General features: G+C 37.0%; 1 pseudogene; it reads right to left on the bottom strand.

Annotated features, from left to right (window-relative positions):
• Positions 1-2,833: 2,833 nt before the first annotated feature.
• On the bottom strand, positions 2,834-5,836 carry LOC110217510 (poly [ADP-ribose] polymerase 1 pseudogene; annotated as a pseudogene).
• Positions 5,837-144,179: the final 138,343 nt, after the last annotated feature.

The following is a 144,179-nucleotide window of genomic DNA, read 5'->3' as shown; positions in this document are numbered from 1 at the left end:
AGGTGGTGGTAGCATGCCCTACCTTCAGGGTCTTCAAACAGAGGCTGGAGGAACACTTGTCATGTATGCTAGAGTGTGAATGCCTTTCATGTATGGGTTGGCATAGAGCAGAGGTGGGGAACCTGCGGGCCTCAAGGCCACATGTGGCCCTCTAGGTCCTCTAGTGTGGCCCTTTGACTGAATCCAAACTTCACAGAACAAATCTAGGATTTAGGGTTCTGTGAAGTTTGGATTCAGTGAAAGGGCCACACTAGAGGACCTAGAGGACCACATGTGGCCTCAAAGCTGCAAGTTCCCCACCCCTGGCTACAGGTTGCTAAGGTCCCTTCCAACTCAAATTCAGTGATTCTGTGCTTCTACCCTAAATAATTCCTCTTGTAGCTCATGCCTCCTTCCTCTTGTTCTGACTTAAGAATAAAGGAATAGCTTCTGCTCATTATTCCCCACGCAAAAGCCTTTCAAATACACGACAAGGGTTACTCAAATTCCCCTTAGCCTTTGCTCCTTCAGGATAAATCATCCCAATCTTTTCATCTTTCTTTAAAGATAGATTTCTTTTTTATTCATTTACAGCACTTTGGGAAGAAAAAAAGGCATATGTGAATATACTTTCTGACTACAAAGTAGGCTATTATTTCTCCAAATTTGAAAACCTAGTTAAATGGAATATATAGTAAAGAACTTGGGTAACTTCCCTCAAGCTGCCCTAAAAGATTCAATAGTATTTTTCTTTTCAAAACTGGCATTTTTAAGTTTCTGAAAATGATGGGGATTCTACTGATTTCAGTTCTGCTGAAATCAATTCTGAAAATTCCTGATCAAGACCCATGAAACATGTAAGTCAGTCAGTCAGTCAACCAGCATTTATTAAGCTCTTATCATAGGCCAGACACTGTGATAAGGACCACTGATACAAAGAAAGGGAAAGACAGACCCCACCCTCAAAAAGTTCACATTCTAAGGGTAGGGACAACATGCAGACAACTAGGTATATACAAGCTATATGTGATAGCATACAGAAGGCAATGAACTACTTTAAAGTCAGTCCTTGAAGGATAATCTTAAATCCAAGAGTCAGGGATTTTGGAGGATGTCTCTAGATGCAGCTCGATGGTGCAGTGGGCTGAACTCTGGGCCTGGAGTCAGGAATAGATAAGTTTAAATCTGTCTGTGGACATTTACTGGCTGAATGATCTCAGACAAATCATCTAACCTCTGTCTACCTCGGTTTCTTTAAGTATAAAATGGGAATAATAATAGGACATAAGAGTACTACTGTGTCTTTGGGGCATATCAAATGTGATAAAATTTGTAAAGTGCTTTTCACAGAGCCTAGCACATAGTAGCTGCTTAATAAATGTGTGCACCCTTCCTTATCTGATGAAAATCCCCTCAAGATTCTAATGAAATGATTTGTCCAAGGTTAAAACAAGTTGTTAATGACAAATCAGGGACTAGAACTCAAGGCTTTTGACTGATTCTGGAGTTCTTTCCATTGTATCACATGCCTCCAGAGGTCAAGTTTGTGTTAACGGGAAAAAAATGGCCCATAACAAAATGTACTCAAGCTCAGCAAAGATTCAAATGAACTTAATCCTCCTAAATAGACATAGCTTGCAAAGCTAAGGATAGTAATAAGCCACCAAGTTTCCCATTCAATGTCTATGATCTATCAAAAATCTTTAATCTTTCCAAACACAATAGACATAATTAATCTATCTGAGTCATGAACAAGACTGTGATCAATATGGGCAAAATTTCAGGCTCAGATTCTCTGAAATAGAACAAGAAGCGACTGTGCCACCCTTGAATGAATTGAGCCCTTCCTCTACACACTTCACATGAGACTAATGCTAACACAATTAAGCTGCCTCAGACACTAGATAATGCTTGACAAACATGTTAGCCTTTGGCTTTGTAGTAGTAGTAGTAGTAGTTGTTGTTGTTGTTGTTGTGTGTGTGGTGTGTGTGTGTGTGTGTGTGTGTGTGTGTTTAATCCTAAAGGCCTGAGAAACAATTAGGAGCTGAAGTATAAATAGTGCCCCCCTTCAAAATTGCATAAAAAGGAAAGCAGTCCAACTCAGTCTGATATTGTGAATTTCAAATGGCCAAATTCTCAGAGTCACTCAAGCATGCTATCTCAGTGCTGTAACTTCTCATTTTAGCAATTACTACATTTCCCATAGTCTTACAGTGATGGTGTCAACCTCAGAAAACTTTAATTCAGTCTTTTAAAACCACTTCTAAATGAAGTAAAATGTGGGTGCATAAGGTTGAAATGCTTTCTAAAAAGATTGTTGAATATTTTCTTTTTTTAGTGTGAAATTAACTTTTATTTTTACCTTAAAATAAATGTGCTTAACATTTTTTTTTCCAAAATCAAAACTGAGAAATATTTAGAGTCAGAAGCACTTTATTTTCCTTTGAAATCTAATAATATAAACATCACATTGTAATTTCCCTCTGTCTAAAATCCTTCCCCCATGCTTATTTTGTGTAAAAACCATTTTTATTCCAACTTTCCATCATTTGTCAGTTGCAGGAGATCTGCTATGGCCCCAGGTGCATGGAACTTGGGTGGGCAAGGAATCAAATCCCCAGAGACAAACAGAACTCAGAGACTCAGGCTTGGGAAAAAAATCTTTTCAAATCTTTTCATTTGTTTATATAAAATCCTTATGGAGAAGATTTACTAAAGTTAACAGTTGTCTGCAACTCAGCTCTTTTGATATTTCTGAAAGGTAGTTTATATTTAAGTCCACCAGGCAGCTCAATGCTACAGCAGAACTGGAGGGGTCTGGTCACTTCCAAGCACTAGGCAAGTATTATCTGTTCACCGCAGAAAGGTCTTAAAGTTGAACTCTAATTTCAGTAGATACTTCAAATTTACCTGAGCAATATCATAGCCAATGTATTCATGATATAGTAGACAGGTGTCACTAACACCAGAAGGAATCCCAGTTCTCAAAGGAATTTCTGCACCATCAAGACTAACACTGGCTGTCAGATCAGGCACAGTTTTGCCCAAGCCTTTGACACTGTGCTTGTCCTTAGGTAACTTGGTGATATGAGATGCATGCTTCATTTCATACATTTTTCCAAGGGCGACTTCTCCCAGGAGGATTAATCCTATTAGGTCTCTCTGAGATACGTGGCATTAATTGGCATTCTTGGAAACCATGTCAGCAAAATAGAATCCTTTACCAAATACGATACCAGTAACAGGGGCTTTGGGTGGAGTGATTCAAAGACCCTGAGAGAGTACCTCAGCAAAATTGGTGGCCCCAGACCCATGCCACAGCAGCCTCCAGTTATGAAGCTGCTTTAAAGGCTTGTAGTGTCAGCTTTCCCCTTCATGCTTAATCTTGAAGATATCCATAATTTACAAATTTATAAGTATTGTGAGTAGTAGCGTGTGTGTTCTTAACATATTGCCTGAAGATGTCAGCTTCTTCTGAATTCTGGTCAATCACCTTAATATCAGTTTTAAGCTTCTCATAGCAGACATCAATGAGATCATTGCTGACATCTTCAGATTCACCACAGGGTAGATAATAGGCCACCCCAATATCCAGTAGATTGTCCAGCATCTCTGCTTTGGCCTGCATACAATCAGTGTTGTTCAAGAGTGGAGCTTTTTCATTCCAAAGTCATGGGGGATCAGAGTATAGAAGCAATTGGAGAGGCCCAGAATCTGAGAGTCTCTGTCACCCTGGGACGCCACCTGCTGGACCTCAATGAGGATTGAATGTGCATTCTGGATGTGCTTCTTGTTCAGCTTTCTCATTGGCATCTTTTGATGGGCAATCTTGCATTCCACCATGACCTTTTTCATGCTCTCCACATCAGAGATCATCTTGATGAGGTTCTAAACTGGTTTGGGGAGTTTCAACTTGGTGCCAGAACTGACAGTGAGCTTCTTCATGGCCTTTTCATCCTGCCCATAGTCAATCTCCACGGGATAGAACTTTTTGAGATACTTAGTAAAGTTTCTGGAATGCCAGCAGTTGCCCTTTGTCTCCTCATATAACTTCAAAAAATGATCAGTGGCATCTTCCCTGGATGCCATCTGTTCTAGTTTACTGCTGCCAATCACAGTGCCCCCTGGGGCCCAAGATGTAAATATCCAGTACCTGATTCAATCATTCTCCAGGAGCTGCAGTCTACAATATGCATTAGCCCTTTTAATAATGTCCACAAGGCCAAGGGTAGTGCTGAAGATTTTTCCATTTTTTGGAAGTATATGAGCTGAGTCCTTGAGCCTAGAATCAGGATAGATTGCTGCTCCACCTTTTAGTGTTAATTTCATTTTTTTCTGATTTGTTGGTCCCTTCCTCCTCCTTGACTTGACCCTTGCTTTTCTTGGAAAAAGGGACATCTGGCTGACTTCCCTCCTGGCTTCATTTCAACAGCTTCTTGCTTCACTTCAGCACCCCAGGAGGACAAGGCGTACAGAGAAAACAGCTCCTGCAGGCTCCTGCCAGAAGCAGAGACATCTTGGAGGAAATCCTTTGACACTGCAGGCACATTGGCTTCTTTGACCTCTTCCATCTTCTAATTCATCTTCTCAACCTCCTTTCTGTACTGATGCAGAGAGAAGCTCTGTTTAGCTATCCCTGTCAATTTCCCCTCCCCACCAACTTTTTCTATTGTAGCTTTCATTTCATCCTTGCTTCAGGAGAGCTTCCCCAAGTCAGAGTCTTTATGCTGAACAATGGCTTGTCTGGTGGGATTGAGGAGTTCACAGTGGAAGGAGTGCCACTAATGAGAGTAGTGGTTTTGAAGCTGGGACATTAGTTACTGGGCAGAATACTCGGTTCTGCTTTTCGCACTTAAATCTTTTGAGGTAAGAGATTTCCCCATACTCTTCAGGGATGATCCATTCCTTCCTGTTGGAAGTCCGTATCTTGGCAATGCACTTGTTCCAGGCGGTAATGTCTCCAGTGCATCACTCTTGAAGGCAATCTGTCCCCTGCACTCCTCACAGGGAAAAAGAGCTCCAAAAGCCATCCCATCAGCTACTCTGTCCAATATCTCTGCATCCTCAAAAGGCACTTCCTGCTTGTTGGCTATCAGCAGCTCTTTTAGGCCATTTGTAGAGAAGACTTTCTTTGGTTCATCTTTGATACTGCAGATGAGCTCTGTCTGTGAGTTGAAGGGCTTCTCCTCCTTTGTTTCTTTGTCCTTTTCCTTCTTAGCCTTCTTCTTGGCTAAATCATCTCCATCTACCTTATCTCCTTTCCTCTTCCTTTCCATCTTGACTGGTGGGAGCTGTTTCTGAGGGTCTGCTTGTCCTCTGGCTGCAGGATACTGAATTCTTTGAGCTGGCTAGTGCTAAGGCAGGAATCCCAGTTCATCTTGGCATTTAAGGAAGCTGTCCCCACTGTAGCTTCTCTGGATCAATAATTTTCTTGGACAACCATACCTGATCCTTTTCTATTTTTGCTGACATCCCTTACAAGTGCTCCTATTGGGTTTAGTGCACTTGACTGCAAAATTGATTAGGGTTTTCTCTCCCTTGCCACCTCCTTCTGACTCCCTCCTTTGCCTTCTGTCAACCCTCTGGCCTCACTGGTCTTCTTAATTTTTTGCTAGTCATCCCATCACAGTTCCAAGAACCCATCTACTTCAAGCTCAGCCTGAGAAATGATGAACCTATGCTTCTAGAAGCAAGCATAGTAATGCCAGTTTGGGACCTTCCCATCAAACATGGGTGACTGTACCATGATGGCCAAGTGGAGTGAGTCCTTGCCAAAGTTTTCCCTTCATTTCTTACATGAGGCATGCGACTCTTTCCATACTTGGCCTCGTAGGGCTTGTCTTCTGGCTCTGCCATCATCCCATCTCCTCCTTTTTTCTGTTCTTGAGATGTGTGGAACAGTGCAGTGGGCCACTGAGGTGGGAAGTATGTGTGTTCTGGATATTTTCTTAGAATATTTACAGAATTAAAAGCAAAAGTAATGACAATTCCCTTTCATGAGCATGTTTTTATTCTTTTCACCTCACACCTAGTGTTCAATTCAAAGGGCCAAGCCATTATTACTCTGCATATAGAGTAGAAGCAAATAGGCCAGATTAATGAAGGGAGGCATTTAGGTTAGATATATGGAAGATTATGCAAAGATTCTCCATTGAAGTCATCATACAATAGAAAAAATCCTGGGATGTCTAAGGCTCTGCCAATAGACTACAAACTCCATATCAAGATAGAAAAGCTTTGAGTATAGACCTAGTAGTATGCCAATTTAATTCAATTCAAAAGCATTTATTAAGAAAAAGGGGAGGTCCTTCTCAAGAAGCATTAGAGATGACCAAGGTTCTGTTGACTTGGGATTGAGAAGTATGCAGGATAGTTGGTGGCCATGGAGGCATGATGAGCAAGCTGATGGCCATTGAAATTCAAAAAGTCCCAGACAGAGCAGGCAGTGGGCTCCTTGTCACATAACACTCAGTTTGAGTATGCCTGGTGTTTGGTGCAAAGCAAATACAATGATGATATCTTAAAGGGCATCGGACTCCTGGAGGAACTGCTGCCTAAAGGAAGCAAAGAGGAGTGAGGAGATGATGTTTTCTCCTTGGCTGTGGAGAACTACTACCTCAAGGAATATAAGAAGGCTCTGAAGTATGTGAGAAGGTTACTGCAGCCTGAACCTCAAAACAACCAGGCAAAGGAGCTAGAAAGCCTTATTGATAAGACTATGAAGAAAGATGGGCTGGTAGGTATGACCATCATGGGGACCATGGTTGTGGGTATGGTTAGGCTCACTGGGCTAATTGGACTTGCTGTGGCCAAATCTAAGTCTTGAGCTGTTCTGTCTCTGCTACCCTCAGAACCCATCTCTGACCTGCCCCACCTCATAGATGAAGCAGCCAATTGGGGCCTTGGATATGCTGATACTGGGGATTTTAAAGAAGTGGGGAGGAGGAGAGCCCTGTCTCTTTTGTACCTTTCTTTCTATTCTACCCTGCTCCATCTTCATTCCCTTCCTAGTTTCCTCCCTGATTGCTTTATTCCCTTCAATTTCTTTCCTCCCCTGGGATTTTGTGCTTTGGTAGCATGTAAATAAAACTGAGGGCTCTGGAAAAAAAAAGAAAGAAAAGAAAAGAAAAGAAAAGAAAAGAAAAGAAGAGAAAAGAAAAGAAAAGAAAAGAAAGGAAAAGAAAGGAAAAGAAAAGAACAGGAGGGAAAAGATTGTCCTAGGTATTGTGATTATGAATATAAAAGGAAACAGTTAGCACACTCAAAAATCTTCTATTTCAATAGGACAAGTATATGCAGCATCAACCAAAAAAATCAATCAAAAAGTAGCTTAACATTAAGCACTTTGTACAGGCATTTTATTGTATTTTGCTTTATTGTGTTTCACAGATATGGAGTTTTTCACAATGTGAAGGTTTGTGGCAACCCTGTGAGCAAATCTACAGCACCATTTTTCTAACAGCATGTGCTCATATAGTGTCTCTGTGTCTCACTTTGGTAATCCTCACAATATTTCAAACTTTTTCATTATTATTATCACATCTGTTACAGTGATCTTTGCTCAGTGATCTTTAATGTTACTATTGTAATCATTTTGGGGCACTGCAAACTGCATCTATATAAGATGGCAAACATAAGTGATAGATGTTATGTGTGTTCTAACTCCTCTACCAAACAATGTTCTCCATCTCTCTCTTTCCTCAGGCCTTCCTATTCCCTACGACACAAGAAGATTGAAATTAAGCCAATTCATAACCCTACAGTGGCCTTTAAGTGTTCAAGTAAAAGGAAGAATCAATTGATGAGGCAAACTTCATTGTTGTGTTGTTTTATGAAATGTCCACAGCCACTGCAACCTTCAGACACCACCACCCTGGTCAGTCAGCAGCCATCAACACTGAGGTGAGACCCTCCCTGAACAAAAAGATTACAACTCGCTGGAGGCTCAGATGGTAGTTAGCAATTTTTAGTTATAAAATATTTTAATTAAGGTATGTATATTGTTTCATTAGACATAATACTATTGCATACTTAATAGACCATACCACAGTGTAAACATAATTTTTATATGTACTGGAAACCAAAAAATTCAGGTGACTCACTTTATTGTAATATTCCCTTTATTACAGTGATCTGGAACCAAATCTGCAATATCTCCAATGTATACCTGTTTATGTTAGACACTGTCCTCTTCATGGAGATACCAAGTACAAAGAATTGAACAATCCTTTATATTGAAGAGCTTAAATTTAAATGGGGGAGACAAGTACACACACACATACACACATAACTATAAAGTGAATAAACATAAATATATACAAACTAATTAAATAGATAATGTGTATCAATCAATCAGCAGCTTTTATTAAGAACATTACTATGTGCCAAGCACTGTGTTAGGACTGGGAATGAAAGTACCAAGAATGAAACTACACACACATATGTGTGTGTGTGTGTGTGTGTGTGTGTGTGTGAACATTTTTATAACAATGATAAATAACTTTGGGTCTCCACTGCCTAGAGGCCATGTCTGTTACATTTCACCCCTCCACCAGTGTTCTGTGGCAGTCTAAAAGAGAATTAAGTCTCTCATCTGTCAGTGGCTCAAGCTGTTACCAGTTATGTTTACTCAATTTTAAGGGTTCAAGCACCTGAGTTACATTTAACTACTTAATAGTCCAACTAGCTTTTAAGAGGTATACCCAAAACAAGCATACAAATTGTTCCCCTCATATTGTGGAGCTTATTCCTCCCTGTCCCACCTTGGTCTTTGGAGAGAAGATGAAGAAATAGTTTCACAATTCAGCTCAGTTCCTACATATTGTCAGTTCTGCCAAGTCCCACGTCCAAAGCCTTCCTGTGCTTCCATGTATGACTTTGTCTTCTCAGGGATTCCCTGCTAGTCTGGCCACAGCTTGGAATTCTGGGCTCCAGGTTCCTCCTGACTTAAGCTTTGGAGTCAGAGACTCCTTTTCTTTAACCTAGACATAAAAGGACAAATAAAACAAGATCAACACCCTAAGCTCATTTCTTAGCACCAGCCCTAAATGAAAGGGAAAAAGGACCTCAAACACTTCCCTCATCAATCAGTCAAGAATTAGTAATTAAGGGCCTATTATGTGCCCAGCTTATCGCATGATACCTCACTAAGAATGAATGATTCTCTTAATCCTGGACACTGCTAGAAAGAAAATATGCAGGTAGTTTTAAAGATTAAGACAATTACGGCTACATAGCTAATGAAAAGAGACTGCTCTCAACCATGTGATATGTCCACAAAGAAAGATTTTCCAAAAGTAGGTATGTCTCCCTCATGTATGTAACTCTCTCTTAGGTGATCTAGGCATTCACCAAATGCCATTAAAATATAAAGTGAATATTAAAACACAAAGACAATAAAGTAGTTAAATACAAAGCAGTTTGGGGAAAAAGGTACTAGCAGTTGGAGGGAATCAGAAAAGGCTTCAATGTAGAAGGTAGTAAAGAAGCTGCTATTTCAAGGAGAGGGAATCTATGAGGTGTAGTTGCTAAATAAATACAATAAAAGAAAGGGAAATAGGAAGGGGTAAATGAAGAGTACTAAAAGTAACAACGTGGATGATCCAGAAAGATGTTCTACACATAGTGGTTCCAGGGCTGACCTTTGAATTGACGTAGGGTTTTTAATAGGTCAATGTCTATTGTCTAAGGACCAGATTACCTAAGTTTTTATATGTTCATCACCAGAAGCTTGGAGACAAGGTCAAGAATATTTTTCAATCAATCAAAAAATATTAACTAAGTGCCTACTAGGTACCAGATGATATGACACTGGGAACAAGGGGAAAGACTACTTGCTTCCAAGGAACATTCTACCAGGAGAATAGAGCATGCTTATGGATATATATATATATATATATATATATATATATATATATATATATATATATATATATATATATGCAAAATACAATAGAATTGAGGGTAAATTATTAACAACTAGAGGATTCAGGAAAGGATTCTTATTACTGAATCTTGAAGAGACAGAGAGAGGTATAAAGGACAGCTATGCAGAAATCCAGAAAAGGAAGGGGGAAACATCGTGTATGGGGAACAGCAGGTAGGCTACTATGGCTGAAACAAGAGTGTGTGTTGGGGAAATAAACTGCAATCAGACTAGAAAGATAGGCTGGAGTCAGATTTTGAAAAGGAGTCTATATCCAAAGGAGTTTGTATTTTCTATTCCTCCAAGCAATGGAGGTACCATTGAATTTTCTTGAGTAGGGTAGTGACATGGTTCATTCTGAACCACAGAGATTGTCACATGTGTTAAGGAAGGATGGGCCAGAGCAAATCATAAAGACCTCATATTAAGTTGTAGAGGAATTGTGACTGGCATGTGTGAACTCATGGTGTTTTGCAATTATCAAGTAATTTAGAAATACCTGTATATAGCGGCTGGACCGCTAATTTCAGTGGCAGAGGTAAGGAAACTCCTTCTATCAAAATAAATCATGACCTTCTCTGCAACTTCTACTTTAGGTTGTAAACACCTAGAGGACAAGGACTGTCTTTTTTTTTAATTATTGTTAATTACATCCCAACATTTAGCACAATTCTTGAAATGTCATAGGTGCTTAATAAATGTTCATTGGCTTGGATTGGACTTAGAGTCTCAGAGACTTGCCTAAAACATAGAGAGGTCAAGCTCCTTGCCTTGGCTCACACAGTGATGAGGTGCGAGAGGTGAAATTTGAATCCAGGTTGTCCTGCTTTCAAGGCCAACTCTCTATCCACTATGCTACACTGACTGACTTACTCTCTCTGTCTCTGTCTCTGTCTCTGTCTCTCTCTGTCTCTCTGTCTCTCTCTGTCTCTCTCTCATCATAGAAAAGGTTTTTAAAGAATAAATGGAAGATTATGAAAATCTCTTTTCCCAGAAGTCTTTAAGAATCAAGTCAGCCACCATCTAATTGGAATAGTTTAGACCAGGTGTGGGGAACCTGCAGTCTTGAAACCACATGTGGCCTTCTAGGTCATCAAGTGTGGCATTTTGACTCCATTTCTGTGAAGTTTAGATTCAGTCAAAGGGCCACCCTTGAGGACTTAGAAGGTCACATGTGGCCTCAAGGCCTCAGGTTCCCCACCCCTGGTTTAGACATTTCAAATGACCTAAAACTACAGAGGTAAGCTACTCAACTTCTATCATACACTTCAAGATCTCTTTATCATTCCTTGTGATTTAAGAAGAGATAGTCATGGTAAATAATTTTGTGCTGCTTTCCCTGGGTCTTTGTTTTTGTTCCCAGAGCTGCCTTGAAAGTTAATATTACTGGGAGAGAAGAGAAGGTTCAAGTTAAATATGTTTTTCTGTTACTCTCAGGTACCAAGTAATAAGTGTGAATTGGTTTCCTTCCAAGAATTAAAGAGCTGAAAAACAGCATTCTGATTTCTATAACCTTCTACCTTCTCTGCATAAGTTGCCCTCCTCCCCCAGCCACACTATCCATAATTTTCAAAAATAATATATGCATGAATTGGGAATTTTAGCTATGTACTTCACAGTAGCTGGTTTCCATGAACCACCTGAATGATTTTGTATACAAACAGTTGCCACCCATATATTTCCCCTGAGAAATATTTTGGAAAATCTTTCATAAGACTGATTTTTAGTTTGGCCTGCTTAATTTAGCTTGGTCCCTGATTTCATGAATTTTATACTTGAAGTAGTGATTTTCACAATGTATTCATAAAGTTTATTCCAGCAACCTTTGAAAAAACCTCTTTTCTTTTCCTAAGCCTAATGGATTACTTTTGCACATTTGGAGTACTTTGGGTTTGTAATAGGTAGTTGAAAGAAACTTCCATTTAGTTAAAACGTATTATTTACCACACAAAAAAATATACATCCGTAACTTTAATTTTGTGCACAGTAATTCACTAAGTATCAACTTCTTTTGCCCAACTAGTTCTTGTAATACTGATTGCAGAACAACTTGCTGAATTGAAAAAAAAAGGTATCATTTCTGATATTCCATATAATATTTAGCTCTGATTAAATTCTTATTCCTAGTCTAGGTGAAGAAATCTGTTCCCCAAATTTGCCATTGGCAATCTAGGTTCTCATAAGTGATGAGCGTCACTTTTTGGTTTTGAAATTTGATGCCACTGACATATGTCACATTTAGACACAAATTCTTCCATCTCTCCACTTATTTCTGTTGAAATGATCATGCTCGCCGTTGATATTTCTCATTTTCCATTTCATAAATCCAAGATGAATCTTTTTATGTGTCTCTTGTCTAACAAAACCTGCAGCAATCAAACACAGAGTTCAATTTTGTCATTATTTCAATTCAGAGCACCATATTTACAGTGTCTCTGGACACAACACCAACTCACTTAATATTCCAGCCTGCATTCCAAATTTATTTTCCAATTCATTTTCATTTCCATTCAAAACATTCATCATCAGTGTCCTTGTCATATTAGGTAAGTATATGGTAATGTTTAATTTTTTGCTTATGTTTAAGAGTCAGTACAATATGGTGGTAAGAGCACCAGACCTGAAGTCAGATCTGTGTATAAGTACCAATTCTAGTATTACCAGCTATGTGAAAGTCATCTAATCTTGATAACCCCACATATTTTAAACTGTAAAATGGAGATAATATTTTCACCTTGCATGATTGTTGTGAGGAATGAACTTTGTAAACTATGTGATATGCAAATGAGCTACTATTTATTTGTGAATTCAAATCAAGCCTGTCAAGATACTACCATTCAAGTTTGATGTTGTCTCTTGCCTTTGATGACCAGCTGGGAAAGGAAATGTATAATGGGAATAGAAAGGGGAAGGTTGTCATCCCTCCTCCCTTACAATCAATTAATTAATCAACCAATCAAAAGCCAATCAATTAACATATAGGTCAACAAGCATTTATTAAATGCCTGTCATGTGCTAAGGCTTGGGAATGCAAATACAAAGAACAAAACCATCTCTATTATCAAGGTTCTTGCCTGCTAATATGTCCTGTACATAATTACTCTGGTCCCCATCTTTTGTCAACATCATCATCATCATCTCTCAAATGTATATGGTGCTTTAGGAATTGCAAAGGAGTTGATATGCATTATCTTATTTGATCCTTGGTGTCTTTCACAAATGTTTGGGGCTATGACTCAGGAATGGTCAAAAAGTAAAGAAGAACCAGAGGGTTCCATAAAGTTGCGCCTTTGCTTTTTCTTTTCCTAACACTGCTCAATTCAACTCAAAACTATAGGTCTCTGTATAACTTAATAGAAATTGGGGGACCAGAGCTACTATAACTGAGAGAAATATACCTATAATGGCAGCTCAGTGATTGCTTGAAGTGGCTAGACAACTTCAGGCAAAAAGAAATAACCAGAAGAGAAGCCCATCTCACACATTGATTTCCTACTCAACTGAGCACATTGCTTTCAACTCAATTCATATTACTAAATTGTAATGTCCTTCAGAAAAGATATCTTTTCCTATTCATTGTTATATCTCTCCAATGCTTAATAAAGTATATTGAATACAACATAAGCATAATTAATAGTTGCTGAAAAAATAAATGAGTTCATCCAACTTGTATTTTAAGTACCTACTATATGTAAGAACAGTTCGTTGCTGCAATGTAAAATGAGATGCTACTTGTGTGTTTATTTCCTCCCAGATGTCTCTGTCAAAATTCGCAATAGTGAATGACCAAAACTTGACCCATTCCTACTGGAATCTTTAAATTGCTGAGACTATTAATTATGTGTATTTCCTATAAATACCCTGTTGTGGGTGCTAACAAGTGGTTAAAATTAATTATCAAATGGCTGGTGAATATTTAAACATTTAAATAATTATTAATAATTACACTGTAACATTTAAAATTATATTTATGGCTTGACCAATAATTGTCTGAAGTTTCCTATTAAAGTGGGTATCATAACTGGAAATTTCATAACAATCGGAAATTGATAAATGCTATTAATATTAGGGAACATAAATGCATAGCACTTTTCTGAGCTTAGTCAGAGATGGGTACAATGGTCCCCCAGATATCTAATTTGCTAGATTATGAGACTGACTACAATGCTGAATTAACCAAGCAAAGGAATTCATTTTACCTAAACATATTTACAGTTGGGATGAACTGTATATGTATGCATCTCAAAAATGTTAACTGTAACAGCACTGCTTGGCTGGGCTTCAATAAATAACTTTAAAAAAATTATACCAGGACCATAAGTTAAATAAATAGATAGATAATTTAATAAATAAATTATTTGGTAGATAAAATTAGTAGTATTTATTTTATACTGGAGTTCTCCATATTCTACTGTTCACTTTGCATAAACAACTTTGCATCATATGAAGTGAGTAGGTAGTCATTTGCAAAGCTCTTCTAAATCTATGTGTATTTCTAGTGAAATTCAATTGACTACATCATTGTTGCTACATCATTCATTGGCACTTCACTTGGCTTCATACTACTTCTCCAACAGTCTGAAAATCCTATTCTTCTTTGCCTACATCATTTTGTGAGGAAGGCAGGTGGACTGTAGAGAAAATCATACTTTTTTGTTTAACAAAATGGATAAAGCACTGGACTTGGAGGCAAGACATCTTAAGTTCAAATTCAGATTTGGACACTAGCTATTTGAAGCTGAGCAAAACATTTAACCTTTTTCTGCCTCAGTTTCCTCATCTGTAAATAGGAATAATAGCACCTATCTCCCAAGGTTATTGTGAGGATCAAGTGAGACAATATTTATAAGGACTTTGCTTAAAAGTGCTATATAAATGATAGCTATTATGTATGTCTGTATATATTTTCATAGGAATATAGGTGTACTGGTCAAGAAAAAGCAGAAAAGTAACGATAGATTTAGAGCTAGAAGAAATCTTATCCAACTCCTTCATTTTTTCAAATGAGGAAACTAAGTCCCAGAGAGCTTAAGTGAAATGTTCAAGGTTACACAGGTGTTAATTGGTAGAATGAGTATTTAAACCTAGGTGTTCTTACTTCAAATCCAGAGCTCTTTTCACTACATCTGTACGTTTCACCAGAGAGTTTGATATAAAGGAAGACACCAATTAGTTCCTTCTAAGGTGAGGGCAATGGGGAGACACAGAGCTAATATTCCCAAATTTCCTACAAGTACATTCACCAGAAAGGGTTTGAGGGGAAGAGAGAGGGAGGGTCTTCAAAGCGAGCAAGAATGCAAGACTACCATCTAGTGCACAGGTTGCAAACTACAAGTACATGACCCTTAACTTTTTTAAGTTGGAATAGAGCAAGTGTTGGACTGCTTACATAATACATAGAGTAATAAATAAAGTCACACATATATTCAAAGTCCATATATTCTACTCTGCTAAAGTAGAGATGTAACTTCAGCTCTATTTATCCTAAAATGAGAGCTCATGTTTTCTTAAAAGTAGCAGAACTGGTCTTCTTGTGATTACGGGCATTCAGCATTCTACGTGCCATTTAAACACCTTCGGCATCAATTTTGCAGCTGGCAAACTATTGCTATTTATGTTTTCAATGCATTTGAAATAATCCAGAAGTTATTTTACTGCCATTAGACATTAAGAAAAGAAGCAAGTGCAAAATCATTATTTTGTCAATTTACTGTGAAACCCAAAGGAAATATTTCACATGTATCATTTATTGAAGGTAAAGTGGGGGGAAAATCAACACATTCAGCTTTCGGAAATCAGTTTCCAGCTCTTTGCTCAGATTGATTCATCAAAGATGTATCTGGGAATTTAGGAAGATATAATGGCACCTTTTCCCCCACTTACGGTATTAAAAATCAATTGTCTATGACTTTAGATTTGATTCTACATGGCCTTTAGGAATTCTGACTCATACTTCTAACTCCCTGAAGGTAATATGTCATATGGATAATTTGTGCAAGGCAACATTCATTCATACTTGATTTATGAGGGAACCTGTTAAAATACAGAATGTGAAATTAATACCAACCTAATTCAGTACTGCCCTGGATCCTTAATTCCTCTTGACCTCACACTGTGGGAGTCCCCTCTTGTGGAACACTCCTGCAATTTGTTTTCTTTCTTCTGTCCTAAGGCTGTAAAACATGACTGGAAAAATCGATAAAATCAAGAAGATTTGAGTCAATGGCTACAAATTCCTGCAGTCACTCTCAAAGCAGCACCCTTGCTTCCATGCAGCTTATATCAGTAGCTGCTCCTGACCTCTCACTTCAAACCCTAAGTTCCTCCCCATGTTTACTCTTGCTTCCAACAGGTGATTCTAATACTTCACTGAGAAGATCCAGCATGAGGTCCAATCTTTTTTTCTTGATATCAACCTTAATATCCCAGTACATCTGGCTCTCTATCTTTTTTATCTTTTCCCTCTAGACTTAGTCAGAGGTATACCCCCTCCTCTTTAAGATGGATTCCTTCAAACCTATATCTTTGTTCCATATTTACCTGCTCCCTCTCCAATTTCTTCAATCTTTCCAAGTCCTAGTCATATTTCAGATATTTACATAAACTACCTTGAGATAATTTTTGCCTATTGCTGTTGCTTCTGGAGGAGAATTCCAGTCAGTCAACAAAAATCTATTAACCTCCCACGTGTGGCAGGCCCTATACCAAGTCCTGGGCAAGCAAAGAATGGCACCCCCCCAAAAAAAAAAACTTCTGGTTGATCATGGGATTTTAGCTGAGTCTTGAAAGAAGTCAGGAAAGCCAGGAGAGGGAAAGGAGGAGGGAGAGAATTCCAGGCATACTGGACAGTTGATGAAAATACCTGTAATTGAGAGATGGAGTACCTTGTTAAAGGAATAGCAAAGAAGTCAGTATTATTGAATATGGCCCTTTCATTGCCAAATTTCTCAGATAAATAGTATCATTTGCCTCCATTTACTCTTGACTCCTTCCTTCTCTCTTAATCCCCTAAATTTGGATTCTATTTCTACTATTCTAATAAAATACTTCTTTTTCAAAGGTCGCTAAAAGGAATCTAATGACTTTGTTTGCCCTAAAACTCCTTACTCTGCTACATTTGACAATGTGTACTCTTTATTGAAACTATTTCCTTTATTAGCATTTCATTATCCTAGGTCTTTTACATATAGCTGAGTGATTTGATTTGTTTTGCTTGGCCCCAGAGGGTTGAATGAGTTTAATGAAGCAATGTGTGGAAGTTGTAGAAGATTTAGACTTGACATCAGGCAAAGTTCTTAACAATTAGAGATGTCTAAAAAGTGGAATGACAGAAGACAGCTGTGTAAGAGAATCCTAAGCATTGAAAACTGAAAGTTCTTCCCATTATATAGTGCTAAATGTAACATCTATCATTCGCAGAACCTAGAAGAAAGAGATAATTACACCTTCCTCCATCTTCCAAAAATGCCCAAACATTTCTAATAGAAATGGTCATTGGATCAAAGTTAAAAGTCAGTCTTTTGAAAATCTAGTAAGTGAACTCCTGCTCAAGGTTACTGAGTCTATTATTGTGTTTCTACTGGACCTACCATGAGGATGTACAAAACATTGTTGTATATGCTGAACACCTAATGGCAGTTATAAATATTTTCAGCAGAAAAAAAAAATGAATCAACAATTTAATTAATTAATTGATTCCACATTTCTCTTACTATTCTCAAGGAAATAAAATTTTTTAAAAATATTTTATATTCATTAAATTCATCAATGTTAAGAATAAATAACACATTTTGAAAAAAATTAAAGTGGAATGAACTACTCCAATTCCTACATATATCATATTTGTACATAGTTTTTTACATGTTGCCCCAACAATAGACTGTGAGGTCTTTGAGAGCAGGGACTGATTTGGTCTGCTTTACTTTTCATTTATTCATACCACTTATTATGGTGCCTGGTACACAATAAGCACTTAAATAATTTTTTCACTTGATTGACTTGACTTGTCTGGGAAAGCAGTAAATTCCAGCTCCTGAGGAGAGATCTTCAATCAAAGACTGTGTGAGTACTTTATATGTTGTAGAAAGATGCCTGTTCAGGGATAGGTTGGACTATGAGATGCCTTCAAGTGATAAAATTCTGTGATAATGAGGCTCAGTTCTGTATTTCTAACAACCTACATATCATGTCTATTTCAATGACATTTCATCATCTCATGCTCTCTAAATCACCTGCCCCATCCCACACACAACTTCCTGTCTCTCTAGGTGATACTATTCACCTACTCACCAAGACATGAAAACAGAGGCTTTTTTTATTTATTTCCCAATTTTGTTTTTTTTTCTTCCTCTTCCTTCCCTCATCATCTCCTTCCTAAATATCTTTAATGGCTTTCTAACTGGCTTTGTGGACTTAAAGTTTCTCTTTCAATCATCATTCTGGGATGTGGGTAGCAATAAGATAAGGCTAGCCAAAAGTGGCTAGGACCAAGATAGCCAAAATTCAGGAGATCAGAAAACCAGCAAGAGTTACCGTACAGGAAAAGCTGTCTTCTCCTTCCTGTTTAATATTGATTCCTGGGTTTAGGTGACTAACAGGCTCACAGATACTAATTGAAGCTTGAAAAAGACCAAAGGATTACAGGTCATAGTTCTCACTAATGTGTATATAACTACAGAAAACATGAAGTATCTTTGTTCATGGCTTCTTTCTGTCTACAAATGAAGAAAGGCTAAGCCTTGAGGCAAAATGATGAGCATGATAAGTTTTTCTTCAGTGTCTTCAACCACTTAACTTCTGGTAGTCTCATCTTTTTCATCTGTTTCATGGGAATACTAATAAATGTAGCGCTTAACTTCACAGGATATTGTCAAAATCAAATGAGATCATATATACGAGACACTTTGAAAACTTTCAAGTGATATATTATATATATATATGCACATATATATATATATACACACACATATACATATGTACATATATATTTCAGCTAATAATTATTTTTGTTTTTTCATTTAGTAGAATCTACTTCTCTCTACCACCATTCCAAACCATGCCCAGAATATTTTAGAAAATACTTCCCCTCTAAAACCAGGAAATGATCTGATTTCATCTTTTGTACTCTGATAGAAATTTATTCACAGGAAGATATTTACTATCTCACACATTTGCATTTTAATCCATTTCCCTCTAATTATGGAATCAGAAAATCTCAGAGTTTAAAGGGACTCAGGTTCCTAGTCAACCCAAAAGAGAACAAGGATATTCTACTGCACCCTTAATGAGGTACCTGGCCTCTGCCTGAAGACCTTCAGTGAATGAAACCTATTTCCCAGAGGAGCCCATTGTTGGTGAGAGGAGGAACGGAACAAGCATCCATTAAGTGCTAAGCACTTCACAAATATTATCTCATTTGATCCTCACAACATCCCTGTGAGGTAGGTGCTAGTATTATCCCCATTTTATAGTTGAGAGAATTTAGACAGACACTGACTTTCCCAGAGTCACACAGCTAGTAAATATCTGTGGCTGGATTCAAATTCAAGACTTCCTGACTCCAGACTTAGCACTCTACCGCTATGCCATCCACTTGCTGAGAAATCAAAACTATTTTCATTTAATATTTATTATATTAGAACTTCAAGTATCAATATTATCAAAATACAATTTTAAAGAACACAAAGGTCTTGTGACCAAAAAGTTTGAGAAATTCTGCACTAGACCTTGTCTCCTCCCACATAAATATTTCCTATTTCTTCAACCAATCTTCGCATAGCAATGTTTCCAGGCCCCTCATCATCCTCATCAAACCCCTTTAAATCCATAACAGGTTTTCATCGTTTTTTATAAAATGCGTTCCTTAAAACACAAATATAATACTCCAAACACTATCAGATCAGAAATAGGAAACTACTTCATTTTGGACAATACGCATCTAAATACAACTAAGATTAATTTAAGTTTATTGCTGGGGGAGGGAGAGAGCTGCCACGATATATCACTAGATTCATGCTAAGTTTTCTGTGCACTAAAAAACTCTTTAACTCAAAATTTTGTCTAGCTATGCCTGTCCCCATCTTGTGCTTGCAGTGTGGATTTTTTTATTTTTTTGGCTAGGCAGTGGGGTTAAGTGACTTGCCCAGGGTCACACAGCTAGTATGTGTCTGAGACCGGATTTGAACTCAGGTCCTCCTGAATCCGGGGCCAGTGCTGTATCCACTGCACCACCTAGCTGCCCCACAGTGTGGATTTTTTTGAATGCAGATGAGAACTTTCACATTTACCCCTATTGAATTTTATCCTAATAATAGCTGCAACCAATTATTTTTTCATTCTGACTCTGTCATCCTATGTATTATTTATCCTTCCCAACATTGCTAACTCGCTAAGCATAGTGTTGTTGTTTGTCCTTCATTCTTAAAGAGGACCACAAGAACAGAGAGGTGATACCATGACACCCAAGTGAATTGGATTTAAGTGACGGAGGGCTGTGCAAAGTCACCACCTATGCTGTCATCCATATTACTGATGAAAATGTTAAATGGGCAAGACCAAGGAGAGATCCCTAGATCACATCAGCAGAGCCATTCCTCTTATTTGACAATGATTTGTTAAAGAATGTTTGGGTCTAGTCATTTATTGAGTACCAAATCCACCATTGACGTATATGGTCAGGCAGCCCACATTACTCTATCTAATCTTCAATGAAAGATTTTTTTTTTCCTCCTTCTGAATAGTCAAGAAATATCAGACTAAGGTGACTAAGCAGAAAGTATTGAGTTCAACTCATTTTTTTAAAAGCATTGCAAGGGACTGGTTCATTTCTATTCCCCTATAAAAATAGATAAAGATGATTATGTATCAGGCATTAGTAAGCCACTTTGATCCTAGGCCACCACTTCTCAGCTAACATAAGACCAGCTCTAATCCCCAGCAGGAAAAGATTAACCAAAGAGGCCACACTTCACTTTATAGGGAGCACTAAGGGCATAATCTAGTTCTTGGCAGAGACTTCCATCCAGAATTTAGAATCACTTGATACCATTCTCAATCATACTCTCATTACCCACAAGGACAAGTAATTCCCTTATAAGAACTCTATTATTCTAGTATATTCACTGAAAGAATCATCCCTATTGGCTTTGAAATCTAGAATGAAATTCCTGGAAGCTATACCAGTTCTCATACTAGAAAAGTATAGGAATCCCATGATTGCATGAATAGAAGAGTTCCTTTGAGTCAGTAGACATATCCGAATATACTAAGTAAAGATGAAGTCAATTGTAATTGCATAATTCCAGTTCCATTAGAAATAAGGTCCAGCTATTCATGTTGTGTTTAGTTGTTTTCAGTCATGTCTGACTCTTTGTGATCTTTTTGGGGTTTTCTTGGCAAAGATATTAAAATGGCTTGCCATTTCCTACTATAGCTCATTTTACAAATGAGGAAACTGAGGTTTGTTTGATTCCTTTTTTTAAGATAGGGTTATTTAATTATTTCTATTTTCTGTTCTGCTAATTTTGACTATTAGTTATATTGGCATATAGTTGGGCAGAATAACTCTCAATTGCTTTTATTTCATCTTCATGGGTTGTGAATTTATTTTTTTTATTTTTGATATGGGTAATTTGGTTTTCTTTCTTTTCTTAAATCAAATTAGCCAATGGCTTATCTGTTTTTATTTTTAATAGCTTTTAGTTTCATTTATTAAATTTTTAACTCTGATTTTTATTAACTTATTATTTGGTTTTCAATGTTTCTATTTTAGTATTTAGTGAAGGTTTTTAATTTGCTAATTTTTCTAGGATTTTTTAGTTGCATTTTCAATTCATTGAACTGCTTCCAGCCCCTCCCTTGCCTTTAATGATTTAAGCATTTAGAGTTATAAATTTTCCCTAAGTACTACTGTGGTTGTATCCCATAAATTTTGGCATATTGTCTCATTTTTGTCATTATCTTTAATGAAATTATTGATTATTTCTATGATTTTTTCTTTGACTCATTCATTCTTCAGGATTATTATTTAATTTCCAATTAATTTTTAAATGATACTTCAAAAGCCATTTGTTGAATGCAATTTTTATTATGTTATGGTTACAAAAAGATTAATTTAATAATTTTACATTCATTTGTGAGGTTTTTATAGCCTGATACATGATCAATTTTTGTGAAGATGTTATGCACAACTGAGAAACAGGCATACTCCTTTCTAAACTCATTAAATATTCTCCAGAATCCTATCATTTCATTTCAATCAATCAATCCATAGACATTTATTAAGTGCCTACTATGTGCCAGGATCTGTGCTAGGAACACAGAAAGAGGCAAAAGACAGCCCCTGCCACATCTAACTTTTCTAAAATTCTATTCATCTTCTGAACTTCTTTCTTGCTTGTTTTACACTTTATCTAGATCTGATAGGACATAAACTGAGGCTTTCTACTATTAGAGTTTCATTCTTCATTTTCTTTCATTTAATTTTTTCTTCAAGAATTTAAATGCTATGCCATTTGGTGCATATATTCAGTATTGATATTAATTCATTGTCAATGGTACTTTTTAGCAATAAAAAAGTAGATTTTCTGTTTATATCAATTAAATCATTTTGCTTCTGCTTTTTCTGAAATCATGATTGCTCCCTTTCATTTTTTTACCTCAGGTGAAGTTTAATAAATTTTTCTGCAGTCCTTTAACTCTGTAGTTTTCTGTTTCAAGTGTGGTTCTTAAAAATAAATATATGAATAAATAAAAGAAAAAGGAAAAAAGAGAAGAAAGAAAGCATAATGTTGGATTTTGGTTTCTAACCACTGCTGTGCTTTCCATCTTACTGGTGATTTCATCCTACTAACATTCATAATTATGATTGCTGTTTATTTCCCTCCATTCTATTCTTTTATACTTATCCTACTCTTTCTTAGCCTGTCCCCTCCTCTACAGTCTGTTTTACTTCTGGCAACTATTCCCCTTAATCTATTTTCCATTTTACTCCTATCAACTTTCTTTTAACTCTTTTCTCTCCTACTTGCATGTTGGGTAAGATGAATTTCTGTGCCTTATTATGAGTATGCATATTTTTCCCTCATTCAATCAGTCCAGATGATAGTAAGGTTCAACTATTTCCCAATGCCACCCTCCAATGTACAAATTATTCCTTCCATTGTATAAATTCTTCCATGTGAATAGCATTTATATGAGATAATTTTCACCATTCTTCTCTCCCTTCCATCCTCTCTTATTGTATCCCTCTTTCTCATCCTTCTATTCCTCTTTTGATATCATCCCAACATAATAGAATTACATCTATGTCCCATGTCTGAGTATATTTCCTTTAATATTCCTATTAATGATAAAGTTCTAAGGGGTTATATGTATCATCTTCCCATATAGGAATGTAAATAAGAATTAATACCTTCAAACAATTTTCAATAAAAGGATTCTAGGTGGAGTCAAGATGGTGAGTAGAAGAAGCATTCTACCAACTCTCATGAAACATTCCTCATGAAACAACTTGAAAATAATGTGTCAAATTGAATTCTGGAGTGAAATGACCAACAAAAGTTTGGAGTGGGATATTTTTCAGGCCCAGAACAACTTGGGAGGTCAGAAAGAGAGATCTGTGGCATCGGGGTAGGGACTGGCTGGGACCACAGACAGCAGCAACACAAGAACGTGGGCTTTGAATACAGTGGCAATAGATGCAGCAGCAGTAGCAACAATATCAGGTGCTATTACCACCCAGAGATGGTAAAGGGATTAGACACCTGGCCTGAAAGAGATCACTGGGGAACCCTGTGTAACCACTGGGAACAGGACCAAGCATCATTTGGCAACTCTGTGCCCATTATCCAGTTCTGGGCTTCAATTCCAAGGAGAAAAGGAATGCTTGCAGTCACAGAGGAGCAGGGGATATAGTTCCTGGTCTCAGTTTCAAGATGGAGAGTAGTGCTAGCACTTGTGATCACAAAGGAACAGAGGTTCTTCCTGAGTAAGGACCAAAACACAGACCAGAAGAGCAGTAAATATCTCTCCTTGGATCACACCACACTGGAAGTACTGAAGATTCACTTACCCCCCAGAGCTAGCTGTGAAAATAGCAGGGTGAAAAAGCTTGACTTTTAAGACAGTGACTCCCCATAATTTCCAGAGGTGAGTAGATGCCAATCAACATAAGGTTCAAAGTCAAGAAATAGGCTTTTAAAATGAGCAAACAACAAAAAAGAACCTGATCATAAAAAAAAAAACTACTATGGTGACACAGAAGCTCAAGTCACAAACTTAGAAGACAATGAAGTGAAAACATCAGTAAGTAATGTCTCAAAGAAAAAAAAATGCAGATTAGACACGAGTTCAACAAAAATCCCTAGAACTAAAAGAAGAGTGTTTTAAAAGCAAAACAAAAAAGGTTTTAAACTTAAAAAAATGGTAGAGGGAAAAATTGGGAAAAGTAATGAGAGCAATGCAAGAAAGTTATAAAGAGAACAGATTGGCAAAAGAGTCTAAAAATATTAAGAAAAAGAACTCCTTAAAAAACAGAATTGGCCAAATAGTAAAAAAAAGTTACAAATCCTACTGAATAAAACAACTCTTAAAAAACAGCATTGGCCAAACACTCAGTTGGGTATAGAAATCTAACCTCACATGGGAATGAGAGGGTAAGGGACTAAGAGAAAAGAGGACTAAGAGGATTAAAGGACATAATGGTTAGAAGCAACAAAAAAAGACCTTTTTCAGGAGAGGGTGGAGTTAAAATAAAAAGGAGAAACACAAGAACATAGGACGGAGGTAAGTGCACAGTTAGTAGTCATAACTGTGAATGGGAATGAGATAACTCATCCTAAAACTGAAGACAATATTAGCATGAATAAGAAACCAGAATCCAACAATATGTTGTTTGTAAAAGACACAAAACTTGTAATGACATAGATTTTACTTCCATTCAGTTTTTAGGTCAAAGTGAAAGTACTCATTATATGGAGAAATCAATTATGTGGCATAGTCTTATTGAATAAAGGATACTCCCAGGAGCTATTTCACATGCTTTTGTATGGGTAGGTTTCTTCTACTGATAATAACACAAGTGACAAAAAGACCAATGAACTTTTCTAATTCATCAAATGGAATGGACCAATTAACATTGCCTATTACTACTGTCCTAAGCATCTATACATTTTTAGATGCTACAAAGCATTGGTTCACTAAATAAAAATTTTAAAAATGGGATTTTTCTCAGTGACATGGATTGTACAGTCTGCAGTAGGGCCAGATTTCAGGGTAAACTTAGCTGTTGCAACGATCCTCATACTAACTGAGAAGCAATAACACATCACCCAGAAGAACCATCTTTACATTTCAGACATTGTGCTTCTCTTTTGTCATGAACTTGGATCTGACAAAGCTAAATTGCTCATTACTTTTTAGTTTGTCAGCTATAGAAGGAGTTTCAGTGATGGACTCATTTTCACTGTCATCATATAAGGAATACTTTTTCTCTGACACACACTGCAATTGTAGCATTCACATCTCAAATTCAATCAATCAATAAACAATTATTAAGTACTTACCATATGTTAGGCACTACTCTAAGAACTAGATGTAAAAAAAGATTCAAAAGACAGTAATTGCCCTCAAGAACCTTATGATGTAATGGGGGAGGCAACAGACAAACAAATATATACAAAATAAGCTAAATACAGGAGAGTTAAGAAATAATTAACAGGCAGGAGGCACTAGAATTAAGAAAGGTAGGGGGAAGAAAGCCTCCTGTAGATGTTGGGATTTCAATTGGGACTTAAAGTAAACACAGTAGTCAAAGTGGATGAGGGAGAGCATGGAGGCTCAGAGGATGGCCACTGAAAATGACCAGAGCCAAGTGGAATTCCTTGTTCATGAAACAGCCAGGAGACCAGTGTCACAGATAGAAAAATATATAATAAAGAGTAAGGTGTAAGAAGACTGGAAAGGTAGGAGTAGTTTAGGGATATTTATATTGAAAGGGCATGGTCTCAGAGATCATTGAAGAAGATCCAGCAAAGGAGACAAAAACAGTGGTCGGATAGTTAGGATGAAAACCAGGAGAGAGTGATGTCCCCAAAACTTAGAGAAAGAGAGTATTGGGGAAAAGAAAGTAATCAACACTATCAACAGCTACAAAAAATTCAAGGAGAATTTACTACCTGAAAGGTCACCATTGGATAAATCAGATGAGATATTTACTAGTTCTAAAATCTGTTCATCAGAGAGCTTCTGGGACATTTTATCAGTAAGGATGCAAGCAAAGTAACATTATTATAACAACCAAACTATAAATTCTGAAAATCTGAAAAGTCAGAAAAATAAAAATAAATTAGTAAAATAGTAGAAACTACATGAAGATAAAATTTTATTATACTCTATAAATACATTATTTACAAGGTTTTATAAGTGTTTGACAAATTCTACTTATACATCAAGGGGGAAAGACTAATAAAAGTAAAGAAATGACCTAGTTGAAATAAACAAGAAGATTTCTTCTTAATTAAAGCAAAAGTAAAAATCATACGCATCATTTAATGCTTTTGGTCCTATACGAGGAATGACATGCTTGATTTTTTTGTTATTTGACATATCTTTAAAATGTTAAATAATATTGATAATGAAAGTATAGGGAAAAAATCATGACATATGAAGTAGAAATAACTAATGGTTTTGAGTTTCAAGTGCCTAAAAAAATTATGTCTCTTAAGTATCCTGGTCCTTCCTTAAAAGAGCTGATTACAAATCATGATTTTGCTCATTCTATGTAATTAGTACTGAATGTTAACTTGGATGAAGTTTAATTCTGATTTGTGTGGTATATTATTATAAAGGGGAAATGAGAGAGAAGGTTTGGAGGTGGGATAGCAGTGAGGGAGGGAGAGAGAGAGAGAGAGAGAGAGAGAGAGAGAGAGAGAGAGACAGAGAGAGAGAGAGAGAGGAGATTGAGATTTCACTCCTAGTTGGGGCTGTTGAGTTTATGAGAATCTTATTAATTGCTATTGATTTTTTTAACTTCCCTAAAATGCAGAGATAAGATTAAGGCATGTAAATTTTTAACTCATGAACTCATGATTTCTATGGACACAATTAAACTAAAACAGTGGTTAAGCAAAAAGAATAAGTAATAGGTGGCTCTTCCCTCAAAAGAAATCATCATCTCTCATTTTTTTTACTTCCTTACTATTCTCTCTGTTCATCTGGTTCTTGAGCACTTGAGTAAAGAGAGTGAAGGCATATCCATGCTGCCTGGTAGAAGAAAGGAGTTGGGAAAGGATGTTTCTGCAGCAACTGTCCAAGAGGGAGCAGCTAGTTTTCTGCCAACCTAAGTATAAAAAATTATTTTTACCTATTTTACAAATGAGAAAATAGGTTCAGAGAGTTTAAGTGATTTCCCCACAATCAATAGGTTAATAAAAGGTGAAGATTCCAATCTAGAAGTAGAATATTTCTGATACAGATATTTTCTTATTGCTTTTCAGTCATTTCAGTCATGTCTGATTCTTTGTGACCCCATCTGAAGTTTTCTTGGCAAAGATGTTGGAGGGCTTTGGCATTTCCTTCTCCAGCTCATTTTACAGATGAAGAAACTGAGGCAAACAGAATTAAGTGACTTGCCCAGGGTTACATATCTAGTAAGTGTCTGAGACTAGATTTAAACTCAGGTCTTCCTGATTCCAGGACTGGTGTCCTACTCTGTGTCACCTAGATATACCTTACCTTTAAAGGGCTAAGTAGCTTTTCTAGTTTTCATTGTGGTAGGATAGTTGACCAGAATATTCCCTGTCAACTAATGCCCCTTCCTCTGCTAATTTGATTAAATTACAGAAAGTAAAGCAGCAATAACAAAAACAAGGATGCAATAAAGTCATAAAGGAAATATACTGTACTTTACGGGGCAGCTGGAGTCAGGTCCTGGAGTCAGGAAGACTCATCTTTCTGAATTCAAATCTGACTTCAGACACTTACCAGCTAAGTGACCCTGGGCAAGTCACTTAAGTATGTTTGGCTCAGTTCCTCATCTGTAAAATGAACTAGAGAAGGAAATGGCAAACCACTCCAGTATCTTTGCCAAGAAAAGCCCAAATCGGGTTATAAAGAGTTCAACACAACTGACCAACCATGTTGTTATATCCTTTAAGATGTATGAAGAAGTTCTGGAGTTGTTTTGTTTTGTTTTCAAGTAAACTTGATGGAATTAGTAGGTAGCTAACCATTATCTGGCCAACAATCAGCCATGTTCCCTAGTGGTCCTTTAAAAAGCATCACATTGAAAGCCCCCAGACTCAATCAGGCCTCACTGAAGCGCAGGCTCACTGCCCCTAGCAAGCCACTGCCCCCAGACTCAATATAACCATTGTCCCTAGCTAACCACTTCCCCTAGATCCAATTCACATATTTAAATAGGTATGCCCATGCACTCAACCATAATCACATCATCCATCTAGCCCAACACAAGACCACAATACCTAACTATCCGTCTTGACCAGACAGGACCATAATAGTTAGCCAATCAGAAAGCAGCATGACCAGGATGTTTGACCACCAAACCATTAAAGGGGCTTCCCCTAAGATAGCATGCACAGTTCTACTGAGGCTGGGGCCCCTCCCTTATTACCTAATCCCTTAACAATCCCTTCATGCCTTTTTAATATTAATCATATTCCTATATTCTATGTAAATTTTGATTGTGTAATCAGCATTGTATACTCTATAAAATTGTCTGTCTTGCCTTACCAAGATTGCTAGTTCCTCTAAGGAACTTAGCCACTCACCAGAGTGCGAAACCTCAAAACCATAAGAAATCTCTCTAGTCGGCTTGGAGTCAGCCTGGGTCTTTGAAATTCTTTGAGAACACAAACCTGATCTCATGGTGGGGACCCAAATGGGATTGCAGTCCATAGCCATAGTCCATAGGGGGCACTATATTATTATACACCTCAAGTATATAATCATCACTAAAAATAACTTTTAAAACACATTTGATAGATATAAAGTTTGTTTGTTGTTGTTGTTGCCGTTGTTTTAAGAAATAAAGTTTTATTACATTCTTTAACAAGGAACCACTAAAATTGTAGGCGGCAAAATCTGTTTCCTTACCATCCTATAGAAAGCTTCATTCATTCTAACCCCTCTGTGTTCTTGATCAAGTTATTTCCTTTCTCTTATATGTCCTCACTTCTCCTCTCTGCCTATTGAAATCTTGCCTGTTCTTCAAGATTCATCTGTTAGTAAAGGCCACGTCTGTGAAGCCTTCCCCAATTATTCTAGCTCCAGCAGATCTCTCTAAAATCTGACCTGCAATATCACTTACAGTTGAAATCTCATACTTGGCTATATGTCATCTTGCATTGTTCACAATTCTTTTGTGTGTGTTAACCACTTTAAAATCTACATTGTAACTTTCTTAAATGAAAGAACTTTTTTTGCCCCAAATAGTTCCTTTCATTGTAATTTGTCCTTCCTTCTGGAACAGGACCCTGATGTCAGGAAGATGATGCCATGACTTGCAATTAAATTGGATTTGAGTGAGGGAGGGCTGTGCAGTCACCAGCCTCGCTTTTTCCTCCAGAGTCATCTGGGTCCAGTGGCCAGATATAGATAAGGACAACTGGAGATGGCCCAGGATGCAATGGGAGACCTTGGCCTTTTTAAGCTAAGATCTTTCTGAGTTCTCACTTTGATGAGGCAATGTCCATTCAGGTCTTAGGCCTGTTTATGAAGTGAATCAAGGGATGACACCTTTAATCAAAGAGAGAGAGAGAGAGAAAGAGAGAGAGAGAGAGAGAGAGAGAGAGAGAGAGAGAGAGAGAGAGAGAGAGGGAGATGAATGAATGAATGAATGAATAAACAAATAAATGAAATCAAACTGTGAGGAGAAGACCCTCAGTTTTGCTGGCCAAAAGAGAAAGAGTTACTATTTCTATTCACTCTGAGCCATCAGGGCCCAAAAAATAACCATTAGGTTGTGCTTGGGCAGGGACCTATTACTGGCCAAGCAATGAGAACCAGAGTGAGTTGGGTTTAAGGCATAGGCTTTAAGGAAGAAATTGCTCTGCCCAAAGGAAGGTAAATTTTGATGGCTGACACCTACCTAGTTATCTTGGGGTTTACTGGCTAGATTTCTTCCTTAAAGACCATGCCTTAAACCAATTCACCCCAGCTCTCACTTATTGGTCAACAATATGTTCCTGCCCAAGCACCACTTAATGGTTATTTTTTGAGCCCTGATGGCTCAGAGTGAATACAAATAGTAATTGTTTCTCTTTTGGCCAGCAACCCTGAAGATCTTCTTGGCAATATACTGACTGAATAAGAGAGGCTAAATTAATACTTATCATGTTTATTCTTTTTAACACGTTTCAGAAATAATTTCTCAGAAGAGTTTAAGAAAATGAATAATCAACAGGAGTAATTCCATTTTTCCTCCCCTTCCCCTGATGCTCCTTAATTGTGGTTATGCTTAGAGTAAATTGATAAAGAGAACAACTATGATATAATATATATTCAATTAGCTTGCTGCTAAATTTACTACATATATAACCAATGTATATCCTACAGGATGAAAAAGAACATGAAGAATGTGAAATTTTAAAATCTTGGATGATCATTCACCTGCTATGTTACTTTGTTGGTTTATACCTAGGGCACTTTTTTATGGTTTATAGAAACCTAAGTGTCACTTATGATCACTCTTTTATAAACCATGAGATGATTCAAACAGTAATGATAAGGGAAAATTAGGCATTTTATTCTCATTTTTCCATGGGAAAAAGTTGCAGAAGAATTTAAATTAATTTAAAATTAAAGCATAATCGTTTTTCAATATTTGCCTATATATAATCAGAGTACAGAAGAAATTAAAATATCATGTAATTGTTTTAAAATGTTTGTCTCTCTCCCTCTGTCTTTCTATATATATAGTATATATGTGTATATGTGTATAAGCACATACCTATATAACTATATCTACATATAGTCACATATGTATACTTATGTAAGTAAATATATGTATCATATATAGAGTAGTTAGATGGTACAGTAGATAGAGCTTTGGGCTGGAGTCAGGAAAACCCATCTTTCTGAGCTCAAATCTAGCCTCAGACATTTACTAGTTGTGTGACCTTGGGCAAGACACTTAACACTGTTTTCCCCAGTTTCCTTATCTGTAAAATGAGCTGGAGAATGAATGGTAAACCACTCTAGTATATTTGCCAACCAAACCCCAAATGGGGTTACAAAGAGTTGGACATGACTAAAAGTAACTGAATAACAAAAATTTCACATGAGGGTAATATATGTAGGTAAATATATGTGCATACGTATAAATATATGTACATATAGGTAAACATTTAAAAACTAATGTGTATGTACATAAAATTGAGAAGAAAATTCAATATTACTTTAAAATATTTTTGTAAAATTATTTTCCAAATATATTTAGCTATAAATATCTATGCATATATAGTTAAAATATATATGTACATATACATTCAAAAATTAATACTGTATTCTGTCTTTTAGGCACAAGTCTGTCAGAAACAAGTTTTAAATTAAACATTTTTTTAAAAATCCGAACATGTCTACCTTAAAGAGAGAAATTTCTACCTTAAATCCCAACTGGCATACCTTCTTCCCCATTCTCTTGGATATAGCCTTACATAATGCAATTTAAGGTAACATTTAAAAAAAATTTTGAACAATGAAAAGGTCACAAAGTGTTAAAATGCACTTCTAGATTAGCCTTCTGAAATACTAGTCTCTTTATCTCCAACTACAACTACTCAATTCTTCCATAATCATTCCTTTTAAAGACTCAAAAGGTGCCTATCATCAATATTACAATTATTGAATGGAGAAAAGGGCACTACCCTTAAGAGAATCAAAGCATCAACCATTTCAGGAAATGAGGAAGGAATGATCTTAACAACACAAGAGTTAAATTTCATTGCCATGTTTCATTCCTATTCCCTGGACATTAGCCTTTGTTCTCAACCTTTCACATATTTTCTTTTTTGTTTGTTTGTTTGTTTTTATTTTTGTTTTAGGCAATTGGGGTTAAGTGACTTGCCCAGGGTCACACAGCTAGTAAGTGTCAAATGTTTGCCAGATTTGAACTCAGGTCCTCCTGATTTCAGGGCTGGTGCTCTATCTACTGTACCACCTAACTGCCCCCCTACACATTTTCTTAAAGGGAAAAGTCAGGAAAAGATTGTTAGACCAAGTCATACTATAGTTGAACAAGGTTTTTAATATGCTTTCAAAATATACACATATTTATAATACATATATTTATAGCTTTCAAAGATCTTATTGTACAGGTGTGTCTCATTCAGAAATACATCATATTCAGAACTATTATATATATATATATATATATATATATATATATATATATATACATATACATATACATATATATTCATCTTCTGTAAGATATTGAGCCATGAATCTGGGTTTGGCAGGATCTACAGGGGGCAAAATCAGGCTGTTAAGATTTAAGCCTTAATGAACTGACTGACCTTCTGAATGAATGATTGACCTTCTGAATAGGTGGATTAGGTAGTCATATATATCATGCAATCTGAGAAATACTGCCAAAACCAACCAGAGTGGTCTGGGTGAGAAGGATTCCTCTGTCAGATTGTTGGAAGTGGCTGAGTCTCATGATCCAGCCACATTCTCAGCAAAAAGAGCTGAAAACTTTCAGACCACCTCCTTATTTAAATGTCCACCAATCAGGGCTGATTTTTCCTCTCAGGAGCATTTCCTTTCAAAAAAGGGAAATTCATTTGGTATCTCCATTAGGGCCCTTTGGTCACCAAGAGAAACCACTGACCATCGATTTATAAATTATTATCTAGCCTAATTAATGAATTGAGTATTTATTTATCCAGAAATTCTGTCTCTCAGGTTTTTCTTTCATCACAAGGGGTTAATTGCCAAACATAACAAATATTGAGCTAAAGGGCCAAGACAGGAGGCAAAATCCAGACCATAAGCATAAGCTAGGTACCAGGATCAGGTCAAAAACATTCAAGGAAAAAGGAGCAAAGAATGGAGATTCAGGGAGGGAGCAGGGGTGAGGGGTGGGAAGTGCAATACTGAGAGATCAGAGAAGCTTTAAGTTCTGCTCCAAGTTCAGCATAAATTCATATCATCTGACCATGCAGGCATAACTAGAAGGCAACAACGTTTTCTCTGGGTGCTGATTTTGAGGGTGTTGATAGCACTTGCTATATCAGTTTGTGAAAACAGAACATAGTACCTAGTTAGCAAGGACATTTAGTTTTAAAGGAAGTAATCAGATGACTGGCTGGGATAAATTCCTTCCCCACCCTTCTCTACCTACCCTCCAGAATAGACTCATTAGTAATGTCTCTATGTCAACGTCCTAGGTCTTTGTCTCCCCTTCTTGGGGAAATGTTTCCATCCACTCTGTCCTCTACTCAATAAAGAGTATACCTCATATGTTAGATATAAAAATTCCTCTTTATGACTATACAGACTCTTCTTTCTAAGCATATCTTCTAGCTTCCCCTAAATAATCTGCAACTAACAAGCTTGCATCATTGTTATTGGCATTTTTCTAGAAGTAGTTTTCTAAAATACAAATGAACTGAGAAAATACCATAGTAAGCTACTGTCTGACTTTACCTCACTGAAATATGTGAATGATCCATGATTCCATTACCGTAGGTAGATCTTTCAATGATATAGATCTCAACTCCACTAAGACTTAGTAAATGGGTGTTGAGAGGACCAGTAGATGCAAAATTCAGCACCAGAACCAAACCTGCTGCTGTCTCTGGAGTATTTGAAATCTTTCCAAAGTTAGCTAAGGTGTTACTTGGATGACAGACATTGAGTCTGTCTCTAAGGCGTGTAGTTGAATATTTCCCAGCTTGGTAGATCCTATCACTGCTTGTGTTCCATTCCATTGGCAGAGCTTTTGAAAACCCAGGGTCACTTCTATATCACAGTAAGGCCTCAGGAAAAAAAAAAAAAAGAATTTTATTCCAGACATCATCCATTTATTGAAAATTAATTCACTAGAAAGGCTTTGGTCACGTAGAGAGGCATTGATAGAATGTGCCTAATGCCTGACCAATTCCAAACATAAGATAATGATAAAGAAGAAGATGATGATGATAATGATGATGATAGCATTTTCTATGTGTAGGGCTTACACTTACAATTATTATTTTATTTCATCCTCACAACTCTGGGAGGTTGGTTCTTATTACTATGCCCATTTTACACATGAGGACTCTGAGGCAAACATTTGTTAAGTGACTTGCCCAGGGTCATGTAGCTAGTGTGTGAGGCTAGATTTGAACTCATCTTCCTGACTCCAGGTCTAGTGCTCTATCTACCTTATTCCCTATTAATAATAAAAACTGAGGCAGAGGCAAGAGAAGCCAGGAAGTTGCCTGAGCTCTCCACATTTCCCTCAGAAAGAATGTTAAATCAAGCCTCTAAAAGAATTCTGGAGTGACAGAGCTTTGTATGGGCAGAGTTATTTTTTTTTACTCATTTTCTAGCCTATTTCTTGACTTTTAAAGTGGAGCTCTGCTCCTGGGGTACAGGGGACATTATCTCAAGCTTCTTGTACTGGGGGCCAGGGACCTGGTTACTGGCTTTCTGCTTCAGGGACTGCTGGGCTAGTGGCTTGCCCACTGTGCTAGAGTGGCCTGGCCTAGTCATACCCATTGTGCCCTGTGTTCTGGGACTGGCAGTTTGCCTGCTTAGCTGGGGTTGGAGGCCTTACAGCTGGCCACCCCTGGGGATGGGTACTGAGGCTACTTGTAAAGATAATCCATTGTAATAAGAGACACAAATTCTGATAGGTCCACATCTCCAAAAGAGGATGGGCCATTGCATCTCAGCACCTCCCCCATTGCTGTATCACTGACAAATGAGAGTAGAGATAAGTCCATGGGCTGCTACGTAGGTAATATTAAAGACAAGGAAATGTGATCAAAGTATGTACTGAGTAGCTGAAGCTTCTGCCAACAAACTGATTAACACTATTTGCTGACTAACAGGTGGGAACACTACCAGGGAGGCAAGCTTGATTAGAATCAATGGAGGTGACTATATAGGTTTCAATAAATCCAATATACATCAAAATATTTGAGCAACAAATTTTTGTGGTAGAAAATCTTGTATTGACAATTGACTAAAGAATAGCTAAATAATTGTGGTAAATGTAAAGGAAAACTTTTGAGTTAAAATACATGACATAGACAAAGAATTCAGAAAATTTGGGAAGATTTATATGAGTTGATACAGAGTGATGAGCAGAATCAGAAATACGTACAATGACTACAACAACGTAAATTGAAAGAACAAAGAAAGAAACTAAACATACCATAATTATAGTGTTCCCATTTGAATTAAGAAAATGGATCTCACTCTCTTGACTACGAAATTGGAGGTCTAGCAATGTCGGATATTGCATATGCTGATAAATTTGGTCAATGTTTTGCTCAGTTTTGCCAAACTGATCTTGTTTCTTCGCTTTTCTTGTTTAACCTTTGTTAAAAGTGACAAATGTAATGTAAAAGCAAAATAAATCAATAAAAATCCAAATAAATTTGGTACTTAGCCATCTATCTCAGGGGAGAAGTTTGACGCAAACTGAAGAAAGGTGAAGAAATTACCAAAATTCTGGCGGTATTAAAAGGCAAATATCAAATAACATTTATGTACTTTTTTAAGAGAAAAGCTATAAGCTCCTGTAAGAGAAGAAATTGTTTTCATTTTTGTCTTTGTACTTCTATCACCTAACATAGGGGACACGTAAAATATGCCTTATGACTGATTGATATGAAAATATGCAGGAAAAAATCCCATCTGAACAGAACACAGCCAATAATCACTCAGAGAAACTCCCATTCTGCTTCAGGACAAGAATAGAAGAAAAGACATAGAATTCAGAAGGCCTGGCTGCCTGTACCTGGGCCAGAAGGTCCCTATTGTTCTGCTGTATATGTTTACATTGGAAAGGGGAAATAGAAGCAGGGACTACAAAAATACTGATCTGAAAAGGTACGAGCTGCAGGGACCTGTGGTCTGCAGCATTAGTGCCACTGTAATCCAGGAATCCTAAGGAATTTGTAAATTGGACGGTTTACTTTGCTAGCATGACAAGGGAAAGGTGCCAAGTGATTTACTTACTATGGTCAGCATTCTAAAGATATTGTTCCATGCTTCTTGGTTAAAAACCAAAGACAAAAGCAAAAACATCCCAGACCTCCTTATATTGTCATGGTGCATGACAAGTTATGAATGTAAATTCTTGACAAGAAGATGAAAATGTACCTTCGGGATGCAAATTAAATTATGCGTCCCTGAAATCCTCATTTTATGTAGTTTTAGGAAATGCCTGCATCTGTCATTGTTACTTAGGTAGTATTTATCATGTTATTTCAGTGGGGTGGTGGGTTTTTTATCTATGAGATTAATTTTTCTCTCATGGTTCTTGTAGTTTATATGAATCCTTAAAATATGTGTTTTATAGAAATGATTTGGAATTTTTTTAATGTAATTTAAATGCTGATTTCAGTGTGAATATGTGAATATGGATGTGAGGTTGCCAAGAGTGAGCAGATTTTGTTAAATCCTTTTTCGTATGTATGCATATATGTATGAATATACATATATTATATATATAATGCATATATGTGTGTGTGTATATATACATATATGTGTGTGTATATATATATACATACATATACACACACATATATACATATATGTGTGTGTATATATATATATACATACATATACATACATACATATATATATGGTATAGATTTGTGTTTTTTAACTATTATAGCTGTAGAAAAATATCCCATCATTTTGGCTACCATATACACTATGAAATCAATAAGTATACTTTTGGCAGAGGGTGAAGAGGGGTCTGTACCTATGATTTCATTGGTATAGGGAACTCCTAACAAAGAAATCTCATTTACCCATGCAGATTGGGAATAGCTCTATAGTTTTTAGTCTAAGAAGTGAATTGCCCAAGGTCACAGGCAATGTAGCAGAAGCAGGATTTGAACCCAAGTTCCCCTGACTTCAAATCTAGTTCTCTAACCATAACACATTCCTAATAAATAGAGTATGCCAATAAAAACATGTGTGTATAGTTTGCAAGGGTGGGGGGATTCTAAGGAGTCATAGGCAGCATGGTTTGAGTGCTAGACTTGGCATCAGGAAGACCTCTGATACTTTCCAGATATGTGATCATGGGCAGGTCATTAAACCTCTCTAAGCTTCAGACAACGACAGGACTTTAAGTTATAAGTAAGTGGTATCTATGTCACTGGGACAGCCACTGACAAAATGATCAGTCCTTGACATGTCAAAATGTACCTCAGTTCTTAAGGTCTGAACAACCTATCCAAGCAAGATCCCAGAGGACCAATGATTAAACTTTGACAAAAATGGAAATATTTAGGGAGTATTATACATATCTGTTGAAATGAATGCTTTTTCTTTCCTTTTCAATGGAATAAGAGGTAGAAAAGAAACAAAACATATTTTTGTTTATTAAAAAATAAACCTTCAAAAATAGAGAGGCTGAGGAGTTACCAATATGGAATGTTGCATACATTTTCAGATGAGATCACTGCATTATTATTGTTGCTTAACTGCACAAATTATACAAATAGAAAAAGATAGTCCCTCCTATCAAGGAACTGACTTGCCAATTGGAGAAGACAACACCTAAATGAAAGTCCAACCTCAAGCAGGATAGAAAAGCTGAGATGGAAAGTCCTGTGGATCCTTGGGTTATATCAGTAGGTCAACTGCATTTCCAATAGTCTGGCTCTTCAAGGCACAGAGGCAGGACAAATAGTAAGACCTAGAAGACCTTAGGAAGCAATGGCAGGGGAGATGGCCTGGTGATGCTTCATGTCATGAAAAAGAATAGAATTGATTACTCCCATCTCATCTGAGTAATTTTATGATGTTATCACTATTGTCAGAAAGAAGAAAAAAGAAAAGGGAGGAGGTAAAATCCAAACAGCTTAGCTGCTTACAAATAGTTCTCAGTTTACTTTTCATCAGTTCATATAGATCTTGCCCTTTTTCTTAAATCATCCCCCTCACCATCTGTTACAGCACAATTGTACCTCATCAGAATCATATGCCACAACTTCTCCAGTCATTCTCCAATTGATGAGGACCCCCTCAATTTCTGATTCTTTGCCACCACAAAAAAGCTGCTATAAATATTTTTGTACATACAGGTCCTTTTCTTTTTTTTTTTTTATCTCTTTGGGATACAGAGCTGATACTGGTATTGCTAAGTCAAAGGGTGTAGTTAATAGCCCTTTTGGCATAGTTCAAATTGTTCTATAGAATGGTTGGACCTGTTCGCTACTCCATCATAACTCATTACCTTTTTTTTCTTCATTCTACCCAGAATTTGTCATTTCTTATGACAAGTGACATGGTACCTCAGATTTGTTTTAATTTACATTTCCCTCATCATTTTTATATGACTATTGATAGCTTTGATTTCTTCTTCTGAAAATTGCCTATTTATATCATTTGACCATTTATCAATTGGGGAATGGCTCTTATGGCTTTTTTTTTCTGAATTTGACTCAGTTCTATATTCAGCATATATTTGAGAAATGGGACCCTAATCAGAGGAACCTGATATAAAAATTTTTGAAATTACTTCATTGCTTATGGTACTTTTTTAGCATAGTGTATTTTCCCTGATTAACTCTTTTAATTAGGACTATTTTTGCTTTTGTTTTGTCTAAGATAATGATTTCTACCCCTGCCTTTTTTTTCTTTTTTTTAGCTCACTAAAGCATATTAGATTATGTTCTGGTCCTTCATTTTAACACTGTATATGTCTTTTTGTTTCAAATGTGTCTGTTGTAAACAACATATTGTTGGAGTCTGGTTTCTAATCCATTCTGCAATCTGCTTCTATTTTATAGGTGAGCTCATCATATCCACATTCACAGTTATGATTACTAACTGTATTTCCTTCTATGACATTTTCTTCTGTTTCTTCCTTTCTCTCTTTTCTTCCTGTCCCTCCTTAAAAGTCTATTTAGCTTTTAACCACTGTCTCCCTCAATCCACTCTCCTTTTTGTCATCTCTCCCTTTCTCTCATCCCCTGACGTTTTTTAAAGTTCAATGAAGAATATCAGATTTTGCTCCAGCCCTTTATTTTAACCCTGTATGTGTCATTCTGTTTCAAGTGTAGTTAATCAGTTCACCCTTACACTTCCCACTAAGCTTAAATCTCTTGCCCCTTTCATAACTTTTTGTTGTTTCACAGCTCATTGAGTGAGATTATAGAAGGAGGAGTGAGAAGAGGAGCCTTGGGGAATAATCCCTGATAGTGGTTATGAAATGGATGAGGATGTCACAATGTAGACTAAGAAGTGCTCACAGAAGTAGAAAATGAACCAGGAGATAGCAGTATCACAAAAACCTAGAGAAGGGGGAATGTCCAAGAGAACACAGTGATTAACAGTTTCAAAGACTAAAATGAAGTTAAAAAAGATGAAGATTAAGAAAAGCACATTTGATCTGGCAAAGAAGACAACACTGCTAACTTTAGAGAAGGCACTTTTCTGTTTAATGATGAAGTTGGAGGTGATATTGCAGAAGGCTCAGAATCTAGTTAAAGGAGAGGAAGGGGTGGCAGCAAGTCTAAACAGCTTTCTCCTGGAGTTTAGCCAGGAAGGGGAGGAAAAACATAGTATGAAAACTAGTGGATATGGTAAGGTCAAGCAAAGGCTTTGGGTTTTTTTGTTTTGTTTTAGGATGGAGGAGACATGAGTGTGTTTGTAGGCAACAAGTAAGCAGACTGTGGATAGGGAGTGATTGAAGATAAAACAGCATTGGGTTGGAAGAGGAGCAGTAATTTGCTGGAGAAGATGTGTTGATTACAATCAAGAGTGAATGTAGAAGAGTTTGATTTGGAAAGGAGAAGGCCACCTCTCTCTATGAAATAGAGATGAAGAATGAAATAGTGGGGGACGACATCTGAGTGACGTGAGATAAAGAAGAATTGAAAAGAGGTAGCTCTTGGCAAATGGTGTCAGATTTTTTTTTCAGTGAAGCGTGAGGTGAGGTCCTCTGCTAGGAGGATAAAAATCCTTCCATAAGGCCATTGGAATATGAATTAAATGTTTGATTTTATGGATGCTGACAGGCCCAATTGAGGGAAGATAGAATGATTAAATAATCTGTTTGAGGTCATACAATATGTCCTTGGAAGACCAGAAATATAACTTCAGTCACTTCTATAATTATTCTACTATACTTCTTAGTCAGGCAGACATATTATTATATTGTTGTAAACAGTAAATAAGAAGTTGTTGTGTTTTTTTTTCAAATAAATCTTTAAAGGAAATATATCTGTTCAAGTTAAAGACTTGTTTCTCTGGAATACAACTTACGATGGGGATGATTGCAAGGTTCAAGGATGGAATCTATCTAACAAAGGATGCCAAAAATGTATTTGCCATGCACAATAGAGATTGGATTGTATAGTAGACAGGGAGTCTCAAAGACAAGAGTCAAGTCCTCCATGGTGGGTTCAAGTGCCACCTCTGACAGATACTGGCTGTGTGACTTTGGACAAATCATTTAACTTCTCAGTGTTCTACACTACACTTCTGGTGCAAAGAAAATGCTTACCTGCATTAGCAAAGAACATTTGCTTACCAGAGAGTTCCCCATACCAATGAAAGCTCAAGTTCAGTCTTTTCCCCTATCCCTTAAACACTGATATATGTGACCAGGTGGACCTTAAATTGAAATTCCAAAGCAAGGGAGAAGATTGTCATCATCCAAACCAGATACCAAAGAGCATTCTAGATTCAATATAGGAATCATAACAGCAGAAAGCACCTGTTGAAGAATGAGCAGTAAAACCTGTCCATACAAAAATACAACAAATATGAGTATTAAACAATAAAATTGACTCTGACCTGGAAAAGGGAACTCTGACATCTGGTTAAATTAACAAGTATGGTCATTCCCTCCAGGTGGAATGCTTTCCCACTTAGTTTGCTAAGGCAGTTCACTCAGACACCCAGACAGTCAAGTTCCAGGACTTTTAGTTCGTACTTATATGCATTCTGAGGCAGAGTGGTTCTCTCAAGAGTTGGGAGAGTAGCATGTTGGGAGTGAAAACATCAAGCACTGCATCCATCAGTGAAAGACAGTGAAATATCAACACTGTTGTCATCAGGGTGTGCCTTCAGCCCAGCCTCTTCAACTAGCTGTGCTAGTGGACAACCTGACCACTACTTTACGACTAAAGTTTTTATAGTAGAGAAGGAACTTACTGAGAAGCATAGAGGGATACTTATGGTCTGAGAACCTTCCTAAGTAATTGGCAAAGGTCCAGTGAAGCTGTCCTGCCCAAGGAGGTTTTGACACCAAGGAGATTTAGACATAATGGGGATTTGGATGGACACCAGTGTACTAAAGCAAGGCAACTGATATCCAAGATATGTAGGGAATTGAAAATAGTATACAAGAAGAACTGTTCTCAGATAGATAAAGTGAAAAGAAATAAGCAGTTTTCAAAATAAGATAAGCAAACTATCAACAATCATATGAAATGCTCCAAATCATCAATAATAACAGAAATGAACAAATAAACAACTCTAAAATTGTACCTCATACTCATCATATTGGTAAAGATGATCAAAGCAATGGTAAATTTTGAATAGGCTGGGGGAAGATAGACATATTAATTCATTGATGGTGAAATTATGAATTGTTACACCCATTCTGGAAAACAATTTGCAATTATATTTTTAAAAATCACTAAACTGTATATAACTTTAACCCAGCAATATCACTACTAGTCATATACCCCAAGGAGGTCAAAGAAAGAGCGTAAGGCCCCATATAGACAAAATATTTAAAGCAGCACTCTTTGTACTATCAAACAACTGGAAGGAAAGTAAATATTGATTGAATAGGAAATGGCTGAGTGAATTGTGTTATATGAATATAATGAAACAAAATTATATCTAAGAAAGCACCAATATAAAGAATTGAGAAAAATTTGGGGAAACTAATATGAACTGCTGTTTAGTAAGCAAAGTAGAACCAGGAGAACAATTTTCACAATGACAATAGCATTCTAAAGGAAAACAACATTATTAGACTTTATAAGTCTGATCAATTCAGTGACCAATCTTATGACTTCAAAGTATTGATGGTTAAGTATATTTCCAATCTCTCAACAGAGAAGTGATGAACTACATTGGCAGAATGAGGCATACATTTCAAAAATGGTCCATGTGATGATTTGTTCTGATTGACTGTGTTTATTTGTTATGAGATAGGGTTTTATGGTGAGAGGGGTAGAGGAAAGAGTCATTGGGAAATGGTAGTAATGCAAAAAATTAAAGGGCATCAATAAGTCATTTAAAAAGAAAAAAAAAGCTAAAAGAGGAGGACTGAGAAAATGTTATTAGGTTTAGTAATTATTAAGGCCTAGTGACCTTTGAAAAAGAAGTTTCAATAGAGTCTGTAGCAGATTAGAAGGCAGACTATAAGGATTTGAGGATAGCAATCAGGCCGCCTTCCACAATGGTAAGCTTGTCTTTAGCTGAGGAGTTGTCTTTGATGTGGAAGGAAAGGATAGTTGACATATGAATCATTGTAATTATATCAATGGAAATTCTGCTTCTGACCATACAACCTTATGATGACCCACCCTGCCCCCCATCCTACACCTCAAGGCTACACCTATTTTCCACAGGGAAATTAATTAATGAATTCAAACTCCTAGATTATGACTTCCATGGGGACAAGGACCATGTTCTATATAAACTTCATATCTTTTCTGGTACCTAACACAGTACCCCTTAAATAATGGAAACATAGTAAATGTTTGTTGAATCAGTGAATGAATAGATTGGCTAAATTTAAACAAGAAAATGAATCATCTATTTCCTCTTTTTCTTCTCCCCTTTTTACTATTACGTGAGTACATTATATCCTTGTTTGCCACCATCAGTTAGCAACATCAAAATTATCATTTTCCTTCTTCATCATCATCATCATCAACATCATAATTATAATCATCAGAAACAATTTTCAGGCATGTTTACTTGCAGTTCTTTGATCAATGAAATTATTGTCCCCACCATTTCTCTCTGTTCTAGGACTCTAGGTTGTTTATCATGGTGAATTGACATCAATTATATACATTCAAACTAAGGAAAAGAGTACACATTCAATAATGTTTTTGTGAAACATAAAATGTAACATTTAAGTCATAAATATAAGAGAGCATTATACTTGAAATGACTACAAATCATAAAGCAGAATTGACATATAATTCTAGTTGAAAAGATTGAATTTAGAAGATGCAGATGGTAGTATCAGAAATCAATATTATTATTTTTATCACATGGAAGGCTTGCTTAAAATTTACACATTAGGATGCTATTTTATGTTTGGGTCAGACTGAAAATGACCACAAAACATCTAATCACTAGCTAGTTCCTAATTACTTTAAAGCTCTCCATCACTGTGTGCCAATCATTATCTTGGATAATGGGATATCTATACATTACATGAATCAGACAAAACACCACAAAATGTGTTTGAACCAATTGTACCATAACATTTTGATGGTACAGAAGGGTGAAATTAGTGCTTCTGGGCTTCAGCCTTGAGTCTCAGAATAAACTACAGTGAATCAAACTAACTCGGTTATTTTTGTGCTGCCCATTTTATCCAAGGTCTCATAAATACAATTTTAGTCTTGAACTGCTTATTGTGAAAATAACAAACAGACAGAGCTATGATCTCTATTTTCTTAGAGAAAGCAGAAAACATAGAGTTTAAGGCCAAGTTTTGAATTTACCAACTTGATTTTAAGTAGAGGCAGCTAGATGGTACAAGACAGAGAGTTAGGCCTAGAGTTAGGAAGAACTGAGTTTAATTTTAATCTCAGATGTTACCAGCTTTGTGAATCTGTCCAAGTCATTTAACATCTCTTTGTCTAAGTTTCCTTAACTGTAAAATAAGGGCAATAATAGTACCTACCTTCCAAAGCTGTTGCAAGGATCAAACGCAATAATCTTTATAAAGCACTTACCATAGTGCCTTGTACATAGCAGGTACTTAGTAAATTCTTCCTTCCTTCCTCCTTCCCTTCCTTCTATTGTTTATCTCTTCCTACTTACCTCCCTTCCTCCCTCCTTTCTTTTTTAATTTCCTTTCTCACTCCTTTCTTCTTTCCTTTCTTCCTTCCTATAAAATACATATTATATGCATGCATATGTATAATCCAACTCAACACTGAAATTAGCATATTGGAAAAGGAGTTGGGGGTGGGTTAATGAACTCCAAGCTTAAGATGAGTCAACAAGTTGATTTTGCAGTTAGAATTAAAAAAAAATTCCTAATACATTTTTGGTTGAGAAGAAAACCTTTCAGGAACAAAGGAACAAGGAGGGAATAGTCCTGTCTTTGGCAAACCTGGTCATACAAATCTGGATTATTGTGTTCAGGCTGAAAAGTTGGAGAGTATCCATAGTAGGGTAACCAAACTAATAAAGAGCCTCAAATTTATGCATATGAAGATTGGTTAAAATAACCTCGGATAGTTAACCTAGAGAAGGAAAGACTCAGGGGGACATGACATCTATGCTCAAGTATCTAAAAGGCTTCCTTGTGTGTCATGGAATAAAGACTATTCTCTGGTTGGTAGAAGAAGGAGAGTGGTATAGTGGGTAGTCAGTTTCAAAAACAGGAAGATTTGGGTTTAAATTCTGTCTCTACCCTTAGAATATACCAATTTTGTGACCTTAAACAAATCACTTCACCTGTCAGTGCTCTAGGCATCTCCATAAGATAGGCATTCTTAACTAAGTGGTCCATGAACTTGTTTTCCTTTTTAAAAAAAAATTGGATAAGTATTTTAGCAATGAGTTTCCTTTATTACCCTATGTGTTTTATTTCATGAATTTAAAAACACTATTCTAACACTTCATGGACATCACTAGAGTGCCAAGAAGCCCATGATACAAAAAAGGTTAAGAAAACCTGCTCTAAACTCTAAGTTGCAGAGCAGATTCTGACCAGCTTGAATAGAGGGAGTTTTCTCATCTGGGAATTCCTAATATCAATGAAAATATATTGCCTGCTCAGTCTCTATCCCTAGCCTCTGGTTGGCCGGTGAAAGAAGTCAAAGGATTTTTTGTAATAGGACAAGATCAGGCAGGTGCTGAGGCAAGGATAGGTAAGCACTTCAAAGTTACTTCTCACTGAAGGGTCAGTGAAATCATCCATTAAAGCTGGATCCTATAATAGATAACACCTTCCTGAGTACAGTAAAGGGAGAAAGCATGGAGTGTGTCCTCTCTTTCTTCAAACTTAATGGAGGATGTTTTTATTTTTATTTTCCGAAATGGAAATATTTAAGCTAAGCCATTTTCTACATGGGAAAGAGAAAATAGATTTATTATTTTTGTCCCTAGAAGACAGTATCAGAAGCAAGGTGTGGAAGTTAGGAGAAGGCAAATTTAGGCTAGATGTCAGGAGGAGAAAAATATCAACTAGAGCTTCCAAATGGAGAATAGGCTGCATCGAGAGGCAGCTGTATGGCTCAGTGGATAGAATGCTAGACCTGGAGGCAAGAAAAACCTAAGTACAAATACAGCCTCAGACACTTAATAGCTGTGTGAATATGAATGAACTTAACAGCTGTTTGCCTCAGTTTTCTCATTTGTAAAATGGGGATAATAATAGCACCTGCCTCCCAGGGACATTGTGAGAGTCAAATGAGATAATATTTACAGAGTGTTATATAAAAGCTATTATTATTAGTGGTCTTCCCCTCACTGGAAATGCTGGATGACTTGTTAGACAGTGGTGATGCTTTTTAGAATATGGGCTGGATTACATGACTATTAAAGGCATTTCCTACTGAAATTCTGTGATTTTGTTGCAATTTACCTTTCTCTTTTTATTGTACATAACTCCTATTTATATACTCTATGAACCTGCCAAACTGTCTTCTTGCTGTTTACTTCACAGCTCTCAATATCCTCTCTCTGTGCCTTTGTACAAGCTCTTCTCCATGCCTAGAATGCACTCCCTTCACAGTCCAGCTCAGCCCAGGCACCATCTTTTGATGAGCCATTTTCTGATTCCCCCTCCCCTTGGTTATTAGTGCCTCCTCTGCAAAAGTATTTTGTATTTGTTTTGTATGTATCTATATATGTACATTTAGAATCCCCAGATACGTCAGTTCCTTGATGGCAAGAACTCTTTCACTTTGGTCTCTGTATGCCACACAGAGTTTAGCACGGTGCCTACCATATAGTAGGTACTTAATAAACACTTGCTGATATGATTCATGACACCAGAAAAAAGTATATTGAGCCCACCCTAAGAATGTGCCTAGAAGGGACCATGTAAGCATAGTATGGTGAAGAAAGACTGATCTACATTTCCCCAACACTCGGTGTCACTTCCAAGTGCAAGACAGGTCCTACACAATTTTAGACAAAAGGGTGCACAATTACTTTATACTTCATTAAGTAGTAACTGGTTATTTTTTCAAGAACATGTACCTTCCCTAAGACATGAAGCTCCTTCCAGACAACTAGAAAGTTGTCTGAATCATGACAAATTTGGGGAGAGGGGAGAAGTATGGAAGGATGCCCACAATGCAGTGTATGTCACACATTGAAATTTAACATGGACTATATTCAGAATTTCTTTCATTGAGCATCCCATTTCCAGATTATCCACCTCTTGCTCCTTGCTTCAATACCAGGTCAAAAAGAGAAAAAAAAATATTTCATTTGGATAAGTTTGCATTTATGGAGCAATTAACTAACTTATCAAATATGGAAGGGAAGTTGCAATTTATGCTGTTGATTTTCCTTTTTACCTTGTGGACAAGGTTGTTTCTTAGACACTCGCACCATTTCTCAGGAGGAGCCTGTTCTAAGAATTTTTCTTCAAGGTTGTTTACATCCCAACCGTTAAGTTCCCTTAGCAACAGAGAAAATGAGAAAAGAAAAAAAAAGAGAAAAAAAACCTCTAACTAAATTACCTAGTTGAATTTTGATATAATCCTATTTATGCAAGGAAGGATTTTCTTACCACATTTTGTCAACTTCCTTCCCAGTTATTAATATTTTAATAAAACATATTTAAAGTAAAGCAGCATCACGGGGATGGGAACTAGGTAGACAGAGTCTCTCTGACTCCTAATGGGCATTGCAAAACCACCAAAAGAACAGAATCCTCCCAGTTTCTCAGCTGCTACTCATTTGGTAGTTTTTGCTCTGCCATTTGGGAATTGTTTAGTCCTTCCCCTTCCTTTGATTACCACTGTTGTCTTATTGATTACATCTCTTTCCTTCCAGCCAAAGTTTAGACTTCAATTAGGCCCAATTCTACTTAGTGACACTTGCTTAAAAAATCTCATCAGGTAACTGCACAATCTCTCTCTCTCTCTCTCTCTCTCTCTCTCTCTCTCTCTCTCTCTCTCTCTCTCTCTCTCACACACACACACACACACACACACACACGCAAACATTTTCAATAAAAAAAAATGTTAGCAACATGTTCTTCATTGACCCCTAAGAAAGTTAAAAATCATCTTCCACAAATACATACTTTATAATTTCTTAAGTTTCATAATAATAATTAATAGTGAGGATGGTGATAATAACAAATTATCTTCTCTCAAAAAAAGGCTTAGATAGTGAATGGTGTCTGCAATATGTGGTTCAAAAAGGCCAAAATTTAAAACCAGAGCAAAATGGATCTTGGTTGATTTATGAATAGCCTTCCTGCATTGGGTTCAAATGCCAGTAAGTATTTTAGATCATCAATACAATCATCTGTAATATATACTTTTCAGAATGTTTAAGCAGCTGATGCTGTGTATCATTTATGACCATCCAGAGAAGGGCTTTCTTTATGGAGGATAAAGCTCTGAGATGGGAGGAAGCATGGTCAAGTGGTTTAAGACCTATAGGAAACTGGCAATATTTCTTTGTCTGCCTCCACCTGGTTTGTGACCTTGAGCAATTGGGTCATAACATCTTGGAACTGGAAGGGATATTAAAGGTCTGGTATTTTGCAATCCACACATATTCTGGAATGTGGACTCTCCCATCTCTGAATTCATTTGGTATTTGTTAATATCACTCATTATTGATTGGCAAGCACTTTTTATTACCTGCTATGTGCCAGGCACTGTTCCAGACAGTAGGGATAGAAAGGCAAAAATGAAAATTCTTACCTTTAAAGAGCTTGTGTTCTATCAGGGGAAATGGCATATATACATACAAGCAGATATAACGGATACATATCAAGACAAAAACAAAACGTTCTGTTCTTAAGGATCTCAGTTTACTTTTTAGGCAAGGAACATTTATCCAAGTTGAATAGCAAAGCAAAACAAAACAGAAACAAACAAAAAGAAAAACCAGAAATCAGAGAATATATTTTCTCTTTCTTTCATAAGAGAATATATACCAGACAGTATAGAGTGACAGAACTCTGCCACTGAGAGCAAGATAACTCAGCTAAACCAAGAGTTCAAAATCTCACACAAGGGGAAGTTCCCCAAAGTTTGTAATATAATCTGGGGTTAGGAACATGATAGATACTGTAAGCTCTACTAGCTCCTCTTGAATGGGCTTTTTCTCACTGTAGAAAAAAAATATGTGCACATATAAGTAGATTTAATGGTGTATCAAATAAATTAAAAGTAATACTTTGGGAGGAGAAGCACAATAAATTGATCAGGTTTGTTAATCATTTCCAGAAAGAGCTTGACCTTAGGCAAGATCTAGAATTACAAAGGCAGAGAACAGGTTCCTATATGGCCTTTTATTCTAGGTACTGGTACATATCTTATTTCCTTGTTAAACTGAAGGTCACAGACAATGTCTTATATTATTCATATCTTCCATGGGATCTCGCAAAATGTCTTGTATATAATTAGATGCTCAATAAGTACAGGTTAAATGAAGTTTACAGATGAAGAAATGGGATTTACACAGCCTGTAACTTGCTCAAGGGCAGTCTAGTTAGAGAGAACTGGTACTAGAACCCAAGTCCCATGCCTTCAAGCCTAGTTCTCTTTTAGTACTTCATTCTTGTTTTTCTGATCATTATTCTATCAACATTGGCCTTCTGGATGGTTTATTAACAAAACACTCAATCTCTCAGCTCCAGGTATTTTCTCAGGCCATTCCCCCATTCTTGGAACACTCTCCCTCCTCTGCTCTGACTATTGACCTTTATAGTTTTTTTTTAAATCTGAACAGAAATTTTACCTTACATAGAAGACTTCCCCAATACCTCTTAATGCTAGTGCATTCCTTTATTTAATTATTTCTTATTTATCCTGTTTATAGTTTGCTTTGTATATATGTGTTTGCACATTGTCTCCCCCCTTAGATTGCAAGCTCCTTGAGGGCAGGGACTCTGTCTTTTTTATATTCCCAGAATTTAGGCACTGTGGTGCCTGGAACAAATTCAATGTTTATTGAATGAATGAATGAAAATGAGGGCAATAATTAAAATGAACACCTATTGTCAACTATGATTGAAATTCACACTTCTAAAGTGATGGCTTACACAGCACTTTGGTTTTATCTATTGAAAATATATGATCCCAGCCTGGTTTCTCCTTCTCACTTAACACACTGTTGGAAAGTATCCCTGTTCTGTGTGTGCACAGAGAATTAACATGAATTTAAATTATTATTCTTAGAAAAAACAATTCCAGGAATGTAAATGCTGCTTTCTCCAAATTATGTAAGGCAGACCTAAGTCAAAAGATGAATATTTTTGGATTTTCTACCACTTCAAGTTATTCCGTGGTCTAGTGATAGAGTAAATGATAAAGGGAGCTTTATGGGTCATGGGATCATGTCCAATAGGGAACTATTTCTCATGGAGTGAATGACTCAGGAAGGGAGAGGACAACTATCCTGCTAGGTAGGCCATAAGAAAGGCCACTTTGACCCAAGCTCACTCTCCCTTTCCCTTTTCCTTTCCCCTCTCTAGGAGACAGAGAGCAATCCCTTCTGAGCATGTGAAAATGATGCTTCCTAATTAATCAGGTAGATATTGACACTGTGAAGCCCTAACACCCTCTATCCAATGATCTAAGAGTTGATCTGGATTGTGTATCATCTACTTCTACTGACCCCACCTCTCTCTCTCTCTCTCTCTCTCTCTCCTCTTCTCTCTCTCTCTCTCTCTCTCTCTCTCTCTCTCTCCTGCCCCCCTCCTAAAGTTGCCTCAGGCATTCAATGTAGTCATTATGCCACACTTCTGTATCTCCAAGTGTAAAAAGAATAACTACAAGAATTAACAAGTCGATTAACCAAATGCTTATCTTCTTCTAAGCTTCTAAGGTACTTTTCTTTACCCCCATGGTGCTGCTCAGAGGGTGGCCTTTGTTGTTGCATGAAGCCTTAGATATAAAAGAGATATATGATGGTGCAGTGTCAAATGTGAATTTCCACAACAAATAATCAGAACTCTTTTTGCCCTGGTAAGCACACAATTACAGTACTGTTATTTTTCCACTTGTGGCATCTCTTTCACCCATTTATTCCCCAAATCTTTCCTCTTCCTATATTTTTATCTGGATCTCTCCCTTTTTTTCTCTCCTTTCTTCATCCTTCCTTTCCAGATTAAAGATCCATGTAGACTCTGGAGTAAGCATAGACATTGTGTAACTGGTTCTAGGCTACTAACCATGTAATGAAAATTTTCTGTCATTGGCTGAGTAGCAAAAGTGGGTGTTCATTCAAAAAAACAACAGACAACCAGAATGTTGACCTTCTCTTTGATCTGTTTTCTTCCTGCCTGGCAGTGGTCTAGTGAAAGAAGAAAAAAAAATTCTGTAAGAGAGACCTTGGGTCTTCCCCATCCAAGACAAAAATATAGCCCATGAATATAGGCCGTGGCACTTGTTCTTTTATTTTAGTTAAAAGGGATTGAAGGCTACAGCTTTGTGAATTTTGAACAGTCAGGAGATCAAGCCACCAGGAAGTCTGGGAATAGAGTCTCAGCTAGGGATCTGCAACCAGAAAAAGCTTTAAGGCTGTTAACACCTGCAGGTGTTGGGGAAAAATCTTTGTACTTCTTCGTATATCTTAAAAAATAAAGCTTATCAGTGTTAACTGGTTAAATGGAACTGAAGTTCTGATCATTGGCAGCTAGCAGTGAGATGGAAGACAATGGAATGGGGGGATAGGGCTGATAACATTAAAGAAGAAACACTCCAAAACCTGAGAAGTACCCCCTAGAGCCCTGAATGGGAGAGGGTGGGTAGAGTACTTGTTACACAAACAAGGAATAAATGTTGGAGTATCCATAAGTGGACACTTGGAGTTAATCTTGGAGTCAAATTCTTTGGTATACATGATCCTTCCCCATAACCATCTTGGATCTATATTCTATTCTTTATCAGAACAATATCCAAGGTCATTCAATACGTATAGTGTTGGTGAAATATAGCATGATGATTGCTTCTCGTAGAAATCGAACCATCATCAACCTAGGCCTCATTATAACAAGGCAATCTTTTTTTATTCTTTGTTCATAGTAGGCACCTAATAAATGTTTGTTGATTGATTTATCTCATTTAATTCCCCTCAGTGACTATTTCAAACATTCTCTTCTCTTCTCAAGGAAAAAAAAATGCCACTCCCCTCTCATCCTTACTTCCAATATTACTAAAAACATCGAGACCATCTGTCACTATCCACCTCATCTCTTATATTCTGTCCTTGAAAAAAATCTCCTTTACATTTTTGCCTTTTTGTTATTTCACTCCAGTCTCTTTCCCATTCAGTCGCTTTTTTATGCCTAGGAAGGTGGCACAGCAGACAGGGCACTGGACCTGGAGTCGGGAAGATCTGAGTTCAAATGAGGCCTCAGATAGAGTTAGCTGTGTGACTGTAGGCAAGTCACTTAATCTCTATCTGCCTCAGTTTCTTATATTATAAAATGGGAATAAGAATGACATCACTTCCCAGGGTTGTTGTGAGGATTAAATGAGATGATATTTGTAAAGAAGTTAACACAGTGCCTGATGCATAGTAGGTTCTTAATAAATATTTGCTTCCTTTCTTCCTACCTTACATCTATTCCATTCTCTCATGTCTCCCCCTGGAAATTTTCCCCATTGGATTACATTAGCTCCTTTTCCACTATTTAGAAACATCAACTGGTATATTCAGTTCTTTTCAAAATCTTTCATTAACCATGTTTTCCTTTCAAACTAAAATTCTAATTCTCACTTCCCTTCCACTTTCACATTTCTTGAACAAAGTCCCCTATACAAACTTTTCAACTTCCTTACCTTCCACTGAGTCCTCATCTCCTCATAATCTGGCATCCAACCCACCACTCTAGGGAAATTGCTCTCTCCAAGGTAACCAAGAATAACTTGAAAGCCAAATCATATAGTAACCTTTTCCCAGTCCTTAATCTCTCTGAAACTTTTACCCCAGTGATATCATCCCTGCTCCTTGGCACTCCATCTTCTTTAATACATGTGACATTGTTCCCTCATTGTTCTTCTACCTCCCATTGCTTCATAGTGTCCTTTGAGGATCACTATCTGTCATCCACCATTATGATGGTTATCCCTTACAGCTCTGCCCTGGGCACCTCTCTATTCTCTCCACATTGGTGATTCCATGTGTTCCCATGAGTTTAAATATCATCTCTGCCAGAAGACTTGAAAATCTATATACGGGTTCTTAATTTTTCTCTTTTGATTCCAATCTTACATTGCCAACTATCTGCTAAACATTCTGGATTCCTTGAAAGTATCTCAAACTCAACATATCAAAAACAGAACTGACTCTCTCCCCCCACAGCCCAAATTCATGCTTCCTCCAAACATACCATATTCTACTGATGCCATCAACCTGTCTCTGAGTTCTCATGTTTATGACTTTAAAATTATTGTTAACACTTCTTTTCCTCTCATTCTTCGTGCCTAATCAGTTGTTCAGTCTTATGGATTATGCCTCTACATTTCTCCATGCTCACTTTTTCTTCATTTACATGTCCATTTCCCTATTTCTATCCTTCATCCCCTCTCACTTGGACTACTTAGATACACTCCTAATTAATCTACCTCCTTTCTCTATTTTCCCTCTCTAAACAAAAGCAGTGAATCATTCACTCGGCAAACATTTATCAAGCACCTGCTATGTGCCAGGAAACTTTGCTAAGCTCTTGGGATGAAAAGCCAAAATTGAAAAAGTCCCTGCCTTCAAGGAGGAGACAGAATGTGTGTGCCTGTGTGTGTATTCCAGATTCAACTTGTGTGAAACATATGCATGTGTATGTGTGCACACACATATGCACACACATGTTGCCACTCATAATACCACAAGATTCCTTTGTGTCATATATATATCACATAAATTGAATATACATATGCATGTATCTGTGTGTGTATGTGTAAAGGGTGTTCAGGAGGACTGGCACCTATGATGTGAAGGCTCGCCAGTTCCTTTTCATGGCTGCTCATCCACTTTTGGTGTCCAGCTGACTAACCCAACTCTCACCTGTGGCTCCTAGAAGCTGTAGCATGCACAGTGGACACACCCTGGTAAAGTGTCTCAGTAGACAGGCTAAACTAGTTTGAGGGTAACTGGAAGGCCTGAAACCTGCTGGTAAGTTAGAAGGATGTCTACCCCAAGCATGTGATGATTTTCCTCAGTAGAATGTCTGAAACAGGCACTGTGGAACCTTTAGAGCTTTGTCAGATACAAAAGACTCCAAGGTCATCCACTGCCTCCTGAATCATTGTCAGTCATCATGATTTTGTCTTACCACTGGACTTTGATGACTCAGAAAATGAGAGTGAGGCTGACAATTTTGTGCAACTCTACCTCACTTAAATCCAATTCATGTGCACATCAAGATATCACCCATGATGTCATTGGTCCTCTTTGACAATGAAGGACAAACAACAGGCACACACACATATGTATGTATGTATGTACATCTATGTGTATGACATATATATATATATATATATATATATATATATATGTGTGTGTGTGGGTATTACAAGTTGAATTTTGAAGGAAACTAAAGATTCCAAGAAATGAAGATGAAGAAATATATTCCAGGCATAATGGACAGGCAGCCAATGCAAAAGCAGAGACATAAGAGATGGAGTCATGTTTGCTGAAGTCAAGTACTACCAGCTAAGTGGCACAGTGGATAGAGCTCTGTGCCTGGAGACATGAGTTCAAATCCAACCTCAAACAGTTACCAGTTCTGCAAACCTGGAAAAGAAACTTAACCCTGCTTGCCTCATTTTCCTCATCTGTAAAATGAGCCAGAGAAGAAAATGGCAAACTATTCCAGTATTGCCAATATGATTAGATCTCAGATTACATGGGGTATAAAAATATGTAAGAAAATTGTAAAGATAAGATAAGACTAGTTTGCTATGAGATGTACATGCCAAAGAGAGAGATTTATATTTGTTCCTACTGCTAACAAGGAGACATTGCAGTGGAGGGGAGACATGTTCAGGTATGCTTTGGGAAAATCACTTTTGTGACTGTATAGTGAATGTATCAGAGCAAGGGTAGGCCCAAAATAAGGAATCCAAAAGGAGAATATTGCAATTGTTGAGGCAAGAGCTAATGAGGGTCTGAACTAGAGTGGTGGCTGTTTGAGTAGACATGAGGGGGACATGGTTGAATGAATGGAAAATGGGGTGAGTGAAAATGGGTCAAGCATGGTTTCAAGATTGTAAAATTGGGTTAACTCGGAAGATAGTGGAGGCCTTGACATCAATAGGGAAGTTTGGAAGATGGGATTGAAAGAAAGATTACAAGTTTGAGATGCCTACTGCAGACCTAGTTTTAATGTCCAATAGGCAATTCATGTTGTGGAACTGTAGCTCAGAAAAGAGACTGGGGCTAGAAATATAGATATGAGAGTAAGTTGTATAACGATTGTATTTAAATTAATGAGTACTACTAAGATCACTAAGTGAGAAAGTGTAAGGAGAAACAAAATAGGCTGCAGTAAAGAGCTTTGTGGAGACATTCTCAGCTAGTGATCATGACAGGGTTGATAAATCAAGAAAGAAGACTGAGAAGAAATAGATAAGAAAAGAAGAGGAGAGTAATGTAAAAAACCCAGGGATGAAAACATATCCAAAAGAAAAGAGTGGTCAACAGTGCAATACCAGAAAGATCAATAAGGATGGTGATTGAGGGAGTCAGAAATGACTGAGCAACAACAAAGATTTGACAATAAAAGGATAATTGGTAACTTTGGAGTAAGAAGTTTCCTTTAAAAGATGACATCAAAATACGGATTGCAAGAGAGGAAGAAGAGAGAAACTGAAGGTGCTGAGTATAGATTTTTTTCAGAGTTTGGCTAAGAAAGGAGACATATAATATAATAGTTAGCAAGACTGCTGGGATCTAGTGAGGGGTTTTTTGATGATAAAGGAGACTCAGAAATGTTTCTAGAAAGCAAGGGAGGAACCAATAGATGGAGGAAAGTTTGAAAATATGAGAGAGACAGACAGAGAGAGACAGAGACAGAGAAACAGAGAGACAGAGAGAGATAGAGAGAGCTGGGGCAAACTAATGGAAAAGATGAAAGAGAATGGGTACATGTAAAGGGTCTAAACTTGGTTGGGGAAATGAAGGTCTTCCTCCTCATCAGAGCCTGGAATAAGGCATAGATCTAAACTTATCACTCTCTTGCTAACAAACAAACATTTAAGACACAATACAAGCTTCTTACCTTGGCATTTGAGACACTCCACAATTTGGATCTTATTTCATACTATTCCCTTTCATGGACCCTACATTCCAGTAAAACTAGAGTACCAACTGATCCCAAAACTGATCTGGTTTCGCGTTTCCCTAAGCATTTGACTGGTCTATCTCTATACCTGCCATGCACTCCTTCCTCATATCTGCTTTTCAGATATGGTGTTTTCATTAGGAATGCTTGAAAATTTTCTATTTCATTACATGACCATTTTTTCTACCATAAAATTATACTCAGTTTTGCTAGGTAGGTTTTTCTTAGTTGTAATCTTAGTTTTTTGTGTTTTTTTTCTGCTTTTCAGAATGTCATATAATAGTCCTTATTCTCCTTAATAGTGCTGAATCTTGTGTGATCCTGACTTGTGTGGATGGCTCCATCATATTGGAATACTTTTTTTTAACTCAGATACCCCTTCCTCTTTGAAGCTTTTCCTAATTTTTCCAGTTGTTAGTGCTTTCTCTTCCTTCAAATTATTTTGTATTATTTGTACATATGTTTTACTCCCCATGCCCAATTCAAGAAGCTACAAGATCCTTAAAGGAAAGTACTATTAAAAAATTATTTTTGGATCACCAGGGCCTAACACAGTACTTTGCATATAATAGATATTTTTAAATGTCTAAATTGATTTGGTTTGGAAGATGTTATCAAGACTTCATAGTCTTTTTCTATTTCCTCATCTTCTGCAACAGATGTTGACACATAAGCTGCAATTATGTTCATTATGGTCTTTTTGTATATGCTCATCATAAGCACTGAGAGCAAGATGACCCAGTGTCCCAGCAAAAGATGTTTCTTTTTGCCTTTGGGCAAGCAATAAAACCCAAACTGCCAACATATGTATTTTCCTCTCCAAGGAGAATCTGTGAGTTCTCTTTCCATTGAAAGTAGCTTCAACTTCTTTACCTCCTCTCATTTCATTCATAGTAAGAATGGTGCTAATTATAAGGTCTATTTCATTTAGTAGTATGCCAAATTGGTGCAGCCAAAATAGCAGAGTAAAGTCAGCAGTTTTGCCAAGCTCTCCCAACTCACCCCTCTAAACAACTTTAAAAACTGCATCATACTGCATTCTAAGAATAACCAAAAAAAAAAATGTTGCAGTGAGTCAATTTTCCAGCCTAAAGAAGATTAGGAGAAGAAGAGAGGTCTGCAGACACTGGGGTGGGAGCTGCTTGGAATGTGGCCTGTGGAAGCATCATTATCTATGCGCATTGATGGTGGTGGTAGCAACAGCAGCAGAACAGTGGCACTGGAAACACCTAACACTAAGAAGAAGTAAAGAGACCAAATACCTAATCAGAAAGAGATTCCAGGTGGAACATTGAGCTAGCACTGGGTACTGGGTTAGTCATTATTTGACAAATCCACTCCCACTCCCCACTACAGGGTCATAGTTCCAGGGCAGAGAATACTGGTTGCAGTTACAGTTGAAAGGGAGCAAGTGCCCTACATAAGTACTGTCACTGTACCAGGGTAAAGATGAGCAGTTTGGTCATGAGGGAGCAGTTGCCCTACCTAGGTAAGGACCAGAGTACAAACTTGAAAAGTGACCAGATTCTATCACCATCACACCATTCTGGAAGCATTGAAAACTTAAAAGCTCCTAGACCTAGCTAGGAAAAAAGTAGGACATAAAAGCTTAAAACTCAGGCCAATCACATCAATTCCACAAGAAGTGATCAGAGCCTAATTCTAACATAAAGTCTAAAGTTTAGAAGGAAAAAAAGAAGCCAGTTGTAGAGGGCCGGCTTTGGGGAGTTGGAGGGCTTAGGCCAGCTCGGGTCTTACCTGTAGTTTGTACTAAGCCTGACAGCTGTGAAACTCAGGATGTCGGCTCACCACCCCCCTGTTCCGTCTCTTGAGAACAGGATGCAGGAAGGGAGGAAACGGGTGGGGTACAGGACAGGATGCAGGAAAGAATGCAACAGCCAAGGTACAAGGAAGTAAGGAAATCACTTAATTAGATTTGTACTTTTCATGAATAATAATGTTACTGTTGCTTGATCCAGTACTATATAAGCCTGAGCCCTCAGATCAATAAACAGAGTTTGTTCTTCACTGCTCTCACCTGGCCCGTGATTCTTTCTCTCTTCATACTCTGCCGGCATCAGACCACAGCTGGGGACACAGGCGCTCCCGGCAGCCAGTAAAATGAGCAACCAACAAAAAAGAACCTGACCATAAAAATCTACTAGGGTAACAAGAAAGCTAAAGACATATACACTCAGAAAAAGACAATGTCTTTAAAAAATCTGAAAATAATCCCTCAAAGAAAAGTGCAGAATGGAAACAAGTCCAACAAGAATTTCTAGAAGAGCTAAAGAAAGAGATATAAAGATGGGGGAAGTGATTTTAAAAACCAAATGAGAGTGATAGAGGGAAAAAATGGAAAAAGAAACAAGAGAAATGCAAGAAAAGTTTGAAAAGACAATTAATAACTTGGCAAAAAGACACCAAAAAAATTATTGAAGAAAATAACACTTGAAAAAACAGAAGTGGCCAAATGAAACTTCACTGATAAAAAATAATTTCAAAAAAAATAGAATAACTGCATAAAAATTAGAATTCAAGAGAAAGTTAATGACTCCATGAGACATCAAAAAAAGAATTCAACAAAGTTTAAAAAAACTGGGAAAAATGTGAAATAATTCAAAGGAAAACACCTAACAAGAAACATAGATTGGGGAGAGATAATTTAAGAATTAGTGAACTCACTGAAAGCCATGATAAAAAAAAAAAAAGAGCATAGGAGCAGCTAGGTGGCACAGTGGATAGAGCACCGGCCTTGGAGTAAGGAGGACCTAAGTTCAAATCTGGCCTCAGACTAAACACTTGACACTTGCTAGCTGTATGACCTTGGGCAAGTCACTTAACCCCAACTGCCTAAAAACAAACAAACAAAAAAAGGGCCTAGATATCACATGTCAAAACATTCCCAAGGAAAACTGTTCAAATGTCTTAGAACAAGAAGACAAAATAGAAATTGAAAATATCCATCAATCACCTTGTGAAAGAAGTGATCTTAAAATGAAAACCCTCAAGAATATTATTGTCAAATTTCAGTGCTCCCAGGTCAAGAAGAAAGTAATGAAAGCATCTAGAAGGAAGGTATTCAAATATGATGGAGCCACAGTCAGGATCACACAAGATTTAGCACTGTTAAGGAGAATAAGGACTATTATACGACATTCTGAAAAGCAAAAATCTAGGATTACAACTAAGAAAAACCTACCTAGCAAAATTGAGTGTAATTTTATGGTAGAAAAAAATGGACAAGTAATGAAATGGAAAATTTTCAAGCATTCCTAATGAAAACACCATATCTGAATAGGAAATTTGACATTCAAATACAAGACTCAAGAGAGGCATTAAAAGGTAACTATAAATGAGAAATCATAAGGGGCTTAACAAGGTAGACTATTTACATTTTGAGATGGGCAGATGATACATTCAACCCCCAAGAATTTTATCATTATTATGGCAGTTAGGAATCTACTTATACAAAGGACATGGGTGTGAGGCTATAAGGTTGAGAGGAACTCAGAAGAATAATGGAAAAGTGAGAAGGAAGGATGCACAGGGAAAAGGGGAGAGGTATAATAAGATTGGTAAAAATAATCACACATAAAGGAGGTGCTCAAGCAAGATTTTTTGCAATGGAGGGGAAATGGATGGTTGGGGGTGGTTCAAAGGAGGAAGAATATGTGTACACACAGAGTTGGACATAGAAATTTACCTTTCCCAACAGTGTTGGAAGTTGTATGGGAAGGGGCTAAGAGAAAAGAGGGAGTGATAATAGGGAGGGTAGAGTAAAGGAGGCAATGGTCAAGAACAAAACAGATTTCTGAGGAGGGAACATGTTAAAAAAAAAAAAGGAGGGAGAGAGAAGAATAAACCGGATATAATAGGATGGATGGAAATATGCAGTTAATAATCATAATTGTGAATATAAATGGGATGAATTCACCTATAAAATGGAAGGGGATGCCAGACTACACAAAATATTGTTCCCAAGAGACATATCTGACACAAAAAGACAGACAAAGAGTTGGAATAAGGGACTGGAGCAGAATATATTATGCTGCATCTGAGGCAAAAAAGGTAGGAGTAGCAATCATGATCAGAGACAAGCACAAGCAAAAATAGACCTAATTAAAAGAAATAACCAGAGAACTACATTTTGCTAAAAAAAAAAAAAAAGAAAGAAAGAAAAAGGAAAAAAAAAGAAAAGTACCAGAGACAATAAATTAATATTAACACTCAGTGCTTATTCAACAAATGACAGAAATTTAAATTTTTGAAGGAATAGTTTGTTGAGTTGCAGGAGGAAATAGAGAGTAAATCTATACTATTGGGGGTATCCCCTGTCAGACAAAAATAAATCTAACTCTAAAATATACAAGAAAAAAATTAAGGAAATTAATAACATTTTAGAACAGATAAATATGATAGACCTCTGACAGACCATGTGTTAGATCATAAAACCTCACAAACAAAGGAAGAAAAGCAGAAATATTAAATGCATCTTTTTAAGAACAAAATACAATAAAATTGCTTTCAATAAATCACCTTTGAAGCAGAAATTAAAAATCAAATGGAAACTAAATAATCTAATCCTGCAGAATTAATGGGTCAAGGAAATATGCAAACTTGTCGGGTTTTGGACAAGTATCTCACATTTAGAGTGCTAATGATTAAATTAATATTTATAGTTATAACAGAGAAAGTTCTCTCAGATTTGTCCTTTCTGGTATATTATGTAGGCACATTACAATATTCCTGTAACTCTCTCTTTTCCTTGACAGCTTCAAGAAGGCAATATTTGACTGTGGATGGATAGAAGGAGAGGGACAGGCACATGGAATCTCTCTTTCATTTGTTTCTTCTTTTTTTAGCCAAATTAATTGCATTTTGAGCTAAATTAATTACAACCATCCAAAATGGTTGTACTGACTCATAGCTGCACCAAGAAAACACTAGTCTGACTATCTTCCCATATGCCTTCCAGCACTATCTTTCATCGTCTTTGCCAATTTCCTGAGATTAATGTGGAGCCTCAAGTTTATTTTGATTTGGATTTTTCTTATTATTGGGGCATTCTTTCTATGGTTACTAACAGTTTACAATTCTTTAAAAATGTTTTGTTCATGTCCTTTGCCTATTCAAATATTGCAGACTAGCTTTTGGTAAGATATTGGTCTCAGCTTAATTTCTACAATAGCTTTTTATTTTTCTTAGGAATAAAAACTCTATAAACATAGAATAGAAAGTTCTTCCCCCTAGGCAATTCATGATTTCTAGTTTATCAAACACTCTGTTAATGGTTACTATGGATTCTGATTCCTTCTTGTCTAGTCTTTTCTGTTTATTGACTTCTCTAATTTTTAACCAGTATCAAATGGTTTTGAAAATTTCAGTTCCTTAATATAGTTTAAAGTCTGAAAGTGCTATTCCCCCTCCATCCCTGTCTTTTAAAAAAAAATATTCCTTCACATGATACATCTTTATTTTTCCTTCAAATGAATTTTATTATTTTATTGAGTTTTATAAAAAAAATCCCTTTGATTCCATGATTGGCATGGTCTTAAGAGTGTAAATGAACTATTATCATTTTTATTATATTATTACAGCCCAGCCATGAAGACTGAATATTCCTCTAGTTATTTAAGTTCTTTTAATTTCTTTAAGCAATGCATTATAATGTAATTTATACAAGTGTTTTATATACTTTGGTATGTCAATATTGTTTTATTGACTATTATTCTTTTCATCATAATTTAGTTTCCTTGTTTTTTTTTTAAATTTTGATGTCATTAAATTTTTGTTTCTTCTTTGCCTGATATCATGAATGTAATGTCCACTTTTTTTTAAACTCACTTGATGCATAATAAACTTTATTCCAGACCCTCATTTTTAGTCTCTGAATGTCTTTGCTTTTTAGGTATTTTTCTTGTAAGCAGTAGATTGGAAAATTATGTTTTCTTATACAGTCTGTTGCTCATTTTATTAGATTATTTAATCTATTCACTTTTAAATATGTAAGAGTTAAGTTATATTTTCTTCTATTTGTCTCTAACATTTTTTTTCTAAATTAGAATCATTTTGTTGCTATGGTGGTTCCCCTTTCATTATAAAGGTAGTATTTTATTTCCTTGACTACTTTGACTTGATCTAGTTTCAGCAACCCTATTCTAACCTATGATTTTCCCTTCCACTCTGCAACTTTCCCCATCATGGTTTCAATATATCACGGGTCAGTATAAGAAATTAAATGGGAATTCTGGGGGAGTTTTGTGAAAGCTGCAAGAAGATACACAAAGGCCAGCAGATGACAGTGAAAAGTTCAGAAATTTAGAAATGCAAAAAATAAATGTATGGTGTTATATATCAACCCAAATTTTACAATAAGATAATGTAAAAAAAAAAAGCCCATAAAAGAAAAAGAAAAAAATTCAGACTTCTTCAGTATGAAGGGAGGGCCAAAAACTTTTATGAAGAGTTTTCCAGATGAGGGGGGCACTGTGCCCATAACCTCCATGATGTAGAAGAAATAACTGAATATTCTTCCTCTCACCTTTAAATGTCCTTCCTTCCCCCTCTTTTGTTATTTCTTTCCATGAGTATAGAGTTTTAATTAACTTTTTAACTCCTTTTCTTCTTTTTTTTCTAGTTATCTAATGTATTCCCCTCTTCTTTCTCTCTCATTTAAAGAAAACCCTCCTTTTCTTCCTCTTCAAGTTCTTTTGTTTGTTAGTTTTTTTCCCACTTTTTCTAAAAAGGATTTTTTTCTCCATGTTCTCCTCATTAATTCTCTTCCCTTTCTGTCTCTTCCAGATTCTTTTTTCTTTGATTCATGGTCCTTATGCATATTTATCCTTTATTTAGTCTTTGTATTCCTCATGGAACTAAAGTTTCTAATTTTCTTATTTTGAGTTCTCTCTTCTAAACATTTTCTCTGCTACTGACTTGCAGATATTGTCCCCTGTTGACTTTTTTCTGTTGTGCCTCACTCTTACAAAAATCAATTCCTACAGGAGATAGAGAGAATAGAAGTCCTACCCTATGATAGAATTTTTTTCTGGTTGGGCTCCTGATTGTATGGTTCAATTCTGCTCCCTGCACTCTTCATGATCCTACACACACACACACACACACACACACACACACACACACACACACAAAACCCTTCTCTCTGGATCAATGCTTTTCCATATTTTTGATTATCAATTGCCCCAGGGATTTTTACTCTTTTCCTGGGTCAGGATGTTGTATGTGGAGGTACAACTCTCTCTAATAGTTAGTGGTCTCTCTAAGCACCAGATCCCTGCAGATTATATCCGTTGTAAAATCCCCATCTCCTGTTATAGAACATACCTCCCTTCAGTGGAGTGTTCTCCAACAAGACCCTCTCCCATCACTCAATCAAGATTTTCCCATCATCATCTTCACGTGAGAAGGTGATTAGGACATTTCATGAAGATCATATTTAGACAATGTGGTTAAGGATCAAAAATTAAAGGCACATCCTTACAGAGCACTCTCTTGGGTAGCAGGAACAATTTTTTTGAACAAAGAAATGTAAGGTTCTGGACAATGGTAAGGTGTTCTCTGAACAACTCATAGAAAATGAAACTTACAGAAAACAGCCAGATACTGATGTGGGAGTTGTTCAAATCAGAGTTTTTTGGGCAGGCAGATCATAAGGGATCTGATCACCAGCTGTTTACAAACCAATGACCAGCTTAATCTCCTGTCTTTCCTGATGTTTGGAAGTGAACTAAGTAGAGGCACTTTCAGTCATTACAGGATGCTTGAGGATAACAGATCCTTTTAAATTATGCGACTTCCCTATTCTATCTATGGCTCAGATATTCTTACCTCCTACTTTCCTGATTCCTGGGATTTAGCAGTCCAGAATAACTAAGCAAAAATCCTCTTTCCCTTCTACTACTGCCAGCTCTCTCATTCCCAAACCATTTCATCCCTATCACTCTCTAATCTCTATTATATTTTGCCCAACCCTTCTATTGTGCCTCTCAAAACAGTATTCAATGATAATAATAATAATATTTATGTAGTGTTTACATCCTGGGAGGCAAGGTGCTGTATGAACTACAATTATTAACTCATTTGCTCGTCACAATAACCTCAGGAGGTAGGTTCTATTATTATCCCCATTTCACAGATGAGGAAACTAAGGCTGAAAATGGTTAAGTGACTTGCCCAAGACCACAGAGCTAGTAAGTATCTGAGGCCAGATTTGAATTCAGGTCTTCCTGACTCCAGTCCCAGTGCTCTATCATTACCAAACTTATTTGCCTAAGGTCATATGCATAGTAACCAGAATTCAGTTCCAGACCTTCTCCCTCTAAATGTCAGGTTCTTCATTACTTCCTGATGCTTCCATCCTTAGCACAGCACAACTATGAAAACAAAGGACATTCGGGATTTGATTTTACTGTTATATAATTCTATTATTATCAGGATCTGATAATAATAGCTAGCATTTGTATAGTGCTATAAGGTTTGCAAAGCTCTTTACAAATATGGTATCAGTTGATCCTCACAACAACCCTGAGATTTAGATGCTATTATTATTCTCATTTTACAGATGAAGAAATTGAGGCAAAGGAAAAAAGAAAGAAAAAAAAACAATGGTAAAGACACTTTCCCAGGATTACACAGATAGTAAGTACCTAATGCCATATTTGAATTCAGCTCTTCCTGACTCCAGGATTAGCACTCTATTCATTGAACCACCTAACTGTTTATTAGGCATGAGGACTGAAATATAAATTAGAACTATCTACTACTTGATTCTCCAGGAATATAGCAAATATGTGGTCCTTATTTTAGGACATTTTTATTGAAAAATGTGGTTCAACATGTATATGTTTAAATCTATAAACAAAAGTAAACCAATACAAGCAAAATCATAAATAATTTTTTTTAAAAATCAAACAAAAACAAAGAGGAAAAATGATTAAGTGTGTTTTTATATATGAGCAATTTGCTGAAAAGAAAACAAAATGGCTTTTTTTGGGATAGGATATGAACTGCTAAGTTAATGAAAGAATTAATTCCATTTGGGATGGATGTAAAATACTGTCTCTTGGATATAAACACTTTAGTTCCTGAAAGGGAGGATAAAATAGCTTTTGTTCATGAAAAATCTTTTTTTTAATCAAAATAATTTGTTCTTTGTTCTATTCCAATGACACCAAGGTCTCCAAGAAATCCTGGATGAAAATTTTTTCATTGGTTACTTGCCAATGCAAAATGTTCCACAATAAATCCTAAATGATGCCCCTACTGTGTAATACATTCCTGGGGAGGTCTGGCATCAACACCCATGGTATAGTTGCTTACACAGGGCTTATCCCTCCACTCACTCTCTTTCAACAAATTTCAGCATTTTACCCATTAATCAGCAACTCTCAGGCCAGGAGCTCAAGTCTTCCTGTTAGCTGACTGCTCTTGCCTGTATATTCTCATAGTTCCTGCTACCTTCTTCACTGTTGCTGTTACCTTCCTAATTTCACTCCTCCTCAATTCCCCAACCCTCTCAATGACTCACATCAGCGACTCCTGGTGCTTTGTGTCTCATCTTTCCCTTGTGAGATAAAACCCACAAAATTTACCTTTATGTTAGTTATGACACCAACAATCCTCATTTAATTATCCTTTAGTCTCAAAACAGTTATTTGATCTATCAAAACTCCGAAAACATTTACATACAAATGAGCTGAGGGACCACAGCTTCTGTCATTTCTCTGTCCTCAAAAAAGTCCTCTCAGTTCTCTATGTGGTTCTCCTGTGTTTATCCTCACATTTTAACAGAAAACCTCTTTCTTCACACATGAATTGTAACAGTTTTTCACGCACAAAAGTTTTTCTGCCCCTTTCTGCAACTAAAGTATTTACCTTCAATCAGTACAGTACTCAATATCTTTCTCAGATTGACTTAATTCTTTTCCCTTACATAATAGTTCATTTTCTGGCCCAAAATTCATACTCTTTTTAGCAAATATCTTACAGAAGAAAGCTCTAGTGTCTTACATTTTTTTTTTAAAAAAAAGCATTTTTAGAAGTGGTTGTGAATGATCATCATACAAGGTGAATGGGTGAAATTGATTTTCACCTAAAGGAGATCAAGGGGTAAAATCAAGCATATTACTGCTCAGTTTTATTTGCTGGGTCCTTCCTAGGGAGCATTGGATTATGCTGTCCTCAACAGAAGCAAGGAGAATAAATTGAACAAAATCAGCATTTCTCACTATTTCCCCAGAAATCATCCTTACTTCCCCTGAGTGAGTGAGTCACTGTTCCCATCAGCCCACCTTAGTAGACTCTGCCCTAGAGGTCATTCCTAGTAGGAAAGGATTCTGGAAAGGCAAAGGTAAATGAGTTCACTGTGAAGCACATTGAGTTATGCATATTTAGAATTCAGTAGCAATCTGAGAGCTCCAGCCCTGTTATGACATTGCTTTTGTCTCTACAAATTTGTCCTTAAATGTCAATGAATGTTTAGAACTGGGGAGTCTACAAAGCACATCTATGACTATGTCTATCTAAGAAAATGGTACTAGGGAACTAAGCAAATGAATCTGATCTGTGTAGACAACTCCAATGAATAAAGCGGGTTCTTAATGGGGGAGGTCATGACATATGTAGGAAGTTTTATCTAAATTGCCTAGCTAATTCCTTTAATTCTCTAGTTTTTGTTAACTAAATTCTGGGGACGTATACTGAATTCAGCAACACATTTGATGATATCCATTTGTGTTATCCTTTGGTGTCAACAATTCATAAACATGCCTCTAAGCACTCTAAAAATCATCTGGGAAGAAAAGTATTAAATGTGGCTTTTGGACATTTTGTTGTTTTCGTAGTCTAATTCCTTGGAAATGATACAAAGAACTATGAAGCTGCAACCCTTAATCACGAATGATATAAATCACTATGTCAGTTAACACTTGAGGTCATAAATCTCAGGGGAAGAAAGTGGATTTATGGTAAAGGAATGTAATTCACCAGGATCACAATTAAAATGTGATTAGAAGGAAGAGATTTGATCAAAACAGATTTTTGCAATTCTGCATGCAACCTTATGGAAAAATAGAGGCTAAAGCTGACAATCTGTTAGTTTATATTAAGTACCAGTTTCACATTTTCCCTGTTCAGACTAATTGCTTCTTTAATCTGTGAATGCTGACACACATGTGCAGTTGTGCAACTTAATAGGGAAGAAGATAGTTCAGATACTATCTAGTTTCATTATAGTCTCTTTTTAATTGTCTTCATCACTAAGGCACCATCATTTTATTTAATAGTTTAATAAGCAGGAAATCCAGCCATAAAATGTAAACGTTTAAGATATTTATAGATAAACAAACACTTCAGAGTGTAATATACCCAAACAGCCCCAAGTCCAAATGGACTAGTTTAAAACATGGATGGTTTTAGCAACTGTGGAGGAGCTCAGTTTCCTATAGTTGGGTTATTTTATTAACACTACCATACATACCCATGAGAGGAAGTAGTGTATAATGGGTGGAAGGTTAGTCAGGAAGATCTAGGTATTGCTCTTTGGCACTTACTAGTCATGTGGCCATGGCTTAGGACAACCTCCCAGTGTCCCAGGGAACTCTCTAAAAAGATTCTAAGTTACAGTCGCATCGCTAAACATCACTAAAAGGAATTCCCATGCATCAAGTTTCCTTACACTGATTAAATCATATGTATGGACCTGTATATACATGTAGATCTATGTGTACTTGTTTGTGTATTTATACAAATATATAGATACAGGACATCCCAAAAGTCTTGGTGCAGTTTTAATTTATTTTAGCTTCAGATAAAATACAGGGACACCATGTAGCTTTATTATGCTTTTAAAATATGTGCTTTATCTAGAAAGACTTATATGAACTGATGCTATGTGAAGTGAGCAGAACCAAGAGAAAATTGTTCACAGAATAGCAACATTGTACTATGATCAACTGTGATAGACTTAGCTCTTCTCAGCATACAATGATCTAAAACAATTCCATAAGACTTGTGATGTAAAATGCTAGAGAAAAGAACTATGGAGTTTGAATGGAGATCAAAGCATATGATTTTCACTTTTTTCTTTTTCATGTTTTTTTTCCCTTTTGTTTTGATTCTTCTTTCACAGCATGACTTATGTGGATATATGTTTAGCATAATTGTGCATGTATAACCTGTATCAGATTGCTTGCTTTCCTGGGAAAAGGAGAGGGAAAGGAGGGAGAAAAATTTGGAACTCAAAATCTTATAAAAAATGAATGTTGAAAACTATCTTTACATGTAACTGGAAAAAAATAAAATATTATTAAATAGAAAAATAAGTGAATAAAATATGTGCTTAAAAGTTTTGATTCAGGGGGCAGCTAGGTGGTGCAGTGGATAAAGCACTGGCCCTGGATTCAGGAGGACCTGAGTTCAAATCCGACCTTAGACACATAACACTTACTAGCTGTATGATCCTAGGCAAGTCACTTAATCCCATTGCCTAGCCAAAAAAAAAAAAGTTTTGATTCATTACCATTAGTTTAATAGAATATGCATGCTAGATTAAGTGTATTGTAGATGGCTATTATAGGAGATATTTATGTAATTTGAAACTAAATTATACTGGAAGTATACACACACACACACACACACCTTTGGCCAGGAATCGGGGAAAGGATGGCCAGCATCTGTGATTTCCTCCACTCTAAGGAAACTCCCTTCACTGATACAGATCAACAACTCATTCCTGACAATTTCATTAAATTGTTGCCTGAGGGAAATGGGAGATTAATTGACTTGCTGATGGCCCACAACTAGTCTGTTTCAAAGGCATAGTTTGAAAACATGTCTTCCTTACTCCAAGGCTGCCATCTACCTGGCATACCAAGCTGCCCCTCATTGAATGTATTTGTTGGCTACAAATCAGAAACTTATTTAGCCCCATTGTAAACAGTTCACCACATCAACCCCCAAACTAACTCAAATACTTGAAACACTTAAAATATCCATAGGACATATACCTTTTATATTATACACTTTAAACTCCCTCTTCTATTCGCTTTGTAGCTTGGTTCTTTTTCAAGATACAAGAGTTGTTATTATATCAACAATTCACACAAAGCATCTTTTAAAGTTGTGTCAGCCTTTCCAATAATATAGAAACCTATAAGCTTACAGAACAGGCTTATTATAACTTGTCCATGAGGGGCAAAAAATCACTCGCAGCTGAAATTTAGTATACATTACACTAGCTCTGAGCCTAGAAGGCAGTTGTTGCTTATTTGTTTTCTTAACATAATATAAGATAAAATTTCACTTCACTGCTTTTATATAAAAGGGGTATAAAACAAGCCCAAAAGTATAATAGAAGTGTATCGGGTAGCTTCTGTCTGAGGGATAATATGAAAAGAAATTTTGTGAAGTAAAGGGCCATTCATCCCACACTTTGCTCATTACCTCCTTGGAATCTAGAATATATCTAACCTAGTCCTAGAGGTGCATGCTAAAACCAGGGCAGACCTTTATTACTAGAATTAAAAATGGCCCTGACACATCATTAAATCTTTGGACTGGGAAGAATAAACAAATGAGTTCAAGGGGGTTCAGTCCCTTCTGGTACAAACATGAATTAAAATATGCAAAAAGATAAAGAATGTGCAGCTCCCAAAATATGATCTTGAAGTAGAGTTTTCACATAGCAGTCTCTACTGACTCCCTTCTAAGGATGAGAATGGTCTCAGAAAGCAGTGATCAAGTTTGCAGCTTTTGCTGAGCCTGAAAACAAGAAATCATCCATGGCCACTAAAGAGGATGCTAGAAAGGCTTGGAAATAAACAGTTTAGCAGTATGATCACAGATGTATGAGAAATCCTTTGGACAACATAGAACACATTCACTCTTAGCACTCCAGACTAAGCGGTTTACCAGCAGGACACATGTCCACATAAGGAGAGAATAATACTGAATAAGTGAATTAATTGCTCCTGCTAGGGACTCAGAACTGCACTAAACTGTGTTAGGGAAGCAGGAGTGGGGGGCATATACAAGAAATATGGCATGGCCCTTTTTACCCTCAAATGACTTATAATCCAACAAAAGGCACAAATTTAACATGAAGCAATCAGAAACCAATTAAATTCCAAACTTCATGATTTTGATAGGGCAGCTAGGCAGCTAGGCAGCACAGCACCAGTCCCAGAGTCAGGAAACCTGAGTTCAAATGCAGTCTCAGATACTTACTAGCTGTGTGACCTGGGGAGAGTCACTTAACCATATTTGCCTCAGTTTCTTCATCTGTAAAATGAGCTGGAGAAGGAAATAGTAAACAACTGTAGTATCTTTACCAAGAAAAACCCAAAGGTGGTCATGAAGAGTTGGCCACAAATGAAACAACTAAACATTGAACATATGATATTAACATTAAGTACATTGGAGCTCAGAGAAAATTCAACAAAAACCCAAGGAAATAATGAAATAGTAAGAAATAGTAAGAAATGTACTTATATGACTATGAAGGTAAAAGAAAAGCACTATAATTGCACAATTGGCCAGTGTAAATATCCTGAATTTTTATAATATATTTCCTTTTGAAAATTAATGTAGACTTCCGCTTCCAGGAGCCAAGATGGTGTAGTAAAAAGGTAGTCACTCTCACACTCCCCTATCAACCTCTGAAAACCCAGAAAATATCACCCCAGAAAAAAAAAACCCTGGAACAGCTGAACTAGAAGAAAGATGGGGAACAGCAGTGCAACAGCCCAGCAAGCGGGTCTCCTGGTTCCTCAGCAAAAATAAGGGAAGCAGCACTACAAAGGGCCACAGGCAGATAAGCACCCTGCAGCATTCATCAGAAAGGAGCTGAGGAAAGCAACCTAGAGTCTTCCTAAAGTCCCAGCCTTGCTGATTCCAATCCAACACCACATAAGCTGTCAGAAGACTACAGGCGCAAACTATCAACCAGGAGGCGATCCTGAAGCCCAGTTGGTAGAGCAGGCAAACACCAACATCTGGACCTCTGAGGTCCTCAGTGAGGGCAGGGGAACTGGTGGAAACCAGCTCATAAAACCACCAGGTGCCTCAACACTCTACTACAAATGAATCTCCCAGTGCATTAGCAAAAATGAGGGAGGCAGCATTGCAAGGGGCCCCTGGCAGATAAACACCCTGCAGAACCCATCTAAAAGGAACCGAAGAAAGCTAAAGGAAAGGAAAAGCAGGCAACCTAGAATTGGCTGAAATGTTCCAGCCTTGCTGATTCTATCCCAACACTGCCAGAACCCTACAGCCTCCAATTTCCAACATAAGGGGCCCAAGTACACAAAGCCAGGGGACCAAGACCTAGGCTCCCAACACAAGAAGCTTGGGTCAGTACCCTCTGTTCCCCAGCAGGAGAGCTCAATCTCTTTAAAGGCCAGGGAATAAAGAAACCATGAGTAAAAAGAAATGTACCATAGATTCATAGTATGAGAAGAGTGAACATCAGGACAGAAATTCTGAAAAGGACAACATTGTCAACAAATCCACATCTGCAATGTCGAAAAATATGAACTGGTCTGAAGCCCAAAAAGCCTTCTTAGAAGAGCTCAAGAAGGATTTTAAAAGTCAAATGAGAGAGGTAGAAGAATCCTTAAAAATACCATTGACCAATTGGGGAAAAAAAAGTACACTGAAGAAAACAAGTCCCTAAAAAACACAATTGGCAAACTAGAGGAAAAGTACATTGAAGAAAACAAATCCCTTAAAAATACTATTGGCCAAGTGGAGAAGGAAGTACAAAAACTAACAGAAGAAAACAATCTGTTAAAAACTAAAATTGGAGAAATGGAAACTAATGACACTATGAGACAGCAAGAATCTGTCAAACAGAAACAAATAAATGAAAAAATAGATGAAAACATAAAATACCTCATTGGCAAAACAACCAACCTGGAAAATTGGTCCAGGAGAGACAATTTAAAAATCATTGGACTACCTGAAAATCATGATGAAAAAAGAGCCTGGACAATATCTTTCAGGAAATCATAAAAGAAAACTGCCAGAAGTCCTAGAACCAAAAGTTAAGGTAAACATAGAAAGAATACACCGTTCACCACCTGAAAGAGATCCCAAATTGACAATGCCAAGGAATATAACAGCAAAATTCCAAAATTACCAGATGAAAGAGAAGGTGCTGCAAGCAGCCAGAAAAATAATTTAAATATCATGGAGCCACAGTCAGGATTACACAGGACCTTGCAGTTTCTACATTAAAAGACCACAGGGCATGGAACATGATATTCTGTAAGACAAAGGAGCTTGGATTGCAGCCAAGGATCAACTACCCTGCAAAAATGAGCATGATTTTTCAAGAGAGGAGAAGGATATTCAACAAAATAGGGGACTTCCAAACCTTCCTGATAAAAAGACCAGAGCTCAACAAAAAATTTGATCTTCAAGTGCAAGATTTAAGAAAGACATAAAAAGGTAAATAGGACAGAAAGATACAAAATGTTTTTAATAAGAGTGGACTGTTTACATCCCTACAAGGGAAGATGACACTTGCAACTCTTGAGAACTGTATTATTATTACACCATGTTAAAGGAGTATACATAAAGGGGGTGGATATTAGTTGACTTTGATGTAATGATAAAAAAAAATCTAATCAAGTGGGTTAAATGGATACAAGTAAGTGGATTAGTCTGATCTTAGAAAATGTACTGAGAAAGGAGGAGGAAGACAAGGGTAAATTACATTACAAGAAAAGACAGAAATCCTATTGCAGCAGAGGGAAAGAAGGAAGGGAGGCGAGCGTTGTTTGAACCTTACTCTCATCAGATTTGGCTCAAGAAAGGAATAATGTAGTCAGTTGGGTGTAGAAATCTAACTTGCCCTATGGGCAGTGGGAGGGAAGGGGGGAAAGAAAAGGGAAGCGGGATAGAAGGGAGGGAAGAAGCAGTAAGGGCAAAGGGGAAGAAAAGGGAAAGGGATAATAGGAGGGAGGAGAGACTGAAGGAGGTGGTGGTCAAAAGCGAAACACTAGTGAGGAGGGAAAAGGAGAAAGGAGAAAGAAAAGCATGAATAGGGGGAAAATGATGGAGAAAAAGATACAGATAATAATCATAACTGTGAAAGTTGAATTGCTATCTTTTTTTTTCTCTTCTGTTGAGTTTTGTTTCCTCTTTCTGATGGTTCCTCCTATTGGTTTTAATTTTTACTTACAACTTCACTAATGTGAAAATATGTTTAATGGGAATGTAAATGTATAGCCTATAACAGATTGTGTGCCATCTTGGGGAGGGTGGTGGGGAGGAAGGGGAGAACAATTTTAAACTCAAAAGCACATGGAAGTGATTGTTGATAAATCAAAAGAAATTAATAAAAGAAAAAAAGAAAGTTAATGTAGTTAGGAGTTCATTGTTTAATATGTGTTTTCTTAGGATAGAACAGAACGATCCCTACTTTTATACCCAAAGCATTCCTGGAGACTCTATTTAAATTGTAAGGAAATGTACATTGGCTCAGGGGAATTATTAGATAAGACTTCAAGATCTGTCAACTGGGCAACACATACTGATCTACTGAGTAGGCAGCTTAGTTCCAGTTCACTTTTCATTGTGGATTTCATTTTGCTTTTCTGGAGTGAACAAGTTCCTATATCCTGATGTAAAAATGTCCCTGTGATGAACACTTACTCAAGGTAAAAATTGTAGTATTATTCCCAAGCAATAAAATTCAGTTTCAAATAGAAAGAAAGATATAAAGAAAGAGAGAGAGAGAGAGAGAGAGAGAGAGAGAGAGAGAAAGAAAGAAAGAAAGAAAGAAAGAAAAAGAAAGAAAGAAAGAAAGAAAGAAGAAAGAAAAAGAGGAAGGAAGAAAGGAAAGAAGAAAGGAAGGGAGGAAGGAAGAAGGAAAGAAGGAAAAAAAGGAAGGAAAGAGTGGAGGGTAGTAAAGAGAAGGAAGGAAAGAAGAAGGGAAGGAAAAAAGAGGAAGAACTGAGTATCCATATGCTAGACAAACATTTTAAAATGACTTCTCTCTATTCTAAGTTCTCAACTCTCAGCATATCTCCTTCAGTTTAAAACCAGGGAAAACTAGGTTCTTTTGTTAGGAGCTCAATTGTTGTTCTAAACTGATCACCCTTCACTCCTATTTTCCTCCTCTCTCTCTCTCATGCTTTTTCAATCATTTGGTCATAATGGCTCTTTTGCTGTTTATCACTGTCTCTCCTTATCAATTTTCATTGCTGTCTACTGCTTCTTTATTGCTTTTTGTTGTCAAGAATATAACTACTTTTGGATCAGATGTTTTGCCATAAATTCCTAAAACAGACATCTAGCCCATAAAGAACAGAAATGAATTGGCTAGTTTTAAATGTCACTGGTAGATAGTTCATCTCTGTAGGTGTGATTGTTAATACTTTCACATCTCCAGTTAAAAATTGAATTTTTTCCAGGGTCCTGGGCAAAATTATTTTTTCTTCATATGCTTCAGAAACAAATTATACAGCCTCCACCCACATATTATATTTGACCAAGAAACTGATGTGAAGCAGTTTCTACTATTTCACTGTTACGACAGTTTATGCCCTCAGATGGTGGTGCCAATCTAGATTTCTTAGAACTTACTATCTTATCCAATTAAAGGATTTGAAAGTGTTGGTAATTATTTGGGTTTAATATTCACATAATTAAAGGGGGGAGGAAAAAACTATTTTTTTTTCAAAACATAAAAAATATTGGAAAAAGCACCGAAACTTTATGTACTATATTTCAGCTGACAGCACATTTTTAAGGTTGAATTACACACCCTTAAAAAATGAGAGCTTCCAGTAGAAATGCTGACAGGCCCTTTACTTATAGCATAGTATTTGTCTCTAGAATAATAACAATATATTACGTTTAAATGGATCTTTTTATAACACATTTTAAAAACTGTCAGCCTGTAACTCTCCTCCCCCTGTGCATGTATCTGCAAAGGAAGTTGGTGGGAACTCTATATATCTATTATTTAGTTATTTAGTTATTATGTATTTATTACATTTATGAGATGCACCCATCATTTATCAGCCTCTGGGTACCTCGGCAAGTTTTAGAAGTAGGGGGGAGTCTATGCCATTATGATTTTCAAAGTATCCTAAACAGCATAAAAACAAGATATATCCTTTCCAGCTCTATCATTCTGTAATTCCTACACACCTTTAAAAATACATATGCATAGGAGGAGAATTTGCCTTTTTGTATTCTAGGATGACTCCAAAATTTCATGGAGAGGCAGAGCTAATTCTGTATCGAACCAAATGCTCTGGTTTATTTCTCTTTTTCTATGAAATAATTTTACTTAAAGAGTGGGGAGAGAGAATACCATATTTGGGGGCAGAGGAAAGAAAAGTAAGGATGATCAATTTTACCTTGATTAAAATGAATAAATGGATCATTCTCTTAGTGACCATTTATTAAATACCTGTTGGGATAGAAGCACTGTACTTAACACTAGGAGGACAATGTTTTCAAAAAGAGAGGATCCTTGGACCTTATGGAGCTAATAATTTGGTCATCATCGTATTTATATAGGCTTTTAAGATTTTCATAGGGCTTTACATATACTATCTCATTAGAATTTCAAAATGCCTACCCACATTTAACAGATGAGGAAACTGAAGCTAAGAAAGGCAAAATGTCTTACCCAAAATCACACAACCAGAGTCATCATCAGGCATTTTTTTTAACCTGGACAAACACCACGAATCAAGCTTATTGCAAAGGGCACGCACCATTGGGTGGGGACTGGGGGGAGGAAAATAAGAACCCAACTGTGGTGGGGAGAGAGATACTTTGGTATAATATGAAGAGACCACTGGCATGGTAGCCAACATCTAGGTTGGTAGGGTAGAAATTCCTGTCAGTCCATCATCTAAAATTTTCCTATTTTAACTAATTATTCTTGCCAGAGACAGGGCATGGCATAAAGGATTAATAGCTAATGTTGTTGTAAGAACTGGATTCAAATCCAGCCTGTGACTCATACTAGCTATGTGACTGTGGGGAAGTTAATTTTCCTCTCAGTGTTTCAGGTTTCTCCCTAAGACTTTAAATTAAGGATCACAGGATCATAGATTTAGATCCAGAAAAGATCTTAGAGACTAACTGAATAGGTGGATAGTTTCCAAACTTGGAATTCCCACCAAAGAAATCACAAGTCCAGACACATGTGCACACTCATGCACATACATAATACACACAGGCATATAAAAACATGTATATACATATATATGTTTGTATGTATATATTGGGTATTTAGGTAATATATGTGTGGATGCATATACACATACATATACACATGCATATTTGCACACACATGCATACATTTATATGTTATAATATATAAATATACTATTATATATATTATGTTATATATACTACATATAGTATATATGATATATATTAGTATAATATAGATATATACATACATACATATGTAGTATAAACTTTGTTTCTATGCTATTGTTTTGGGGGGGGTGTTTTTAGGCAATTGGGGTTAAGTGACTTGCCCAGGGTCACACAGCTAGTGTGTGTCATGTGTTTGGTCTGAGGCCGGATTTGAACTCAGGTCCTCCTGACTTCAGGGCCATGCTCTATCCCTTTTCTATACTATTGAAGGACTACAGGTGCTCTCAGTGGCTTCTAAGTTTGATACCACAGTTGATCTGCTCTTAGTTACAGCTTAATACTTTGTAAGTATCTGAGGCAGGATTTGAATTCATTTCTCCTTAACTCCAAGTCCCACATTTTAATGATGATATCATGGAGATAATATAGAAAATCAAATAATTACAATAGACAGTGTTGCCTAATAAATTAATGACTGATCTGGGACAGGGGAGAAGTATCAAGCCCTTACTATGCCATCTGAACTGTATCGGGCTATGTAGGGAGGACAGAGAAGAACTATGAGGAATAAACTTGCTATTTGGACACAGATTATGATCATGACAGCCACAATGCTGAAGATCAAAGAATAACATCCTGGAAGATTTTTCTTTTGATACCTAAAAATGGTATTTGTTTTATAAATATTCTCTTCCCTTCCCGGTCAATTGCCAACATTCTAAATGGTTACCATAGATTTAGTGACAAAAGTGGAAGAAAAAAAAAACTTCGTTTTGTCCTCTACCATTATTCTGCTTCAATCAGACCTGCTTTTCTCTGTCATTCAAGGACCATACCCCAGTCTCTTATTTGTTCATTCACACCAAAGAGGAACCAGGCCTATAATCTTGTAAAATCTATCACATTAAGAGTACCCCAGATCTTGGTAATTAGGAAATAGTGAGAACAAGCATAGCATGATTACAGCTGAGTACATTAGCTCAAGAGTAAAGAGAGCTTGATTTTGTTCCTGTCTTGAACTGTGTAGGGGCTTTGACATCGCCACAGGAAAACAGTGAGGAAACCATAGACCACCAGAGATAAGAGGGTTTGCAAGCATTTCAAGATAGAGACATGAAAGATATTCTATGAATACAAAGTTCATTTCTCCTATAAATAACTCCTGTATATATTTTTCTGCCTTCACTAGTAAATCTCATTCATCATGACCTACAATACCTCTGCTATTCTATTGCAGATCTGGCACTCTGTTGGAAGAGCACTTGCCAGGACAACTTAATTGTTAAGTGCTTTAACATCCTGTAGGCACTAAACTAAGAGCTCTGAGGAAAGGGAAGAGGACAATCTTTCTGTACACCTGACCACTGGCCAAACAAGATCTGAACACAATTCTTAAGTGAAGAAGGAGGAGTAGGGGAAGGAGAAAGGGTCAGTGCATTAATTTACTTTACCAGAAAAAAAATTCCTATTAATTCCCAGGTTCAATTACTTTGGCTGTAATTGTACACAGAAAAAGAACTCATCTTTATCAAATGTAATTCCAAGTAAGTCCAGTCTTGTGTATGTGAAATGAAATACTTTGGTTTATAAGAAGAAAAGAGGGAGATATGCAAGATTTTGTTCTGTGGGGGTTTTGATGGAAAAATTAAAAATCCTTTAGGAAATCTGCAATCTCTCTCTGATGATTTTCATACAGAATAATGTGTCTAAATAGATTCAAGTGCAAAGATGTTTAACTTCAGGACCTGAAGATGTACACAGATGTAGGAACACTTCTAATGATATCTATTTGTGGCATATTAGAAGGTCTGGAGGGTCACACAAGGAATTTGTTTTTAGCTCCTACATCAATATATATGTGTGTGGTAGATAAAATATTTATATATGTTTACATATAAGTAATGATATAGCTAAAACAAATATGTTGTATTACTTATATATGTAATATTACATAGGAGCTAAAACAAATTTTATTTATTATGTATACAAATATATACATACATTTATTATGTATGATGCATGCATATATTTATATACATGCACATTTGTAGATCACTGAGATAAAAAATATTTCTGCAAAGAGTTTGAAATCATCCAGTCAGATTTATGTCTGGTCTTTGGAGCACTTAGGATCTGACAGTGTTGAGTTCTGAAACCATCAGCTGTTCCTTCTCAGACACAGAATGATCTCTTCAACAGACTATTTTTTTCATAAAATATTCTTACAGCATGTGTATTCAACTCTCATAACTGTATCTGATTTATGAAATCTGTAACATAGTGAAGTGTGACAATGTTAGTGAAGAGATTTACATATTTCTCTCCTCCATTCCCCCAACCCAATTCCTAAAATGTTCTTACATTTTATCATTGTCACTCAGGCATTTATTTCCTTAATGAAGGGCTTGTAGGATGACAACAGGACCGGAGTTGTATATAGTATATCAAAAAAGCTGGAACTCTCAGGAATGCAATCACAGATGTAATCTGAAAAGAAAATGAGAGCATTGTAATTATAGAAGGACTATTTTTAATATTTTTATTTCTAAAAAAGAAAGAGACAGGGAGAAATGAAATGGTGATTGGATGTAAAAAATGGAAAGAGGATTACTTTGGGGTGCCTCCCCAGAAGAATTCACTATGCTTGCCCTGGATTTTCTGGGCGACAGGTTGCCCAATGCAGTCTTATCCCACAGTGTTAGGAGTGCATTTTTGCAGTTCAAACCCCCTAGTATGATCTCAGTAGGTCCCCTGCTATTGCAATGTTATTTTTGTAAACATTACTGCCAAAAGTGATATAATACTTGTTTGCAACTGTTGATCACTGCTGTGGAATTCAAGTGCCATCAAAATGGATTCTTTTTCATAAAAGAGGGGCAGAAGAAAAGAGCCCACACATGTACCTTACCACATTTAGACAAACTTTGCTTAAATATTCCACTTGTGAAGACCATTAATCTTTACTGTATTCACATTTGCTTTGAAGCTGATTAGTAATTACTGAGATGATGACATAAAAACTGAGGAGACTAAATTATGTGCCAGGTGTTCTAGCTAGACCCTAGATTTCTTTCTCTTTTGGCTATTCCTAGGAGACATAGACATAAAACTCCACTGTCACTAGATCCAACCAATAAGGACAACTATGAGTGCATATTATGGGGAAAGGAATACACTGTTTCTTACTCTAGGCTCAGAGGGTAAAGTCAACCGTGGGTGTGTGTGTGTGTGTGTGTGTGTGTGTGTGACAGGAAGAGGAACACAAATTTGTTTGAGTTTTGGATCTTTTTCCTCTAGGCTCAGAGGCAAAATTAGCAGTACATTCAAAAGATGAATGAGAACACAGTTCCCTTTTCTCAAAGCAATTGAATTCCCGATTCTCACTGCCATTTTATTTTCCATTATTAAAAGGATGGTTAGTGCAAATTTAGAAAAGGATGTGTTGATCACAAAGAGCTGGTGTGACTTCCAGGATAAGTCATGCCAGACACACTATTTTCTTTTATTTCCATGATAACTATATAAGGGTATGTTTGAAGATTTCAGCAAAGTATTTTGAAAAGTCTTTCATGGTACTCTTAAAGCAAGGTAAAGAGATGTTGACTTTACTAGAAAATAGTTAAATGGACTTAGAACTGATTAAGCTACTGTATCCAAAGAGTAGTCACTCATGAGTTCAAGTCAGCTTGGAGGGAGGTTTCTGCTGGAATACCTTGGAACTTTATCCCTGTCCCCATGCATTTTTGTTAGATGAAGAAAGACATGGTAACTTGCTTGCCAAATCTGCAAATGGCATATGACTGGGTGGGATAACTAATACATTTCTTAACATATAGTAGGAATGTACATTAGTTTTGCATTTGTATTTCCAACAATTAACTTAACAAGTTCAAGATAAAGGAGGCAGAGAGAGTTAGCAGTGCATTAGTAAAAAGCTCTGGGATGATTTACAGAACAAGTTCCATATTTGTCAACTGTGTGACATAGCAACTAATGTAATATCTTGGGTTTTATTAAGAGAAACATAATCCCTAGAACAAGGAGGTAATAGCCTCATAATGTTAGACAAGGCTGTAATGGAGTTACCCCATAAAATTTCCTTCATGTCTTTACGATGAAGATTGCTCAAGAGCTGTTGGATAGTATCCTCACAACCACATCACAGACTCATAACTTTCCATTTTCTCAATCTACCCTCCCCTAACACTTGCCACATAACATAGTCACATGTATTACCTGAGGCCTAAAACTGCTATACCCCAAGGATAAAAAGAAAGTCCCAGACTTTCATAACAACCATTTTCTTATTGGTTGGAATTGTCTTTCTAAAGAGCAGCTAGGTAGTACAGTGAATAGAGTGCAAGCCCTGAAGTTAGGAACACTCCTCTTTCTAAGTTCAAATCTGGTCTGTGACACTTTTACTAGCTGTGTGACCCTGGGCAAGCTACTTACACTATTTGTAACAGTTTCTCATCTGTAAAAACCACTCCAATTCCTTTGCCAAGAAAACCCCAAATGGGGCTACAAAGAGTCAGACACGACTAAAAAAAGTGACTGAATATCTTTCTAAATGAATCATAGGATGTTCCATCTGGTTCACTGCACTGACCCAGGCCTCCCCTGCAGTTATTATCATTTATTGATCAGACTTATCCTTTCTCCACTCATCAAAGGTCTCACCACCATCCTGAAATTTAACTGGAAAAATTTCCAAATTAAAACTGTTTTATTATAGTAAGCACACAATTGAGAAGCAATACTGACTGTGGCAATTTCAGGCGAGGTAGGCTTTGAGAAACAAAGACTTGGGAACTCATTTATTATCAAATTACATGAAAAAGTGTTGTGGAAAGCAAAGGGAATAAATTTTAGCATCCTGGTAGAATAAAATATGAGACACTGGTACCTTAACTATAAAGAAAGAGGTTCTAGTATGTATTGTTGTCTTTGAGATTGATTGGGTTTCTTAACTCTTCTTTTATGTCTCAATTGCTTCATTGGTAATAGGAGTAGACTTGTTTCCCAGGGAATGGATGAGAAATATATTAAAGATGATAGCCAAGTACTGAATATATAAGCAGGATTTAATCTGAAAAAAGAAAGGAATTTTGTTAGGGGAAAAAGGTGGTAATTTCACAGGACCCAAAAACTGCTAAATTTTAGCTGTGGTAGGGTAGCCAACTGGTCCGTTATAACTTACACACACACACACACACACACACACACACACACATGCATGTGTGCACGTACTCTTCAAGCTCTGAATGCAGTGACACACTATTTCCCTTCACCCCCAACATTCTTTGTGTATTCTTTTTTCCCCTACATGGAGATTTCAAGGGATTGAGAATTGTGCAGTCAGATAAAGAATCTGTTAGTGCTCTCACTTCATTGACTCTCCATTGCCCTTCTTTGGGTAATTCTAATTTCAATTCTTCAAAGTCTATGACCTGACTTGCATCCATAAAGCAATGATGGAAGAACATGGGGATTAAAAAGATTGACCTTTGTTTCTGAATTTTGGAGTCATTAAAAGAATTTTGTGATTTCACAAAAGGAATCAAACCTGCACTAATCTTCCTATTCAGTTTTGGAACTTGGTCATTGTCTTTGTATGGTGTCTGTCCAAGATATTGATACTGATGACCAGTTCTATGGGTTGATTACCCAGTTGAATTTCTTAATCACAAAATTAGTTATTCTTCATTCATCTGTTTTTCCTACGTGAATAGACAGGCTAAATTCTTTTAGATAATTTTGGATCTCCCTTCAATAAGGTTCTAAAATGTTCTGAGGGTATATCTCTTAATGTCTTTTGGTCTTTTTGTTATGACAATTGACTTATTAACTTCTCCATGAAATCATTATAATTGCTTTCATTGTCTTTTCTTCAACCGTTTCTGATCATTTGATATCAATAACTTGTATCAACAAATTGCATTGCAGTTTCTTTAATTGCATGCCATAGCTTTATTTCATTTACTTTCCTTCTTCTAGCTATATATTAACTTTCACTTTTGCTCTAATGCATCAGTAATCCGACTATACACATATTGCTGATTCAGGAATAACTCATGCGTGTTTTTTTTGTAGCTATTATTCAGCAGACCATGTCCAATTCCTTCTGATGATATTCTCAAAGAAAATATTATTCATGTATAGATATTAGACTGCTATTTAGTTTATGAGTCTTCAACTTCCCTCATCTCTTATACCTGAACTTCATTTCTCCCCAGGCTGCTGATCACATGATAATCTTACCATCCTGTAAAATCACATTACCCCCCTGAGATTCACACTTTCTTAATACCCCTGATTCCTAGAGTCCCTCCCTCCTTTTGATTATAGAGGGTGAAGGATAGAAAGAGGAGAGCACTTCCTGGATCCCCTATTTTTATATCCTTAAATATCCCTAATTTACACTGAAGTAATTGACATATTTATTGATTTAATATGGAGGGTTATATCATATTTGTAGAATTGGTGTTTTTTTTAACCTCTTCATCCTCTGAAATAGATGTTGGTGAATAAGATAGTCAATCAACAAAAATTCATTAAGTACTTACTATGTGCCAAGAGCTGTTCAAAGTTCTGCAGATTCAAATAATGACAAAAATATCCCTTTGCCTTCAAGTAGCTCACATGCTAATGTAAATACAAAAACTCATGTAACTACAATATACAGCATTACCTGATAATCGCAATAGAGAAATAAAGTATCATACTGTGATGCACTGAAGTTTAGAATTGGAACATACCAAGTCCAATCCATCAATGAAAGGAATCCCCACTATGTCATACTTAAGTGGTCATCTACTTTCTGGTTCATTCCACCTCAGAAGAGATTTCAGGAAGTGGTCTGATTGTTAGGAAGCTGTTATTTTTTTCTTTGTCATCTAGCTCAAATATGCTTCTTCGCCATTTTTTTTTCCCATTACTCTTGGTACTGCACTCCAGAACCGAGTAGAGCAAATCCAATCCCTGTTCCACATTGTAGTTCTTCTTAATAACCTTCCTAAACTTAAATCCCTGAATTAAATATAATATTCCGTGTGTGGCTTAACAAAGGCAGACCACAGAGGTACAATCATCTCACAATTCCTGGAATAGTGGTTCTCTTGATATAGTCCAAGATTATATTGGTTTTGTTGTTGTTGTTTTTGCCGGTATATCATACTACTGACTCATGTTGAGCTTGCAGTCCACTGAAATCTCAAGATTTTTGCCAGACAAATTCCTGACTATGCATCTACAATTTTGTATTTAAGAAGTTGATATTTTAACCCAGCTGCAAGATTTTCTGTTTATCTCTATTGAATTTCATCTTATTATGTCTAATCCGAAGCTCTAGCCTTTCAATATCTTTGCTGGTCCTTGATTCTATCATTTAGTATTGTAGCTCTCTCTCCCAGTGCTGGGTCACCTACAAATTTGGTAGGAAGGCCATTGAGGGCATCATTCAAATCATTAAGAAAATTTTAAACTACACAGGACCAGGCACATATCCCTAAAGTATTCTACTTTGGGCCTCCTGTCAAGTTGACATTGAATCATTGATGACTACTCTTTGAGTCCAGCAATTCAACTAGATATGAATCCACTTAATTATGTTATCATCTAGCTTGTATTACTCCATATTCTCTGAAAGTATAGGATGAAATATTTTATCAAAAGTAAGGAATGTGGGAAACAGATCACGTCTCACACAAGACATGATATAGCTTTGATGGAAGGTTTAAATTATCCAGACATATGCCAAAGCTCTCTCTTTTCTTAAATCAGAGAAACCAATAACTTCTAGACTGGCCATAAGAGTAATTGCATACTTCAATAGGTAGGAAAATGAATCAGGAAAATATTATGTTTATATGATTTTCATTAACAGGGTAGAAATGATGGGGATCTGGGGATGAAGTGACCACTGGTGTATATAATATGACATCTACCTTAGATTCTGGAGAAATAAATGTCAAAGTGTGAGAAGAAAGTTAGAATGATAATGATGATGATAATAATAATAATAATAATAACTAACATTTATGTAAAACTATGTGCCAGGCACTGTGCTGAGTATTTTACATTTATCATTTCATTTGCTTCTCACAACAACTCTGGGAGGTGGGTGCTATTATTATCCTCATTTTACAAATGAAAAGACTGAGACAAAAAGGTTAAATGACATGTCCAGGGTCTCACAGCTAGGAAATGTCTGAGGCTAGATTTAAACTCAGGTCTTTTTTTACTCCAAGCCTAGTGCTATATACACTGCACCACTTAGCTGCCTCAATAGATAGTACTAAAACGACTAAAATTTTAGATAAGGCAACCAAGGAGAACTGGGAAACTCAAGAATAAAAATCTGAATATATAAATGTAAATACTTCCAAAGAGGAAGATGAGCTGGACTTGTCAGTTTGGGTACGTAATGAACTCCCTAATGAGCTTAGATGCAAATATCACATGAAGTTTGAGAGACATGGTTTCTACTGACAGGAAGAATCAGAGAAGGCTTCTCAGAAAAGAAAGCATTTTGAATTGTGCTTTAAAGGATAAATCAAAATTCAAAAGGTATAGGATGGAGGAATTAGAGCCTTAAGGAAGAGCATGAAAAAAGAAGTAATGTAAGAAACCTCAGGTCATGTTCAGAGAATTGAGAGACATGGAATTCGACTAGAAGGAATGCAAGTGAATGAGATTAGACTAAAATGATAGATTGGTGCCAGATTAAGGAGAGTCTTGAAAGCCAAACAAAGTCTTTACTCAGCGAGCAATGAAGAGCCAAAGAAAAAGAATGTTACAGTAGAGGAATGGCTCTGCAAGAAAAATAAATTAGGAAGATTATTCAGGCAGTGTCACTGGAGAGACAAATAGTGGAAGCAAGCCTTCTTAGGGCAGAGTACTAGGAATCGAGGAGGGTAGTAATGAGGCTGCATACCACCTTGGTGCCTTGCAGAGCTGAGAGGATTTGGAAAAGGAATGGGAAAACTTTAGTATTTAATTAGATGGAGAAGGAATAGTCAAAAAGAACCACAAGGTTTCAGGCCTGGAACATCGAGTAAATAGCAATGCCGCTGACAGAAATAATGAAGTCAGAAAGAAGAGCAGATTTAGGGGTAGAGGTGAAGATAATGTGCTTACTTTGGGATAGGTTGAGCTTGAAAAGTCAATAGCAGTGATCTGGGTGGGAACCATAAGATCAAAAGATTTGGAGATGAAAGGGACCTTAAAGATTATTTTATTAAACCCCGCTAATTTCACAAATATATAAACCAAGACCAAGAGATAAAACAACTTGCTTAAACTATTAACTCAAAACTAAGTTCTCTTAACATATTATATCATTTTTCCCAGATAGGAAACATTCAGTGGAAATGAGGAGATTGCACTTGAATTATGAAGAGGAATGACTACTTAAGCACAGTTGTGGTGAAGTAGGAGGGAATAGATCAAGGATGCAATCAAGGTAGAGGAAAAGAGCCTTAGAGACACATGAGGATATGTCTTCTGCTACCTAAGAAAAGCAGATGAAAATTGCTGATGGTACTGAGAAGTTTGAGAAATAGAGTTTGTCGGGAAAAATAAAGTTAATTTGTGGTGGCATTAATCTGAGTGAAGTAGGAGCTGTCATCTGCTGCAAGTTGGGGGGGGGAGACTGTTTGAAGAGTATGATTGTGATCAAAAGGACAGAAAGAGAAGTTTGGAAAAGTCATTGTGCAAAATGAGATAACAAATCAATAAGAATATAGTAAAAGGATTGTTGAACAGAAGGGAGTGTCCAACTGAGGCTGGATATGATAAATTTGTAATGGATGAAATGAGCTTATTGTTTTGTTTTTTACTTTATCCAGCAAAAGGAGACGAACTGATTAATAAGGTTAGACAAGTGTAAGAAGTCACAAGATCAGAATGGTGGGAGGTGAGAGGGAAACATGATTTTATGGAGTTAGACTGTGAAAAATTGGGATTAGGAGACCATCAGTTCAAGGCTAAGAATGGAGGCAAATTAATCCAAGTTAAGAAAATGGACTACGAGAAGAGGTTTGGGGATGGATTGTTGATCACAATAGGATCATGTGGTAAGTTTAATGTGCATGAGAGTTGGAGAGGTTTAAGAATATGTGATCATAGTAGATAATTAGAATACTTCCACATTTTGGATTTTGGAGGTGGTCCAGTTCCAAGACATGGTGGGGTATAAGGTGGGACCAAACTGAAAGATAGCTAAAATGGGGTGGAGAAGTAAATCATTGAAAGGGGAGAGTAATTGTGTTGTCTGGTTCTTAAAGGAGTTATCAATATGAAAACTGAAGTAAACAAAGATGACGGCAGGTGATGGAATTGAGCAGAAGGCTATAAGCCATGTAAGTAAAGTCATAGACAAAGCTGAGAGAGTGCCCTGGAAGCTGGGATATGATAACAAGAAATAGAAAGTGGTACAAATATATTCCATGGGCCCCAAGAGTAGGATGGTTATTGAGATATAGTGGTAGCAAGATGGCTTGAAAGTCATAGTGCTGACCTAGGAGTATGCCTGTCATTCCTCCTCCTTGATTTTGCTCTTTGGAGCCTTCTAATGGAGACAGTTACAAGAGATGAAGTGCCCTCAAGGGACTTCTGGGTTTTGGAGAAGGCAGGAAAGGAAGAAGGGATGTTGGTTGAAAAGTTCAGTGATTTAAGGGTGTTTGTTGAGATAAATGCAGGAGTTCCAAAAAGCATATCTGCTGTCCTATAAATTCTATGGAGGTTAATGAGCAAAGCAACAGCAAAGGAATTCCCCATTTAATAGGGTCTTAGATGATATACAGGAGTAGTATGATCTGACACATAACCAGACTAAAACCTCCTGCTCATCCCTAAAGACCTTGAATGCAACAAATTATGTTTCTGACCTTTATCTAGATTTAGCTCCACCTTCTGTCACATGTCCCTAAACTATTGTAGCCTGAAAATCACAGATTTTCTCTCTGAAATACCCCCTTACAAAACATCATATTAATATCTTCTTTTGACATTACTTATGCCTCTGAACCAGCTTTCTGTCTCGGTCCTCTTTTCAGCTAATTACCTAGCCCATCAGTCTCTGGGGATCAGCAGAATACCTCCATATCATTAAATTTCATCTGCACTGAATTTCCCCATTACTTATCATCAATTTATTGATTAAGCATTAATTGTGTCTATCATGCACATGGCACTGTACTAGGCACTAGGGACACAAATATTTATGAAGCACTTGCTAGCAGACCTAGAGTACTAGGTCTGAAGTCAGAAAGACCTGAGTTCAAATCTGCCCTCAGACACTGTGTGACCCTGGGCAAGTCACTTAACCTCTGTGTTTCTCAGTTTCCTCAACTGTAAAATAGGGATAAAACAGAGTATCATTATAGAATAATATCTCCCAGGGTTGTTGTGAAGATCAAATGAGATCATATTCATAAGGCACTTAACACAGTATCAGACACATAGAAGGCAACTAAGAAATGCTTGTTTCCTTCCTTGCTTCCTATGTGCCCTGTATTAGAGTAGGTACTAGGGATACAAAGACAAACGTGAAACAATCCTTGTCCTTAAAGAGCTTACATTCTATAATTTATTGGGGAAGATAATATGTGCATTCATATAGATATAGTTATACATATACAAATACATATATGTGTGTATTTTATAAATATATTTCTATATATGTTCATGGGTGTATATATGTACATACACATGTGTATATATGTTCGTATGTGTATATATATATACATACATACATACAAACACATATCATACATTCGCACATACACACAAAATAGATACAGGGTGTTTGGCAGGAGACAACGTTGAATTGCAGTCTCCCCTACCCTCCCCATTCTCAGAACAGGAGAGAGTTTGACCTACACCATGAATCCTTTCCAGGCATTGATTTCTTATAATCTGGACTGCGCCATAAAAGGTCATACAAGACACAATGAAAGACCCTATTATATGGGTAAATTGGCCAATATGAAATAGCATTTAAGAGTTAGCTTTGCTTTGCAATAAGGCAAACATAGGTGCCCTCAGTGATTAGAAAATTGTCATTTGGCCTCATTTTGGCAGGTCCTCTGAGGAAGAAAAAAGGGAAATTATAAATGTGTTAGCAGTTGGTGTTGGGATGTTCATTTTTTAAATGAAACGCAGCAACCATCATGTTAGGAAGATGACAAGGGACTTGGTATCAAATAGTTTTTATTAATGAATTTTTACAGTTGAGATTTATTTTGGATTGGGAAGAGGTATAGTTGGATAAGATATTTAGGAAGGGTTTTAAATGAGGGCTCAAAGGGTCAACTAAGAGGGCATTTGATTCCTGAAGACCTGATTGGATAATAATAATAACAATAATAACAATAATAATAATAATTATTATTATTATTATTATTATTATTTTAAATAATAGTAATAACACAATGATAATAATGCTAATAGTATTTACACAGTGCTTTAAGGTTTGCAAAGCTCCTCAAATATGTTATCTCATTTGATACAATGACCCTATGGGATAGGTGCTATTATTATTTCTATTTTACAAATGAAGAAAATAAGGCTGAAAGAAAACTGGAAAAGGCCTACTGCAGAGGATGGAATTTCAATTGAGTTTTTCATATGTGTGTATACATACATACATGCATACATATACATTTATATGTGAGAGATGGTTCTAGGCTATGAAGATCTTTAAATTCCAAACATACAATTTTATATTTGGTCTTAGAGGAAATGGAGAACCATTGGAGTTTATTGAATGCAGGGAAAGGGGTGGGATAACATAGGCAAACATGTTCTTTAGGAAAATCATTTTTTCAATTGAAGAGGAATGGATGAGAGTGGGAAAGAGTCTTGATGCAGAGAGATCAATTGGGATTATATTACAATAGTCCAGGCAAGTAGTGATGAAGGTCCATATAAGAGCAGTGCCTTTGTGAATAGAAAGTAAGGGACATATGTGACAGATGTTTTGAAGGTTATAATGATAAGATTTGGCAACAAATTAGATATATGGGCTGAGTTTGAGTCAGGAATCAAAGAAACAATGAAGCTGTGAGCCTGGGTGATTGAGATGATGGTGAGCTTGACAATATTAGCAAAGTTAAGGAAAATGGAGGATTTGGTGGAAAAAGATACTATCCTGAAAGCATTTCATGATGAGATGCTTTGAGGCTTCTACTCAAGGCAAAAAAGAAAGACAGAAAGAGAGAGAGAGAGAGAGAGAAATGTAGCTACTAAGTGATTCTAAAGCTTTGGCTTCCCATCCAACTTCATACCATAGTTAATTTCAAGCTGTCGTCTTCATCTCCTTTCCACTGGAACTTTAGTATATGCTCCTAGGATCCCAACCTCTATAGGTGAGTTTTCACTTTATCTTACCCAATACCAGGCATCCATGGCATTTCCTAATCAACTCCACATCACAATTCCATGCATATGCCACTCCTCCCTTTCTAACTTCCCTTTATGTGCTATCTTCATTCATCAAAATATAACATTTATAGAGATAGGGGCTGACATGCATCTTGCTGGCATTTATATAATTCATACTTAGCAAAGTGTTTGGTGCATGGTAAGGTCTTTACAAACCTACACACACACACACACACATACACACACATTTTCCCATTACCAGGGAGGAAAGTGGAATCGTAGAGAAATTCTCACCCACACAAGAGATGATGCTTACAGTGGAAAATTGTCCTTAGAAAGAAAACAGGTCCTATGAATCAGGTGAACTTGGGTGTGTCTGTAAGCAAGGTGGGATTCAGATTCCTGTAGCTAAAATTGTGTAATCCCCACGTTAAATGAAGTTCAAAGTAATATATTTTTCCATGGAACAAACCAGCTGGAAATTCCCAAGAGTATTTAAGGTTTCTACTTTGACTGTAAAAACCTCCCTTAGAAGGAAGGGGGAGAAAAGTCTCAACTAGCCTGACACATAGTAAGTACATAATAAATTCAGATTGATTGATTGATTCAATAAACAACAGAAGTTGAAGCAACTCTTAAATCAGGGACAGCCAGTTGTTTCTGAACCATGATTATGATTTTCACATAATCCTCCTACCCAATACCACCCTCATACGGATTAATTTACATATTAAGTGAATGGAAAAAAAGTAGCACCAACCTTGTAAAAGTACATATGAGTTACTATAAAGAAAGCAGGACGTCTACAGTTCTACATCAATTTCTGCAGCCTAAGTGAACTGACCAATCATAACCACTTCCTACTCTCATTGATCTCAGAGATCCTGGCTAGAGTTCAAGGGCTATGGATTTATACCAAACTAGATTTGCAAGGGGCATATGACCTTCTTAAAATAAAGGCCACAGATGAATAGAAGATAGACTTTCAGATATTGTTTGGAAGTTATGAATATATATATGATCATGCCCTTTGGATTAACTAATATACCTATGACCTTCCAATACATGATTAATAAGGTCTATTATACTTCCTCAATCAATATGTCAAAGAATATTTAGATGCTGTTTTGATTTTCTCTCCATATGAATAAGAGCAGATTACCTCACTTGGATAACTAGTTCTGTGGTTGCCTTGCCATGTACAGGTTATACTAGATTGGGTTCTGTGAGCAGCCAAGGCCCTACAACCTTTTCTTAGAAGGGTCAATCTTCATAGATACACACACATCCATACACCATTTATATTCACAACCCTGACCCAGATGAATCAAAGAATTTTGTGGAACAAAATACAGACTGAAAGAATACTAACATGGGGTGAGGGGAATGGAGAATTAAGGCCAATGGGTGACATACCCTTAATAAGATAATGGTTCAAAAGTAAAGTAATGATGACTCATATAGTTCCTCAGGGGAAAAAAAAGGTATTGCCCAAGAATGAGAAAATTGGAAGAAGGGAGGGATTAAAATTGTAGGAAATAAGGAGAGAGACCTTAATCTATTAGGAGTAAGGGCTTCCAATGGAATAAGATAGTTTTACCTGCAATAGAAGATGGGAAACTTATAATAGATTTATACTGAAAAGAGTTGGTATGTTGAGAAACTACAATGTCTAAGAAAGTGCTGAACATCCATGCATACCTTACCCCACTCTTTCGCTATTTGTCCATCACTCCACCGACGGTCTGACAGGCGGTATGTGCAATCCTTTTTTTCTGAAAATCTACAAACCCAGGCAAACCCATAAACTGTGTGCCTTCGAATAGAAGCCATACCCCACTGCTTGCCTGAGCCACCACCCAGAATGCTACCCCATGGGATGGCGGGGGTGAGGGAGGCCACATGTGATTCTATTCTTGTCTGAATTGCTGTTCATCTCTTCATACCTTTCTATGTTCTTCTTGGTTGTGAGATTCAATAAACCATTCTAACCCATATTAATGTTATACTAAGTACAAATCTGACCTCAGAGACTTACTAGCTGTGTGTCCCTGGGCAAGTCACTTAATGCTGTTTGCCTCTCAGTTTCTTCATTTGCAAAATGAACTGGAGAAGAAAATAGCAAACCACTCCAGTATCTTTGCCAAGAAACCCCAAATGGGGTCACAAAGAGTCAGACATGATTGAAATGACTGAACAAAAAAAAATAGTATATAAGAGGATGAAGTATAGGTAATTTGAGACTGTCATCAGAAGTAGAATCCATAATAATTTTCTGTTGATTAGTAGGATTATGTCTGAGAGGACCATATATGAGAATGAGTAGAAATTAATGTTCCCTTTATAATATAGCCTTCATGAGATTTCACTAAAGTGCCTAGAGAGGCTTTGAACACCCCTTCCTTCAGGCTCACTGACCCAACCTGTACAAGTAGAATTTCCAAAGGGGAAGCTGTTACTGCTTCAGGGCTCTAAGTGTACCTTATGTTTGGTAGGGTACAAGTTCCCATTCATATTCTTCCCCTTAATAATTAGCCAGTAGATTCAGTTAGTTCTAGCAAAGGTCATTCACTGAAATGGTATAGGAATAATAGTATTTATAAAACATTTCCTCTAACATCAGGGATATAGTCTCCCACAAATATACAGGGAAGGGAAGGGAAGGGAAGGGAAGGGAAGGGAAGGGAAGGGAAGGGAAGGGAAGGGAAGGGAAGGGAAGGAAGGGAAGGGAAGGGAAGGGAAGGGAGGGAAGGGGGAGGGGAGGGGAGGAGGAGGGGAGGGGGGGGGGGGAAGGGGATGAAAGGAGGGAGATAACAAATTTAAAGTGTAATGGTGGCAAGGAATAATTGAAGGGAGTATAAATAGGAAAGGTCAGTCAACTTCAGAACTGCTTCTGGGCTTCTAGGAGGTCCTCATGTAGTCTACTGTGGGATATGGCATCAGTGATGGACCAGTAGTTGTACTATTAAGCGGATTGGGCTCCTCACAGGGTATACTGAGGTCAGATTTGAACTCAGTACAACATTAGTAGGGGTTAGAATGGTTTATTGAATCTCACAACCAAGAACATAGGAGGGTATGGACAGATGAACACAGTGGTGTCTCAGCTGGAAATCTGGACAGCCCATCTGCTGCTCTTCAGGATCAAGCAGTTCACCAAGCAGCAGTACCCGCTATCTCTCTACTCCGTTAAACAGTGCTCCAAATCAGGGAGACCCCCTTTATTATATCATATCTCACACTTCCAGAAGAAGGTTCATCAAGCCTCCATTTGTCTAACAGAGCCACAGGGGTAGATGAATAGCTAGTAACTGTCCCATCAAAACCAGCAGGCAGCCATAGCATCTAGTTATAGCATTTGAGGAAAAAATGGTGATGGATTAGGGTAGATGGGAAGGTACTGCTTCAGTTGGTCCTAAGATAAATCATAGTACAGTTGCCTTTGGACAGATTCAGCTCTCAGTAGAGACACAAGATAGTTGCAAGCTTTTTTATTTCAGGAGAGTTTTCCTTGAAGTGGGCATTTTTTTCTGTCTTACTAGAGTGCTAACCCACAATAAAACAGCTGGAGTGAAGTGGGGGCTTCAGCTCTCAACCATTTAATTATCATCTCCATTCTGACATCCCTAACACCTCTGACGATCTCCATTTTTCCATCTCCAACTGCCTATTACACATCTTGAAGTGGAAGTCCCATAGACATCTTAAACTCAACATGTGCAAAACATAATTCACCAAATCCTTCTGTCTTCCCAGACTTCCCTATTACTCACCATCCTCCTAGTTTCCCAGGCTTGAAACCTAGGTTTCATCCTTGATTCCTCACTATTTCTCATGTCCCTACTACTGTCCACACATGATTTGTTGCAAAGCCTTGCCGATTTCACCTTTACAATCTCTCTCCAATAAATCCCTTTCTCCCGTCTAATACTGCCTAGGACAGGCTCCCATCTCCTGATACCTGGACTATTGAAATCATCTCCTGGTTGATTGGCCTGCCACAAATCTCTCCCCATTCCAGTCCAGCCTCAATTCAGTTGCCAAACTGATTTTCTTAAAGCACAAGTCTGACCATGTCACCCCCCTCCTCTGCACTTAGTAAACTTCAGTGGCTTTCTATCACCCCCAGCATTAAATATAAAATCCCTCTGTTTGGTATTCAAAGCCCTTCCTAACCTAGTTTTGCCAGTCTTTTTATACCTTATACCTCTCTCCTCCACCCTCCCCCACCATGTACTCTTTGATCTAGTGACTCTGATCTCCTTGCAGTTCCTTAAACAAGACACTCCATCTCTCAGTTCCAGGCATTTTCACTGTCTGTCCTTCATTCCTGGAATGTTATTCCACTTCATCTCTGCCTTTTGGCTGCCCTGGTTTCCTTCAAGTCCCAGCTAAAATCTCACCTTACATAAGAAACTTTTCCCAGTCTCTCTTCATGTCTTCTCTTTATGGTTTATTTCCTATTTATCCTGAATATAGCTTATTTGTAGAAAGTATTTTTGCATGTTATCTTCCCCATTAGATTGTGAGCTCCTTGAGGTCACAGACTGTTTTGCCTTTCTTTGTATCCTTAATGCTCAGCACTGTGCCTGGATTAATATGTATATGCTTAATAATATAGTATGTGTTTAATAAATTCTTATTGACTGACTGATTGGTATGTTTGCATCTCTTCCCTTGGCTTTCTTGTGTGCTGTAGCTATGTTTAGTACCTTGTGAAATAATACCTGAAAGGGGATTATCTTAACAGAAAGATGAATCTTTTATAAATAGAGCCTAGATTGCATGTATTACATAGCTATGGTGATGAGATCTCGAGCCATCAAAAAAGGTATATTCATCAAACTTCAATAGAATGTGTATCCAGGAATTTTATTTTTCAAGGGACACATTTATTAAATAAATATTCAATAAATAATCTAAAAGGACATTTTCATTCACCAAATTAAAGAAAAAACTGACTTTTTTAAAAATGACAGACTTTATTTTTCAAAATATAAACTTAAAAACTTTCACAACTTAGATCCTTCCTCCTTTCTAGTCTTCTTACTTCTTCTACCCCACTCCACATACTCTCTAATTTATTGAAACTGTCCCTCTTGAAGCAGCTAGGTGGTGTAGTGGATAGAGCACCTCCTGGAGGAGTCAAGAGGACCTGAGTCCAAATGTGACCTCAGATAACTTGACAATTACTAGCTGTGTGACCCTGGGTAAGAAAACCAGATTGCCTCATAAAAAAATAATAATAATAATAAAAGAAACTGTCCCTTTTACTGTTCCCCAAACACAGCTAAGAAGTAAATTAGAGTGGTATACTCTCTTGACAAAATTTATCTGATACAAGCAAATTCCTTCTAGAGTTCAAAGTAAAACCCCAACTGTTCAGGCAGTAGTGGGGCATCTGGGCTATAGGTGAGTGGCATTATAAAACTTCCATCAGATCTTGCCCAACCTGTTAAGTAAACCTGAGATCTTATTGAAGTCAAAGGTATAAGTGACAAATTCCTCTGACAAGTCAGTCTGAAAAACTGAACAAAACCTACTCTCTCTGAAATGGACATTGATAGATTGGCACCAGCATGGAATGCCACCAAGAATCCATTTGGAAAATAGTTTGAGATCCTTGATGAATCCAAGATGCTGACCCTAGTTGTGATGTTACAAGCACTTAATTTTGACATAATTGACTGACACAAGCAGGAGAGCAGGATCAATTTTAAAAGGGAGCAAACACTGATCGACAAGTGTAATCAACAATGATGGGGAAAAGGGCTACAAAAAAAATGAAGAGAGCCCATTAGCTGGAGGCTTCCTGAAATGACTACAGCATTTTCAACAGGGGATGCAGATCTAAGCCTAATACAATTCAGAAAAGCACTGAAAAAATCACATCAAAAAGGCTGAGAGGAGGTTCACTTGCATTTGGAAGGCAGTTTTAGGGTTTTTTGTTTGTTTGTTTCGTTTTGTTTTTTCTTTATTTCTATCGACATGAGTATTTCATTTTTAGAGAGGGCAAGGGGAATTAAAAATATCCAGGCAGCCTGTATGTCACAGACATAACTACTATTCATTTTAAATCATTTCTTTCTGCTTTTCTGCCTTTTTTTAGCAGCTGTTGCCGTTTCTACGTGTTTATACCAATCCATCAACCCCTTGCTCCAACATGGGGAACAGGCTCCAGAAAGCACAAGCTGGAGTGTATCTATCGACTCATCTTGGCAGTGATCAAGTAAAATCAAATGAAAAGCATTTTATGTGTGTGGGGTTGGGGGAACTGTGTTGTCCACATTTGCATTTTTATTTGGCTACATTGAGTTTACAAATTCAAGACCAGAGACAAAAAAGAAGCAAAGCTTCCTGTGATATTCATCTGAGGCTGAGACATACTGAGATCCTCCTCATGATTTACCCACATATTAATGACCCAGTAGTGGTCTTACTTTCTTTTTTAAAGACTAGGCTGACTCTGGTGTCTTTTTAGGAACTTTATTTTCCCACCCCCAGCTAAGCAGCGGGCACTGTGGGATGCTTAGCTGCCTCTGCTGGAATCCAGAAGTAATAGTCGCCTTTTAGAGGTGAAATTCTGTGAATATTCTTGGTAATTCTCATCAGACGCTTGGAAACTGCTTTAAAAATAACTTTTAAAAAGCAAATGATAATGCAGACATCTGGATAGATCCACCCCAAAAATTACGCCACTTATGTCATAGGCTTCTTGTGTAAAAAGCACTTTGTAAGTGAAAACCATTATATTTTATCTAGAATATATACACATGTATACACACATTATATACATATGTGTAAATGTATGCACATGTGTATACTGTACTATCTTTTTGTTTATACATGTGTATGTACATGTGTATATGTATATACATATGTGCACATATATTTGAGTTATTTTTTATCTCCCCATTAAAGCCATATTCAGTTGCTTCATTGTGACTTGCAGGTGACCTTGGGTTCTCAAAGGTTATGCCAACAGTGGGCAAGATCTTTCAGAGAACAGAAAGCTGGCAAAAATTCAAATACGAGACTGACTATGCACTGAATGTATCTTCAGGGATCAGCTAAATTAGAAAGGGCTCACCATAAGAAGGGTTGATACTGAATAATGATTTTTTTTTTGGCATAGTAAGTCATGATTTTAACCACTACAGTGTAAAGAGATTGTGATTAGAGTCACTGGATGACTCCAAACACCAACATAATGATGAATTAAGTCATTTATCCAATAAGCATACTATGGTCAAAACACTGTTATAATTGCTCGGGATAAAAAGATAAAAAAATTAACCAGACTCAGTCATGTCCACATGATTCCCTGTCCAATGGACCCATTATCTCCACCTACTCCTCGACTGATTCTTGGGTTCTGCCTCCCGGAAAACCACCTCGAGCTCTGACTAGGAAACTTTCATTTTCTTATGTCAGGAACTAACATGCTACATTATTTCACAGCCATTTATTTCAAACTATACTCCCCTCCTCCTTCATATACTATATCCCTGCCCTCCTTTCCAGTTCCTGAATGCATTGTTTTTCCCTTTTACAATGTAAGCTCCTTTAAAGCAGGGACTATATTCCTTAAATTTGTATCTCTGGTGCTTAGCATGATGCCTGGCAGATAGTGATTTTTAATTCTTACTTCTTGAATGTTCTATTTATCCATCCAACTACCCATCTACCCATCTATCTACCTATCTATCTGATTTATTCTGAATTATTATATATAACTGTGTTGTGAAATAGCTACATAGGCAACCCATAGGCAGTTTATCTATCATCTGTATATTCTACTGGATCACTGAAGTATTGGCTTATTATTGTTGATGTTGTTGTTGATAATGATGATGATGATAATGATATTGTTGTTATTGTTTCTCTAGACGATTTGGTGGTTTAAAAAAAACAGAGCCTCTTATACTAAGTTCTATTAAAGGCTTTTTTTAGAAATAAAATTCCTGAACAGTGGAAAGTGGGGAATGAAGCATAGTATATATTTCTCTGGATAATATTCTCCCTTCTCCTTTCCAATATGTTTTTACTCTAAAGTGGGGTAGAGGAGGAGAAAGAGAGGCAACGGAATTATGTGAACATCAGGCTCCTAGTCCATGCCACCCTGGTCATTTTTAGTGTTTTCACAATGATGTTGATAAAAGAACATTGATTTATTATGAATTATTATATAAAACTTCACTTTTTTGTGAAATAGTTATATGGGTAATCCACAGTGGAAGGAATACCAGGCCTGGAGTCAGCAAGATTCATCTTTCTGAGTTCAAATATGGCTTCAGACACTTACTACCTGTGTGACCCTGGGCAAGTCACTTAAACCTCTTTAACTCAGTTTCCTCATCTATAAAATAAGCTGGAAAAGGAAATGGCAAACTACTTCCATATCTTCGCCAAGAAAACTCCAAATGGGGCCACAGAGAGTTGGATGTGACTAAAAAATGACTGAAACTTACAGGGAGTTTATATGCACAAGTAGAAGATTATCCATCTCTGTGCTGCTGAATTGTAACCAAAGTCATAACTACACCTAAACTTCATTCATCCCAAAAGAACCTGTCATATCATTACTCCAGCACAGTGCCACAATTGATGTCCATTGATTTTAATGAGTTGTGTTTGAACTGAAGAATAGAGGTGAGCCAAAACATTCCTTTAGGCTTTAGTTTATTGTATCTAAAGTATGAAAAGCCAGGAAAAACAGGTAGAAGAAACAATAAGTGACCTTAACCTCTGTGTTTAACCGTTTTTTCTGTGCCTTTTTTTCCCCTGATGACTCATCTACAGTGGAGAAAGAAAGAGGTTTGTATTTGGGGAAAAAAAAGAAAGAAAAAGAAAGAAAGAAAGAAAGAAAGAAAGAAAGAAAGAAAGAAAGAAGAAGAAAGAAAGAAGAAAGAAAGAAAGAAAGAAAGAAAGAAAGAAAGAAAGAAGAAAGGAGGAAGGAAGGAAGGAAGGAAGGAAGGAAGAAAGAAAAAGAAAGAAAGAAAGAAAGAAAGAAAGAAAGAAAGAAAGAAAGAAAGAAAGAAAGAAAGAAAGAAAGAAGAAAGGAAGGAAGGAAGGAAGGGAAAGAAAAGAAAGAAAGAAAGAAAGAAAGAAAGAAAAAGAAAGAAAGAAAGAAAGAAAGAAAGAAAGAAAGAAAGAAAGAAAGAAAGAAAGAAAGAAAGAAAGAAAGAAAGAAAACCAGGGAATACTCAACTCCTGAGCTGTTTGGTAGTTATTGAGTGATTTCCCCTTACATGGATAAAGACAAGGAGTAGTCTAGACTTCAGACATTAAAATCATGAGGCATGGTGAATAATGACCATAAGGTAGGGTGAACTCTCTGACAGAAAGAATCAAGCAGTGGACTGAGAACTTGAGTCCAAAGGAAAGACAAATGAGCCTGAGGGAACAGTAGATTCATTCTCTCTCTGTCTCTGTCTCTCTACCTCTCTCTCTCCCCTATCACATATACACATATATGTAACATATATGCATATGTATATGCATGCACAGAGATTTGTTCTAAAGATCTTGGCACCTCGGGCTCAGAAGCTTCAGCTGGTTAGATAAAAGACCTAGAAGCAGATCAAAAGAGGTAACAGAATAAAGGAAAGAGAAATGTCAGGAAAGTGTTCTATACTCACTCCCAAGGCAAACTGTTTTCTAATTCATGTTCACACATTTCCCCCATATGTGTGCTCTGATCACATATATCCCTACAGGCACATCTCTAAATATGCTTTCTATGCATGCTTACTCTTCCTATTGATATTGTGTATATTAGGAGCAAAGTATGGCCCATGTTTCTAAGGGAAGTGCTGTTTCTGTTCCTATTAAGCAGTTTCACTCAGTGCCTTTCCTTTCAACTAATCATGTCCTCTGCTTTACCATCAAAGGATATGGATAATGACATATGTTATGGACATAGGCACAATGTGCCTTGAACACGGAGTAGTTTTCTCTAGCAGCCCTGACGTGTGAGTTGGGGAGTACTCCCATTTGCTATAGAAGTGCTAATACTTTCTAAGCATCTTGGCATTATGTATCAGTTCACATGGTATAAGTAATAAGAAGGCATAAAAGAACAAATGTAATCCTTCTGAACAGGAGAAAACATACTATAGTAAAAAGAAAACCAACATCTAGCATAGCTAAATACATTTTCCACTTTCAGCTTCCTTTAGGAGAGAAAACAGATTTATCCAGAATGACCAGAACATAAAAGAGTCAGTCAGAACATTAGCTACAATCTACGTGTGCTAATTCTTCTTTTCATTAAGCAATCCCTACAATTTATACTAGTAATAAGATACTCAGAACAAGCCTGATTTTATGCAAGACAACAGAAATGTATGATTTACTAAGGTCTACAATTTGATGTTTCCACTTGGTATTTTCTTACCCTTGAAATTTCTGAGAAGTTTTTAAATCTTGGGTCCAGAAAAAGGAATAGGTGTTTCCTGCAGAAATAGATCTATTAAGGCAGCATCTCCTCATAAAGTTAAAGATATATTAGAGATCTAACCTCAAAGCCCAAAAATTTCCAGTGAGGTAAGAAATTAAATTAGGAAAATGTGTGTGTGTGTTTGTATGTGTGTGTGTGTGTGTGTGTGTGTGTGTGTGTGTGTGTGTGTGTGTGTGAGAGAGAGAGAGGAGAGAGAGAGAGAGAGAGAGAAGCTGGGCAGGGACAAAGGAGTACCAACTATGCATCCTTCACCTTAGTCCAACCAATATCAAGCATCTTTTATTAATTCACTAATTTAAGCCTTTATTTTTCTTGGAAATGACTAAGCAGCATATTTTGCTTAAAATCACATTGATGGCAACAATAGCTACTATGTTCCAATGCATAAAATATTGGGGGGGGTGCATTTTATGAATAAAACACTTTTCTTCATTTTCATCTCAAACTAAGAAGTGGGAAATGTGGAAAGACACACAAAAAAGACAGGATTTTTATATTCAGTTCATTTTTTTTTAAAAAAGTAAGAAGTTAACTTTTTTAAATTGCTTAGGAATACTGAGATAAAGGGGGCAAGAGAATAAACATTTATATAGTGCTTCCTGTGTGCCAGTACTGTTTGCAATCAATCAATAAAACTAAATAATCAATAAATCAATAAAATAACAATTAAAAATCAATACAAATTTATTAAGTACCTACTATGTGCTTAGCACTGGGCTACATGATATGGATGTAAAAAGAGGCAAAAGATAGTCCCTGCCCTCAAGGAATTTACAATCTAATGGGAGAGAAAGTATGCAAACAAATATATACAAAGCAAGGTATATACAGGATAAACAGGAAATAATCAACAGAAGGAAGGCCCTGGAATTAAGAGAGATTGAGAAAAGCTTGCTGTAGAAGATGGGATTTTTGTCCAGACTTAAAGGAAACCAGGGAGGTCAATAGTCAGGGCAGAGGAGGGAAATCATTCCAGACATGGAAAATGACTAGAGCCAAGAGTGGAGTGTCTTGCTTGTGGACTAGACAGGAGGCCAGCATCACTGTATTGAAGAGTTTATATCTGGGAGTAAGATGTAAGAAGATTGGAGATGTAGTAGGAGGTTATGTTATGAAGGGCTTTCAATGCCAAACAGGGTATTTTGTATTCGATCCTAGAAGCAAAAGGCAGACGCTCCAGTTTACTGAATGACTAGGTGACATATTTGGACCTGCACTTTAGGAAGATCATATTAGTGGCTGAATGGAGGAAGGATTGGAGTGGGGAGAGACTGGAGGCAAGGTGACCTACCAGCAAGCTATTATTATTGGCAGTGTCAGAGAAGGGGGCATATACAAGAGATACTGCAAAGGTGAAATCAAAAGGCTTGGCAACAACCTAGAAAAAGGGAGTGAGAGGTAGTGAGAAATCTAGGATGATTCCTAGGTCATGAGCCCTCAGGCTAGGAGCATGGTGTTGCCCTCTATAGTAGTAGGGAAGGTTCTATAATCTCTTTTGATCTTCACAATAAACCTGGGTGGAGGAGGAGTAGGTAAGTGCTATTATTATGTTCCATTTTACAGTTGAAGAAATTAAGACAAACAGAGGTTAAGTGACATGGCCAGAATCACATTGCTAGTAAATGTCTGAGGCCAGATTTAGAACTCAAATCTTCGCAACTCCAGATCCAGCACTTGATCCACTGTGCCACCCAACCACCTCAAAAGAGGCTATGTGAAAATAAAGTGTTGAAATATGGCTTCTGAAAAAGGGGTGCTAAGGGTGCTTTTCCGACATCAATATTATTACAATAGGAGTTTACTCAAAAGAACTATTAATGTAAACCCAAAGGTCCAAACCCTGATAGAGGGAAACAAAGATATCAGGCAGGGAGACAGAGAAGGAAAGTGGTGTCAACAGGAATACAAACAATGTGTCTATATATCAAGCAAACAGGTTTCCAAGATATATGAGGACAGAAGTGCAGATTCACTTGTCACACCTGCCTCTGGTTTGTAGTGCCAGTCACAGGAGAGCAAAGCTGAAAGGAGCCTTAGAGGTCACTGGTCCAACGGCGACCCTGGGTCTACCTCCCTTTCATGTAACATGAATGGGGTTGGACAAAATGGCCTCTGTAATTCTAAGATCCCCTTCCCCGGGATGGAAATGTGAGAGGAACTGTCTCAAGCGGAATAGATTTGAACAAAATATAAGAATTCTCTCCCTTGCTACCCAAGTTCGAACTCTCCAAGGAGTCCCAGCTTTGCAGATTCAGGATCAGCTCATGACATGTGCATTTATATACCTTCGTAGCCCAATTTCTTTTTTTCTGTAAGAATGAAATTGTATGTCCAGGAGGAACATTATAACGTCTGAAAGATCAACACGAGCCTTTAGGGAGTTCTATGCTTTCTATCCAAAGGATGAGTGGATGAGCGCACACAAACTCCCAACCCCACCGCATCTCAGCAGTCTCTGCCAGCTACTGAAAAACGATCTTCAAAATGCAAAAGAATCCGACTTGTTCCCTCTGCTTAGCAAAGCGTGATCCAGCTCAGGACTCTCATCTACTCCGCGTGGGCTCCTAGCGCAAGCATCCCCCTTGCCGTGTGTCAGATTTCTAGTCCAGGCAATCACAGTTTACTTTCCCTGCCTCTGTCCTCCAGCGAGAGCTGTGTAGAGGCAGCCGCACGACTCACATGGACCAGCCGGCTCTCCTGGCATTTGAATAAAAGTAAAAATAGAAAACAAAGGGGAAAAGGAAAATGACAAGTAGAAACCTGCGACGAGCAATAGACAAGGTAGAGAAAAGAGCGAGAGCCAGGATTTTTTTTTTTTGGAGGGGGGAGGGTGGCAGTATGGTGTGATGATACTGCCATCTAGTGTCCATCAGCTCTTTGGGAAGAAAATAAATTAGCCCTAAGGTGCGCCTGGAAGATGGTTTCTTTCTTAGCTCTAGAAAAAGAAAAATTAAGAGAGGGCTGGAAGGAGGCAGGGTATATGGAATTTCAGCCTCCGTGGATGAGCCAGAGCAATGTGAAGGAGACAAGTGGTCTTAAACTACAGCCTGGTCATCTAGTCTTCGCCTTGTATGAGAAACCAATGAAAGGACACATGTTTGAGATGCTTTTTTTTTTTTAACAAATGTGTCTTCTGGTTTTCTATTCCTTCCCTTCAACAGAAAATACCTTCCCTAAAGCTTCTAGTAAAAAGCTGTGAGTTAACAATGAGGGCAGCAAAGGAGAATTTCTGGATAAGGAAACTCTCTATCAAGGCTGGTGAGCTCTTCTATAGTCTCAAGGATTTGTTTTGAGCCCTAAGAGTTAAGTAACTTAACCACCTCTCACAGGTATATGTGTCAGAGGCATTCTTGGGTTCAAGGCCACCTCTCTGACCATTGTATCCATACCATCTCTCACTAACGTTCAAAAACGTTAGGAATTTAAAAAAACAAACAAACACAGAAATCCCTGCCACGATCCTTCAATGGTGATTGGCGAGGAAAGGAAAAAAAAATTGGCTTCTAATTATTGTTACTATATTGTTACTACTATTGTTACATCAGCATCACTGTGGACTATAACAAAAATAAAATAATGTGTGAAATCTTGTTTCAGATGTTGAATTAGAATTAGGTTTCATTTCTAAAGATCCATTATTATAAATGCTTCACAAGATGCCCTGGTACAAACTTGGAACTATAGCTAAATGCTGTGTTATCCAGTGTTTGAATATAATAGCCCAAGTACCAAATGGTGTTCCCCTCCAAAAGGAAAAAAAGAAAAACCCTCCTCTAAACCATTATTTAATTTAGAAGTATTAAAAAGCTCTCAGTGTTATCACCTACATGCTTATGAATAACAGAGACAGCGGTATAAAATGAATCAAATCACCACCAGCTCCTCCTCCTCCTCCTCCTCCTCCTCCTCCACTCAGACCCTGAGCAGATAGCCAAGGATCCTAAGCCTAAGAAGGGAAGGGAAAAAGAATCAGTATTTTTATAGTGCCTACTATGTGCCAGGAACTGTGCTAAGTGCTTTTTACAAATATCATCTCATTTGATCCTCACATTAATCCTGCGATGTAGGAGTTATTATTACCCTATTTTACAGTTGAGGAAACTGAGGCAAACAGTTTAAGTGATTTGTCCAGGATCACACAACAGGCAAGAGTCTGAGGCCAGTTTTAAACTTAGGTTTTCCTGATTTCAGGCCCATCACTCACCCATTGCTACACCAACAGCTGCCTCTAAGAATGTTGAGAATAGCAGTCCTTCCTACTCTTCTTCACCACAGGTCTTGATTACAGCTTAGCCCCTACAGCCATCATCCAGGGAAGCAAGCCTTAAGGAGATGTGACTAGGAGACTGTTTCTATAGGTTCTGGTCCTACTCAGCAAACACAGCTGCTAAAGAGGTGGAAAAGAAAATTCTTGTCACCAAAGTTCTTGGCACCATCAGATAATGGTTCAACCTCAGAAAGAAATATGATTTTATCAGTAGAAATGACATAAAAGAAAATTTATTACCATCTGCTCTGCATTTGTGCCCTTTGAAATAAACTAAATGTGCTGTTTCTCCTTATAGAAAGTGAGCTCCTTGAGAGGGACCATTACTGCTTTTTTCTATGTATCCCCAGTGGTTAGCACAGTTTTTTGTACATAGGGAGCTCATAATAAATGTTTTAATTCATTTATTCATTTAGGAAGTATTTATGATACTGAGGCCCAAACTTGTTTCTTGTGTCAGTAGGACTTTTTTCTGTACAGTATTCAAGGAGCTATATTTTTTTAAAAATGTTTTTAAAGGAAACAAAAGTACTTAACAACACTAAGAACACAATAATTCACATTTGCTAGTGATGTTTTTATTTTAATTGTCATTAATATCATTCACTTTATATTACATAAGTTTCTTCTGGTATCTATCCCCTTTTTTTTTTGTCCCAGAGAAGCATCCTAAATGAATGAAGAATATTTTTAAAGAAAACAAAAAGTTAAAAAAGAAGAGAGAAATCAGTACACAAGGATCAATACACCAAAAAGTAACACATCTGGAGCTGGAAGGGTCCTGAGAAATCATCTAGTCCAAGCTCTGCATTTTATAGGTGAGAAAACTGAGGCTCAGAGATGTTAAATGATTTGTGCCAAGCCACAGGTACTAAGTGGCAGATCCAGGATTCAAACTTGGGTCTGTGACTCCAAAGCAAGCATTCTTTTTGCTACACCAGCTGCGTACTACAATCACTTCAGGTTGAGACTGGGGGCAGGTCATGAGAGTCCATTCCCAGGCATAAGAAGGTGTGAGCAAATGTATGGAGATAGGAGAAGGCAGGATGAGAATAGGAGTGGAACTATAGTCCATTGTGGCTGAAGTTAAAACAAAATTTAAAATTTTGGAAATTAAAATATTTTTAGAAAATTAAATTAAATTAAATGCCTTTTTTATTTAAAAATAGAAAAATTATTAGTTTAATATTTTAAACTACTAAAATCAAACTAAAAAAGGAGAATTTATAACAGATGAAGAAGAAATAAAGGAAATTGTAGAACTTACTTTGCCCAAGTATATGCAAGTTACTTTGATAACTCACATTAAATAGATTAATATTTACAAAAACATAAAATTTCAAGATTAGCAAAATGAAAACTTGCTAATTTAAATAAGCCTATCTTAGGGAAAACAAATTGACTAAACTGTAACCAATCTCCAGCTGCAAAAACAAATAAATAAACAAGGCCAGACAGATTTACAGGTAAATTCCATCAAATATTCAATAAAATCAACCAACACCAACATTGCATAAATTGATTGAAAAACAAAAACATCAGAAAATGAAGGACATCATGCTAAATTCCTTCTCTGAGACAAAGATAGTCCTAACATCCAAGGAAGAAGAACAAGAGCAGAGAAAGGAAGCTAGAAAAGAGTATTTGTCAAGAATATGATACAAAAGTATTGAATAAATTTAGCAAAGAGTTTACGGCAACATATTGTAAAGATTATGAAATAGAAAAAGTATTGATACCAGGAATGCAGGCTTGTTCAATATTAAGTAAATTGCAAACATAAAATCATTATATTAATATGAATAATAAAAACTCTATCATTAAATCAATACAATAGAAAAGTTTTTTGACATAAATAAAATGTACTTTGTTGTTCTTGTTGTTTTCTTAAAGCTTGTCAAAAGGTATGGGAATAAATGGCCTATTCCTAAACATAGTAATACAGCATTAATCTAAAACAAAAAGTTAGCATTATTTGTAATGGAAAAACAGTAGAAACCTTTCCAATAAGATGAAAAATAAGTGAAGCTATCCATCATCACCATTGTTATTTGATGTAGTTTTAGAAATACAACTAAACAAGTTAAGGAAGTTGAAGAAATAAGCATAAGTAAAGAAAAAAATTGTCTATAAATCATATGATAGTTTACTTAGAGAACATGAACATTTCAACTAAAAATTAACTAAAACAATAAGGGAATAAGTAAAGGGAGCAAGGGTTTATTAAGACTGTACTATATGTGCCTGTCACTGTGCTAAGCTCTTTACAATATCATCTCACTTGATTTTAACAACAAAACCTGGAAGGTAAGTGCTATTACTGTCCCTATTTTACAGTTAAGAAAACTGAGGCATTCAAAGATTAAGTGACTGAATCTGAATGCAGCTCTTCCTGACTCCAGCCCCAGTATTTCATCTACTATGCTACCTACCTGCTTGCTACAGTAAAGAAAAAGTATATAAAATAAACCCACAAAAATCATCAGACTTTTCTGTATATCAACAATTTTTTTAATTTAATTTAATTTAATTTAATTTAACATTCAACAGGACAAGTTAAAAATAGAAATTTCATGTAAAGTAACTACAAATTGTGTAAGATATCTGAGATTCTACTCAAGATATACACAAGAATTACATGAATATTATGTTTAATACAATTGTAGAGGTATAACCTATATCAGATTACTTGTTGTCTTGGGGAGGGGGAAGAGAATAGAAGGAGGGAGAAAAAAATTTGGAACTCAAAATATTACAAAAGTGAATATTGAAAACGATTTTACATGTAATTAGAAAAAAAATACTGTTAAGTGAGGAAAAAAAGGAATTACACGAATATAACTTCACTCTTTATAGAAATATAATTGGAAAGATATTGACTGAGGTTGGACCATGCTAATAAAATAAAAATTTTTATGCCTAAATTAATTTACTATCCAAATTACAAAAAAGGTCACTTGATAGAACTAGCTAAAAGAAAAATGCAATTCAAATGATTTTTTAAAAGTGAAACATCTCAAGGGAAATAATGGGAGAGGGAGAGGGGGGTGCATGGCTGAAGGTGTCCTAGAAATATCAGATTCCAAACAATAGTATAAAATACTAATCATCAAAACTATTTAGTACATGTTGAAAAAATAGGTTATCAGTGGAACAGATTAGGTAAAGAAGGTCTAAAAGCAATCAAATATTAGATTAGGATCCAATATACCCAAGAACTCCAAGTACTGGGATAAGAATTCCATATTCAACAAAACTATTTGGAAAACTGAAAAGTATTCTGGTAGTAATTAGGTTTAGATCAATATTTATACTATAAAAATATAAAGTAAATCATAAACAAATTAAAGAAGAAGATAAGGAGATACTTTTCACACATATGGATGGGAGAGAACTCTTAACCATATGTCATAAAACATAAAAAACAGAAGTTAAAATAAACAATTATGATTATATAAAATTGAAAAAATATTGCAGAAGCAAACTCAGTGCTATTTGAATTAGAAGGGAAAGAGTTAACTGGGGAGAATAAAGAAAGTTTTCCTGTAATTTTCTCTACTAAAGGAGTGATAACCAAAATATACAGGAAATTGATAAAATAAATAAAAAAGACTAAGACTCATTCTCCACTAGATAAATGGTAAAATGTTCTAAAGAAGCAGATTTCAAAAGAAGAAAGGCAAGCTATCAATAATCATATAAAAATGCTACCATTCACTTATAAGAGAAATACAAATGGAAACATCTCTGAGAATCTACTTCAAACCCAACAGGTAAGCAAAAATGGCAATAAGGAAAATGACAATTGTTGGAGGGACTGTATGAATTCAGGGAATACTAATGAACCATTGGTGGAACTATCATTCACTCTAATTCCATTCTGAAAACAACTGGGGACCAGAAAGCACAAAGCGTATGCATTTTGACAGGGCAATACCACTGTTAGGCATATACTTAAGAGAGGTCAAAAAGACCCATATGTACAAAAATATATAATATTAGTGGTACTTTTTGATGTAGCAAAGAACCTGAAACAAAATGGGTATCCATCAATTGGCAATGGCTGAAAAAATAATGGTCTATGAAAGCAATGGAATATCATTTCATTAAATGAAATGATGAAAGGGATGACTTCAGAGAAACCTGGGAAGACGTGGGTAAGGGGGAAGGAATGATTCCTATCTCACAATTTTACTGATACAACAGGATTTGCTCACAGATAATAAGATTTTAATGTGGTTTTGTTGTTCAGTTGTGTCTGACTCTTCCTGACTCCAACTGGGATTTTTTTGGCAAAAATACTGGAGTGGTTTGCCATTTCCTTCTCCAGCTCATTTTACAGATGAGGAAACTGAGGCAAACAGGGTTAAGTGACTTTCCCAGGGTCACACAGATGCTAAGTGTCTGAGGCCAGATTTGAACTCAGAAAGGTGAGTCTTCCTGACTCCAGGCACAGCACTCTATCTACTGCTCCACCTAGCTGTCCCTTTAATGTAGTAACAAGGTATTAAACTAACTGTAAAACTGTGAATACATTTGATTATCCCTATTCTAAGTATGAACATCTCTGACTGAATGATAAGGGAACAAGACAATTGACTGAGTAAATAACTTGGCCATCCACCTGGGGGCTTTAAATAATAGTCCTGAGGATTTAAAGGGAGTATGGGTTCAGTATTCCTAGTGGAGGAAAGTCCTTAGAAAATGTCTTCGCTAAGATTTAATTGTATATTCCAGATGATTGTTTGTGGGAATGGAAAGGCCCACTAGTGAAGATCCACAAGCTATGGTGTTTTGAGGGTGTCCAGCTTGAATTTTGAGGTAGCTGCTGCCATCTGGGGACCCACTTCAATAGTACAAAAGCAAGTTGTGAGAAGGATCTAAGGGCCGACACACTTGTAGGAACTGATGCAGATCAGATGAACAGAAGCAGGAAAATAGTTTATACTGCACCTACAATAATGTAAAGTAACGTAACTTTAAAAGGCTTAAGAACTCTGATCGATGGAGAAAACCATCTCAACTTCCCAAGAATGATGATAAAGTACATTTCCCACACCCAGAATGGAACAGACTAAAGGTGCAGACTGAAACATATAGTCAGTGCATGAATTTGTTTTGCTTGTCTATTCCTGTCTGACACATGGGAGGGCTTCTATTTATGATGGGGAGAGCAGTAGGGAGATAAAAGCCCTCTCTTGTAATAGAGGTGTACATTTTCTTCAGCAACTTCCCTTCTCTGTCACTAACTAGTTTCATGCCCTGGTAAGCAAATTTCTGTATCTCTCTGGGCCTCTGCTCTACAATGAGAGGGCTGGACTCAGCGATCTCCAAGCCCTTTCCTAACTCTAACATTCTGTTAACTCCAGAATTCTCAGTCTCAGTGTTTCATTTTCATTTCTACTCAATTTCTAATTTTAAGTGGCTTAACACTTTAACATTAGATTTACCCTCCTTCCTATCAAGCCTGAAAAGTAGTTAATGACAATTAAGCAAGGAAATGCATTAAGAAAATTCCCTATTCAACCTTTACCGAATCCTTTTGTAAGAGGAATAGCCCTCTCCCAATACATTTGTTTATAATATTAGATCTTTGCACATTGCATTTTCTTTTTTTTCTTTTAGTAAATAGTATTTTTTTCCAATTAAATGTAAAAACAGTTTTCAACATTCATATTTTACAAGATTTTGAATTCCAAATGTTTCTCCCTCCCCAAGATGGCAAGCAGATATAGGTTATACATGCACATTGTGTTTTCTTAAAGTACAACATGACTCTTAATACTGTTGAATAAATTCTTGATTAATACTGAAAGTTGTGTTAATTTTATTAGGATTCCAAAGTATTTTGTATGGAGAGTACCATGGAATATTAACTCACAAATCAACATCAATGCAGTGTGTTATGGTCAGAAGGGAGGGAGGCTATGACAGATTCAACAGCAACTACCTCAAGACTCTCCCTTTTCCAGTTGTCTTCCCACTTCCACAAAATTTGTGTTCCTACACTACACTGTGACTTCTCTCCCTAGAAATTTCCAATACTCCACATTGCCTCTCAGATATAATGCAAGTTCCTTTGTCAGACATATAAAGCCCTTGACAATCTGGCTCCGACCTAATGCTCCAGGCTTATTCATCATTACTCTCTCTCACACATTCCATGGCAAATTGACCAGTTTCTTGCTGCTCCTTATACACAACATTCCATCTCTGATGTCTGTCTTGCAACAATCTGACTTATTCGAAATGCGTTCATTCTTTGTCTGCATCTCCTTAGGTGTTACCTCCTATATAACAACTATCTTGCTCTTCCCAGTTGCTAGTGATTGACCCTTCTCCACCCCCAAATTACTTTGTATTAATTCTAAATAAATCTTATGAAGCAAGTATCTCCATGGTTTCATTCTCCCAAAGCAAGGACGGTTATATCTCCCCTCAGCATCTAGGAGTAACCTTGAGGAATTTGGGCTCCTCTTTTCTAATGCTATCAGCTCAAGCATCCATTTTGGCTGAGTTCTCTCTGTCGTTAGGTTCCATTGATTAGAATCTCAGTTCCATTTCCATTTATCCACTTAACATTAATTTTCCTTTACAGACAAAAATCTACTTTGAAGATATTTGTTATGATTCAGTTGTATCTGACTCTTCCTGACTCCAACTGGGATTTTCTTGGCAAGGATATTATAGTGGTTTGCCATTTATTCTCCAGCTCATTTTGCAGATGAAGAACTGAGACAAACAGGATTAAGTGACTTGCCCAGGGTCACACAGGTGTGAGGCAACATTTAAACTCAGGAGGATAAGCCTTCCTGACTCCAAGACCAGCACTCTAATCACTATGCCATTTAGCTGCCCAAACTTGCCAAAATTTATATTCCTATATATATTTTGAAGATATAGCACAAGCCTAAGAATAAATTTTCCTTTCCTCAACACTTCTTCAGCACACTCTCTGCTATATTGCTTTGATTTTAGGGGAGAGTAGGCTCAGACTTCAGTTTTCTCTGTAACACAGGTTCCTTCCACTTCATGTACAAATTCAGCATCATTGGCAGATGAGTCCTCACCTAAGCTACTACTGTGACCTGAAGATCATCCTTGCTCCTCAGAAGGCCTTGGTCTCTTGACTTTTTGAAAGTTAGAAAGTTGTAGTATCCAACTTTCTTCATCCAAAGAAATAATAAACAACAAAGGAAAAACAAAACTAAGGCTTGTGTTCAGCAGGCTCCATTTTAGCCTTCCAGAGGACAGGTTTCAAGACCAAGGCCTCTTACAGCCTTCTCTCTCATCATTTGCCATCAGCCAGGAGTAACTTTATGAAGTCCAATCCAACAGGTGGGGAATAGGTCAAATAGTACCTTTTGAATGCATCCCTTTATACATACTCATAGGGAATAAGACCTTTAGCCAGACTCTCTTTATATTTGTATTTATTTATATGTTTATATGTTATTCTCCCCAATTAGAAGTAAACTACTTGAATTCAGGGAGGATTCCATTTTTGTCTTTATAATCCCAATGTTTAGCACAGTACCTGGCATCTGATGGGGGAGAAGTAGGAATAAAACAAGGGAACAAATATTTATTAAGCATTTACCATATGCCAGGCAGTGTCCTAAGAGTTTTATATATGTTATCTCATTTGATCCTCAACACAACCCTACTGAGTAGATATTATTATTATCCTCATTTTACAGTTGAGGAAACTGATGCAGATATAGGCTAAGTGATTTGCCCAGGGTCACACAGCTAGTAAGTATCCGACGCTGGATTTGAACTCATTGTTTACCTTAATAGTTTTTACCTTAATAGTAGGAGCTTGATAAGTGTTTATTAAATGAAAGAATAATACTAGTACTATATGTGTGTGTATGTCTGTATACATAGATGTACATATATATAATATATACATTTGTATGTGTGTATGTGTGTGTGTGTGTGTGTGTGTGTGTATCTATATATGGTGTTGTCAGATACTAAACCTAACCAAAAAATTCAGAAATTCCACAGTAGCTTCTCTAACTAACCGTAATAAGTACAAGGAAGCAGTAGTTTCCCTCTCACCCCTGCTTTCATTCATGCTGCATTTAGATGACCCTTGGTCAACCAAAGAGTCCACATCTTTTGTTTCTTGTTCTATTGGACTACATTCTTAAAAACTTGGCTCAAAAATCAAGTTAACTAAAAATGTGGGTACTTGGATCATTATCTTGATCTGATAATCTTACACATCTTTATTTCTATTCCTTTGTACTATGGTATTTTCTCTCTTGTTGCTTCCTTTGCCACCTTTCTTTACCATCTAATTTATGCCTTCTATAATATAGACCAAAAACCTACACACTCACCACAAAGCTTCTATAAAATAAAGAATCAAATATCCTTACCATCCTGGACTATCCACAAAAGCAATAATAAGAAGTCACATTTTATAGCACCTTAAGGTTAACAAATTGCTGTTCTCACAACAAACCTGTAAGGTGGGAGAGAAAAGTACTATTGCACACATTTTACAGGGAAGGAAATAGGCTCAGACAGATGAATTGATTCTCCCAGAGTCACACAACCAGTAAGTATCCACAGTGTCTCTATCCCAGGCCTTCAGTCCAGTTCTCTTCCCATTATATAAAACTGCCTCTAAAATTAATAGTTTTACATATGTAAGCTTATTTTTTCTTGTTTTATAGTTTTCATTTATATAACAGCTTTTAGATTTCAAAAGGCATTATATATATTGAATCATTGATCCCTACAACAACCCCATGGAATTGATAATGAAGCTATTATTATCCCCATCATAAAATTCAGAAAACCAAGGGACAGAAAGATTAAAGGACATACCCTAGGTTCATAAGGGGAAAAACCAGGATTCCAACCCAAGTTTTCTACCACCAGGTCAATTGTCCTTATAACTACATGTGCCTCAGTACTTACTCTGTCCCATTTTTCACTTGGACTTTCAGTAAAGTTTTCACATATATATTTGCTCACCTTAAGTACTTGTCAATATAATATCCTAATGTATCAATATTAACTTATTTTGTTATTTTTTCTAAAAATGGGGAAGATAAGGTATCAGTTTAATGACATTCTAAAGCAGAGGTGTCAAACTTGAAGGCAACCTGCTGTAAGAGTGCCTGAACCAACAAAATAAATGAAAATACAATACAAAATAGATAATGTTAATTTGAGATTTTCTAAGTCAATATATGGCCCACAGGGATCTGTTGCTATTTGAGTTTGACACCTCTATTCAAGATCATCATTCAGTTTAGGATAAATTGCATAGCATCTAGAAAAGTAATGTACTTGAAAAAGTAATTCAATTGAATGGACTTAATGGACAGGATGCAGAAGCCAATGAACACAGTAGCCCAGTACCCCATCGTATTTATGAAATGGAATATTATCTGCTATATTAAAAAAAAACTAATATGAAGAATCATGGGAAGATTTCTTTGAATTGATGCAAAGTGAAGAAAGTAGATCGAGGAGAAAAATCCATGTAATGGCTTCAGGGAAAAAATTGAAACCACACTAAAAGGCATCTGGCCTCAGATTAAAAGAGAGGGCCAATATTGGTTCTAAAAGTAATTGATCAAAGTCACATTGCTCTCCTTGGTAGAGAAGGGAGGAACTATGGACACTGAATGCTCTATACTTTGCTAGACAGTAACTTTTATCTGCTTTTACTTACCTGTTTTTCTTTGTAATGAAGGAGGGCTCTATGGTGGAGGCAGGAATGGGGGAAATAGAGGATATGAGGACATGTCTGCTATGTGAAACTCTAAAGGTATCAATAAAACTGAAAAAAGAATCATAATGTTTTAAACGTTCTAGCTGTCAAAAGTCAATTTATGCCATTTATCTTGTGTTACAGTCTTCTATAATGTGACTTCTCTTTATTTCATTCACTTGTTCCCTGCTTCAGGTAATTATCCCACACTATCCTTCTGTTCCATTTTGAACAGCAACTGTTTATACTGCCTACAGAATAAAATAAATGGCCTTTCTCCTCTTCCTTTCTTGTCACTCCTAGAAATGTTTGCCCTTTCTTTTGCACCAACCTCCCTCTCCCTCTCCTCAACCACCTCCTTTGCTACATATATAACTTTGCTCTCCCAAAGAGCTAAAGGGCATACTTGTCAGGCAGGCAACCAAAAAGCATTAATGGCCAAATATCTGTTATGAATAGAGCACTAGACCAAGTGCTGTGGGGAACTGCCAAAGCATAAGGTTTTTTCTTCAAATAGCGTAGAATCAAGTTCAGGGGCAGATGTTTCAAGACAGTCTTTCAGAGTCTTAGTTAATAATAAAGCTGGCATTTCTATAGTGTTTAAGATTTTCAAAGAATTTTATCTAATTGATCCTCCCAACAACCATGTGAGTGAGTCAGTCAGTTAATGAACATTTATTAAATACCAGGCACTGGGCCAATTACTGGAGACACAAAGAAAGGTGAAAAACAATCCTTGCTCTCAGGAAGCTCATCATCTAACAGGGGAGGCAACAGGCAGCAGCTATGTATGACAAACTATATAAACAGGACAAACTCGAGATAATTAGCATAGAGAGGGTAATAGCATTAGGGAGAAGAGAAAAAAGCTTCTTGCAGCAGGTGAAATTTTATGTGGGATTTGAAGGAAGCCAGGAAATCCAGGAGGTAAACATGAGAATGGAGAGAATTCCAGGAGTAGGAGACAGCCAGTGAAAATTCCTGGAGTCAGGAGATGGCATATATTGTTCAAGGAAGAGCAACAAGGCCAATATCACTGGATCACAGAGCATGAGAGTGGAGGGAGGGAGCTAGAAGGTGGACACATTGGGAAGGTCCTTGAATACCTGAGAATAATATATTTGATTATGGAAAGGATATGGAGCCACTGAAGTTTATTGCATGGTGGGGATGGAGAGGGGCTGATGTAGTCATACCTGGCTTTGGGAAGATCAGTTTGACAGCTGAATGGAAGATAGATTGCAGAAGTGAAGGGCTTGAGGCAGAGACACCATCCAGAAAGCTATTACAATAATTCAGACATGAGGCAATTAGTATGCCTGGTGGTGAGAGTGTCGGAGAAGAGGAAAGAGCACATGGGATACATGCTACAAAAGTATAAACAATAAGGCTTGTCAGAGATTAGGTAGAAAGAGTAAAAGAGAGTTAGGAGTCAAGGATAACACCTAGATTTCAACCCAGGGTGACTAGAATAATGATGTCCCTCATGAGAAATTGGAAAATTAAGAAGAGTGCTTGGGAAAAAAGATAGTTCCTTTTTTTGAACCATTCCCATTCAAGATGTTAATAGGACATCAGGTTCAAGATATACAAGAGGTATTTGGAAATGTGAGCCTGGAGGTCAGGAAAGAGGGAAGAGGAGGGGTGGGGAGGGGAAAGGAGAAGAGAGGAGGGAAGAGGAAAAGAGAGGAGAGGAGAGCCCACAGTTAATGGGCATGACTAGGATGAAGACAAAACAAAGGAGACTAAGAGGGAGTGGTAAGACAAGTGAGAAAAGAACTAAAAGAAAATAAAGCCACAAAAATCTAGAGAAATGAGAGTATTAAGATGAAGAAGGTGATAGTGTCATAAGCTGAAGAGAAGTCAAAAAGGATAGTGACTGAGAATCTGATTGAGGAATCAAGAAGTCAATGGTAATTTTGGAAAGAGCAATTTCAGTTGAATGAGGATGTGAGAGAACAGACTGCAGAGTGTTAAGAAAGTGAGAGGCAAGGCAGGGGGAAAATTTACCAATTATAGATGGCCTTCTCAATGAGTTTAGCTACAGAATGGAGAAGAGAGCTAATGGGGATGGACAAATCAAGAGAGGTGGTTTTGGGGATGGGAAAGACATGAGTGTATTTGTAAGTATTAAGAAAGCAGGCACAATAGAAAGTGAGAGAAGGTTGATTAATGAGAATAGGGATAATGGGCAATCTACTGGAGAAGATGGGATGGAGAAGGATCACTTATGAATGCAGAGAGTGTAGTCATGACAAAAGAAGGGCTACTTCTTCATGTGAGATAGGATTGAAGGAAATAATAGGGGAAGGTATCTGAGTGAAGTAAGATGATGAAGAGGGGATAAGAAAGAGATTTTTCAGTGAAATATGAGGAAAGGTTGTCCACTAAAAGGAAAGGAAAAGGTGAACCTTTAAGGAGAGAAAAAAAAATTTGGAAAACCTGTGGTAAGTGGGATAGAGGAGTGATTAGGACGGTTTAAGCATTGCCTTGCCAAAGTGAGAGTCCGATTGAGATTATCTAACATAAATTTATAGTGGACCCAGTCATTATGGTCTGGTGATTTTCTCCAGTTTTTTTCAGGAACACATGATTAGGGATAAAGGCAATGGATGATGGGAGTAAGCCAAAGTTGAAGCTTGGAAGAATAAAGGGGCAAGGGACTAGAGAGAAGAGAACAGTGAGAAACTGAATTGGTTCACTAAGGAGTCAAAATGTGGAAGGGAGTAGAGCACAGCCAGTTAAAGGGGGATGACCTGGGAAAGAACTGAGGTGTGGAGAAGGATGAGGATGAAGAACAGGGTTTCCAGTTGCAAGGCCAATGGAGAGGTAGAATGACAATAGATTATGATCATATAAAATAATTTCATCACATGAGGCTGATGTATGTCAACATCAAAGGTATGAAGATCTCTGTGTATAGCTGAGTTGTGGTACAGTGTGGGTCATGGTAAATATATTGAGGAACTGGGAGGTTAGGGTGCTTGAGGGAGTATCAGTCTGTATGCTGAAGTCCACTAATATGAAGGCAGTCTGTGAGGCAGGCACTGAACCTGTTGCAGACAGGAGAGCATGTGGGAGGGCAAAGATAACAGATGTGGTATGTATGGACTGAGGTAACTTCAAAGAAGAGGTTACTAAGTGATGGAGCTAGAGGTAGAGCCTAGCAAAGAATACTCCAGCTTCCCCCCATTTACCAGTGAATTAAGGGGGTTGAAAGTGCAACCAGTGCTGGAAAGGGTGTCCTGAGAAACTGCTCATCAGGAGGCAGTGAGGGTTCAAAAAAGGTTCAAGAAGAGCCATAAGATTAAAGAAGGGGGAAAGGAAAAGGTTTAAGATGAAACAAAGTTTGTTGCTTTCTCTCCGCCTTGGAACAGACATTCCGAAGAGCACAGTGGAAAGGGTTGGTAGCTTTAGAGTAAGGTGTTGTGGGGAAGGGGTTTGGGTTGAGGTATACGGGAATTAGGAAATGCCACTCACTGGGGGACAAAGAACAATGTTTAAATGATGACAGCCATGGATTCAGAATCACTGGCATGGAGAGCTTAAGTGTGAGTGGGAATTTATTAATCGTTGTGAAATGAGTTCAGGTATGTTATCAACATTCCTAAGGGTTCAGTCTTAGAATAGAAACATCTCAGGGCATTAGGAAGCAGTGTATAATGGGAAAGTTGGAGGAGAAATGGGAATGGAGGAGAAATTATTAGCATGGGGTGGTGGAGGGGGAGCAGAATCAGGCAGGTGACTGATGGAAAGAGCATGAATCGAATGATGAGGTAGGTACTCTTATTTTCCCCATGTTTCAGATAAAGAAATGGAGGCCCAAGAAGCTTAAGTGTAATACCTAAAGTGCTAAAGATTTTGTTGAAATTCCATAGAAGGCCAGCCATGCAATTTAACTTGGGCTATTTCAACTATTGCGATCATCTCTCTAGATACTTTCACTTTTCTGACATCTAGAAAATGATATAGAGAGAATTAAACCCTTTCTGCATCATTGTTAAAAAAATTTTTTGTTTGTGTGCCAAGATTTTGACACTTAAGATGTTCCTTTAAAATCAGGACACCAACAAGCATCACTCTCTTGATCTCATAGAGGGGGGAGACTGAGGCATAGGGAGGTTAAATAGCTTAGCCAAGGTCATTCAGCAAGTCAGTGAACAAACCAGAAATAGTACCCAGGACTCTTGCATCCTATCCCACAACTCTAACCACCGAACCACGTTTCCTGATGGCATCAAAATGTTAGACCACAGCGGTTTGCCAGTAGCATCAAACAGCATTTTGCCAATGTAATTTACCTCTTTTGGAATTAAATAATAATAATACCTTACCTTAATATATCACCTTTCGTCCCAGAGGAGCCTAAAGTGCTAAGTGCTTTCCTTGTGTGTTTTAGGAATGTATAGATAAATCACTTCACATACCACCAAAGGGCAGCTGTCCTTGGAGTCAGTGTTACAGCTGTTAAACATAAACACTACCATTATTTAACATTTATTGAGTACCAACAATGGGCTAAATAATAAGATGATATATATAAAGAAAAATTGAGTAAACAGGCTTATTAAATACAGGGAACAGAGGGAAGACTACTTGAGATAGACCAATGACTGAAAGAACCAGAGTTCAGGAAGTATGCTAATATTTATAGCATATTAATATCTTTAGGAGATTGGAAGAATATCTGGCATGATAGAATGAGCACTTGACTTATAGTCAAGAGACATAAGTTTAAATCTCAATTCTGTCAATTATTTTTATTGTAACCTTAGTCAAATCATTTAATCTCTCTGGGCATCAGTTTCCTTATCTGTAAAATGAGATTGGACTATGATCTGTTCAATTTGGTTCAGCTTTATTCCTATGACCTCGTGGTTTCAAATATGGGTGTTAGAGTCTTACAGAGAAAACGATTCCAGAAGAAGATACTTTAGGCTTTATTTTGTTAGATTTGGCCACTCCAAAGATTTTTCTATTCCTCCTTTGTTTTGGAGAACCCTTTCACATGACAAATGACAAATTTGAGGCTGATGCCAAATTGGTGCTGTGTGAATAGGGTGAACCTACACACAATAAGTATAGGTAACTAATAATAAGGATCTTAGGCCTAGTGACATCCCACCAATTCTAAGCTTCCATCATATAATTAGAAGAGTGCTCCTAAAAAAAAAAAGAAAGGAAAAAAAAGAAAAGACTTCTGAATAGACGTACCTGTAAATGTAGGGAAAACATAAACTTTTATAATCACATACCAAATAGAGAAGTGATCATGTTATGATATAAAACAAATAGTAGGCAAAAAAAATTGCAAACTTCTTAAGGGCTTGTTGGATTTTTAGATAAGATCCTTTTTTGTGCAAGTGCTAGGCATATTGTAAGGAGCTAATTTAACAAAGACTTGGTGAAATTGAATTGAAATTATGAATAAAAAATATCAGATTACTAATGTTCATGCCAATATCTTAAAATATTAAAGGGAAAATCAAGGACAATTCATATGATTCAGAGTTATGAGAGACTTAAGATATTATTTGGTCAAACTCCTTCATTTTTAATGTAACCTGTAGCCCCAAACTCCAAATGCTAAGCTTATGCAGACCAGGATCAATCTTGAAGACATCTCACAAATTGAAACTTATTGGTACATACCCACAGAGTTTTCCCTGGAAATCCATGATATATCTTCATCCCTAGCTGAAGGGCCTCAGCTTACATGCAAGCATTCAAACTAACAATATATATTGGATATCTTTAATTGAACCAATGGGAAGAAGAGGGGAAAGAAAAACTCCTAAGAAACCAAAAATAATCAAGGTGAACTCTCACCTTCTAAAAATTCTCTAAGTTTATAGTGTTTTCCTGATGGTTCAGGGTCTCTGAAAGGAAATTTTGTATTTGAGGGTTGATAAGAAAAGTGATGCTCTCTTCATCTGACCTACGTCGCAATTCCTCACAATGTAATTGACAATTCTGCCCTGGCCTGTTTTAGCTTCCACAGCTTTTATTATCACATGTATATGACTCTGAAATCAAGTCCTCATCTTCTTCCTGAGCTCCAGTTCTAAATCACTTCTTATTAGATAGCTCTACCTGAAAGTTCCATAGGCATTTCAAACTCAGTGTGTCCAGAAAAACTTCATTAGACTTTCCCTAACCCATCTTCTTGCTCCTAAATTCCCTATTTCTGTCAATGATACTACACACGTTGCACTATTTTAGGTTCACAACCTCCACGTCTTTGACTCTTTATTCTTTACACTCCCCATGCCCAATGAATAGCTTAGTTTTGTTCATTAAACCTCTGTGACATTACTCCCATCCATCCCTTTTTCTCCACTCACATAACCATCCAGCTAATTCAGGCCTTTATCACTTCTCACATTGAATAGTGAATGGCTGGGGGCAAGTGGTACTCTTCCTCCTCCTTCCAGATAATAAGTTGGTTTATTTATTAACATTTGCTAAATTTCATAATAAAATTAGATGTTTATTTTAGAATTACAATATTGTTAAAGTAACTCAAAATATATTCAAGTTACCTTGCAAAAGGAAAATAATAAACACTTAGAAATCACATGTCAATGCTATAAAAAAACACATTAGACCACAGGCCTTGCAGTGGCCTCATTCTGGTGGTTGTTCCAGCTTACTAATTCAGCCCCAGGACTCCTACTACTCTGATCTGCACTGAAGCCACAGGGCTCTCCTCTTTCCTAGCTGCTATACCTAGGCCTGAGAGATTCTACAGTTGACTCATCCTGGCTTCTATCTCTGAGGCTGAAAGGTTTTATCTCTGCCTCTAGTTGGCTGCCATTCTGGGGACTAAGAAGTCCTATTTCTTCCCTAAGAAAATAAGAGGATGCATAAGCTTCTGCTCAGTAGGGACAAAGGTCCCCTCCTGGGCACAGATCTTTTTGGTGTTCAGCTTTGGCTCTCCCTAAACTTCCTCCTACAGACTCTCACAGGAATTTCCCAGATTGGATTTCTCAAACGCCCAGAGAGAATTTCACTCATCATCATGTCTACAAGATTAGGGGTCAAAAAGTGCATAGCCAGCCTGAAAGGAAAATAAATTTGTTAGCAAACTAAGGAACACTACTCCCAGTAGCAGCTTCAACTTCTTAGGGTACACCGGGGCAGGGGGGAAAGAGAGAAGGGGTGATGGCTTTTGGCTTTCTTAGAGTACACAACCAATCAGAAGCACTCCAAGGCAGGTAGAAAAATAGGGGAAGTGTGCAAGCCTTGAGATCACAAGGGTTGCTAAAGGTCGTTTGTTTCTTTGGAAAATACATTTCTCTGTGGTTAGTATTACCAGAATTCCCTGTGTTGTAAAGAAATCTCTAACAGGATTGTAAAATGGAAACATTTAGTCATCCTATTGTTGCCATAAAGAGAAAAATAAAATGCGAACCCCATGGTTTCATTTTCTTGGTCTCAGATGTTAGTTTATGTAGGGAGAAGATATTTTCCCCAAATTCACAGTACTCAGGTTCATCCACGTCTTCCACAAAATCTGCCAGTTCACTTCTAGTGGCTTCAACCTGATTAAGAATTGATGAAGATCAACTTAGGAAGAAACCATGTGCAGAAGCCTCATCCCTTCACACTACTACTCTATCCTGATATAGATAAAGAAATTTGGAACTATGCCCAAAAGGCTATCAAAATGTGCATACCCTTTGACCTAGCAATAGCACTTCTAGGGCTGTATCCCAAAGAGATCACAAAAATGGGAAAACGATCCACATGTACAAAAATATTTACAGCAGCTCTTTTTGTGGTGGCAAAGAATTGGGAATTGAGGGGATGCCCATCAATTGTGAAATGGCTGAACAGTTGTGGTATATGAATGTAATGGAATACTATTGTGCTATAAGAAATGATGAACAGGCAGACTTGGGAAAAACCTGGAAAGACTTGAATGGACTGCTTCTGAGTGAAGTGAGCAGAACCAGGAGAACATTTTACACAGTAACAACAATATTGTATGATGATCTACTATGAGAGACTTAGCCATTCTCAGCAATACAATGATCCAAGAAAATTCTGTAGGACTTACAATGAAAGGTGCTGTCCATCTCCAGAGAAAGAACTGGTAGAGCCTGAATGCAGATCAAAGATACTTTTTCTTTACTTTCTTTATTTTTTCTTGGTGTTTTTTTTGTCTGCATTTCCTTTCACAGAGTGACTTATGTAGAAATGTGTTTTGCATGACTACACGTGTATAATCCGTTACGTCAAATTGTTTGCCCAATATTGCTAAAGTAACTTCAAAATATATTCAAGTTACCTTGCAAAAGGAAAATAATAAACACTTAGAAATCACGTGTCAATGCTGTAAAAAAGCACATTAGACCATGGCCTTGCAGTGGCCTCATTCTGGTGGTTGTTCCAGCTTGCTAATTCAGCCCCAGGGCTACTACTACTCTGATCTGCACTGAAGCCACAGTGGGTCTCCTCTTTCCTCCTGGAGGAGGGAGGGAGAGAATTTGGAACTCAAATTTTGAAAAAATAAAAATTATTTTTACATGTAATTGGGAAAATAAAGTGTTAAATAAGATTAAATATACTAAAAAGATATATGAATAAAGAAACACAAAAAGCTTAAAAGATTTGCTGAGATCATATAATAAGCTGTTGTTAATCAGTGGTATCTCACTCTTGGTGATCGTATTTGAGGTTTTCTTAGCAAGGATATTGGAGTAGTTTGCCATTTCCTTCTCCAGTTCATTTGATAGATGAGGAAGCTAAGGCAAACAGGATTAGTGATTGCCCAGGCTCACACAGCTAGTAAGTGTTTGAGGCCAGATTTGATCTCAGGAAGATAAGTCTTCTTGACACTAGGCCTAGTGCTCTATCCACTGTGTCACCTATCTGCCTCATATAATAAGCAGTTAGTAGCAAAAGCGGAACTCAGACATTTCTTTTGATTCCAAATACACAGCTCTTTCCAGTAGTATACTAATACACGTCATTGAAGTACAGTTCCTTCAGTCTTTTGCAACAGGAGGACGCAGAATCTTCTTGTTTCTGGGCCATCATTTTGTCATACTTTGTCACTGTAATCATTTTAAAATGAAATTAAAATATATTTAATACAGGAAAATTATTTTTTTATTTCAACTTCTGTGTATTTTTTAAACAGCCAATAAGTTATTGGGGCATAACTATCTATTAAATCATTGGGACTTTTATTTTAATAGTTAAATTCTTGACTGGTAAGTGTTTCTGTTGGCATTGGGGCTGAGATACAAAAGGCACTGTCAACTGAAAAGGTTTGGGAACCTATGGTTATAGAACCCTCATTTTGCTCATGCTAAATGCTCAATTTTTTTTCCCCTCAAATACCTAAAGATATTGATAGTCAAATTATCAAATAAGCAAGGTGGACAGAATTCCTCTGCACTGCAGTGGTCTCCAGGAGCTGTGTAAAGAGGGGTTGCGCTGGAGTCAACTCTAACAGGCTTATAACAGCTGTTAAATTTTCAATGTGAGCATTTACTTATCAGAAGAGAGCAATTAATACAAATCTGGGCTTTACTTACTGCTTTGTTAATCATCCAGACTTGCTCATGTTCAGTTATTTTCAGTCTTGTCTGACTCTGTGAGTTTTCTTGGCAAAGATACTGGTTGCCATTTCCTTCTCCAGCTCATTTTACAGATGTGGAAACTGAGGCAGAGTTAAGTGATTTGCCCAGAGTCACACAGCTAGTAAGTATCTGAGGCCAGCTTTGAACTTACAAAGATGAATCTTCCTGACTCCAGGCCTTGTGCTGTAATCACTGAGCCATCTAGCTGCCTCTATCTAGACTTAAAGTGCTCATAGTACAGATTAAACTAAAACTTCCGTGTGTATACATTTCCTTCCCGTTAAGAGAGACTGGTTATTTGACCTTTAATGACATATGTTAAAAGTAATGCAGTAAAAGGTTAGGGGCATCAAGTCATGATCAAAGTGGAGACCAGGTGACAAAGCTACTCATTATCATCATCACCATCACCATTATTTATATAGTACTTTATGGTTTGAAAATTATTTTACAGCCATTATCTCATTTGAGCCTCTGAACACCTCTGACTAAAAATTAAGATAGGCCTTCTCCTCCCCCTCCCCAACCTTACCCTTTTCTGGTTTATTATAGTTGGCATTATGTAACTGCAAGTTTAAAGTAAAAATTCAATAAAACCTCACCAAGGAAATATAAAATATAAGCAATATAAAAGTGAAAAAAAAAGACTGCCTTTTAGAAGTTGAAGTTTTCAAGGTTGACCTCCAAGTAGTTCTGGTAACCTAAATTAATCTAAGAGAGTCCAGACTTTAATGGAACAGTCAAAAAGGTTCTAGAGTGATTTGTAATTAGCATTTCAAGAACCAAACCAAGCTTTTCTTTATATTGCAAAACACACTTTGTATGTAAATGACAACTTCTGAAGGAGGTAAACCACGTTTTTTCTCCATTGCAATCCTCTTAAAACAATTAATTCTCCTAGGAAGTCTCCTTTTAATTTGCAAATTCCCAGCCTAGTCCTTCAGAATTATCAAATCTAAATAAGTCAAGCTCAGGGTTTACTATATATTGAAATAATTCCATGGATTAAAACTCCATTAATATGATAAAACTTTATAGTAGCATGTAAGAAAAGTACCAGAATTGGAGCTTATATCTCCATCCTAATGCAGGTTTGTACCATATATAACAGTCTGAATTTGGTATCAGAGAATCTGGATTCAAACCTCTGCTACCTGTTACCTGCATGATCCTTGGCCCATCATTCAGCTTCCTGGGTATCAGTTTCCTTACCTAGAAAATGAATAGTTAAGACTAGATAACCTCTAAGTTCTCTTCCTGATCTAAATCCATGATCCCTATCATCCCTTACAAGTGGTCTGATCCTGAACAAGTTGTTTCAGCTTTCTGAATCTCAGTTTCCCTTCCTATGAAATAGGCATTCAAATACTACCTATACCAAGTTTGCTTTCAGGAAAGTGATCTGTAAACCTTACATTCTGTGTAAATGTGATTTCTCACTAAATATCTCATCCTCACCTTTTAATTTATTATTTTTATTACAGCACAGGGCTTGGCACAAAAGAGGTTCTTAATAAATGTTTACTGATTAATTATTATTACTGGTGGGGAGGAGTATAATTATGAATTTACTCTGTAACTTACAGGATAAAATGATCTACTGAAAAGGGGAAGGGAAGAAGGAGTAAGAAAAGTCTTCTAACTCTGAAAAACATCTAGTACTGAAGAGGTCTAGGACTTTGGGGTGCTGTTAGAACCCCAAGATCACAGCACCAGGCCCTGCCTGAATGAATTCAACTCAAATCTTCTTCAGCCAGAGGAAAAGTTTATTAGTGATAAAACACTTAAGCCAGGTGATGTCTGTAAGGATGAGCGGGCATGAGACATTCTTGGCCCCAAATGGGGGCCAGATTAGATCTTATATACTTTGGATGACCAAGGAAGGGTCTGGGAAAATGGTCTGGGTGAGAATTAAGATTGGAATGTCTAAGAGATTGAATAGACAATGGGAATAGATAATGAAGGAACTGAAAGGTATCTGAATGAGATTAAAAGGTAGGCTAAGGCTTTCAAAGGGAGATGAGGGTCTGGGGCCTGTAGACAAAGGGGAGGCAGATTCCCTTTGGAGCAAGGGGCGAAGACCTTGGCCTGGGCCACACCCCATCATTACTATCTGCTATCAATGGAGTATAGCCCAAAATATTTTTCAGTGGTTGTGGAACCCTTGTGATAGATCTCTTAGAATGATTCCATCTCCTCTGTAGCCAGTCTCCTTTGCTGGCTCATCATCGATATCACAATAAGCGGGTCAGTTTCAGGTCCTATTTTTCTCTTAGTGAATTCATTCATCCCTATGGATTTACATAATTTCTTTATATGGGTAAAAAGTTAGATCCAGCCCTAACTTCTCTTCTGATCTCCTATCCTTTATTACCAACTGCCTTTTCAAAATTGGTGCCAAAAACCAAACCTATCTTTCCCTCTTCCCTCTCACCCTCACCTAGCCCTACTTCACACTTTCCTTTTTCTCTAGTGCAGTGCTTCTTAAACTGTTTGGCAACAGTAAAAGGTTTTTGAACTCACAATAACCAAAAATTAATTTAAAATCAAACACATAATGAATCCTAGGTGTTTCTGGCAGTGCTTGCCCGTGTTGCATGGAGCAACTTTACTGCAGCCTTGGTTTTGAACAGAAAGCATGTGCATTTTGCACTGTGCATGCCCTCAGGCCATGCAGCATGAAGGAACACTGAATACTGCAAACTTGAAAAAAGGACCTCAAGTGGAAAAATTTAAGAAGCCCTGCTCTAGTGCACCATCATCCTTCCAATCTCCCAGGTCCTCAGTCTCAGTGTTATTCTCAAACTATTCATTCTCCATTACTTCATATAGCCAATAAATTTCCAAATCTAGCTATTTCTACCTTTGAAATATCTCTTGCATCCAGTTCCCTTCTCACTACCTACATAGATATCACCTTAGTTCTGATCCATATCACTTCTTGCCCGCATTAATACACTTGCCTCCTAATTGGTTTCCTTGCCCAAGTCTATCTTCATTCCATTGAACTTTCACAGAGCTACCAGTGATTTTCCTTAAGCACAGGTTTGATCACATCACTCCCCTACTCCATAAACTCTAGTGACTCCCTATTACCTCTTGGATAAACTACAGACTCTTCTGTTTGGCCTTTAAAGCTCTTCACAAACCTGAAAACCTGCCTTTCTAACTTTATTATTCAGAGGGGAGCATGAACACCTAGGAGATGTTTTGTAATTTCTGTCCTTTCCATACCTTAACAGTAAATATTTATTTTGTGAAAGCTAATTAACCTCTTCGTATATGATCCAGTCAAACTGGTTTTCTTGCTATTCCTCACCACATTATATTTCACCTTCCCTGTCAATGCCTTTTCACTGGTTTTCCTCTAAACCTGGAATGTAATCTCTCCCTACCTCTACCACACAGAAGTCCTTCTGTTCTTTAAGAGTCACCTGAAGCACCACTTTCTACACTAAGCATTTCCTGAGGCACTAGCTACAAATACCTCTCCTCCCTATCTCATGTTAAAACAAAACAAAACAAAACAACAAACAAACAAAAAACCTTTGTACTTATTCTACATACTCTTATACATGTACTTGTTTTCTTCCCTGATAGAATGTATGCTCTATGACTGCAAGTTTTATTTTTGTATTTACATTTGCATTGCCTAATACAATGTCTGCCACATAGTAGGGGCTTCATAAATGCTTATTGCTTGATTAACATATTTTCTGAAATGATTTGATTCTGGATGATTCATTCATGATTGAGTTCTCTAAGCTTTTTTATTTCCTGTGGCAAAATCCATTTAGAGCCCCTTAAGTTGGAAACATATTAGTTATTGCTTTACTTCCACAATGACAACTGGGGGAGGTGATGGAGGAAGAAGTTCAATTGCCTTTAAAATGAATTGATAACTACAATTAGGTAATAGATTAGAAGCAAAAAAGCCATCTGTCTATACCTGAAGCAACATCTTCCCTTTGATCATTATTATTTGTCAAAACATTTTTCAAGTACTTGTAATGGACAAAATACTTGAGGAATAAAATAGGCAGTAGCATTGAACTGGTAGTCAAGAAAACATAATAGGCTCATGATTCTATAGACTGTGAGACCTGAGCACCCCCACTTCAACCCCTCCCCACCTTCAAGGTTCTTTCAAATGATCTGTAGATTTACTGGAATCAACCAAAAATCATTTATCAGAGTCACAATGTGCCCAGCCCTTTGCCAACCCCAGAGCAGTATTCAATGAAAACATACCTTCAGGTGGTTTACAGTCTAGTTGGGGAGACAAGATTAACTCACGAAGCAATTAGAAAACAAACCAACGCTATGATATTATTGGATTGTTCAACTATGAAGTAGGGCTTTTAAGCCCAAGAGAAACTTAGGAAAGGGAAAGTGTACTGTGGGCTAGAGTACTAATTTAGAGTAGTAATTCAGTAGTAGAATGCATTGATTTCCTGGAGGAGATCCGATTTTTCACTAGGTATCGAAGATCTGGTTGAAGAAATAACTAGATAAGAAAATTTCAGGCTGATGAGGCAAGCAATTTGAGTGACACACAGGGGAAGAATAAAACTCAGAAAACTTTAATGCTACCCAAATAAGAATGCAAAATCAATGGGAGACAGCCTGGATGGGAGACAAGACTAAACTGATTTGGATACACAGAGTTATAGAACAAAGGGCTTTATTCAATCATTTAATAAACATTTATTAAGCACCTGCCATTTCTTATTATGTTCCAGGCACTTTGCTAAACTCTGGATAGACAAAATAATCAAATAGTCCCTGCCCTTAAGGAGTCTATGTCTACTCAGGAAGATGTGTACATATGTGCATGTATACACATGAGCACATGCACACACAATCCATGGAATTGAAGTGGAGGAGGCACTAGTAGCTTAGTGGATCAGGAAAGACTCACATAAAAGGTGTTGCTTGAGCCAAGCTTTGGAAGAAAGTAGTTATGGGGACAGAGTACATTCTAGGTATGGGGGACAGTAACCCTCCGAGGGGAGATGGGAGATGGAGTATAGAGAGTAAGGTACAGTAAGGAGGTCAGTCTGTCTACACCAGAATAGGGAGGCAAGTGAATCATAACTCTAGAAAGGTGTACTTGAACCAGATTGCTGGGAGTTTTAAGTGTCAAATAGAAAAGTTTATATTTGATCCTGGAGGTAATAGGGAGCCACTGAAGTTTATCCAGTAAGGGCATTACACAGCAATACTTGTGATTTACGAAAATAATTTTGGCAGCTGTGTATAGGAAGGAATAGAGGAGGGAGAGCCTTGAGGCAGAGATATCAATTATAAGGTTATTATGATCTCCAGATGAATGAGTAGAAAGAAGTGAACTGGTATAAGAGATGAGGTAGACTTGGCAACTACTTGAATATATGGAGTGAGGTAGAGTGGGAAGCCAAGGATGACTATTTGTGTATGCACTCAGCTCTGTCTCAGTCCTCACCTCAGCTTCCTAGGAAATTCTTCATCACCCCATACCACCAGTCCATCAGTCACTCATGGCTAGAAGTAGGCCAAATGAGCTGCCATACTTTAGATTGCAAAGAGGCAGGGAATGTAGTTCAAGCTGTGTATAACCCACTGGGAACTACAAATTCAAACAAGCTCTAATGACTCAGCCCTCACTGGCCAGCTCCTCACACCTCCTCGTCCTCCATTTGTTGAGCAATTTTTCATCTGAATAATTTGTCAGTTGAATAATTCTTTTTTTAAAATATAAATTTGTTTATTTTTAGTTTTCAACATTTACTTCCACAAGATTTTGAGTTCCAAATTTTCACCCCATCTTGCCCCTCCCCCCACCCCAAGATGTTATGTATTCTGAATACCCCTTCTCCTAGTCTTCCCTCTCTTCTATCTCTCCTCCCCTTCTCTTATCCCCTTTTCCTTCTATTTTCCTGTAGGGCAGGATAGACTTCTATACCCCATTTCCTGTATTTCTTATTTCCCAGTTGCATATGAAAATATTTTTTTAAACATGTGTTTTTAAAACTTTGGGTTCCAAATTTTCTCCCTTCCTCCCTCCCCACACACCCTCACTGAAAAGGCAAGCAACTCAATATAGGTTATACATGTGCAGTTAAGCAAAACACTTCCATAGTAGACAAGTTGTGAAAATCTAACTCTATTTCCCTTAATCCTATCCTTCCCCCCCCAATTTATTCTATTCTTTCATTTGACCCTGTCCCTCCTCAGAAGTATTTGCTTCTAATTACCCCCTTTCCCAATCTGCCCTCCTCTCTATCATCCCCCTGCTTTCTTGTCCCCTTCTCCCCCTATTTTCCTGTAGGGTAAGACAAACTTCTATATCCAATTGAATGTCTATGTTATTCCCTCCTTAAGCCAAATCCTATGTGAATAAGATTCACTCCTTCCCTCTCACCTTCCCCCATTTCCTCTCCACTGTAAGAGCTTTTTCTTTTCTGTTTTTATGTGAGATAATTTACCCTGTTCTACCTCTCCCTTTCTTCTTCTCCTAGTATAATCCTTTCCTATTCCTTAATTTTATTCTCCAGATATGATCCCTCAATCTTCAACTCACCCTGTGCCCTCTATCTATCTATCTGTCTATCTATCTATCTATCTTATCTATCTATATACATATGTATAATTATTTTTCCCTCCAACTACCCTAATGCTGATGAAGGCCTCATAAGTTATAAATATCATCTTTCCATGCAGGAATGTAAACAGTTCAAAATTAATAAGTCTCTTATGATTTCTCTTTCCTGTTTACCTCTTCATGTGCCACTTGAGTCTTGTATTTGAAAGTCAAATTTTCTCTTCAGCTCTGGTCTTTTCATCAAGAATGCTTGAAAGTCCTCTATTTCACTGAATAACCATTTTTTCCCCTGAAGATTATACTCAGTTTTTCTGGGTAGGTGATTCTTGGTTGTAGTCCTATCTCTTTTGCCCTCTGGAATATTATATTCCATGTCCTGCAGTACTTTAATGTAGAAGCTGCTAAATCTTGTGTTATCCTGATTGTGTTTCCACAATACTTGAATTGTTTCTTTCTGGCAGCTTGTAATATTTTCTTCCTTGACTGGGAACTCTGGAATTTGGCTCCAATATTCCTAGAGTTTTCCTTTGGGGATCTCTTTCAGGAGGAGATCGGTGGAATCTTTCAATTACTATTTTGCCCTCTGGTTCTAAAATATCAGGGTAGTTTTCCTTGATAATTTCTTGAAAGATGATGCCTAGGCTCTTTTTTTGATCATGGCTTTCAGATAGTCCAATAATTTTTAAATTCTCTCTCCTGGATCTATTTTCCAGGTCAGTTGTTTTTCCAATGAGATATTTCACATTGTCTTCTATTTTTTCATGCTTTTGGACTTGTTTTACAGTGTCTTGTTTCTCATAAGGTCACTAGCTTCTAATTGCTCTATTCTAGTTTTTAAGGAAGTATTTTCTTCAGTAATCTTTTGGACTTCCTTTTCCATTTGGCCAATTTTGCTTTTTAGGGCATTCTTCTCCTCATTGGCTTTTTGGACCTCTTTTGCCATTTGGGTTAGACTATTTTTTAAGGTGTTATTTTCTTCAGTATTTTTTGGGGTCTCCTTTAGCAAGCTGTTGACTTGTTTTTCATGATTTTCTTGCATCACTCTCATTTCTCTTCCCAGTTTTTCCTCTCATTCTCTTATTTGCTTCTCAAAATCCCTTTTGAGCTTTTCCAAGGCCTGGGACTGATTCATATTTTTCTTGGAGTTTTTGGATGTAGGAGCTTTGACTTTGTTGTCTTCTTCTGGTTGTATGTTTTGTTCTTCTTTGTCACCAAAGTAAGATAATATAGTCTGACTCTTTTTGCGCTGCTTGCTCATGATCCGGGCCAATTATTTGAGCTTTAAACTCTTTGTTAAGGTAAGAGTCTGCTTCCAATGTGGAGAATGAACTGTCCCAAGCTTCAGGGGTTTGTACAGCTGTTTTCAGAGATACTTGTAGGGACCTGTAAATTTTCAGTTCTTCCAAGGTGGTATGATAAAGGGCGAGTAGTTTACTCCTTTCCTGGTCTGTGCTCTGGTCTATTAGTGACCACAAACACTCCCTTTTGTCCTAGAACTGTGAAGAAGGTTTCCTCTCCACAGCCACTACAAGCTCCACCATGCCAGTGCTCTCCTTCCCTAGGATTGCCCAGAACTGTGATCCAGATCCAAGCACAGGCAAAGCAAGAGATTCCTGTCCCAGCACTGTCAAAGAGCTCCCTGCAATCTCCCTCAGATCAGCCACTGGATTCCCCCTCAGTCTGTGGGCCGGAAGCTCAGGAGGCAGCCCCCTCCCTGGGCCTTGCTCAGAGAATGGAGCTGAGACCACCTTGCTCTCTCTCAGCACCACAGAAACAGACTTTTCCCACTGACCTTCTAAGTTGTCTTTGGCATTTGTGGGTTGAGAAGTCTGAAAACCACCACAGCTGCCCACGTTTCAGTATTCTGAGGCCTGCTGCAGGTTTGCTGCGTCCTGTGTGCCCACACCTCACTGCGCTCCTCTCCCAGCTGGGCATATATACCTTTCTGATCAATCAACCAGGTTGTCTTGGACTGGAAATTTGCTTCATTCACTCTGTCTTTTTGTGGGTTCTCGTGCTTTAGAATTTGTTTAGAGCCATTTATTATAGGTATTTGGAAGGGTTTGGCAGAGAGCTCAACAAGTCACTGCTTTCACTCTGCCATCTTGGCTCCGCCTCGACACAGCCTTGAATAATTCTTCATGACTCCAGTTGGACTTTTCTTGGCAAAGTTACTACAGTGGCTTGCCATTTCCTTCTTTAGCTCATTTTATAGAACTGAAGCAAACAGGGTTAAGTGACTTGCCCAGGATCCCACAGCTAGTGAGTGTCTGAGGTAAGATTTGAACTCGAGAAGATGAGTCTTCTGATTCCAAGCCCTGTGCTTTCCCCACTGTGCAATCTAGGTGCTCCTCTTCCCCCATTACAGTAGGGAAGGAAGGAAGAAAGGAAGCAAGGAAGGAAGGAAGGAAGGAAGGAAGGAAGGAAGGAAGGAAGGAAGGGGGGAGGGATCCTTGAACCTTAGCAAATATTATTCCAGTTCTATTGGTAAATATCCCCAAGAGAATGGAGACTAGATAAATTGACTTGCAAACCAGCCAAGTAGCATGGTTAGAGCTGAGGAATGTAAGTTTTAATCCTGGTCTTTTACTGACTCACTAAAAGCCTGTGATTAACCTCTCTGTGCTCAATGAGAGAATTCAAATCTCGGCAATAAGTGCCTTTTCTATATTGTAATATTATCTGAGAAGTGTTTAAATATCCTCATGTTAAAAGTGGTAATTAAAAGGAGAAAAGCATTTTCTATTTCTGTGTTTTCTTGTTTTTTTTTTTTTGGGCGGGGGGGTTGCCACTGCAGCAGAACTTGAACAAGGAGCTAAAAAGCAGATGAGCAGAGGACAATTATTGCTCCTAGGTCAGCTATCTAGTAATACAAGTCTCAAAGATATTTATCCAAATTGAGAAAGGTTAAGTAAATAGTAAGGTCGACTCAATTTGGTTTAATTCCATTTAACTCAATAAACACATATTAAGTGGTTACTGTGTTTAGGACATTAAGGTCATACTAATTCCCCCAGTCAACTCTCTCTCTTATCTTTTAAAAACAGATTATAATTGTTAACTTTGTCTTTACATCACCTGTATTTGCCTCTGTATCTCTTGCCTTAACCTCCTCCTCCCAGAGTCATCTTTTTATAACAAAGAATTAAAAGGGAGAGAGAGATAGAAGTGGGAAAATCAGCAAAATGTATGGAAAAATCTATTGTTGTTTGCAATGTTTCACATAACAGGACTCATGCTTTTGTGAAGGAGTCAAGTTAGTGTCTGCTCATATCTCCTCTTTAGGGGCAAAGTTGTTCATTGTAATTTTACAACATTCAGTTTTATAGTTTGGTGGTAATTTTCTTTCCACTTACATTGTTGTAGGCATTATGCATGTTATTTTTCTTTACTTTCATCTATTCATATAAGTCCTTCCAATACTTCTTTATATTCATCATGTTGTTTCTTGTAGTAAAATAATATTCCATGACATTCACATAACACAATTTGTTTAGTCATTTCCTCATTCATGCACACCTATTTTATTTCCAGTTATATGCCACACACAAAAAATAGTGGTACTAACAATCTGTTAAAAACTAGAATTGGACAAATGGAAACTAATGTCTCTGTGAGAGAGCAAGAATCAGTCAAACAGAAACAAAAAAATGAAAAAATAGATGAAAATGTAAAATACCTCATCAGTAAAACCACCGACCTTGAAAATCAACTCAGGAGAACAATTTAAAAATTATTGACTACCTGAAAATCATGATGAAAAAAAGAGCCTGGACAGTATCTTTCAGGAAATCATAAAGGAAAACTGCCCAGAAGTCCTAGAACCAGAAGGGAAAATAACCATAGAAAGAATCCACCAATCACTACCTGAAAGAGATCCCAAACTGACAACACCAAGGAATATAATAGCAAAATTCCAAAATGACCAGATGAAAGACAAGGTGCTGCAAGCAGCCAGAAAGAAACAATTTAAATATCATGGAACCACAGTCAGGATTACACAGGACCTTGCAGCTTCTACATTAAAAGACCAAAGGACATGGAACACGATATTCCATAAGGCAAAGAAGCTTGGAATGCAGCCAAGGATCAATTACCCAGCAAAAATGAGCATCATTTTTCAAGGGAGGAGGTGGATATTCAATGAAATAGGAGACTTCCAAACTTTCCTGATAAAAAGACCAGAGCTCAACAAAAAATTTGATCTTCAAGTACAGGACTCAAGAAGGACATAAAAAGGTAAATGGGACAGAAGATACAATATGTTGTTAATAAGGGGGGGCTGTTTAAACCCCTACAAGGGAATATGACACTTGCAACCCTTGAGAACTGTATTGTTATTACACCATGTTAAAGAGTATACATAAAGAGGGTGGATATTAGTTGACTTTGATGTAATGATAAAAAAAAATCTAATCAAGTGGGTTAAATGGATCCAAATAAGTGGATCAATCTGATCTTAGAAAATGTACTGAGAAAGGAGGAGGCAGACAAGGGTAAATTACATTACAGGAAAAGACACAAAATCCTATTACAGCAGAGGGAAAGAAGGGAGGGGGAGCATTGTTTGAACCTTACTCTCATCAGATTTGGCTCAAGAAGGGCATAACATAATCAGTTAGGTATAGAAATCTAACTTGCCCTATAGGCAGTAGGAGGGAAAAGGGGAAAGAAAAGGGAGGGGGAAGAAAAGGGGGGAAGAAGGAGGGAAGAAGCAGTAAGAGTAGAGGGGAAGAAAAGGGAAAGGGATAATAAAAGGGAGGAGGGACTGAAGGAGACGGTGGTCAACAGCAAAACACTGGTGAAGGGGGGAAAGGAAAAAGGATGGAGAAAAAGACACAGCTAGTAATCATAACTGTGAATGTGAATGGGATGAACTCTCCCATAAAAGAAAGGATTGCAGAATGGATTAAAAACCATAATCCTACAATATGTTGTTTACAGGAAACACATTTGAAAAAGAGTGACACATACAGGGTAAAGGTAAAAGGCTGGAGCAGAATATATTATGCTCAGCTGAAGTAAAAAAGCAGGGGTAGCAATCCTGATCTCAGACAAAGCAAAAGCAAAAAGATCTAATCAAAAGAGATAAGGAAGGAAACTACATCCTGCTAAAAGGCACCATAGACAATGAAGTAATATCATTACTAAACATATATGCACCAAATGGTATAGCATCCAGATTCTTAGAGGAGAAGTTCAGGGAGTCACAGGAAGAAATAGACAAAAACTACTACCTCCCTCCCTGCACTAGATAAGTCTAACCACAAAATAAACAAGAAAGAAGTTAAGGAGGTGAATAGAACATTAGAAAAGTTAGGTATGATAGACCTCTGGAGAAAACTGAATGGGGATAGAAAGGAATATACTTTTTTCTCGGCAGTACATGGCACATACACAAAAATTGACCATTTACTAGGGCATAAAAACCTCACAATCCAATGCAGAAAGGCAGAAATATTAAATGCATCCTTTTCAGATCATGATGCAACAAAAATTATATGTAATAAAGGGCCATGGAAAGATAGACTAAAAAATAATTGGAAACTAAAAAATGATTGGGTCAAACAACAAATCATAGAAACAATCAATAATTTCATTCAAGAGAATGACAATAATGAGACAACATACCAAAACCTATGGGATGCAGTGAAAGCAGTTCTTAGGGGAAGTTTTATATCTCTAAATGCTTACATAAATAAAATAGAAAAAGAGGAGATTAATGAATTGGGCATACAACTAAAAAACTAGAAAAAGAACAAATTAAAAATCCTCAACTAAACACCAAATTAGAAATATTGAAAACCAAAGGAAAAATTAATAAAATGGAAATTAAGAAAACTATTGAACTAATAAATAAAACTAAGAGCTGGTTTTATGAAAATTTTGGTTAATTTAATTAAAAAAAGAAAAGAAAGAAGACAACCAAATTACTAGTATCAAGAATGAAAAGGGCAAAGCTACCACCAAGGAAGAGGAAATTAAAACAATAATTAGGAATTATTTTGCCCAACTATATGCCAACAAATTTGACAATCTTAGTGAAATGGATACATATTTACAAAAATATAAATTGCCCAGATTAACAAAGAGTAAAATACTTAAATAACCCCATCTCAGAAAAAGAAATTGAACAAGCCATTGATGAAACTCCCTAGGAAAAAATCTCCAGGGCCAGATGGATTTACATGCAAATTCTATCAAACATTTAAAGAACAATTAATTCCAATACTATATAGACTATTTGGGAAAATAGGTGAAGGAGTCTTACCAAATTCTTTTTATGTTACAAATATGGTGTTGATACCTAAACCAGGAAGAGTCAAAATAGAGAAAGAAAATTATAGACCAATTTCTCTAATGAATAGAGATGCAAAAATTTTAAACAAATTATTAGCAATAGATTGCAGCAACTTATCACAAGAATGATACACTATGACCAGGTAGGATTTATACCAGGAATGCAGGGTTGGTTCAATATTAGGAAAACTATCAGCATCATTGAGCATATCAACAACAAAACCAACAGAAACCACATGATCATCTCAATAGATGCAGAAAAAGCTTTTGATAAAATACAACACCCATTCCTATTAAAAACACTAGAAAGCATAGGTATAAATGGAGTCTTCCTTAAAATAATAAATAGCATATTCTAAAACCTTCAGCAAGCATTATATGTAATGGGGACAGGCTAGAAGCATTTCCAATAAGATGGGGTGAAACAAGGATGTCCATTATCACCACTGTTATTCAATATTGTACTGGAAACCTTAGCTTTAGCAATAAGAGAAAAAAAGAAATTGAAGGCATTAGAATAGGCAAAGAAGAAACAAAGCTATCACTCTTTGCAGATGACATGATGATATACTTAGAGAATCCTAGAGAATCAAGTAAAAAACTACTTGAAATAATAAACAACTTTAGCAAAGTTGCAGGCTATAAAATAAACCCACATAAATCATCAGCATTTCTATATATTACCAACAAAGCCCAACAGCAAGAGATAGAAAGAGAAATCCCATTTAAACTTACTGTAGACATTATAAAATATTTAGGAGTCTACCTCCCGAAACAAACCCAGGAACTCTATGAACACAATTACAAAACACTTTTCACACAAATAAAATCAGATCTAAATAATTGGAAAAACATCAGTTGCTCATGGGTAGGCCGAGCTAATATAATAAAAATGACAATCCTACCTAAGCTAATTTACTTATTCAGTGCCATACCAATCAAACTACCAAAAATTATTTTATAGAGTTAGAAAAAATAATAACAAGATTCATTTGGAAAAACAAAAGGTCCAGAATATCAAAGGAACTAATGAAAAGAAATGCAGGGGAAGGTGGCCTAGCAATTCCAGATCTTAAATTGTATTATAAAGCAGCAATCATCAAAACTGCTTGGTACTGGCTAAGAAATAGGGAGGTGGATCAGTGGAATAGGTTAAATATGCAAGACACAGTAGTCAATGACTATAGTAATCTATTATTTGATAAACCCAAAGACCCCAGCTTCTGGGATAAGAACCCACTCTTTGAAAAAAACTGCTGGGAAAACTGGAAAAGAGTATGGCAGAAACTAGGCATAGACCCAAATCTCACACCATATACCAAAATAAAGTCAAAATGGGTTCATGACTTAGATATAAAGGCTGATACCATAAGTAAACTGGGAGAACAAGGAATAGTTTACCTATCAGATCTATGGAGAACAGAAGAATTCATGACCAAACAGGAGATAGAGAACATTATGAAAAGCAAAATGGATAATTTTGATTACATTAAATTGAAAAGTTTTTGCACAAACAAAGCCAATGCAACTAAGATTAGAAGGAAGGTAGAAAATTGGGAAAGAATTTTTACAACCAGTCTCTCTGATAAAGGCCTCATTTCTAAAATATATAGAGAATTAAGACAAATTTATAAGAACACAAGCCATTCCCCAATTGATAAATGGTCAAAGGATATGAACAGACAGTTCTCAGATGAAGAAATTAAAGCCATCTATAGTCATATGAAAAAATGCTCTAAATGTTATTGATTAGAGAAATGCAAATCAAAACAACTCTGAGGTACCACATCACACCTATCAGATTGGCCAACATGACAAAACAGGAAAATGATAAATGTTGGAGAAGATGTGGGAAAATTGGAATACATTGTTGGTGGAGTTGTGAAATGATCCAACCATTTTGGAGAACAATTTGGAACTATGCCCAAAGGGCTACAAAAATGTGCATACCCTTTGATCCAGCAATAGCACTTCTAGGGCTATATCCCAAAGAGATCAAACAAATGGGAAAAGGACCCACATGTACAAAAATATTCATAGCAGCTCTTTTTGTGGTGGCAAAGAATTGGAAATTGAGAGGATGCCCATCAATTGGGGAATGGCTGAGCAAGTTGTGGTATATGAATGTAATGGAATACTATTGTGCTATAAGAAATGATGAACAGGCTGACTTCAGAAAAACCTGGAAAGATTTATATGGTCTGATGCTGAGTGAAGTGAACAGAACCAAGAGGACTTTGTACACAATAACAGCCACGTTATGCAATGACTAGTATTGTTAAACTGAACCCTTCTCAGCATTACAAGGACCTAAGACATCTCCAGAGGCCTCAGGATGGAAAATGCTATCCACATGCAAAGAAAGAACAATGGAAGTCGAATCGCTATCACTTATTTTTACCTTCTGTTGAGTTTTGTTTCATCTTTCTGATGGTTCCTCCTATTGGTTTTAATTTTTACTTACAGCTTCACTAATGTGAAAATATGTTTCATGGGTATGTAAATGTAAAGTCTATATCAGATTATGTGCCATCTTGGGGAGGGGGCGGGGAGAAAAAGGGAGAAACATTTTCATCTCAAAAGCATATGGACGTGATTGATGATAAATCAAAATGAATTAGGAAATTTAAAAAACAAACAAATAAATAAATAAATAAATAGACCCTTCTCAAAAAAAAATAGTGGTACTATAAATATTTTGGTGTAAATGGAGTCTTTCTTTTTGTCAATAACTTTCTTGGGGTATATACCTAGCAGTTGACTCTCTAGATTAAAGAATATAGACATTTTAGTCACTTTATGTGCATAATTCCAAATTGCTTTACCAAATGGTTATACCAGTTCACAATTCCATTAACAGCACATTAATGTGCCTGTCTATCCACAACTCATCCAACATTCATTAATGTCTTCTTGGGTTATCTTTGCCAATTGAGTATGAAGTGACATCCGGCTTATTTTGATTATATTTCCATTATTATTAGTGACCTGAAGCATGGCTGTTAGTAATTGTCCTTTTGAGAAGTTGTGCATTTTCTCTTATCCTCTCCTTTTTCTTAAAGTTGGCCACCTACATGGCACATTGGATAGAGCACTGGGCTTGGAATCAAGAAGACTCATCTTCCTGAGTTCAAATCTGGCTTCAGATACTTACCAGCTGTGTGACCCCAGCAAGTCACTTAATCCTGTTTGCCTCAGTTCCTCATTTGTAAAAATTATCTGGAGAAGGAAATGGCAAATCACTCTGTTATCTTTGTCAAGAAAACCCCCCAAAATAAGGTCACAAAGAGTTGGACACAACTGAAACTACTGAACAGCAACAACAGTGTATGTCTTATTTAAAGTTATATTAATGCTCTTCTAGCTAAGATAGCAACATGAAACTTTCAGTCAAATCAGGTCCTTTGAGAAACACCAGAGCAAAGATGAAAAATGAGTGTGCAATGAAGCAAAAACTATATAAGACCAAAGGGACACAGCAATACACTCCTTCATGAAGTCCAGGATAGGCCAAGAAAATAGCCGGAACTTTAGAATCACTCCAGTCAGAGGTGCATGGAGAAGATATGAAGCCAGTACTCTGTTGGGTCCCAGACCATTTGTGTCACGATATGACACAGTCAATTCCAAAAAAAAAAAAATAGAAGATATACACAAACGCCTGGGGCCTTGCAGAAATCGTGAAGCCAAAGCTATCTCCATCTTGTCACTGTGAACCAGAGAACAAAATCATTTCCTAGTAGGTGACTACACAAAGAAATAAAGAGGGGGGAGGGACCAGGGAGCATATTGGGCAATCCAGAGACAGAGACAGAAGCCAGGAATTGAAACAGAGGTTGAGGGCTGGTCCCAGATACCTGTCTTAGTCCAAGTAGCAGAAAAAAACAGAAACATGGACCAGGTTCCAAACAACCCGGAGACTAGCTGTACCATAAAATCCCAATCCAGAAACTGATTGGAGACGTAAGGAATAAGGGGGAAAAAATCCTAATATAATGAAGAGATATTAAAAGGTAAGAGAAATCCAAGTGGATGAAAGTAGCTCTACAATAAGTACAAGTAGAGTGTTAAGTTGGTTGGGGGGGGGGGCGCAGTGGCAAAGGGAAGTATTGGGCACAGACTCCAAGAATGAATCAAAGAAATGAAATGAGATTTTAAATGAAATTAGAGTTCTTTCTTGAGAAAAAAAAATTGGAAAACAAAGAGCAGAAAACAGAAGGCAGAAAACCATACCCAAGTAGTGAAAACTCAGAGAAATAAAATAGTGCAAAAAAATTCAATGGTTTGATTCTTTTAAAAGAAATTATAGCACTATGCATTTTTATTTTTGCTTTGTCAGAATGTATAATTGCAAATTAAGGGTTTTTGTTTGGGGGAGTGGATTTAATCATTGTTCCAACGTTCCAATTTTCATTCTACATGTGCCTTTAATTTTAAATGTTTTGTCAGTGAAGCAAATTGATGGTTCTGTTTTCTTATCTATTCTGCCACTCTCTTTCAATATAGTGGATTCCTCAATCTGTTAACATTTCATGCTATGATTTTGACTTTAGGTTTATGTTTTCTTCCATTTATTTATTTTGTATTTATTTTCATCTCCATTCTTTTAAGTAATTGATCTGTCCCTGAGTTTAATTTTGCTTATGCCAATTTGATGCTTATTTATTTCCACAAGACCTGAAGGTTTTTATTCTTTTTTATTATTATCATTTAGTTGCCAAAGGGATAATTTTCAGTTATCTGGAAAGCTGATTTATGTGAAACTGCTAATTCCATGATCTTTTAGTAGTTAGTCACTAAATACTATTATTTGTATAAAGGTCTATCTCTAAGTCCCTTTCAGGCTTTAGCCTGGCCATATCTGCGTGTGGAACAGCTGGATAAATAGCCATACAGGTAAAAGAGAGAAGAGCCTTATTGATAACTTTGGATTTGGCCTTGTCTCTATGCCTTTTTCTTCACCCACTCATTTACTCATTCACAAGACTAAACATTGTCCAGAATAGCAGCATCTGATGGGGGTTGTATATCTGACTGAGCAGAGTTAATTGGAGTCAGGTCCATTTGAGAGTATCAGTCAATGACTATGAAACCAGATGGGAGCAGACCTGGGAAGAGTAGTGTGATGGCATCACAAGAGGAATCCTGGCAGAATGAGAGACTTCAGCTGCCCCTTTTTGCATATACCCTGGCCACCAGTATTCCCCATGTTTGCAGCCTTCCACACATGTAAGTTCCTGATATGCACGTTGTCTTTCTTCTCATGTGCACTGTTCATACATGTTCCATGTGTCTGTGCTCCTTGTTGTGGGAGCTTCCCAGCCTGGGTTCCTTGAGAGCTAGGGAGAATCTCACTCACCACTCACATATACGAGACTGGGGCGGGAGGGCAGTGTCAAAAAGTGAGTAGCCAGGCTGAAAGGATATGAAATTGATTGATGAACTAAGGAAGAGCGCTTCCATGTAGCAGCTGTAGCTTCTTAGGGGTACAAATGGGGGGAGGGTTATAACTTTTTAGGCTATCTTAGATTACACAGACAATAAGTGGCATTCCACCACAGAAAAGAAATAGGGAAAGTGTGCCATCTTTTGGGTCCTAGGGGTTGCTAAAGGTCAGGCTTATTTCTGTGGGGAAATGAATTTCTCAGTGGTTAATCTCATCAGAAGATCTTGCACAGGTAATAAATCTCTAAGATAGTGGAGGCCTCCTTCAAGATAGAATAAGTCTGATTCATTCTCCTGCTGCCTGTCGGTGAATAAAATACAGCCTGAGGGTTTTCAATTTTTTTTATTGTTCAGTTTTTGTTTTTGTTTTTCAGTTGTGTCCTACTCTTTGTGACCTCAGTTGGGATTTTCTTGGCAAAGATACTGGAGTGGTTTGTCACCTTTTTTTCTAGCTCATTTTATAAGTGAGGAAACTGAGGCAAGCAGGGTTAAGTGACTTGCCTAGGGTCACACAGGTAGTAAGTGTCTGAGGCCAAATTTAGACTTAGGAAAATGAGTCTTCCTGACTCTAGGCCTTGCACTCCATCCACTGTGCCAGCTACCTGCCCAAGAGTTTCTGTTTATACAGTCCTATAGTTCTGTTTCACTAACCTTTGTGGTTACTTTCTCTGGGGAAATTATTCCCCAAAACTCCTACCACTTGTCTTCATCCACCTTATCCTCACATGTTCTTTACTTGTGCCCATTCTTTCTACAGATATCCTGTGGATTTTTAGGATATTGCACTACTGATTTATGGGAGAAGTGTTATTTCATCACTACTTTGCTTACTACATCATATCGCTGAATTTCTTCCTTTTGAATTCATTATGTCCTCAGGCTGACCATAGAAGGTAAACAAAGGAGTTGGGGGTTATGAACTATAATTTAGAAGACGTGGACCCAAAAATTCCCTTGAACCTGGGGTAGCAATTCACTAGACACTATATGAGCATAACATTTAAAATAACTATACCAATTAAAGCAATTTGAAGAAATATAATCACTAATAAATGATTCAGATTTCTTTTCCCCCACTAATGACCCACTATTAACTACTCTACTTAACCTAATCTTGGGTCTACAGCTTGACTGATTTGAACAGCTCCTTCTGAAACTTCATCAGCAAGTGGGAAAAAAAACCTTGTGAGTTTCACTTCTGCCATGGGCTGACTTGACATTTCTGATTGTCATAGCTTTCTTGGACTGCTAGTTCAGTTTTCATTCTTTGTGAACCCATTTCCTCTCTGTCTCTTTTCATGAGGAAATAACTGTTTTTTTCTCCATTTAGCTTGGCAAAAAACAGAGAGAGAGAGATTATGATCATACCTTGTTGGCACATCAGTGCAATGATTCCCCCTTGAAAATGCTTTTCCATTCATATATTTCCATTCATAATTTTCCCCCTTGCAAAGGAAAGAGCCTCCCCTTAGATTTCCACTTATTAATTACCTTTATGTAGATATAATTAGTCTCCTTAGGATTATCTCTAGCAGTTGTCAAAATGTGATTCTGCTACACCTGTCATCTTCTAACCCCAATACTGCTCACTGGAAAAGATAAGAAACATTTTTGAAGGGCCATTCCCTCTTCCCCCAGAATATTATATTATATAAGCAGAATAGAACATACTATATGGCCTATGTCCTATGTATATGTATGTGTGTGTGTTGTGTGTGTGTGTGTGTGTGTGTGTGTGTTTGAGGAGAAATATGTAGTGGTTTCTTCCAAATCAATGAAGATCCCAAATCCTGTCAGACGTTTCTTCTTGTCTTGTTATTCGAGGCATAGTGAGCTCCAAGACAGTTCACTTAAACTGGAGAGAAGGAAATAACTTCTTTCGCATGTGGTTAATCAGTAAAACTGACCACTACCAGATGTTATCTGAAAGAAATGTTAGTAGAGATTTTTAGTGAGGCTTCACTAGTTAGTTTTGAGATGTATCTCCTACATGGACCCCAGTTTCTCACTAAGAAGACAGTTGAAATACTTCTAATTAGTTTATGTACAATAGGACAAAGGGCATGAGGCCTAAAGGATGCTGGGAATTAGGAACAGGGATAAATTTGAAGAGAAGGCATATTGAAATCAAGAGAAAGGCAATGGGAAAGAAAATGAGAAAAGCTGGTGATCAAGAAAGAATGGGAGAAAGAACAGTGAGAGAGATTGAGGAGGGGAACAGGAGGGAAGTA

The sequence above is a fragment of the Phascolarctos cinereus genome, unplaced genomic scaffold (assembly GCF_003287225.1).
Source record: "Phascolarctos cinereus isolate Bilbo 61053 unplaced genomic scaffold, phaCin_HiC Scaffold_726;HRSCAF=1367, whole genome shotgun sequence".
In the NCBI taxonomy this organism is placed as follows: Eukaryota; Metazoa; Chordata; class Mammalia; order Diprotodontia; family Phascolarctidae; genus Phascolarctos; species Phascolarctos cinereus.
This window is presented reverse-complemented; position numbering and strand designations above follow the sequence as displayed.